Below are 144,179 nucleotides of genomic sequence, written 5' to 3' on the forward strand. Positions count from 1 at the left end.
AGGTGGCTCCTACCTCGCCCACAGCGTTCGTGGTCCCCTGCTGCTGTCTGGCTCCAGGCGAGTCTGGAGAGATGCTCCAAGGGGTCCCCAGCCACCGCGCTGGGGCTGCAGCCTCCTCCTCCCTCCTCCTCCTCGACGGCAGCAGGCACAGCAGAGCCTGGGAGCACAGAAACAAAAAACGCCCAGCGGGGGGCACGTCTCTGGTGGGGTCTGGTCCCACGCAGCTGGGGCCACCGCGTCCTTACTCATCAGGTGAGCTGAGAAATCCCCAGAAAGCCACGATCCCTGCTAAAGCACGTCAGATGCCTGCTTAGCGCAACAAGTAAAAGCACAGTCTCCACGGCACGTCTTAGAACATTACTTTTTTAAAAAAAAAACCCACCCTGTTATTTACATTTAGGCATGTTCTTTTTTCATTGTGTGGGGGAAAAGCAAGTGACTGGAGCCAAGAGCAAAAATAGCATCTAATCTACTTTAAAAACAGAAAAAAAAAAATCAAATAATTAGAGTCAGGTTGCACGGGAATCGTTACAGAAATCAATATCCAGCACCAGTAAAGCATCGACGAAGTACCAGATGGTCACCAGTAAAATAAAGAACGTGAGAACTAAAATCCTGTCTGTCAGAGAAAAAAAAAAAAAGATTGTGAATTTTCCTTGGGGGAAGATAAAACTAACCAAAATTAATTTTTTCAATTTTGTAACGAGCTTGTTTTGCTAATCAATACCTGAGCATAAAGGCAAGGCTGCAGGGTGAGCAGCGTGCCCCGGCTGGCACGCGTCCGTGCGGGGAACTGCCTGGGGCTCTGCTTCTCTGGCCCTGGCTGGTGTGCACACACGTGCCAAGAGCTCCTCCTGCCTTCACACGCCTGGAGAGACCGAGTTTTGAGCTGCACAGCCAGTGAATCCACAGCAAGGCTTCCTCAAAATACGTGTTTGAAAAGGACCTACCCCAAGGAGTAAGGAAGGACTGAAGGAAGGAATCACAGTCTCTGCTGGTGTATCTCCTGGGCCAAGCCACCAGTGTCCCTTCACCATGTGCCATCTCTGTACTCCTGGAGCTCAGAGGCTGCTTTTTCCCCCCCATTGAGCCACCTCAGGGCTCTGTCCTCCCCGTGCTACACGTTTCCACTGCCCTTCAGCGTAAGGCCCAGTTGATGGGGTCTTCCTTCTTCAGGCAGGAAGGTCGGGAGGTCTTTGCAAAGGCACACAGACATGTCTCTGGTTTTCTCACTTGGTCACATCTAAAAGATCCGCTTTGAGCAATGCATAGGGAGTGAAAACTTTTGGTTTCAGCCCAGTGACAGGAAACTAAGTACAAACACACATGTTTAGAGGAAAAAAAGAAGATAATTCAGGGTCTAATTTGGAGTTAGAATTCATAAGGAACTCCCTAGTCTTATGCAGTTATTTCAAGTGAAGCTCAAGCAGTTTCTTCCTCAATTAACCTTAGATAACAAAATTAATTGAAGACAGCTCTTCTCCCATCCTGCTGAGAACTCGTTTTCTGTACCATACCTGTTGGAATCCTACCGTGTCTACCAAAAGATTTCTTTTCCCAGATCTTCACGAAGCTGAAAAAAAAATGGGGGGTTGTCACCTTTGCCAGCCTTTCTGTTCCTCATGGAAGTGCATCCATATGGTCTCTGCTTCTATCTTGGAGTCAAAGTCTCCACTAAATAGGTGATTGCACCCCCTATAAGTTAAAGAGCGTATCACCGTAAATATTTAGACCCCTAGCACACTGCTGTTACTATTGCACACTTTTTAAACTGGACTTCTGAGGTACGATAGGAAAGTCAAGGAACAAACTGTGGTGGACCCATCACGAACAGACTTATTCAGAGCACGTGGAAGTAAAAGCATCTCGGCCTGCTGAGGTTTTTCTGTTTGGTTTTGCTTGGCCTGTCTGGAAGCGATTAATACTCGCAGCTACACGGGCAAACCAGCACGCAGCCAGCGCTGGGCCTGCCTACACAATTTCATGGCCAGCGGCAAAGACGAAGGCCCCGAATGGCGACAACCGAGCAGCCCGCCCTGCCCACCTGAAGGCCACGGGCAAACCTCATGGCTCCTGCAGAGCACAGAGACACTGACAGGGGTTTTGGGGAGCCCCTGGCCTGAAGCGCAGCTTGGCCCAGACCACCACCTGCAGAGCTGCGTCCTGAGCAGGGACCGGGTAACTCCAGCCTTGAGTTGAGCTGGTGGACTTTCCTTCTGCTTCACCTGGATGGAGACCCAAGACCGATGATGCTCTTACACACAGGACTCCTCATTCCACCAAAGTGCCTGATGGATGATGATGGCTGTAGGTAGCAAAAAAAAAAACCTACTCACGGCAAAATCTGATTTTTAGAGGAGGAACTTTGTGAAATTTTTTGATAACCACATGCTGTAGGTGAAAAGGAAAACAGCTGGAATAAATTTTTTATATTTTTTTAATTATTATTTTTTTAATCTGGACCAAACTGTCACTGATTTCTTTGAAGTCACTGAAATTAAGAGTATTACCTCCAAGTAACTGTGAGACTTGCAGCCCTGAGCGATCCGGTAGGGTAGTGTGCCTCAGAGCTAGGGCCATGGAAGGTGGCCAGAAGAAAGCCAAGCAGCACATCGTAAAACCAGAAATCACAACTCTGAACGTAGCAGTTACGGAAGGGTCATTTTTAATTCTTGGAAGCTGACTTCTGACCTAGGGCTGAAGCTTTCTGCAAACTGTGACCTCATTTACAGGGGATCACATGTAAACCTGAGCAGTTTGGCACGAATTTTTCCTTGGGTTTGTTTGTATCTAGATATCCCTCGGAGATGTTTGAACCAGCCAATATTATTGTTATTTCAACTAAGGTATAACTTGATTGCCTGGTAATTAGGAGTTGGACAAATAGAGGAATGCTGATCTCACTCCCAATATGAATTGGGCACATCTATAAAGGAGTGAGATCATTTTCATTATTTTATATTTATGTCACGTTTTAAGGCACTGAGGTCACCTGGGCAAATTCCCCTACCGTTAGCTTAAGTGCAGAAAATATGCAGAGGCATTAATTTGGTAATTTATACTCTTCTATGAATCAGTCATAGAAACAGTCGATGGCTGTATACCTGAATGCCAAGACTGTAGAAAAACAGGTTAGACAGCAAATATAAATTAAAATCATAAAGCACACAATGGGAAATATCTTGAAGATGACCCTGGTTTGAGTTGTGCTTTATTTCTCCCACCTATTAGACACCAGATCAGTGCCTTCTGCTATTGCAACAAACCTTGAAATACTTATGAGCTCATACAAAATGGATGTGGCTGTACGGCTTCGTGGACTCTACATTTTGTGCAGCAACCGACAGAGAGGCCGTATTGCATCTTTAATTCATTTAGAATGAAGGGGCTGCATGACATCACGCTGACATTTCCTAAGACAGTAACAGCCAGCTGACGTCACACACGTTCTAAGTAAATATGTCAAAATACATTAGCGAATATTTTTATCTGGACAGCTATCAAATGAAGTCGACGGAAAACAAAACGGGCTGAAAGCAAACATTTCCATTTTTACAGTCAGTCTCGAAAGGGAAAGAACAAATTATTTATAACACTGCAATTTTTACATGCAGGCAAGACCTTTCTCTTTAGACTTTAGGAAAAAGAAAACAAGGAAAGTATTACCAGCAAGCTTATTTTCAAGCCTGCACAAATTCCAATTTCATAGGTGTACAAGCCAGCATTCCCAAAAGACCGTGATTCATAATTCTGCCTAGAAATGGGCTAAGTATCACTTGTTGTTTTAACGTGAACATTGTGAGAGCTTGGGAATAAGACCAGATGAGGGGTTTTGGGGGTTGTTTTCACCGAGACAGACGCTGTTTCTGTCTCCCTCATCCCAGCCCCGCCGCGAATCACACACACAAACACTGGCACCTCTCAACTTCGCATTTCACCCAAGCCTAAAAGGCAAATGGCAGCGACTTCCCAAGCCTCGGGAGACTCATTCGGAAGAGCTTGAACCTCCGCCGCACAGCTTGCTGCAGCTTTAAATAATAAATAACACTTCTTCCCCGTTATTGACACATTCGTCACACAAGCCAACGGTGGCGGAGAGCAACGCCCGCCTCGGTCCCCATCCCCACCTGTGGCACAGCAGCGAGGCCCAACGCCAAAGCTGAGGGCGGCTGGGAAGCAGCTACGGCGTCCTTATTGCCATTTCGTTGTTGGCTTCACGCCCCGTTGCGTTTCCGAAGGTAACCCACGCCAGAGGTTTTACTCTTTCACAGCAATAGCTGATACCGCGCAGAGATTGCAGCAACGGCAACACCTCGAGCCGAAACCCAGTGGTGATTACAGCCCTCCTAACCCAGTTGCTCTTAATTTTCTCAAATTCCTGTGGGGCTGGAATTTTCCATGTTTGCCTTCTGCCCGGAGGCAAACAGTTAGCTCCTGAAAGAGTCAACAGAACCTGTTTTGCTCTCTGCAAATGCTTACAAAAAAGTTTGCTTTAGTCCTGCAATCGAGAAACGGTCGCACGCAGTCCAGCGGCAGAGAATTTTTTGACCATTTCCGTGGTATTAATGGCTCCGAGGAACAAATGAAGTTTGAAGGAAATGATCTTTCTGGGTTGGGAACACCAATTCTCACAAATTTTGCTAGAAAGCTTGCAGCATGGGATTTTCAGCTAGGTTTTTCATTCAGATCACAGCTGTGAGCACTGGTTATCCAGAGATTCACTTAAATTTTCTGCTTATGCTAAAACAGACAAATATTTTGGCCTTTCAAATAACACCTGAAGGAAGGGGACGTGGGAAATACGACGGCCATTTTACTGCAATCTTCTGCAGGGCGAGATCAGTCTTTATCTCCCACCAGACAGACCAAATTACCTCCAGCGAACTCGGTGCATTTTGGAGAGGATCAAAGCCTTTCCTGCTCCGTCAGCGTCGGGAAGCCCCTGGTGTGTTTTGTAGCAGGGAGTTGTAGAACCCTCCTTGTGTTAAACCCCTTTGTTGCCAGTCGTTGGGCAGCATCCTGCACATCAGTGGGCTGTTGCTCCCCGCTCCCAGAAATGGTCGTGTCCGGATGGGTTTGTAATGGTAAGTAAAGAGAAAAGAAAAGGTTCCTGCGCTCAACTTCGCTAAACTTTTATTGCAGCAAACCCTGCTGAACTGAATTTTATACTAAGGAGACATCCCCTAGGAAACAGATGAAGCTTAAATGACACTGAAAGAGAATGGCTGTTAGTTAATCGGACCAGCACAACCACAAATTTTACTTAATGGAAACGTGTTTAGCTAGTGCCAAGGAGTTAACCAGGTATTAAATAAGCAGAAATTATCCAACCTTTAAATACACATTGCCAAGTAAAGATTAAGAGATTTCTTGGGTACCCAAGAGAGGTCGGTCACAGGGAACTGAAGTCCCAGCAATATCAAACCAAACAACTCCAGCAGTTTCGCTGGTAATTTTCAGATTTCTCCGTAATTAGAAAGAAAAGCAAAATGCTATGCAAAGCATTTAACTGTATCTACGGTTTTATAAAAACAGCCAGTCTGTGGTCAGGAATTGCAGAGGTAAGGTTCTTCTAGAACCATCCCAGTTCTTCCCTCCCCCCCTTTTTTTTTTTTATTGCATCTGCCAGACACAGTCTCTCTTTATATCACAAATCCTTTGTTAAACAATATAAATGTAATGAATCATCACCGTATACATCGAAAACAACTCCATAAATTGTACTTCCTAGCCACACTTGGGTAAAACTGTTTATTTTCACTGGGGTAGCCTAAAAAATACCAGCTGTAGGAGAACATGTCTGAATTTACCTCAAAAATAGCTGTTTATAGGATCACAATTTTGTAACATTTGAACTAAGTGCAGAATGACAAAAAAAAACCCAACCCAACCCCAAAATACTTGCTTTTAGGGGGTTCTTTGATGAGAAATAAGTCACAGGTCAACAGCCACACATGACACTAGGTTTCTGTATTTCTTTGCTCGAACACTTCTGATGTTGAACATCTACAGCGACGGCTTTTTGCGCAGGCCAGATGGCCCTGGGGCACACGCTTCGCCCCGCTGGAGGGCTGTGCCTTTCTCTCCCACGCTGCGGGAGCGACGCCACCCGAGGGATGCTGAACGTCACACTCGCCTCAGTCCTCCCCGGTCATTCAGGGTATTTTAACGAGCCGTGATGAACGACCGCTGGTGGTCTCCTGACACGTAAACCAGATGTTTGGAACAACAGAGCCGAAGCTGGACAAACACACTTGTGATGCCGACTTGTAGGCGATGCTCTGACACGGCTCTGCTCTCTATCTTGTCTTGTTTATCAGGATGTATTACCAGGATCTCATTTGGTACAAGGGCACGAAGACGCTACATATGGAAACAACTCCAGAGCATAACATGACGACTGTAATTGTCCAGATCTCACAGCCTGCAGAGGAACAGCGGTGACAGCTTCCCTGTAGATATTTATTACGTTAGAAGCCAGCTACCGCTTTCATTCCGCGTGTTCCTTTAGGGTCCCCAAGCTGCTCTGCTTTTGCTATTTTCTGCACAGCTTTATCACAAACTGCGCCGTATTTTTGAGACGGCAAAATTTATCTATAGGTCCTATTCCTGCATTATCAGTCTGTAAGAGTATTCAAGGCTCTTTTCACCCGGGAGAGTCTGAAACAAGCCCTAAGCTCAGACCAAACCACCGGGCCATGCAGGCACCGGTCCTTGCACAGCTGCCTAGTCCGTGTGTAGCAACGAATTTGATCACATTTGATTGTCACCTGGCATAACAGAATAAGTCAACAAAATATTTCCCAACTTTTCTGGGCACTCATGTTTGGCCAGGGGTTTACGAAAGCCTTTATCTTCACTGATAACCAAGGTTTTATTTAACACAGCAAAGCTCACGAGTCAGACCCAGAGCCAGACTGGCTTTCTGGAGGATGCTTTACAAGCAGCCTCACTAACAAACGAACAAGGTGATTTTTTTTGTCTGCCAACAAAGGTTTTCCTGCAGTGGAAAAATCACAAGACTCACGGGTGGCTGAAAAAACACACGATGTGTAATCGCGTAAATTCAACAAACCAGACATTTTTCCTAATGCCGCAAGAATCCTGCTCCAAATTGTCTACGTACAATATACGCACACACACACACAGTTATGAGCTTGACTGCACATAAATGCATCTTTAGAAGGTGGCTACAAACAGAACTCTCTGTGACAGGCTCAACAAATGTCCTTATTCAGTCTTTCTGCTGTGGAATGCACTGGGATTTTATGGGTCTGGTACAAAGCCTGCTGGAAACCAATCCATTGCTTCCATATTGTTTTGATTTAAACTCATCTTGACCTAACCCACCAATTCTTACTGAGGGCTGGCCCCTGGCTATACACATTATTTTATCCACCAACCACAATTAAATTAATTCCTAGTTTTGTATAAAATTCCAGCTCTCTGTCCCAACTTTTCCATTTGCTGGTACATTTCTGCCATTGTGTTAGAGACAATGCACAGCACCGAGCAGAGGGCAGGCAACTGCTACACCAAGAAAGGGATCTCCAGACAGAGCAAATGGACGCCCAGATCTCAGACTGCTTCCTTTTGTGGATCTGAAAGGCTGAGCTTTTGCCAGCAATCTACTGGCCCCAGCATATTGTTGTGGGCCAAGGTGAGAGGAGGCTTCACTTGAGGAGAGGCGATCATACACAAGGTTATCCCTAGATGATGTCTGAACAGTGTCATTGTAATGGAGAAACTAGAACAGGGGTTGATAAAGTGCCCGAGTATTATGGGAGGAAACTGGACACATTCGTTCAGCTTTAACAGAAACCTACTCCCCAATTTTCACTCAATGTTTGGCCATAATGCTGAAATCTCACTTTATACTCACAAGCGCAAGATCACAAACTACTCTGATGATAATAAAAAGCATTCATCAAGATCCACTACTATTTTTTAATGGGATTTCTCAGGATAAATGGAAAATACCAGGTAAAGTTGAACTACGTAGTATTTTCTTGAAACATCAACTGTATAACACTGAGGCCACAAGATCTAACAGTTAATACATTAGGGCAATAGAGCTGCAAAACATTTCAAAGACTCAGGTTCAGATTTCACCTGATCTGAATTAACACAGACCCACCCTTGCGAGTGGAACAGCACAACCACGTTGACCCAGACCAGATGCCGACGTAGTTCTCGGCATTTTTCAACACCGCTAAAACACACGCTGGTGTGGCAACATTTTAGTGCACATCACTGTAACACCTTGTTTTCCTCTCTGTTCCTCACAAAAATTTAGTTCTACCTAGTGTAACAACCCGAGCAAGCATGCCATGGTTTTTATGAGTTCCCATGCATGCGCATTTGCAGAAAAGATAATTCTATGTAATACGAACTTACTCGCTGACAATTATGTCAACATAATTTTTGTACTTCAAGCTTCCTAAATTCTTCTTTAAGACACCAGCCCAAGATCTTCACAGGTTTGCATATACAGCAGCTTAGAGCGAGCTGTTTAGACAGATCTAGCTACTTCCCTCCATTTATCTTTTCGGGCTGTAGAACCCTTTTCCTCCAGACTGTGTTTTATTTCCTGCCACCTCCAAACACTGGGGTGCCATATAACAGCGTTTTGTAGGGCAGTGCTCACTAGACCCAGCACAAAGATTCAAGACCCAAGGAGCGAGGAATCGCAAAACGAGCACAGAGCATTAAACGACAACGCCAAAGTGTAGGAGGGCGGGAAGAACAGTGAGCTGACGAAACACAGGGAGGGGAGAAATATCGCAGAGGGAGATGTTTTGATTATGCTTAGGAGAGGACAGTCAGTGGTGTGTCTTGTAAATGATCTCAGCCTAGATCTAGCTTTTATCATCCATTTCTCTCCGGGCATCACTCTCAAAGCCACATGTCTCTACTTCAGTGATCTTCTCCAGAAGCCAGCACTACACGACCTGCTTAGATGCAACACTCAGGAACAGAAAAGTCTCTACGTTCCTATAATAGTACCTAGTTAAGGTGGTAAAACCTTTGCTCGACTCCTGATTGACCAATCGTTTTGGATAGCCGCAAAGACTTGTAAGTCATCTGGTCTAATTCTCATTTAGGTCGACCTTTTTTCCCTGAAGTTCTCTTGGGAGCACAAAAAAAATTAAAACAGGTTTTCAAAAAACTACACTTGATACAGCCACTCACGGACAACGAATTTCTTTGAATGTTTACAGAAACGTAGCTTCTAGATAAACCAAAGCGAGTGAAAATTAAGATCTGGCCACAGAAAGTATCACACTTGGTTTTTGCTGCTGCTTTGGAACAGGCACCAAAGTGCAGCTCTCTGGAGAGGTGTACTCAGTATGTGCTCAGAATCGATTTGTAGTACATCGCAGTGACGGACCGGACTGCAGCAGCTACAGCCCATTGTGTCAACGCGTATTTTGGGCAGGCTTTAATCTGAAGAGCCGCTCGAGTGTTGTGTAACTATGTACATTAAACTCATTATGGTTTTGATAAAATATAGTAACTCCCTATTCACAGCAGTCGCTTTCCAAAACTGTGACTTGACTATTTAATTGTTTTTAATAGCACAGGATGCACGGTCTGCATCACAGTCTGATGATATTCATGATCATTTTATATAATAAAGTCATTTTAAATGACAGCTGTCCTCTGAAAAGAGCCTGTAGTCTGAAAATACCGTGTATATCATCACTACTTCATTTATCCTTTGCATATCTATTTAAAAAATAAATACCATAAGGGAAGTGTGGTACTTTTTACATTTAACTCGCCCAATTCATTAAGGATTTGTACTTCAAAAGGTCAAACGTTTGCAAACATTGACAAACAGGGAGCAACAGAGAAAGAGTGACCAACTTGTGTGGAGAGAGAGAACAGGAGAATATCGGCGACCTGACCCAGCTACACACTGGCTTTCCAAGGCAGCAGCTGATGCCCACTCACTCCTTGGCTCCTGCATGTACCACTGCTTTTTTCCTGCGATTCCACCCTCTGCACCAGTCCTCAAGGAAGAGCAACGGAGTCAAGAAACCTCCGCAAGCAAAAACGAAGGATGTGGTTATTTGCCAACCCTGACAAAAACGCCTCTTCCTTCCCACTTCCCCAGACTCATCACGCCGTTCACAGAATTTACTTTTCTTCTAAGTGATCCTTTGCCCCGGGAACACAAAGCGATCAGACTCTCTGAATACCCACACCCTCTGTGCCTGCGGTTGATCGTCTTCAACCTTTATTGACTGCTAAAAGACAGGCTAGGGAGGGGCCGCTGCAGCTATCATTCAATTCCCTGTTAGCGAAATAAAAACCTGCCAGCAGCAATCCCATTTAGCAGGGATAAAAGACAGATAGGAGAAGCTCTATTAGCAACCCCAGTCAGCCACCGCTCTGGGTTTTCTCTTTCTCTGAGCTCTAACCTAGGCTGAACTGTAGGACAGGGCACCTGGTGCCTCCCCAGAGAAATACAACGAATCGCCCCTGAAGAATTTAGTTGGCTTCGACCTGGATGAATCAGACTTAGATCTCGGCTCTGAGGGTGCCCACGTTCTCAACGAAGCTCTCGGCTTTCTCCCAAAACTAGTCCTGAATGAAAAACCTGCTAGGAACAAGCAACCTGGCACATTCATCCGAGCAAATTACGCACCCCTCAAACAAAGCACGTACCACAACATCACCAATATTACTCAGGAAAGCTAAAGATGCATGCAAAAATAACCTAGGAAAAGCTTTGGTCCACTTGAATCAAAGGCAGGGAAAGACCACATGCAATCAAAATACCATAAAGAAGATTAAAATTAGCATAAAAGAAGTAACAAGGACACGGACAGGCCTAGGAGAGAAAAGACAGCATTACCAGCTACGAATCTTCAATGTTTTCTCTCTTTTGCTGGGCATCTCGGAGGAAGCAGGGCACAAGGCAGGCACTTGGCAATATATCTCTGTCAAGTATAGAAAGAATAAGACGTCAGCACGCTTTACACATACAGCAATGATTACAGAAATTACATAGGCATAATGCTTGCAACGTGCAAAAATCTGCAGTGTAAATGTGCATGTGAGCGTTGAATCTCTAGGTGACAAAGACGATTTACTGGTAGAAATGTATATGGTAGGTACATATACATTATAAAGATATTAGATGTAGCTAGAACACATTCAAAAAAAAAAGAGAAGGTGTTTAAAATTCGTACAAGTTACGAATTACTAATACCCTTGGATCAGTGGATAAGCTGAGCCACATGATTAATTTCTTCACCACTTAAGTAAAACTAAGGAAAGGAGCCCTACCATATGGATATCCTATGCCTTTGCTGACTCTTCTTTCTCTCTCCTGAAAGGTCCCTGGCAAAGATTCAAGCTAAGCTTCTAGAAGTGGGGTTCAGGGCGCACCATCTGTCTGTAGCGCCGTCGCGGGAGTTTGGAAAAGGATGAAAAGATGATGAGTCGATTGTCCAAGAAATTTGTCACTTTTAGAACCAGTACTGCTTGTCCCGAGCTGGGTTATCAAAATGATGTGGCCTGAGACCTGTGTAAGACTCCCAACGGTCCTGGAGATTATAAGAACTGGAAAGAAGACATAAAACAATGCCAGGGCCTACAACAGGGTAAAAGCACTTGGCAGGAAGCCTGGACTTGCTTTCTCCCTGGAGAAGATCTGTTGGCACTTGTACTGGAAAGCAACGAACAAAAGTTTGTGCTTGTGCAGCATTTCCAGGACAGAGGGACTGAGAAACCATTCTACAGAAAGGACTTACCATGGGGTGTGTTTTGGAGATCCAGAAAGGATGGCGTTTGAGATTTGGTGTAAAATTTAATAGATCAGGTCCAGAGATAAATCCCATTCTAGCATCAAAGTGACAACCTTGTTCCTTGCTTTTCTACTCATTACTTGCATGTAAGTGAAAGCACCTACAGTCTGCAGTCCTAAGACCCTACAGGGAGATTGTGTCAGGGGAATTCTTCTGGCCCCTGGGAGTACTTGTGGTGAACTTTCTGCTGCAAGACAATAGGAGTCAACAAACCTAAACAGAAGTTCCCAACTTCCAGTTGGGATACGTGTTATGACAGTCAGAGTTGGCAGAAAACATTTGTTATTTCATTTCAAGGACAATTATACTAAGAAGGCTGAAAACGGTGGTGGAGCCACCACTGGTCTTCCCATAGGTAACTGTATACACTTCTGCCCCTGATGGAGCTGCAGACGGTGTAGTTTGACCACCCCATAATCCAGGACCTGAGGTGCACTGGTCACTGGTTTTGGGTGTTAGTCTGCCTTCTCAGCTGGAACTGTGCGAGAGCAAGGAAACCTCACCAGTCCGGACTGCCAGCCTGCCTGAAGGCATACGGACCGTGTCACGACTAGGTGCCCGTGATTTTCGGAAGGATTATCGCAAGGTGCTTTCAGCAAGTTAATTTATCACACAGGGACGTACTTGTAGTCATGTCTTGGCAAGGCAGCTGGAAAATGGCTTTCCAGCAGAAGTCTCTGCATTGCTCTGACCGTTCTCCTATTTGCTCTTGACACTTCAAAATATCCTCTGTTCCTCAAAAGTCAAAAGATTCTCAAAAGAGTGAGATTAAGTAAATCTGAAGACTTGAAAATTAGTCCGGCCAAATCCTGTCTCTCGAACTTCTTTGGAAATCTATTGGTAATACACTAGTAAGGTTGATACTTATTAAAAACCCCCACCTTTACACTCTCTTGTCATCTCTTTTTGAGACTGTATTCAGTTCCCTTTCCCTTTGGAATGTCCAAACATTACCTACTTCATTCAAATCCCAATTTATCATTCACCGCAGTAGAAAAGAGCAAGAAGGAAGAGAGTCCTCTGCCCTCTGTGGAGCTTCTAAGACTAGAATATTGCTATGGAAGATGAGTCTTTACAGAGGTGCAGGATCTGTGCCATACAGCCTCTGGGAAGTTAGAACCATGCTCAGCGTGGTGCTCTGGGTGGGTCTGGCATGGTGACATTCAGTCCAGAACCTCTGCTAACGTGGTGGTAAGCACCACTGGCATCCCCCACTCTTGAAGGCACCCACAATAAGGATGCCCCCTGGCTCGAGGCTGCACTTTGAAGACTTAAGTAAATATTTTAGACTCTCGTCAGCGCTGGGGATGTTTCCTGCAACAGGAATGAAGAAGTTGATTACACAAGAGAAGAGTCTCAAAACTAAAAGATGGCATAGGCAGGAATTTAAACTCCTCTGCACGCAGCATTAAAATAATAATAATTTTTTAAAAATGAGGCAAGGAGAGCATGTGTAGACAAGAAAATGAAGAAGAAATAACCAGGCTCAGGCACTCCTGCTGTTTTCTTTCATTTCCTTCTGAGCAGAGGGAAATCTTGTCAACTTTTCCACCACTACAGGAGGAGGAAAAAAAAAAAGGAAACAGTCAACCCGCTTCCCTGTGCAGGTGCTTTGTGCTGAACAGAATCACTGAAGATATCCCTGAGACAGGCTGGCCCTGGAGGTGCATGATGTTTCCAAACAGTTGATGGGTGGTTAGTCGGTTGTGCAACCGTCAGAACAGCTCAACGATGAAAGGGCTGGGTGGAAAGCCCCATGTCTGCTCACCTGGAGAAGACGAACAGGGGCTGCCAATGTGTCTTAGCTGGCTACTTATGGAGATACTGATAGTAGTCAGCCCAGCCCAGCCTTGCACTGGAGCGACAGGAGCCCTGGAGAACAACCATCCTCTTCAGCAGCTCCGAAAAGGCCTACAGGTTCTTGGCTTTCACAGACCCATGAAAACAAGATTCCTGGCCTCAGCTGTATGAAACTTCTGGTCTGGGTTCCACTGAACCTCCGGGGAAGAAATAATTTGGAGGGTGTTCCAAAAAACCCCAAACCCTTGATCCAAATCTGAGAGAATGAATAAAAAGATCCAATAGGTGATGGTAGCATTAAGGAAAACGGGGAAAAGCAACTCTTTAGTGAAGGTAAATTGAGAATTTGTGGAGGAGTCACAAGACGAAAAATGCTCAGTATTTAGGGTTGAGCTCTGTCCTGGCTCACCATTTAGGAGTGTTCTGAATTTTCACTTACTTTTCAGAAAGAAAAAGGCAAATAATAAAGCCTGGGGTTTAATGATGAAGAGCATGTCTGTCTAGATCTTAGTATAAAAGAGGGAATGTATTTTGTTCAAGCACGACATGCTCAGCTGCTTATTAATTTTTATCCATAACTCTCTATATTGCAGGGTTGGCCCATGTTCGTTTAACTGACGCTGACGGTGTTATCTTGGGGTGAGCTTGCCCCGCCGCGCTGTGCTGCCTGGTGGCCTCTGGTGACCAAACCAGCTTCTTCCCGTTTCCAACAAGGGGCCCAAAAGCCCTTTAAAGCTGGGGAGAGAAAAATTCCTGCCAAATAGTGAAATTTAGCCGTCGTTATTGCAGACAATGCTTTTCTTACGAAAAGCAAGATTTGTTGTCAGCTAACATGGGTTTCCAACATTATGTATATTTCTATTTTGAAATCTGTAAACTACAAAGATCTCCTGGTTTTAATTCTGGGTTTACACGTAGGTATTTTTTTAAGGTATGTTCGCCACAAAACCTGACTTACACTTCCATCAAAGTTCAGGCCCATTTACTGCTTAAATTGATGCAACTTTGCAACTGAAAAAAACTTTACCCAATACTTTATACAGGGAACTGATAAGGCTCAAAGTATCAACTGGTGCCCATACGAGATATTCAACAAAAAGTTCAGAAATACTATTTCCAGATGCAGAAACTTCATGAGTAGATTTCTGAAGTCGGGGAATGGTATTTTGGTTTTGTTTGAAAAAGGCTACTGGGGACCAGGGCAGGGCAAAGTTACGTATAAGGGAACTACTACAATTGTGCTGGCTCTAACGCACGTGGCCCAGGGAGCCAGCAGTCCTCACCCCACCACGCTAAGAGAACTGGACTAGGAACAAAAATATCTGTCATGAAATGGGAGTTTACCAGAAGGAAATAACAGAGCAGGGGAAAAAAATGTAGCACATATTGTTTGCAGGCTGATCCCAGTGAGACAAGGAGTTCAGAAGAATGGAAAGGAGCAAGTGCTTGACTGTTCTTAATCTGTTTTGGTGTCATTAATGTGAAAATGCCTGTAACAGCTAAGGGCTTCTTGGCCAAAAGAGAAAAGAGGGTCTAAGAAAAATCATATCCTACAATTTTGTAAGAGGATTAAAAGTACTGTAACAAATACCCCACTCACATTTAACTGCTTCATCTTTTCTAAAGCCAGATCCATCATTAATTCACTTACACTAGCAAAATTTTATGCATATAGTTCATACCAAATCCTTGAAATGAAGTCTTTCCTCCTATTATGGTCTTTTTTTTTTTTAAATACACCTATCTCTGGCCAGGAGACTTTTTGTTGGGTTTTTTTCCTGACAATAGTAAACAATTCTAGTTGAGGCAGCTGTAGGCGTAACTAATTGCAGGAGGAAGTGTGTTTCCCATGCTGTCCATATAAATCACAGATTCAAGTGCAGTATTTTTGATAAGTGTACCTTAAAAGCACAGATGAAATAAGATCACCTCAACATTTCAAAAGCAAAACTATTAAAGGTTTGATTTTATTTCTACCTAGACCGAGCATCTGCTTCGCTGAGCGATGGGTGTCCCTTGACATCGAATACACGTAAGCTAAAGGAAAAAACATCAGGAGAACAGTATCAAAATCTAAAGAAATGGTTACAGCGCAATGTCTGCGTGTGTTTTCTTTCGCCACTCCATCAATACCACAAGCAAACCAAAAAGCTTTTTTGAGGGTTTTTTTTCATTTTTAAGTAAGTCTTTGATTTTACTGCTTCTCTTACTTTGCTCTTGGATGCACATGAAAACTGTCCTGCCATAAACGAGTAGCAGAATCAACTAATTGAAGCGAAAAACCAATTAAACTACTAATAGCCAAGTATTTACAAAATCACGTGCAGTTGATATACAGCAACTATGGATGCCAGGAAAAAACCTGAAGCAGGAGAAAGATGAGTCCTGGTTAACAAAGGTTACTGAAGAGATCAACCTAAGAGCAGCAGTCTAAGTAATCTAATGCTCTATTTTCTTTTCAAGGTTTTCCACTAGGACAAGAATAAGACCCTTTTTATTATTTTTTTTTTACTTCTCATTCACATTTTCAGCCTTCTTCCCAGACAAATATTTACTTACCTACCTTAATAGGATTTCTCTCCATTCAGAAAAGGCATTCACGTAAACCATTCAAAGCACATCATGCCTCTGTATGAAAATAAAATACATGTTTCAACACTGGGCAACCAGTTCACCTACAAAGGAACTTTGCAAGGTGCTGGGCACCAGCTTCAGCGGGCAAGGAAGGTGTCCAGTGTCCTTGCTGTCTCAAACCTTTCCTCTGCACAGTAAAGCACCTATCGGTTACGTACGCGACAGGTACTTGGGTCAAATGGGAACAGAAATGTTTCTTCTGATACTACACGATACTGCTTGCTCATCCGCTGCTTTCCACCTCCACAATACAGTGGCACCTTTGATAAACAGCAACGCATCGATGTGCAGTCCTAAGCCATAATTCAGTGGCCTCGCTGCCAGAGTAGGTGACACACTTAAACACACACATTTTGAGTAGGCGCTAGGAAAAAAAACCCAACTTCTTTTTTGCCTCCTTCAGTTCTGCATGCTAATTGTCACGCTCGTACAGCTGAGAAATTACATCAGGCTGGCAGTGCTGGGAAAGCTCTTCCATGCTGTTTTGTCAGTACACTTCAGTCCTGCCCTTCTGCATCCCTGTTATTCCAGCCTTTGCCCTCTCCTGAGCAGACGCTGCCAGTTGTGCTAAATTGGGTAGTGGTTTTGGAAGTGAACAAATTGGGACTAGAAAAAGACCCCAAGCTCATTTTCAATTTTGTTCTGAGCTCCTATTTGAACTCAAGTAGTTAGGAAGGCAATAAATAGGCCAGGGCCATAGGGGAACAGCACTTGATGTACATTTGGGTCAGGGGCTACCACTAGGATTTCTTTAGAAATCCAGATGATATTATATTGAAAAAAATTCAAACCACAAAAAAGTTTTGTATGGAACATTTCGGCTAGTCAGAGACACAATACTTACTTAGATACTGCAATAACAGCGCAATCAGCACTGAAAAATAGGTAAGAATGATTCTTAGAAGAAACTTTATTTTATCCAACCACTTACACTTTGTAAACTTACCTCCCCAAATGTCTCCGCTTCCATTTCAAAACACGTACTCTACACCCTGTTCACAAATAATTACTATGAAAAGATAGTAATTGATGAAGGCCTTACATTTAAACCTATTTTTAGAAAAATCTGTAGGTTAGTCTGTAATAAGTCAATAATAGCCTACCAAGAAAATCTCAGTCTCTATCACTATTATATAGATTATTAAAGTCATCATTGTATTACCCAAGTTTATCACAGTTGCATCATTGAGCAAAATAACGAATCTGTCCTTTTTTTTTGTTTTTGTTCTTCTGCCTTGTCCTTTAGATGACTAACAAAGAGCGTGTTGCTAGAAATTAGGCGGTTTTTTTTTTAAATGGAGACTTTATTAATCTTTTGGAGCTTGGTGGGCTGTTTAGCTCAAGTTTGCTCTACTTTTGTCATACACGGTCTCTACAGAATTTGTGTTAGAATGGGCAGGGCTGAAGAAATTCTTAGAGCATCAAGAACAGGACTCAAGTCCCCTCTTTAACAGAATAATAAAGTGTTGCTATCACAGGTATATCCAGGTTCTCTCGTGGGACAATATACTAGATAAACTGGTATTACACATTCTAGACGCGGGGCAAGCCGAAGACTGGGATGCAAGTTTTCCTCGTATCTTTGCAGATGCATTAGATTCTGTTTATTTTAGAGGGGTTCACTGCCTTCCTTTTTAAGGAAGTTTTAATGACAAGGCATGGTTACTAGTATGTGAAACACCTTTAGGTTCATTACTGTCATGGCTTTCAGAACAACAAAGGGGATGCTCTGGTATTCATACAAGTAGACTTGATTAATTTAAACAAGTCAACTGTCTTTATCTTTACTCCTTTCATTCCTTCACAGTCAGACGCTGTTTATTATCACTCGCTGATAAAATAGTTCTTCTAATGGAATGAATCACTCAAAGAAATGACAGAAGAACACAAAAACCCAAGAAACATCTAACTTTGCTACTGTGGAGACAGGTCCTTCTCCCTTTACCCTTCAGGGACACCCTAGAGTTTTTCCACTAACCCTAAATGTACTTCCAGGACAAAAAAAAAAATAGAAATCTCAAATTTTTTACAAATTTATCAGTGGCATGAAAACTGATCAGAGGTGCTTATCCTCATCTTCTTTTAGACCCTGCTTGTATCCCTTTAGCAGTCTGCTTGAAGCCCTTTCGATGATACAAAACATGCACATCAGATTAGAAAGAAATGAAAAACAGGATACAGGGATGACAAAGTTTAGAGTCACATTGCTAAACAGGGCCAGAAAAGTTGGTTTCAAAAATGTAATTTCTAACAGTAAGATGACACACGACACTGAGGTGGATTGCATGATGGGTTACCACCTCAGTGCATAGGGAGAGAGCTGCAGAAAGGTAGTAGTAAGGGTACGTAAGCAAAATGCTCCGTAGCCGGTTCACACCACTAAACTTAAATACCACAGTGAATCTCATGACCCTTGAAATAACTCTAAAAAGTCATCTGTCAAGGATTCGACTAAGCTTTTCTTCAAAAAGGGGACATAAAGCTGGAAGAGCCTGTCAGTATCTACAGCAATGGTATTTGTTGACATTCAAAAAGTCAAAGGGGACCATGAAAAAATTGAGATCTTTCGTTCATACAGTTCCAACTCCTACGGCAGGTTGCCACTTTGGTTTTGGACCCGCACGCAACCTTTTTATCAGAAGAGAAATATTTTTCATCACATTTAATGTAGAAGAGTACCAGGTTATACAGTCCAGACTGTCTATTTACTGACAGGTTTCATTCGTGCTTATTCTGGCGAAATAAGACCTCATAAGGTGGTGGCTTTTAAAACTCTTTTTATAAGAAAAGCATCTAGTCAGAAATATTTGGCCATAGGAACGGCAGAAAACCCTGAACGACTGTCTCTCCAGCGCTCGTCCCCATGGAGAGACCTCCAATGACTTTGTCAACTCAACTGAGCCAGTATGGAAAGCTGCTTCTACGTTTCAGAAGTAACAACGTAGGGGTAGAAGAGAAATGGCATAAAAACTTACCGAGGTTGATAACTTCTTCCTAGCGATGATCAGCGAGTGCCATGGAGAGACACGCGTAATGAGACTCGCCGTGCGCTTTGGTCGTAAAAAACATAAGAATATATTTACAAAAAGGGAGAACTAAAAGACCATAATTGCAGGAAATGCAGCTACTGGTTAAAGAAGAAACTCTTTGGGAGACCACACCTTCGAACAACGAAGAGCACACAGGATGCACGGGTGAACGTTAAGCATTTTAAAGTAGTACTATCTGGTTCCGATAACAGGATGAAAAAATTTGGAGGAGAAAAGGTGAAATGAAGACTTTGCTAACTTATTACGTTTTTCTGCTTCTCTGCACATGAGCAGAACGCTTCATTTTCATTCATCTTTTCGTGTTTTAAGTTTCAGTGTCAGACAATTTAAAAAAAATGGATAAAAACTAGTAACTGCCAATCAATCTGTCTTTTCTGAACATGGGCGTTTATTTGTTTGAAACTAATTTACTTGAAATCAGGTTATGGGACAGAAAACACTAAAACTGCCCCTGTAAGGGTCCTGTTCTTGATGCAGTTGTTGAGTGACTGAGGCCACGTCAAGATTCAAATGAATTAAATTATCTCAGTTTAACAAATCACTGCCCAGAGAACCTACACGTAAAGATCGCACGACTGGTTCCCCACCGCATCTCTCGGTGACTTAGAATTCACTCTCATTATTTCCCAAACACAGCTTAAAATTATTTCTAGTAAGAGGTATTACACAGCCTTGAGCCAGCACAACATGCATGTATTTCGCATGCTAAAAAAGATTTTTCTGTCTTCATTCCCCAAGGGAAACCTATTTCCTCTTTTCTTTCCTACTTTTCACAAGGGAACTGGTCTTTTCAAAACATGAATTAAAAAAAAAAAACCACAGACCTGGAAAAAGGGCATTATTTTCAGAGAGAGATCAGAAAGTTCTTAACACGTGTCCTTTAGTGACACTTCTTTATCGTCAGGTCACCTGCGTCCTCGCTCTTGTTCTCTGTATACGTACAGGTGAGAGAACAAGAAAAAGCAAATAAAACCCAACCGACGCTTCTCTTTAGGTCTGGAATTGAGCACGGACTCCAGGAGCGGGGCGCAGGAGGGATCTGTGCCGTGGAGGTAAACAAAGCAGCCCGAGCCGTTCCTTCTTTGGCGCGGCGGCACCGTTTAACCTCGCGTTTGAAAAGGTGATGCTCACAAATACGGTTAAGTCGTGTATTCAATTCTGCTCAACTACTGGTGTGAAATTTTAATCAAAAAAACTAGGGAGCTCATTCAAAAAAGAAATTAGTGAAAAAACTTTGGTCGTCTCTCATCAGTGAAAACTGATTTAGTTATGCAAATTACTACTATGAATATTAAACCACTGATGAAAGGTTTTTAATGAAGGGATCTTTTGTTTTGGAAATGCAAGGGTATATGCTTTAATTTCTTGCTAATTTACTGTTCTTTGATAATGTTCGCATTTTCCCCAAAGTGACTTCACTGATGGGTTTAATACTGTGAATAGAACTACAGGCCAACAATACTGGTTTTGACAAGCCTTCCCCTGTGTAACTATAGATCATGATTTGCAGCCCCTTATGCACAATTCTATTAGGGTGAATTTTGTCTACAGGGCTTTCCATGAAATGAATTCTCATTTTAATGTTAGCCTCCTGCAGTTTTTAATTTTTAATCTGTAATATGAAATTGCAAATTTTACAAACATCATTTGAAAAAGCCACTAGGACAGAACCGAATGCCAAAGTTTACATATTGCCTAATTAGACTGTTATGAGAAGCAGCTTATCAATGTCAAGCCAAAGATCATCAAAAAATCCAATTACTAATTTGAAAAACACATATATTTATAGGTTCATTTTGTTTAATTTGCATCCGATTAGCTTAATAATTGTTTAAAAATTGTATTAAGGTTAATAATTTTGGTTCAGTTAGCAACACACCTGGGCTGCCAAAGTGGTTCAGCAAATTAGTCGGCTACCCTACCTAAAATAAAACCCAATTCTAATCTTTTCCATCACAAAGCACAGAGAACTCATTACTCAAATGACAAGGCAATTTTAAATATGAAAAGGCATTAAATCTGCTTACTGGCTGTCTCTCTTTACAGCTGTATTACTGGTCAAACGCGAAGGAGGAAGAACGGTCTGTGGGGGCTCTCCCGAACCTTTCTGGAGGACGCACCTCATTTTGCAAGGCAGTATGGCACGTCTTGTAAGAGACAGCCAAGACCTGCTTCGCTATCCTGCAGGAGGATTTGGCCTTTTAAAAGTCGGCATTAAAAGGGGAACAACGGTGTTCAACGCAAAGGGTCTTCCTCCTCACAGGCAGTTAAAGTTTACATTTAAAATCGTGGCGCTGAACGGGTCTGTGAAATGGGCCTTACGGTTGGACTCACTGATCTCAAAGGTCTCTCAAACCAAAATGATTTTACGATTCCATGAAACAGGTGCCCCATCCGACATCACTCAACAGTTTTATCTCGTGCGAAAGTCTCCCCGCTCTCCCGTTCCTCCCTGCCGCTGCGCTGCTGGTCAGCGGTGCCCTGAGAAAACACAGCGGCTTGCCAAGAGGCCACTGCTGAGTCTGCGGGCAGTACGGATCCTACGGACCAGCACGGTACACCTCGGGGCAAAAACAAGCTGGGGAAGGTGGAGTGGGGTGGTGGTGCCCGTGTTTCATTGGGGGACGTGAACAGGCCTCTTCTCACCGCGGCACACGAGCCGTCTTCGCCCCCAAAACTCAAAAGTCAAACTCTGGCTGCGATTCCCTTTATTAAAATGGGATCATGGTTGAGAAGGGCCATCTCTTGCCTGGGGACGCCGGTCTTTCCCTTTAGTTAATGGAAAGAAGCAGGCTTCTCTAGAGGGCGGATGAGAGCCGAAACCCAAGCTTACGTGCCCTGGAGGAACTGCCGTGTCTCTGCTGACTACGCAGGGATCTTGGGAGGCAAGTCTCCGGATGATCAAATTAGTCTTCGTGCCTGCCTCGTTCCCTAATTGGAGTTAGGTACATACCAACTAATGAACAACGTACAGCGTAACAAAGGGAGCACACGCAGGAAAAGGAGAAAAATTAGCTGGTGCTAATTGGGTGGTCTTGACTTTGCTGATGGTAATCACACACGCTTTCAGAGGAGGGCTACAAAGGGATGCACACACTCTAAAAGACACTACAGTATGTACACATATATATAGTGATTATCTTATTAGCATTACATGTAATGATTATCTTTATTTTATCTTGGTAAATTGCCAGACTTGAACTTCAACAGCTCAAAGCTGATGGTTCTTCACCTGGTCCAGCTAGCCAGCTAGAACGCTGGAAGTTTCAGTTTTACTTGTAAACTTAGTTGCAGGCTTTGCCTGAAAACATACTCTCAGTGGGTTCAATTAAAATTAATTTGGCCCTTAACTTGTCTTACGTGCGATTTCTGACAAAATGATCTGGTTGACCCTCCTAGAGGGTTTTATCATTTTCCATTATTTAAAAATAGGTCATTCAGAGCGTTGTGAACACATCCATAATATTAATTACAAAGTTCACGCAACACAATTTTGGTTACCTTGTGGAATATCTTCTCTTTCAGAGAAAAGCAAGGATTTACAACAGCGTGCTTTGCTTCAGAGATTTACTTGGCAAACGGACTTTAGGCGGTTAAGAAGAGTCCAGTCTTAAAATAATATTTACAGCTCTGAGTAGTTGATTTTTTTTTGGAAAATTTGTCTGGCCTTCCTAAGGACAACAAAACCTGCATCTTTTCCTGGTATTCATAACCACTGCATTTTAAAATACTTCTAGAGTTACAAAACTAAGTATATTTGTTAAAGCGGTAGATGCAACTCCCTCTGAAGCCAGCAGAAGAGAAGACCATGAGCTCATTTCTATGCCATACAAGAGCCATTAGATTTCCTTATATTCTTCTACACCTCCATACAGTAGCCTGGAAAAGGTTCTTAATAATAGCAGAACATCCCCATTTCCATTCCAACGTGCTGGCACCTCTGAAATTATGTCTCTTCCTAGAAAATACGATCCTCTCACTGAAGGAAATAATACTAAGAAAATTAAATATAAAAGCTAAATATGGAAATGATATTGTTTTATTAGAAATAGACTTCTACTTACAAATACTTTTCAGATGGCTGCAAATCTGTGCAGTCCTTTTATCTCCGACCATCAATGGCAAAAACCAGTACGTTTCTGGAAAACAGAGACAAGTTTTTTGTTTAATGAAAGAGTTTCTTTATAGCAGCTTTACTGTTTAGAAGTTTCTCTTGCAGTGGGAAAACTTATGTATGCACGTTAAAACAGCAACAATCCAACAAAATATCGTGTCTGTTCAAGCATTCAACCTTGATTAAACTTCTCTTTCAAAGTATTGCAGTTCAGTGAGCCCAGATCTCTCCTAATGCTTGGACATTTCTGTTGGAGGATTTGTATCAGCAGCATATTTTAAACCGCTGTTCGTAAGGCAGAATAGGTTTGGTTTTTTTCATTCCTAAATGAACCCTTAAGAGTTTTCTCTCACACAGTTTTTGTTTGAAATATCCGTACATCTTGAGGAGTTAAAATGAGCCACGAGATATTTCCTGCCAAGATTTTTGTTTCCATTACTTGATCTCAGTATCATACGGTAAGCTTTAAAATGTAGTCGTTTTATTCATGCAATTCTAATAGTAGCATTAAAAATGCTGATTTATTTTCAATGTTTCTTCCATAATATATACAGACACAGGAATACTTGTCTCAAAGTGCTTAGATCTCTTCTGGCTTTGGCTAAAATATTTCCATACAATCTAGAGTGACCTGGACAAGGTGATCCTGAATTACGACGCTCAAAATCATAGGTGCCTGTTCCTCCCTGCGTTTATACGGCGTGCCTACCCTGAATTCTGTAGGTCTCTGAGGTCATAAGGCATCTAGCAGGGAATATAATCTTCAGTTTACTTTCTACAGTCTTAAATAGTATGATTGCTTTATTATTTTTTTTTTTACTGTAAAACATGCAATGTATGACTTTCGAAAACACACAGCCCTGCCTTTGTTGAGGCATCCCCCAGCATAGATCAGTGTTTAAATGAGGGTACAGCCATCTCGTCCCGGGTGGCCAGAACAGAGAGACCACACAGGAGAAGACCCGCCAGCCCAGCCCGGAGGAGGTGAGTACATGGCTTTCCACAGGATCGTCACAGGTTTTACTGGGTTCTTTCCCCAGTTGGTAAAATCGGTGATGGTGTAAACTGGGTGCCAACTGGAATGACCTAACCTGCACACTTCGGCCTCAAAGGACTGAAGCTGGTAATAGCTTATGGCTGCATTTGCACCACGTTTAAAATTCTTCTGTTAAATCTGGCCAGATATTGAAACACTTCGTATCCATCTCTTGTTAAAACTGATACTTTACAGTGAGAGACAGAGAAGGTTTTACTCATCACTACTTCTGCCATCTAGCCTGTAGAAGCCGTGGCTACCAAACATCAGTTTTGGACTACAAGGGTGTATTTTAGCTACACACGATCCTGCATCCTACTAGACTTTAAAAATTCCTTCTTGAAAAAAACTGTACTACATTAATATGGAGAACTTGTTTAAACTCCTTAAAAAAATATATCGAGTTTATAATGCTGAAGATGAGATCACTAATGTTCCTCGAGTTTTCCAACACACTGATGCTTTCCCGATTTTTGGTGTTAGGATCTACTGCTGTTTTCTTTATCATACAGATGACTTAGTGAGGAAAAGTAACGATGACAGTGCTAGGCAGAGATTGACAGGGACTGAAATACCTGCTAGGCATAGGTACTCATGTGAACCATAAAAATTTATTAGTATCTGCCTTCAGTACCACAAAAAGCTAGCAGATGACCCAATACACCTGACAGTTAAAATTCCAGTTGGGTTACCTTTACCTTTTTTAACACCATAAAAGGAAAGGTTAGTCCACAAGGTGTTCCTCAGCTTTATTGCCTCCACAAACATAAGCCTTTGAAGCGCATGTACCTCTAGTCACAAGCCTGAGAATATTCCCTAATTATGACTTCTGGAGTTACATGTAGCCTCACACATGCAATTTTTAGAAAGGGTAAGAGTCCCACCTGTCCCTGGGTTGTTGGGGTTTTTTTGTGACCTCCTCTGAGTACCAGCCATAAATTATGTTCTAAAGAAAGAGGAAAGGAAGCCAAAGTGGGAATCTATGGAGACAACATCCTCAAAGATCATCAGTTACCTGATATCTTTTAATGTCGGAGAATTGCCTCCATCAGATCTCAGCCTTCGGGAAATTATCAAACCTGACAGTGTTTACAACTCGACATCAAGGTTAACAACGACAATCAATAGCGTTCTCTCAAAATAGCATTGCACCTTGGTGTCAAGTCAGGAGAGGAACGCCACGGGAAGACACAGATTAAAAGGTGGAAAATTCAAACCAATACAAGTTTTCTTTCCACTCCTCATCTAATTAAGCAGCTGATCTTGCTGTCAAGAAACCCTTTCAAGCCAAGAACTTAGACTATTCAGAAAGGATATTAGATATGAAAGACAGTGTCAAGAACAGACAGAATTGTGGCGTTGACAACGCAGGCTTGAAATATTGAAATCCAATTTTGTTGTCAGGAATTTTTGGAAGGTTTTTAAGCCCTCCCTGACAACCAATTTGATTTTTCAACCTTATCTATGTAATAGAAGTAGAAAGTCCACATATTTTCAATAACTGTGGAGATTAGAGTACATACATAGGTTCCCACAGTGAGCTAATGCAGACCGGTGGCAATCAACAGCACAGCAGAGAAAATGCCATCAAAAGGCTGCCATCATACTCACACTCCTAGAAAAATAGGATAACATCTCCTGCTTAAATAATAAATACCCTGGAGGTATTTAAAAGACATGTAGACATGTCTTGTATTTAAAAGACACGTAGGTCTTTTCCAACATAAATGACACTCTGATTCTAAATACCAACAACAGCCAGCTTTCTCTACTGAAAACAAGGTTTAAAATATTTATTTCTGCTTTCCTACTGGTTCAAGATCACTTAACAACGCTGAACGCTGAGCTGACTAAAAGCCCCGCCTTAGAAGGTAATAGCTTTGTGGCCACACTTCGTAAGGTGTGACCACACTCTGAAACACAAAACCAAACAAGAAATATTCTGTCTGTATATTCACTATCTTACTATAGCCATGGAACGTTTTTTTTAGAAGGAAGGCAAAGTAACAGCCTTTTAAAGGGCATATATTATAGCATTCCTGAAAAATTCACTGATCTTTTATTAAGGTACTCGCCGGTATTTCTGGAATGTTATTGTTTCTTTTGGACAGAAAAAATACATTTTATTTAGTCTTTCATAATGTAATATTCAAACACATCAAACTGAAGAAAGCCCTGTGTGCTATTCGGCACCACGTCGTTTCTTACCTGCTCTTTCTCCCCCCTCTTTGGGCTAAAGCCAACATGCTCCTGCTGGAAAGGCTGGTGGTGACGGGCTTGGGGTTTTTGTGTTACCTGACCGTGGGTGTTCGCCACCACTCTTCACCACCACTACTTGCTATGTGTTCTCTATTGTCTTCTTCTGAGTATAATCATCCTTTAAATAGATTTGTAGACATAAAAATATATAGATATCTATACCTAAAAACAGGTAAATGCAAACATAGGCATGGATAACACTAAGCACGTTTTTATGCATCCCTGAAACCCAAAGTCATTGTAAAAAATATGAAAAGTCAATTTATTTCTTTTTACCAACATTAAACAAAAGCTTTCCAGGACCAAGGCATTAAAAGCAGTGAGGCATGTATAGAAAATGAATTACATCCAAAATTCACAATCAAAACATCCTAGTTGGGTGGATAAGCAAGGCGTTATCTAGGTTAGCGATGCCTTACTGCCGGCACATTATGGCAACATCTCCCTGATGCTTTGATCCCTCCTGATCTTAAGAATTGCAAAAAAGCTCTTCTGACACTAGAGGTCAGCTGTTTATCTTTTATTTTCACATTATGCCCCTTAAAAATCTATACAAATGTTTCTTTAAATGAAATTCAAACTGAGTTCTTCCAACAGTACACAAGAAAATTAGCTGCATCTTTGCTGCAATCACTTAACCACTTCCAGCTCATACTTTGCAATAGAAGATGACCCTGCACACTCATACACTCACACCGCAGAAGTAAATAAATTGAGGTAGTTGATAGAGATGGAAATATCTCCTCGCAGGATATTTTACAATTTATATCAAGTGTGAACACCAATGTCTTGGACCTCTTTTAACATCGCTTATACTTGAACTTTTATCGTATGTCATTTTTGCAACCAGAAGTTCTGCACAGGGACCCTTGTTTTTCCTTGGAATATTCACTGATCATAAGACTTAGAATAACAGCCCATATTTTAGAAGACATTTTGCCATAGAAAAACAACTGTCATTTCCTTTCTTTGAGGACTCCACCACCTATTTGGGGTTCATTTTCTGATTGCCAGGGAGTTTCACAGAAAAGAAAAAGTCACAAGCGCTTTACCTCATTTCTGTGTCCGCCCAGCTGATTTCATCTTTTGTCAGGATGATCAAAAGCAGGTCTTTCAAGAAAAGGCAAAAACCCTACCAGAAACAAATGTAAAAGAGAAAGAGTGAAACTGAATTATGACAGTTTGGGAATTATTTTGTCAGCTGTTTTGCAGCTCTACAGGTTTGGGTTTTTTTAAAACAAGGTATTCACTTTCCTGAATAAGCAAAAATATCCAGCCATCTGTAGCATTTAACACGTACAGAGGGTATATATTTCGGAAATACCAAAATTTTCCTGAGTGCAGGTATAAATTCAAGAGACTACAAATGACACATGGCATGCGATGAACACCACACATTTGCATTTGCCAGTAAAGCATCTGAAGAAAGATTAACTTCATTTGAGAGACATATCTATACTTGAGGACAAATTGCAAGATAATTTTTGCGTGCTTTCTTACAGAAAAAAAAATTCTGTTTGTTTACAAAACTTGTTACAAACCGTGAGGCTCAGGAGATGAAGGCATCTCCTCTCTGTCCACCGGAATTACTAGGATGCTACAGCTAATATTTGTCATTACAAGAGGCTTCTCCAAAACTGATGTTTTCTCTTACCAGCTCCCAAACTGTCCCGTCCAAATCCATGAAGCAACGCTGTGTTACCCCTCCGTACCCTTGAGCATTGTACTGGAGAGCCAGCAGCCAGGAGATGAGCACAGCCATGGATGACCATTCAGCTAGGAATGGAATACCAGCTCTTCTTCACTGACGCTTGTCTCCCAGTAAATATTATGGCAGAAGTAGTAAACAAGTTCACTGCCACACAGATATTAAGGTATATCAAGTAGTAATTACACAGTGTGCTTAGAGACAGGCAAACTGAAGTAACAGAAAACAATAGTTACCATGACTTGTACTGCAACTCAGCAAATGAATTTCATTCAGCTAGAAAACAGCTAAAATATTTAAATGGCTCATTCCTTAGAATCTAATCCACAGATAAAATCTATCTACATTTGTACTTAATGCTGAGTATTGCTTTCACTGAAGGAGATCTTCACATGGGAAGGCAAATCCTTATTTAACTATTTTCTCCCGGAGGTCACACACGCACACGCCCCCCAACTCAAAGCAATTCTCCAAGGACTTCCTAAGATTCATAAACTCAAGACTTAATCCAGATGGCAGGTTCTAATGCCTCTCCCACATGTTTGTAGAGTGTTTCTATCCGACTTGAGAAACGCTGCTGGTCGCTGGACACTTCCAGTCAGAATTTGGGCAGAAATCCCTTTTCTCCTTGTGATAACTGGCCTGTTACTTAAGTAACTCTAACTAAATAAGTAACATACTATGAAGGAAATGTTCTCTACACATCAGCAAGGCAGAATTTGAACTTCTTTCTACACTGAAGAAAACATTTATATTAAATATGTAAACTTGATTGTCATATTTTACATACGCATAGAAAACAGAAAACTTAAGGGATTTGAGGCTGACGGTGGGTTTCGGATGAATTATACTGCAGCGATCACACGTCCTCCGTTCAAAAAGTCCATTCCAACGATCTGTAGCACCAACCAAGCGCACAGCACCTGATGATGGAATCGAACGTATTTAAATACCAGTCGTGCCAGAACAGCTCACCATTTCCATTGCAATAAGATAGGTACTGAGGAGGTAGGAAGGCGAAGATAGTTACTTTGATCATTCAAAATTCTGGCAATAGAAGCTGCAGAATGACAGGTAATCGTCAATCTTAAACCCCCTTTTTCTTAATCGCCCAGCTTCAGGAATACGCTCTACTGCAGTGCAGTGGCTTTAACTTGTACTGACAGCATCCTTCAGAGATACAGAAGAAATGCCCAGAAACAGCCCAAGAAGCTCCTGCCTTCAAGTTCTTCCATAAGAGCGTGACAACCTCTGCTTCCTGATTTTTTTTTTTTTATGTTCCATTCTTTTATTTATTTCATTATAAGAAAGTAATCTGCCCAGATTAAAAAACAAAAAGAAAGAGGAGTTTTTAAGAGAGGAATACATAGTGCTGGCCTCTGATGGTACAGAAAAGTTAGCAAGTTTTCTGCTCTGTTTCCTTTTTTTTTTACAGTTGTGGTGGCACACTACCATCAATGATGAAGTGTGATTGCTGAACACAGAGAGAAGGTAATTTGAAATTTTCTAGAGGAAAGAGAAGTCTTGCTGCTTTGGTCAGCCCTTCAGTTAAAAGCCGTGTCTCAGTCCTTCCTGGGCAACTCGTTAACAACTGGAGGTGCCTTTGAGCTAGACTTGCAATTTGAAATTTTTTTGAGTAGAAATGTAGTCATCAACACAATACACCTTTATAGAACTTGAGTCCATACAAATTCAAGTAAAATATGAGTTCTGCAAAAGAGCACTCAGTAAATCTGCTTTGGAAGTGTTCTGAACGGCAAGCCAAGCACTGCTCTCTGTGCATATAGTACTTTTACAGTTAAAAACGTATTTCTACAATAAAACACATCAGCCAGTTATCTTGTTCTCCTGCTATTTTTCTTGGTTTGCCGAGAACATTTCTACAACTGATATGACAACATCAGACGCTAAGACTTCCACAGATTAACAGGTTTTACTTTAAGGACTTCCCATCCTATCTTGTTCGTTTCTTCACGAAACAGATGTGGACCTAGAATCATAGAACAGTTTCAGTTGGAAGAGACTTTCAAGGCTTCCACAGATCTTCATGGGAACGGGTGTCCCCAGCATTACACACAAACAAGAAGTTAGCCTTGCACAATGATCTAGCTTTAGAGATTTCTCCTCTTTGTAGAAAAGCAATGGCACTACCCTCCTCAAGGAGAGTCCTTACCTTAGAGAGGACTGCGAATAGTACTCCTTATCAGTCTTTAGACCAAACCCACGTAACAATGAGGGAGCCTGTGAGAGTAGGAAGGAGAAAAGTAGACAATTCCTGAAAGGCAGTTTTTGCTGGAAGGGGAGAAACGTCAGCCATGGAGCAGAATTCAGTCCTTTCATCTGATCTGGCCCTGTTAGATTTCTGACTAGAACCAAACAAAAAATGACATCTCAAATAGAGTCACTGGAGAGGAAAAAAAAAAAGAAAAAGACTCACTAGTATCAGAAAAATATTCCCCAGTGTTTGCCCGTATTTCCCAACCACGTCACAGAGTTTGCATAAGAGCTTACGCAGAGGAGACCGTGTTCATTTGAGGTGTTGGTAGGACTTGGCTTTCCTCTCAGATTCTAGGGCTAAAGTTTTAGGCATGCCATGATTGGGAAACGGAGTTAAAAAAAAAAAAAAACCACCAAAACATATTTCACTTCTCGTGTCATTTACATTGCTTGGGTAAATTTTTTTTACACCCCCCTCTTTTTTTTTTTAACTCCCTGCTCTGTGTTAAATAGATGGGACTGACTCCAACTCACTGTCCCTTCTGAGAATTAAACGCCTAGGCTGCTGCTCTCAAATTCTACTCAAAAACCAAAATATTTTGCAGTTTACTAATCAAATCAGGCCCACAAAACACTTCAGTTCAAAATCCTCTTTAAAGCCTTTGTGGCAACACGTAGATTCACTGGTTCTGTGACATGAGACAATAACAGACATTGTCTTAAATCTGTTCTGAAACAGGTAAGCCTCAGAAGAGTATGGCACTATTTCTATTGGTGTCTGTTAGGACTAGGTTGGGTTTTAAAGTAAGAGGATAAAAGCAACAATCATCTTTCGGGCAGAATTTCATGGAGTTCAAATCAACAAGCCTGATCGGCGGCGCGCAGAGCAAGCTCAGGCACCACACGGCTGCGCTGTTAAGCACAGGGACAGTGACAGGCCTGACTCATGATCCCATGCAGACATGTCCTGACCGCAGTTGAATTGGTCAGATGTGGATCCTCGCAGCACTTAAAAACTTCTGGCTAAGTCTGCAGATCGGAGAAAGACGGGAGAGAGCCAGCTCGGATCTGATCAGCACCCAAAAAGCACCAGGAGATCAAGAGCCAGCTCTGGCTACGCAGGCTTCAATGTCCAAACTACCTCAGGTTTTTTCCATTCCTTAAAATATCCCCAATGTCCATTACCCCAATAATCATTATAGACTGGTTTGGGTTGGAAGGGACCTTGAAGATCTAGTCCAACCCCCCGCCACAGGCAGGGAACACCTTCCACCAGACCAGGTTGCTCCAAGCCCCATCCAGCCTGGCCTTGAACTTAATGGGGAGCTGATGACAAGTTCCCTCTGAAGGGAAACACCAAATCCAGCAGTTGTGGCCAGTCAAGAGCAATACAGCCCTTCCTCATCTACCCAAAAAGCCGAGTGCCAATGCAGGCTTAGATGAAACCACAGTTGAGACTGAACATACTCTGACACTGCTGTGATGTTTTCTGCTGCGCTGGAAAGCTTCTGGTCTTTACCCTCCCGTGCCCTGGGTGTTCCTCCGTACAGATACAGGTGTGATTTCATTCTGCATCTCCTACAAGGCCACTCAGTGAACACGCTGGTTTGCTGACCTCGCTGACGATGTTTGCGAGGCACAATTCTGCACGAAAAGGGCCAAGGCACCCTTATGTCGTATTTGCCGCCAAAGTTCAAGAGCTGGTACGTGAATGGCAAAGCCCTCTCAAGTCCTCTCTGCGCTCTAACCCATCGTACCAGAGCCGCTCAGGCATCTCTCTAATTAATCACAGCTAGCTTTTCCACCGAATGTGGAATAGGTACCTCGATACTCGGGATCACAAGCAGCAGTTCACCAGCCTAAGCTGCCAACAGGCCGTGGTTTATCACTCTGGCAGCAGGGCCGAGATGAAAAATAACACAACTATTTCATGGCAGCAGTGGAAGCTTCCCTGGTATTCTTCCACCACCTGCACATCGCAACGTGCCCACGCAAAGATTAGTTCTCCTGTGGTATGGAGGGTGCTTCACCATGGAATGCTGAGGATCTAAGTCAGAGAAGTTGGTGTGACCTGTTATAATTTTAACTGCATGTTATGTCATTAAGAACAGAGCGTTTTCTCACAGAGCAATAGCCATCGGAATGATGTTGTTCTGGAAAAAACAGCCTTGGCCCCTGCCTCAATATTTTGGTTTATTATTATTATGCCAGAAATTACTGCCTTGGATAACTAAAGATTATTAAAGACTGAAAAGATGAGAGAGGTACAGCCGCTTTTAGGCACTTGTTTCTCTCATGTCACTATGAGAACAGAGGAGAACATTTACAGATGTGCGCTCAAAAAGCAGCGAGCCTGTGGGGTGAGCCTGGAAGAAGGGTACTTACATCAAAAGCCTCAGGCGTTACTGTTTTTCCTCTTTACACCCACATTTCACAGCGAAGGCTACCGAGCCACAATAAGGAGAGCTTGCTGTACTTACGCAATCAGGACACGCAGTAGGAACAACTCCTTACGGCTCAGTGAAATGTAAACGTGAAAGCTGTGCAGCTGTTGAGCAGAAACACCAAGTTCTGAGCAGAAACGTTCCTTCAGACGGATCGAATAGTGAACAGGATACCACGAATGCATGGATGATTTCCTGAGTTGAATGCCGCGGAGAAGAATACTCCAAATAGAAACATCCTCTGCAACGTAAGATACACAGATTAATTCCACGGCACGCACACGAGCATAGCACAGCGGTGCTCTCCAACCCATTTACCTTGCTGTCATGTCCAGCATTTCACTTCCTCTGCACATTGCCCTTTATTACTGTGCATTGCTAATTCTTCCCTTTGTTCTCTGCTGAGATCCAGCCATCTTCTGCAAAAACTTCAGCTAGTAGACAACAATGACCTTCTTTTCCATTAGAATGGCAGATGCTAGGGAAAGCGAGGCAAGAAATGGTACAACATCAAAGTTAACAATAAAGCCCTTCGGTTGTCACGGTTTGAGGCTGGGCCGGCCACTAACGAATGACAGACGCTCTCTGTTAACCCCTCTCCCCTCCCAGAAGGGAAAAGGAAAGAGAACAAGGGAGAGAGACTTTACAGTTTGGAAAAGAAAACTAAAACAGCTTTAATGAAACAATAACAACAAAAGAAAAGATAATAATAAGGAAATAATGAAATATATACAATATGTACAAATAGATACAAACCCAATACCGAATCCAGCTCCCCCCACCCCGATGATGATACGTCACCACCACACCGCAGGGCTGGCACTGGGGCAGTCCCAGGCTGGACTGGGCAGCAGGCAGGGACGGGAGGCAGGAGCTGGGCTCAGGCACTGGATTCAGGGATGCACAGGTCGGGATCGATGACAGAAGGACAGACAGAGTCCTCCTCAGATGACGGCCATCGAAGAAGAGAGGAAGAGAGCGAGACCCTCGTGATCTCTCAACTTTACACTGAACATGACGTCTATGGGATGGAACACTCTGTGGGTCAGGTTTGGGTCACCTGTCCGGCTCGCTCCTCCCTGCAGGGGTGACCCTTTTCACGCCCAGCACCCCAACATGCAGTAGAAGATTCAGCAGTGACCTTGGTCGCTACAAGAACCAGTACAAGCCAGGGCCTCTCTGCATCCCATTCCTTGGTACCAACTATAACCATCAGGCCTTGGCACTGCTGGGAGCAGTCACTGTCTGGAAAAATAGGCTGCTGTTTCAGAAAGTGCCGTTAGTCAGAGGAGACTGAACTGAAAAGTTAAAGCACTAAACCAGAATTAGTTCTGGTTTAGCCCAAACCAGGACCTCGGTTCAGCACAACTTTCAAAGCACAGCATAGCGTCGGGATTTGCACCCGCAGCAGTGTCTGCAGGCGCTGGGGGTTTTTCTGACCTCGTCACGTGCACCATAGCGGCGATGGTTCTGACCAAGCGACCCCCTCTGCGTGAACTTCATGGGGTTGCAAACGCCAAGTCGCTTTGTCCCATTTCCCTTCTGTGAATCAGCTGATGGTTGCAGTCTCTGGGCTTCTCTGGAAACAAGGGAGGATACTTCCAGGAAGCAGCAAGTCAGGGCTGACAAAGAAATAGGCTCATGAAGGTGGAGTTTTGGAGTCTGTTTTGCAGTTAGACAGACTTAGAGCCATGAACCAAGCGTGAGGAGAAGACAATCACTGCTTTGTAGGGTGAGAAGAAACTGGAGAAGTTGCTTAGCCTGCTCAGAATTAATATTAATACAGATCCAGTCAAACCTACTGCTTCAGTCGTTGCTGTGACAAGGTGCACAAAGCTACAGGACCTGGAAGTTCGGAAGATCGCAAACCCCGTGCCGTAGATCAACTACACATTTTGGGTCAAAGTGCTCCTCACGTCTGGAAGGCTGAAATCAAAGCTGGAGAAAAGACTCCTCAATCCTAAAGCAAATAACCATCATCAAGTGCCGACTCTAATCGCCAACAGGGCTTGGGGGGGTGCTACTATGTTGAGAGGGACAGACCATCCACCAGCCCTGGTCAGTGGAAAGCCTGTAACTAAGGTGGAACAAACACATGCAGGAGACAACGGAACCAATTTGAAAATATGGCTAGATCTACAGTGTCTTAAAATCTACACACTAGTAAAAACAAGGGTATTGTAACAGGACAAAATGCCCAAAGCATTCAAAAAAAAACTATGGATATGGACACAGCACATTCCACATATTAAAAACCCCACCTAAATTAAGTCTTAATATCACATCGCATCTGAGCTCTGAACACCTGGAGAGCATCCAACGCACTCCTTCCCTCATCTGACTGTTTTGAAGAAAGAGAACAACCATGAACTCACCTGAAGAAAGGGCCGTTCATTATCTTTCCCAAAAAGAGCCGACAATATCCAAACGTAGCATCCAACTGCCCTTCTGTAGAAACATCCATGACTCCTCCTAGCTGACACGAAAACATCGGCTTTTAATTCGTATCTTCAAACCGCCGAGAAGCCAGGTGCCCTAGAGGAAAGTTCTCCCTTTCTGCACCGAATACAGTAAAAGGGAGCCACCAGCCCTGAAGACAAGTGCACGCTGCCACTAGCCGCACGCTGCCATTAGCCACACGCCGATCTCGACAAACGGTCCCCCAGCCGCCCCACATCCGCAGCTCCGTGAAGAGGGGCGGCATCCCAACTCCGCGCGCTCACTCCTCCCGCCTCCCTTCACCACCGCTCACCGGCACACGGGAGGGCTGCACAATCCGGCCGCGTTTACAGGCGCCTGCGCCGCAGAAGACGCACAGGACGCGTCCAAAAACATGCCAGGAGGCTAGGAAGAGAGCACCTTTGAGATAAGCTCTTAAGAGGACAGTAGTCATTACGCATCCGTAACCGTTCTTAAGAACACAAAGCACACAAGTCCCAAATTGTTTACAAATTTAATGACTTACAAATCTGCACTTTTCAGCACAATGAACTTAAGGGTGGGTTTTTTTTTTAAAAAAAAATAAACAAAATTCCAGCATAATCGCTCTGCTAACACATCTATAGCTTTTTTTTTTAAAGAGTATTTACAGAACTGTAATGAAAAGTAAGACTTAAGCACATAAAAATTTAAGCAGAAAATAGCTTACAATTAAACTGGCAGTAACATAATATGGCTTCCTGACTGATCCGCAGAAAAGAGGGGATAGAAACTGTTACAAAAAGATTTATTTTTACATTTGCAGTTTTGCCCCAGCACCCCATGGTTTAGGAATCACTACACACAGACAAATCTATTAAAACAGATACCTACGCTGTATTTATAAACACATTAAAAGTGTATTTTGATAATACCGTAATTCAGTGATGGCTTTACAAAATCTGAGTGCAAATCAATTCACATTAAAACCCCGCAATTTCAGTCACTGAATTGATTTAAAAACTGGTTGTGACAACTAGGACTACTTTCTTGTTCTTGAACTTGTTCTCATGCTAGATCTCGTCCTCCTGTCCGTCCCTCCAGCAGTCCGAGTAGCCCTTACACCCTCTTTGCCACGTTCTTCTTTAGTTTTGTTTCTTTTTCCTCTTTGTAGCGATCTATTTTCATCGTTCTCTATTTGTACACAAAGAAAATTAACTGTAAATTTGTATCACAAATCAAACAGTTCATACAAAATTCAGTCTTTCGGTTACATCGTTTTTAAAGGAAATGTCCCTCACGACTACATTCCAAAGACTACATCTATGAATTCAACAAACCAGTTACAAACCCCATACTTCTGCACATCCAATATCCTTTAAGATAGATCCCTGAGGACTTCCAGCTATTTCTGAAAGTAGGTTAACATTAATGAGAGCACCAAAACCAATTAGCTACCATTTTCGCTAAAATTCCTTCTACTGATATATAAAACTAAAACACATCCAACACCAAAGAAAAATCCTGCAAAAATGAATATGTAGTAGCTGTTTCGGGGTGCAGATAAACCCAGAAAGTCAGGCTTTTAACTGTAACGACTAGACACTTACGTAGGGATCTAGACAGCACAGAAAGTTCAGCTGCTCCAAGAGATAAGCATCAACCCAAGCACCAGACATACCAACTGTCACTAACACCCGTGTGGGGAAGGATGACCTCCCTGGAAGAGAGACTACCCAGGCAGGTAGCAAAGCACCAGAAAGACGAGATCATTCCTTTGGCAGGGACATCCAGCACCATCCAGAAACGGGAACCAGCAAGTGAAACAAAAGGCAACTCAAGAAGCCAGGACAGATACATGGCAACCGAGACGGACGTGTTCTATGAGGGTAAGTACATGCACCAGGAAAGGGAAAGAGCCAAAGAGAAACGAAACGAAGGGCGTGGCCAAATCACAACGAGGTTTTTAACACAATTTGGCAGGAAATTCTTCAATACGCAGCCCTAAAGATTCATCACTATTCCATTTGCACACACTTATCTGATAATACTTTCTAATTGCATCGTGGTAGTTTTTAAAGCTACATCACATCAGGGTGAAAATTCCAGGGAATATTTTAGGTGTGTGCAGCAGGAGTTGGCTTGGGGAAAGCAAAAGAGTACAGGAGGAAACCAGAGACATGTGGGACTTTTGTGTCTTTTTAGCTCAGACACAGCTTCGAGCCCTTCTAGCACCAACTTCAAAAGGCAGCTGGTGACTAGTAAAGGTCCTCCAAAACCTACAGGTACAAAAGCGGGAGCTTGGATGGTATCTAGGAAAACCCAAGATGAACGCTGGGTGCTACAAGCGTGCGATTATCGCGTGCTGCCAGTAACGCCTTCTGCATGTAACTTAGTCACTGTATTTACTCTAAAACTACAATTTATTGTTATGGATTGAGAGAGGATATATTATAGAAGAGCACAAAGACATCTGAATATCCCGACAGAGGAAGAAAAAGTGATATTCCATAAAACTAATCCCTTCTACTTTGCAAAAACGTTGTTTCTGTACGACAGCACAGACTCTACTTACTTAAGCCTTGCTATACCCAAGACCTACTCTCCATCCATATGGGAGCACGGCAGCCCACAGTAATACTAGAATTTCGTACACGCTGTTGTTACATCGATAAATAACTGAGCTATACTTCAGAAAAAGAAAGCAAATTCATGCCTCACCTGATTTTAATTTTTTGGAGGCCAAGTCGTCTGCTGGCAACTGACATTTCCTTTTGCGAGAAGCGGAAGCTGCCCGTTGTGCAGGGTTAACCTCCTCTCCTTTTCCAGACTGATTACTTTTTTCAGAACCAGTGGATGTCAAACACGCATTCCGAGCTCCCGAAGCGTTACCATGTTCTGGCAGGTCGCTGTTTTTACAGAGAGAAGTAGCTGCCTCTGATGCGAATTCTATCTTTCTCCTTTTATTCCTCAATCGCCTCGTTTTCCCCTGGGACGAATGAATTTCTAGAGATGTTTCCTCACCTTCTTTATGAATCCTATTTTGACCTGTATCTTTGGGCGAGTCGGGTTTTTCCCTGAGAAGAGTGGAACTAGTCTCTTCAGATTTGGAAGAAATGGTTTTCTTCCTGCCCGCTCTTGATGGATTTTCTTCGGCAGATGGAGCTGCTTCCACAGGTATACTCTGTTGCTCTTCAGGAGTTTCCTTCTTGCCATCTTCCGGCAAACCTTGAAGCAAGGTGGAACTAACAGCCAGTGAAGTGACCTTTTGCTTTGAGTTCCCTTTTGAAAGATCCATTTTTTCTTGGGAAGTAGATTTTTCCAAAATCAGCTTTTTCGCTTCCTCACAATTGTTCTTTCTACCACTGTCTTTCGATAAGCCTCGTTTCCCCTGAACAAAATTTGTGGCTTCTAACAAGAGGTCAATTTCTTTCTTTCTGCCTTTTCTCTGTTCATTTTCTTTTACAGATGAATCAGAAGTTTCTAATGGAACATTTTGATCTTCTTTGGGAGCTGCTTCTTTACCGCTATCTGCTGGCAAGCCATGTTTTCCTCTAAGGGACATGTAATTAGTTGTGTGCGATGCCAGAGCAGTTTCCTTCCTTCTGGCCCTTCCTAACGGCTTCTCTTTTGCACAGGACACTGTTTCCAAAGGCGTATTTTGTTCTTCATTAGCACCCTCCTCTTTAGCACCAGGTTCTGACAAGCCACGTTTTCTCTGGAGAGATGAACCTCCTGCCTCTGCTGCCAGATCAGTGTTTTTCCTTTTGTCCCTCACTGACGCGTTTGCTTTTGCCTGCAAACTTTCATTTCCCAAAGCTGGATTTTGATCTTCTCTCTCAGTCATCTTTTTATCATCACCTTCCAGCAACCCACGTCTTCTTCTGATGGAAAGAGATCTAGATGTTTGTGACGCTGCAGTAACCTCTTGTCTTTTACCTCGTCTCAGTGCATTGTTTTCTGTTGAAGAGGGAGTAGCTTCCAAAGCTGAATCTTGCTCTTTTACACAAGCCTCATCTGTCCCATGATCTGCAATTAATGTTTGTTTTTCCAAAGTAGAACAAGCTATTTGTGGAATGGAATCAATTTGCCTTCTTCTGCTCCTCCTCACTTGTGAAGAAGGATTTTCTGAAGTCTCGTGTTGACCATCTTTGTAAGTCATTCCTTTGTCATCGCCGGGTAAACTCCTTTGGCCTTCAACTGCTTGGGAACTGGCTTCCTCAAGTTCAAAATTCACTTTTCTACCTCTGCCTCCTCTAGCTGCTGTTCCGTTTTGTTGTGCTCGATTCTCTTGCAGGATTTCAGTTTGGTTTGGTTTAAGTATTCCCTGCTCGTTTCTTGTCCGCTTTTGACGGCTATGAGCGAGACTGTCACTGCTTGCAGCAGGTCCTGATGGGCCAGTCGGGTTGTTCTGGTCCTTCGTGACTTGGTGCGTGTTCTTGACACCACCAGAGCTCAAAGAATCTTTGAGAGAGGCTTCATCCATTTCTGTTTCTGACTTGAGTTGGGGAGTAATCTGTTCTAGGTCATTTACATATTTGGTAAATTCGTCAGTCTTTTTCTCCAAAGAGTCATTTTTGCCTCTCCTGTTTCTAGTTCTGTTCGTTTCCTGTACTGCACTTCCGTTTGCTTCCAAGTTCAGCGCAGTACCTGGCATTTTGTTCACCTCTCCAGGTGACTCTGCCTCTAATCTTTGAGATGCCTCTGTTCTATTTTCCTGAGCATTTTCTCTTTTGTCTCCCTGAGATACTTTAATCCTATTTTTGATCTGCGACTGTGTTTCAGTACCAGTTTCAGCTGAAGTTTCCTCAGTTTTCTGAACGTTTTGTGTATTTTCAAGTGCCATCCCACAAATGTCTGCTTTTACTTCAGCTGAGTGCTTTCCAGCACTTCTTAAAGACTTCACTCTTTTCTCTGTTACCTTTATTTCAACTTTTGTTCCATTTTCAGATTCTTCCGCTGTGCCAGTCTCAGTGTCTTTGTCACAAGTCTGTTCGTTTCTTTCTATCGTCTTTGCTGATGGGTCTTTACGAAGCCTCCGTGTTGTCCTATTAAGGTCCTCTGAAGAAGCTTGTTCATTTCCAGCTCTTCTTCCTCTTTTAGATGGAATCAGCGGTTCTGCGTTTTCTACTCTTTTTACCCTTCTAGACCTCTTCTGAGGTGACAGAAGCATTTCTTCACTGTCTTCTACACCACCTTCATCAGATTTGTTTTCAGGTTTTTTTACATCTGTTTGCCCTTGACAATTCTCATTTTGGACGCTACTAGATACACTTACTGCCTTTATGGTTGGATCCTCTTCAGTTTCTAACACGACACTGATGCCACACTCCTGCAAAGTCTGTTTCATATTTGCAAGTTCTTTTCGTAGCACTGAAGAATCTCTGCCACAAGACTCAAAATTCTCACTTGGATGTTTCAGCTCCTTCGGTTCTTTCCTTCTGCTTCTTCCTGGTCTTTGAGTAGCTCCATGTGGTTCCACAGGTGAAACAATTTCATCTTTTTCTGGATCAGGGTGCTCTGAAACATTTTCTTCCTGTATGCGACGGTTTGCTGTCCTTCCTCTTCCTTCGTTTTTAGCTACTGAAGTTGAAGTACTGATCTCTCCCATCACCTCTCGGGTACTCTTTTCTCCCAGACTTTGCAGTTCCTTTAAATTTAAGTCCTTTTCACACTGCTCTGTTGAAGCGGGATGTACTCTTTTCCTTGATCTGCCCCTTGTTGGTCTCTGGGTAGACTGGTCTTCACTGGTCGATTCCTTCTGTTGAGAATCTTCACCGTGCGAAATATTTCCTTTATCTTCTGAAATAGGGGCTTTTTTTCCCACCCATTCAAAGTTTTTACATAGAAAAGAGCACAGAAGTTACACATTACTAGGCCTGATCAAAGAAACTGTGAGTTTTGATTTTCCTAACATAGTCATCTTGGCCAAACAAATCACACTTAATATTCTTAATTTAAAAAAAAGCAAACCAAAACAAAACAAATAATTATTTTAACCAACTCCTAGATTAAAGACCAGCCTTCTGATCAAAGATGTTTAGTTGGCAGGTGGCATTCACAGGTTTAAGCTACGTTCTTGAAAGTCTTTGCAAACAAAGATAATTTTAAGTAGAGCTTAACATCAGGTTTTTTACGGTGGTATGTTTGGACATGCCAATATTACCACACCAACAAACTACTACACCGCTACTTCCACATCGATAGAATTCCAGCACCTGGCGTTCATTATGGATGACCCCACAAATTCCATGAGCTATGCACGCGTCGTACTACGTATTTTTGAATTTCTAAAACGTATGTTAAAACGTCACAATAACACATGTTACTTTGTATATTCATTATTCATCCAGTTAAAGCAAAAGTATTTCTACTTACCATAACTATGACTGGAATTAGCAGAAGGAGGTGCAGTATCTTGTTGCTTAGAATCCGTAACATTTACTGATCCGACCTAAGGGAATAAACAACAATCAGTAAGTGCACATCTGACAGGACGAGAAATAATGGAGCCAGCCAATACAAAATTAAGTACAGTAACAGCTGAAAAAAAGTCTTGTCAAACACTTTTCTCTAAAAAGGTAATCAACTTAGTTTTGTAACTGCATCCGTGCATTTGATGTTAGCACAGAAACACATCAAACTTAATACTCGCCATCTGAACTAGTATAGCAGATTTTCAAGTGAAAGGTAACAAAACGCTGCATAGAGTTAAAAAAAGTATTGATTAAATCAGCTGAAAAGTCTAAAGGAATTTGGGGTACTGAAGCTGAATCATTTGAGTATTTTGTAGTGGTTTATTGTAGTTCTACACCGATGAGCACCAAGCTCAGTGATACTCGACATTTTACCTATGGATCTGGGAAGGAACATAAAAAACAATACTAATAAAATCCACAAATGACAAGAGTGATGAAGCTGTGGATTATAAGGTCAGAAGGTAACCCAGAGCAACCTCAGGAACCACTGAGGCAGGGTTCCTTCCAAGAAAATACAGATGAACACAGGCAACTGTACAGCGCTAAAGTTACCTCCGTAAAGGAGGCAGCCATTCAGGAAGCAACGAGTGAAAGGCTGAGGGGCAAGCAACTGACCACAGGGTAACGTGCTTTGTCGAACGCTCAACACTTTGGATGTGCAAAGAAAAAGAGAGCTCAAAATTTAACTTATAGCATATGAAGCAGATGTACCAAACAACCTTACGCCTTGCTTGTAAAAAGGAAGGCTGAGAAAATACTTGTTGATAGTTTGTAAGCGATTTAAAGGGCGCTTTAACCGCAACAGGAACAAGCGACCAGAAAAAAAGTGCTCAGATTCAAATTCATAAGCTACATCTCCTCGCTGGGGGGCATTCACCTGGACAAAGCTACCGTGGAGAAAAAGATTGCCATCTTCCCAGTTTTCAAATCAACAGGAGGTGCCTTTCTAGGAGGTATCTTTCCCTCCAGAGGATACAGGCATGACATACCTGAAGTGCTGTAGGAGGCCTAAGGATTCATTTCAACCGCAGGCCTCAAAGTCTAAATACATTCCTTCCAAAAGCTAAGGAAAAGTATTTTACCTTAATTTCCTCTGGTGTATCAAACATTTCTGTAACTCCAGCATAGTCCACTTCAAAATCGGATCGTTTCTGTTTGGGTTCTGCCATAAGCCTTTGCAGACCCACAAAATCATCAACTGGTTGATGCTTCTCTCGCGGAGTCTTCACTAATCTACTAATACCATATACATCTTCTACGGGTTCAGCTTTTTCTTTTGGTGTCTGGAAAATACGGCTGACCCCAATCATGTCTTCTACTGGTGGATATTTCAGCTTTGGAGTTTTCTCGATTAGATTAACATCTGACACATCGTTTACTGCTCCCCTTTTCTGTACCGGTGTCTTCAGCAATCTTCTAAAGGCAATTTCATCTGCGATAGGTTCCAACTCTTGCTGTGGGGTCCTCAGGAGCTGCTTGATGCCTGACAGGACCTCGACCGGCTCCGACTTCTGCTTCGGGGTCCTCAGGAGCCGCTTGATGCCCGACAAATCCTCTACAGGCTCTGATCTTTGCTTTGGGGTCCTCATGAGCCGTTTGACGCCCGACAAAGCCTCCACAGGCTCCGACTTCTGCTTCGGGGTCCTCAGGAGCCGCTTGATGCCCGACAGATCCTCCACAGGCTCTGATCTTTGCTTTGGGGTCCTCATGAGCCGCTTGACGCCCGACAAAGCCTCCACAGGCTCTGATCTTTGCTTCGGGGTCCTCATGAGACGCTTGACGCCCGACAAAGCCTCTACAGGCTCCGATTTCTGCTTCGGGGTCCTCAGGAGCCGCTTGACGCCCGACAAAGCCTCTACAGGCTCCATCTTCTGCTTTGGGGTCTTCATGAGCCGCTTGACGCCCGACAAAGCCTCTACAGGCTCCATCTTCTGCTTTGGGGTCTTCATGAGCCGCTTGACGCCCGACAAAGCCTCTACAGGCTCCGATTTCTGCTTTGGAGTCTTCATGAGCCGCTTGACGCCCGACAAAGCCTCTACAGGCTCCGATTTCTGCTTTGGAGTCTTCATGAGCCGCTTGACGCCCGACAAAGCCTCTACAGGCTCCATCTTCTGCTTTGGGGTCTTCATGAGCCGCTTGACGCCCGACAAAGCCTCTACAGGCTCCATCTTCTGCTTTGGAGTCCTCCTCCTACTTCCTGATTTCACCCGAGATGCTTGTTTTTCTGGAATTATTGACAAACTATCCACACCAATATTTTCTTCCAGCATAGCTTTTCTTTTTTCAGGAGTTTCTGTGGATACTGCATTGAAGATAGATTCTCGATACTCCCCTCTCAGAAAGCAACAAATGCCTGGACTATCTTGTTTCTGTTCTGAAGCATCTGAACTATTTAATGGTGACACCATCATCTCTCCTGAAATAAGCAGTAGATTTAGGTAATTTGTAAAAAGAATCAAGCAGAAAACCCAAGCATTCCAATTGCTGTATAAGTAAGTAAAATGGATTCAAACAGACAAGAGTCTTCTACAAACCAAAATCCAAAAACGTGCATCAACAATTGATTTGGTAATTAGCTTCTACAAGGCACAGAACACATTTAAACAAAGGACTGTAAAAAATGGGATTATTTTTTCTTAGTTAATCTGATACAAATATTGATGTTTTGTGTTGTCCCTGAAATTTCTAGTGGTGGAAGTGTTTTATTGCAAACTCTATTGTGTTTTGAAGCAATACCAGCCATAAATTATAAATTTTCACATTAAAAAACACATTTGACATTTCCAATACCAAGGAAGAAAAAAAATGACAACAGATTTTTGCAAAATTTGTATTGTAGAACCATAAAATATCTCAAGTTGGAAGGGACCCATAATGATCATCGAGTCCAACTCTCTGTTCCTCGCAGGACTATCTAAAACTAAGCCATAGGACTAACAGCATCATAAAAAATAAAATAAAATAAATAAACTAGATTTTTCAATGTGTGTTCCCTAAATCATGAAACCAAAAGATTCATGACATACAAAAGGATCAATGCCTATAGAATATACGATTAAGGGCTTGCTTGCTCACTGATTTAAGGAAAGCACTAATTAACAGGATTATTAACAGACATCTTGACATGGATGAGGATCATTCTACTAGTTCTTCCTTTCAAAGTAAGCACTTTATACTGGACTCCCTTCTGAACTTATAACAAGGTTTGTTACACCAAAGCCTATGTTCCTCAACATCTGAAACAAACCAAAAATACATTTCAACCATTATTACTATTTTAAATACTGGAGGATTTATTCTTGATTTTTCTTGATGTTTCAGTAGATGCCAGGTTTTGCTAAATCCTCAGGAAAACAGAATTTTAATTTCAAGAATTCTGAGTTATACAGGGACACAGTGACTGGTACGCAAGGTTATGAGCAAGAGACACACAAAGTACCATCTTAATACAAATATTTACAAACTTCCTAAAAAATTTTAAATAACTTTTTCTGGAAGATTACACAACCAGCTCTCCCTGCCATGAAGCTTTGTCACTGGATTTAGCCATATCCACAGACAACCAATTAAGGAAGTGCCACGCTTCAGGGCACAATTTGCCTGAAACAATACTTCAACATTTTGAAGTTTCACACCAAACAGAACGAACGAGAAAATAACACCTACTCAAAAAGTAACTGGAACTACAAAAACGTCTTTTACAACAGGATAAAAATCAACAGTTCCTTTTCTGTGTTGCCAGATGCTTCATCACAATCAAGTCTGCCTAGGCTGAGGCTATTCACCGTCTCAAACACCGCTATCCCCTAAATACACCTCAACATTTCTTTTCTTTTCAGATAACAAACCTACCACATTCTTCAGGTGTGTGCAATTCAGAGATTTCTGCTGCAGTACATGGTGGTGTAAAATCCATCCTCTGAACAGGGACCAAAGGTAATGGTTTTCCACTCTTGTTTTCCGGAGTTTGAAACATTTCAGTCACTCCTATAAATGATATTCAGAGAAACAAGCATAAGCTTTGACAAAAGAACTACACAGCTGGCAGAGTGAGCAACGGACTTTAGAAACGTACCTGTGAAGCTTTCATCCATGTTCATGTTGAGCTTCAAGACAGGATTTTTCACCACTTTAGGGACCTGTCCAGCCGTTCTGACTGTGGTGGAATATGCTCTACCTACAACTATTGTAGCAGGTGACTCTGCATGACCTGTACTGAAATGACCTTTTATTTTTCTTTCTGGAGTCTGCAGATGGGAAAGAAAAACAAACAAAAAAAGATAGTAAAAAGATAGTAAACAGATTCCTTTTATATAAAAATCTGCATTTCTTATATGCTGTAACAAAGACATCAACAGCCATCTAACATCATCCTAAAACCCCAAAAGCTTGCCGCTTCTGTAGCAAAATACCTAAAAGCTTTTTTGTGGTTATGCAAAACCAACCAAACGAAACATGAAAAAAGAGCAAGAATACATACCTTTGGCAACTGGGTTGTCTTCTTCAGGGATTTTCCTTTTTGGGCACTTCTTTTAACAGTCTTTGACTGTGGTCTTGCAACACCTAATTTTACCACGTCTGCCCAAGATCTCGCAACTAGAACGAAAAAAAAAAACCAAACCCCACTTTAATTCTCAGATATATAAATGGAAGTTCAGAATTATTTCTTTGGATCCAGTAGATTTGCTGCAGTTGAGCAGAGGAAAGTGGTGATTGTATCATCTGACAGCCCCTCTACTGAAGTGCTCTGTGAAACACTTTCACTTGGAAGATGGAAGATTTCACTTTCAGTTGAAGTTTAACGAAGAGTCCGAGTACCCAGTATGGCTTTCCACAACAAAAAACTTCATATTGTGCCAAACAGATGTTAGATCCTAGAACTGAATGCTGACCCAATTCTGTCCTCACTCTTTTTGTAAGTATCTAATTCTTCCCAACAGAAACTTGCCATGACCCTTTCAGTCTTTTTCATTATTATACCTCAACTTTTCCCTGGTGGGACACAAGATTTAACATCAGAGAAATGACTTCTAAGTGAAACATATCCAGCTTTTCTTTCACCACCCTCCCAAGGAATTTCATAGCCAGCTTATACAGCATTTAGATCTACACAGACCTCCCATAATTTCTGTTACATCACCTTTTCCTTGTAACATACTCTGAAGATTCCCAAGGCAAGGTTACCTTTATCACAGCATCACTCTGTGCACAGCAGAGGAATCGGGGAACTGGTTACAGCTGTGTCATAAATCAAGCTGTAAGTTAGGAGGACATCTGCCTCATTTACTTCAGAAATAGGCCATGAGAAGACAGGGATTTTGTAAAAGAAATGATTATTTTTTAAGTAGAGATAAAAAGGGGAATGCTGTTGCTGAAGAAAAGGGTATTATTCTTTTGTCAGAATTGCTGCGCAAGCTGGGGAAAGTCTGTAAATAAAAAGAACTTTAAAAAAGAGCCACGAAGAAAAACCTAACCTGCACCCATTTCACTCAAAAGACTAATACCACTTTCAGCTGAATTACCCAGGAACGATTGTGAAGGCTTGTGATTTTATCTCATCATGTAATAACGAGATCACCCTTGGGACACTGCATGTAGTATGTAGTTCAAAACTTTAAAACGATGATACAAAGTAGGAGATAGTAAAGAGCAGCAAAAATTCCTGAGTGAATGGTGGCGTTGATGGGAAGCTCCAAATTTGACTTTGGAAAAGTCAGATTGATTTAACTTAGGAAAACAGACGACAAAGACACCTTTCTTGAAACTTTCTTCAGAGACAAAAGATTCAAGAACCAGAGCTCCGCTATCATAAAGTTTCCAATACTGTCGAAATGATTTCAAACCATTTCAATACCCAATTCAAACATTCGACTTCACAATATTCAAACTAACACCCAGTTATCATTCTATTTTTTCATGGTATCTGTTATATACCCCTGTCAACAGATCAGTGCAGTCCAGTGGACAAAAGTTGGGAACAGCATATAAAGAGAGTAACAAAGAAAGCAAACTGAAGCTAGATTGCTACAAAGTGCACATTTTCAAACCAAAATTGTTCTAACTGATGCAATTTGATTTGGGTCAATACTGCTTGGACTCGAAGGATCACTACTGAAACTAACCTTGCCGAGAGAACCTTAATTCTACCATTTTTCAACTTCTGAACATTAAGATTTGTGTTCTAAATAGTTTTATATATGTTTTAGTAATTTGCTTTATGAATATGACCGAATGTAGGACCTTGCAACTCCCAGTTGTTTCCAACGAGCCCAACAACCATCAGAAGATGTGCCACGCATTCAGTGGCCTCTGCACAACGAAATAACAGCCCTACTGCAGTCTTATTTTAAAGCAATATTAAAAATTAACTGCTGAAACAAACCTAGTAAGTTGGCACTAGAAGCCCCACTCCTCCTTTTTGCGTTGATAACGGCTACAGCCCCGCTTCTCCTCTTCATGGGAGTGACCTTCAGAGCAAGCTGGGCATTTCTTAATCTGTCAGGTGTAGCCGTTAAAAAGGCTTTACCATCTTGATCAACACGAGAAGGTTTAGGTGATCTCACTCGGGCACCGCTTTTCTCCTTTGTATTCACATCTTCCACCACAGCATCGTTCTCTTCTGCAATCGGTAACGGCATCGTGACAAGAGAAACGGAGAAACGTCCTTTGGTGTAAGGGGCTGGAGAGCCTAAAGTAAAATCAGGCGTTGCCTTCCCAGAGCCCGGGGATGAGGCCGCTGGGGACTTCCGGGCTGGCAAATTTTTTGGTGACATTTTTTCTTTCTGCAAGTGTTCAGGAAGTTCCGGGTAGAAAGAAAAAAACCACATAAAGCGAAAATGTTACTGCACATGGCTGAACTACAAATGCTCATCTACACCTCTGACAAGTAAATACAGCAATATAAAATACCAAATACCATCAAATCATTTGAAAAAGCCTTAAATGTTAATTCTCTGAAAACAAACTTGTAACAACTTTTAAATGTCAAAACAGTCTCAAAAGACATGCGCAAATTCAGTTGAATAAATTAACTGAATTTATTATTCTACCTTATTCAAAAGTTTCGATCACATCAAGTACACTACACACGTTCTAACTGGTTTAAATCAACAGCAAATGCTTTCACCAAACCAGGTGGCAGCAGGTTGCCGCCAAACTACTGGCTTGTGTTCTGTTATTTACAGCAAAATGGAGCTTGTAGACGCTGCTGCGGAGCACAAGCATACAGAAACGTTCTCCCACACACGCATGAGAATGAGCAACAGCACGTGAGGTGAATAAAAACACACCTCCTGTATGAAGGCAGGTAGGTATAAAGGGTAAGCTGGGCCCTTTCCTACAACGGAGAATTTTAAAAGAATTCTGATTCAAATCTGCTGATTTCAAATACAATTTTAATTCACAACTAAAGTTTCCATTTCCCAACACACAGCTAACGAGGCTTACTACTCATTTTTAATTCATTTTTAGAAGTCTTAGGATTTATAAATTTTGTTCATGTCAATTGTCTTAGCAGCTTGATTAGTCTTACCTGGGCTGCAGAGTGCTTCAGCCCCTGAGCCTTTTTCAGAACTGCACGTGGCGAGTTTCCAAACGGCACGCTCAGTCTGGCTGGAGTCGCCCCTCTTTTAACGGGCGAGTTGGGAGGCAAACTTTTATCAAAAAGTTCTGGACTTAGATGACCACCAAAAGACACTCTCTTTCTTTTTCCTAAAGTCTGAAGTAACAAATCACCACTTTTCCTCTTCTGAGAGATCCTTTTTGTCTTGCCTAAAAATAACAATTGAAAACATTTCTATATATCCAAGAATCCAAGTCAACATTTAAACCAGAATGGAAAACGGGGCTTACTCAGGCATTTTCAAGTTGGAAACGTATCAGAAGGTAACTTACCTTAAAGAGAAATAGATTTCACTTTTATACATATTATTGTGCGTTTTTATGGCCAAATATAACTACATGATAAATATTTCAGAACTAATGTGTCAGCAACAAGTGGAAAAACTCTCACAAAAACGCCACGAGAATTTCCCCAAAACAAAACCAGCGAGGCAGGGGAGTCAACACATTTACCTGATTCTTCTCCAGCCAACAGGGCAGAACTGCTCGTTTCTGAGACAGCCTCGCTGCCTTTCGGTGTGGCGGTACTTCCAGAAGACCTTCTCTTTGATGACAACCTACGAGGTCTTATAACACCGGCATCCTCCAGACCTTGCTCCTGACGATACCCCTTCGTGGCCAGCTCGTCTTTAGTTCCACTGTCTTTTCTCTCTGTAGTCTGATCGTGATGATCTTCAACACCATTCTTCTCCAATGCTTTTGCCATCACCGGTCCAGAGGTCCTGCGCTTCCCCCTTGGTCTTCCAGAGTCGGATTTCTGATCAGCAGGAGATGCCAGGTCTGGCGTCAACGCTCCTGAAGCCGGTGTCTCTGAAAGGACACTTTTGTTTGAAAATTCTTTACTTTGCCTGTTATTTCTGCTGGGACTCGTGGGATTAGGCAAAGCAGCAGGAGTTTCAGGACGTCCCTCTTTGGAGTTAACAAAGTTTGCCTGATCGCAAGTTTCTCCCAGCGCTCCTTCTTTTACAGGTTTCCCTGGTGTGTGTTGTTTACTATTTCGTCTTTGTTTTAAGCCTTTACTTTCTGCCAAAGACAGTTGGTCGAGGCTATCACCGCTGCACACCGAATCTTCCCTTTGAGTTTCAGCTAAAATTTCTGAAAAAGATTTAAGTTTCAATGACACACATTGTCGAATTGTTGGAGTGTCGGTTCTCACAGGATTCATTCCACTATTTTCTGTAGTAGGCGACGTGAAACGAGACCGAGGACCCTTCCATCTGGATGTTGGTAAAGACAGAACGTATTTCTCCACTTCAGAAACATTTGCCACGTTTGTTGTTTGTGCTAGTCTATCCAGTGCTGTTACAGGGCCGCGTACTTTGTCTGCAAAACCCAAGCATTCTATAGAGCACTGCCGCAGTGAAAATGCTGCATTTCCATCATCCTTTTTGCTGGGTTTAGTTGCAGCTTCAGCACCTTTCGGTTTGCTTGGTGTACTTGGCTCCTTATGATCCTGCACGTGATGACTTCCACTGCTCTCTCTTGACACCTCCTTTGGAGCAGAAGTTCGAGGGCTTCTGGTAAAACTCTTCTTGGAAGCACTTCCTACAGCTGAGATCGGGTTAAGTTCTGAACCGATTGCTTCTTGACTTGTAGTTATTTTACACTCCTCAATGCTTTCGCTTCTGCCTCCTTCTTCCTCTTTAGTCCGGCTTCCCAGATCATTAAGACAACCCGATGATGACATTGGAGCACTTGGGGCTAGCAGAACACTCTTACCATCATCTTTCGCAGCTTGTCGAGACACTTTTCCCTCTTGCAGAAGTTTTTTCACATTAATCTCACGTTTCACTTTTTCATAGAGTTTACTAAAGGGAGACATTTCATTTTGCTGTTTATTAAATTGATGCATTCTGTGTGAAGACTTGGGTGTTTGGAGTTTGGTGGGTAAAGCTTTGGAAATATTTTCCGCCGTACTTTGTTTACTTTCACCAGCATTTTTTTCTTCACGCTCAGCATTATCTACAAAGTAAGCAAAGCAAAACAAAAAGGATGCAGCTACTTAAAAACTGCAGAACCACAAATAGGATTTTATCCCCATAAATAGGGATAAAAATGCCTTCCTTTCCTCTACCGAGATGGTCAAGCAGCGTTCAGGATACAGTACTATAACTACAGCTCTGTTAACAGTAACAATTCCTCTCATAATAGAAGCAATAGTATCTAAAAGTCAAAGTTTACGTTGTAAACTGGAATTTATCCCACATTCAGGCAAGGCACTTGGTATTTCACGCTTCCATTTCCCTTCGGAATCAAGGGCTCACAGACACCTTTCAGGGCTGCCACAAGACAAACCCACGAGCACAGAACTAAACAGCCTTTCAGGGCGGTTTTTGCCCTGCGTTTACACAGGGGCCACTTCGTGTGGGTTGCGGCAACGCTTCAGTGGGGTCAAGCCAGCCAAGAAAGCAGAGCTGCCGCTTCCCAGCTGAGACCCAGCGAGCGCCTGCACGGGCGCTGCCATCCGGAAACTGCACCCAAGGGGGCCTGAGGTCCCCGTTTTCCATGAGCAAGGGGCACACTCAGGCTGCCAGAGCTCAGCTGAGAGGCGGTGCCTTTTCAAGCCACAAGGAGCCGAGTCCTTGCGTACACCTACGCGGATGCAAGGTCTATTTCTCAACGCTGCGTCAGCGCGAAGGTCTGCCGAACAAAGGCTGATACACCTTAACTTCTCTTAATTGTGATGGGAAATCATCCACGTAAAGACGAAGGTAGAGACTCTGACACACAAGGAAAAGCCTGTCAGTTATCTTCTAGGAAAGGGGAAAAGAGTGGAGGGGGTAGGGAAGAGAGAGAGAGAGATGGGAAAGAAAAGGAAATTCCATTTCTATGAGAGCTTTTACCTAACCGCAAACAAGTACATCATATTTTTTTTTAACCGAGCTGACAAGTCGTTCCCTTAAAGCTGATGGAACGACAAAGCAAAGGCTGTAGTATCGTAGGACAGCGTTGGGGAACCTGTCACCCGAATCCTGGGAATCCTGATGCGCTCACAACCACCCGCTGAAACGGAACACGTGGAAACAGCCCGGGGGTTTTGCGCTGGAGCAAACAATTGTTCACAAAAATGAAACCTGCCCGCAGATAAATAGCCTCCATCAAACAAACCTTGTATCTTCCCATGAAAATCAGCATTATGGAAGACAAGAAGGATGGGAAGGGGAAGCCCTGACATTTAACCAGGCTGTTGGTCTATAACTACCCAGATTTAGTAGCGCTGGAAGATTTTTACTGGGTCCACATGAAATGGCTACTGTAAATGTTTATTTCATTCAGCAAAATTAACCTTTCCTATGTATCTCCAAAATTACACCTGTTTCAATGTCTTATTAGGAAAGACTATATGAAATAATGCAATATTTGCTCAAAAGGGATCTAGCTGTATTCTAGGCCAGCAGCAAGTTAAATTTCAATCACGAAGGTGAATTTGCCACATTGTACTTGTTCGATGCCGCCCAAAAGGAAAACGTAACAGGCAACTGTTGCACACAGCAGTTTTGACTGACATGTGTACTGCATTGGCACAGCTCGGGTACTGAGCTATAATCTTCGTAGACTGAATTTGCACAAATCACTTAAAGCCCTAGAAGTGGATTTTGCCAATTCCAGGCTAACTGTTACCGCCCGTTTGTCAGCATGTGATTAAACTGATCTCTCCTGGCAGGACTCAGCTCTGGTAAAACACAGCACCTAAGCGTGATGAGACAGGACACTGACATAGCAAGGTGGATTGTACTCAGACTGAAAAGTCTTAAAACACATTTCTTTAGCTCTTTTTCAACCTTGTTTTTCCCTCTCTGCTAAGAATAAATGCAGTTAAGGGAGAAGGAGGAAATAAAAGCCCCCATAAAACAGGTACCAACCTGAAGCTTGAAGACTTTTAGATCCTGGAGTTTGGTTGCGTAACAATTCCACTTCTGCCACCTGCTGAACATGAAGAACCTGTAAATTTGTACAATATTACAGCAGAGCAACAAAGATGTTACAGTTTAGCTTTCAACTGTACGTTGAAAAGAACTAGATTTACAAAAGAATGCATATAGTTTACTAAACAGGCTTAAAAGTATTGGAATGAAATCCTACAATATTTCAAAATTTAAGAACGTTGACCGATCTGCATTTAGGGCCCTATATAGCAAGAGTTTAAGTGTTGCTTTATCTTTAAAATTATTAGCTCTAAAAGCAGCTGTAGCATAAGAATATTGACAAGCACCTTTGAACCTCACCTTCTTACCAAACCCAGTGGAAAATTTTTATTTAAATAAGAGAACTACAACAGAAAAAAAATAAAACAAATCTTACAATAGCCACAGTACTCGGAGACTAACACTATCCCCTTTAAGGGAGAAAACTTTGCTGAGAACAAAAATAGGAACTAATGAAAATAAATTATTAAAAAGATAGGCTTAGTTTGATATTTATAAATTCCAACAACACATCAGCGTCCCAGCTCGTGGAACAACCGATTATTTTTTAAAAAAAAGAACGCTCATTCTCTAGGGCAAACTTCCCCACTTAAAGTACAAGGATATCCAATGTCTCTACTCTGCAGCTCCTGCATCCCATCCTCTCTTCGAAAAAGCCGATGATTAATTTTTAATAGCTTACCTGTATTAGTAACATCGTAGACCATTAGGTATCTATTACCAGAAACTGGCAAGTCTAAAATTAATAAATTATTAATTTTTTTAAGTGTTCATCTGAAGTTTATTTGTATTTTTCAACAGAATGATAGTCAATGGCTGAAAAAATCTATACCTGACTAGAAAGAGAACAAAGAGACAGAATACTGTATTGCTACTAACACCAACGTACTTGTAATAGATAAGACTATGGCCACAAAGTTACCTGCAGTGTTTCATCTTTTGAAGGTCTAGAGCTCCTCTTTCTTGGAGTTGATTGGAGAGGATATTCAAATCTGGAAGAAATATTTAAAAAGACAACCATTTTTTGTCAAAAAGCTGATGACTGAATTCCCATTATTAAAGAGAAACAACCTAGCGATAGTTGTCCGCTCCCATCAATACACACACCTCACTTTTAAAGGCTTTACCTACATCAAAATACTTCTAAATTTCCCCCTAAAAATTACTACCCTTGAAATAAAAATCAAAATGAGCTCTCTAGACAATTCTATCTTTATTGGTTTAACTTAACGTAATATAAAAATGATAAAACCAAAATCTTTAAGCAGCCCTGCCTTCTGAAGAAAGTCTGTAAGACATTGTAAGGAAATACAAAATAAACGAGATTAACTGCCGTTTCTGAAGATGCTAAAAGGACATTTTAGTTTTCCCCATCGATCTACAGCCATCTGCTCTATCTTCCCCCAGCAGCAAGAGCCTGGTTCCCCAGAGCTCTCTGCATTGCCCGGCTGCAGGACACGCTCTGGGATGGAGGCGTTAAGGGTTTGTCGTTGGCACGTACCTGAAAGAACGATCAATGATAGTCAAGACATCTCCATGTTTCAGAGGCACGGGTTGCTGAAAACAGCTACCATTCAGCTGCGTGGGATTCGCTGTACTTAAATTAGTCAATATTGCCTAAAAAGAAAACAAACATTTCAGTAGGCTGATGAGACGCAACCACGCGACGCCTGTGTCATTAAAATACGTTTCTCTCACCTCCTTGTTTTCATTCACTTCAATTTTACAATGTTCTTTGGAGACCTGAGGCAACTGGATGCGAATATCACATTCTGTTCTCCTGTGGGTGAAGAGACAATTGGAGTTTCAAGACACACAGAAACAGGAAAATCTGACTGCTAGAGAATTAGGTGATTTCCCAACTTCTCAGCTAATAATAGTACAGCAGCACGATACTTTCTTAAATCTGGGGACATGAAGAAAATGAACAACCCAAGTCTTCCAACTGCAGTGAAAAATAACAGGAGCTCACACTTGTACATCAGAGAATCCCTATTAGAAAAAAAAAATATATAAAATACCCAAATTAAGGAAAAACCAGTTCAGAACAAGCAGAGACAAGTCTGCAACAGGTATCTGGTGGTTTCAGATTAGTGTTTCCCAACTTGCAAGTTGCCCAAGACGTGTGGGATACTCTCAGAACACGCCAGCACGTGCTTTTCAGCACTTGTTACCAGCCCCGCCCCGGTCCCACCCGCACAGCCACCGTGACCTCCCGCGAGCTGCCAGCAAGCGCAAGCCCCGCTGCTGAGCGCACGGGCTTCCCTTCCTTCCCAGCCCGTGCCTAAAGCCTTTGACACGCCGGGGGGCTTTGGCAGCGAAAGCGCCAGCTGTCACACCAGGGGTACCAGCACCTCCCATCGAGGCAGCTGGCAGGAACTGGTGTTCGTACCAGGACGTGCCGCCTGGCTGAGCGGCTCTGGTGATGCCCAAGAACAGCGCTACCGGCACTGGAGGGCTTCCCATAGACTTTCACTATGCAATCTGATTCCGGGCTGTATAATTAGGTATTTAAGATATCTACCAGTCAGTAAAGTGCTGAACAGATCTACTTCAAGAGAATTACAAACATTTTATTTGAAGCCTATTTATAGCCAGGTGGTCTAGTCCAGTCTTCACATAAACTGTTCAGATACAACAGTTGTATCTTTTAATGTAAACAGCTGGATTAAGCTCAAAACCCAACACTCAACTGTATAAGTCAAAGCAGTTTCAAGACTACAGGAGGAGGTGTAAGTTCTTATTAACGTTTAATTCTAGATATTGGCTGATGTATTCCATTACTGAGGTTTCGGAGCACAAAAAAAAAAAAAAAAACACATTTAAAAAAAAAGGAGATCACCACTGATGTAACAAAGATGGTCGAACACAAGCCAGGTACCTCGCTTCTCTGCACTAGCCAACTGGATAAAAGGATACCGTCACTTCCTTGTCAACTGTGTACTACTTTTAACCCCTTTCCCAGATTTCCTTTGGCCAGAAAGAAGTGGCTCTGGCAAGGAAAGGATAAAAAGCAGTAACAAAAATTAAGTTCAGTCTTCTAGTCTTGCAATTAACCTTAGTCAAATATCACCTTCCCTCCCCTGGACATTTTTCACAGACAAACATACATTTACTTTTGCAAATACGTATTAAAAGACACGATCTGCAGGAAAAATATCACTAACAGTATTTCAAGGCATGTAAGCACTCAGCTAATCCTCACCTTCCAAATAAACAAGAACTTGCAGTGAGTGGAAAACTAATTCCATCAGTCCCGTTGCGTTTAATTACAACAACATTCCCAAAGAGCGGCATCTTCAAACGTAAGGAATCTTACCTACAAAAAAACGCCAAAATTACTCATCCAAACAATGCGTTACGTATTTACAAAAATAAATCAACTAATTATTTTTTTCTTAACTTCTGTTCAAGAGACATTTTTCCAACACACAGCAGGAGAATCTCGGTGCCGTTCACACGCGCTTGCCTGGGTAGAAAACTGGGAACTATCGACTGCGAGCAACCACCGTGATCACACACAGCGAGGCGAAAACATCTGCAGAAGCTGGAGCTCATACAGGGTGGCACCAGCAGCCATCACACGCTCAGGAAAATGCCCTTATGCTACTTTCACGCGTGCAACAGGCTTTGTGCCACCCACCAGAGCCTTTGCAAAGATTCAGGGCCAACACGTGCTGTATTTCATCCCGTAAGCCACTTAAAACCATTTTCACGCCAACAGTCGCTCCGCCTCACCTCAATCTACGCGTTACACCTTCTCGTTATCTACGTGGCAAGTCTTAGACTTAGTTTTAAAGTAAACTTCTGACTTCCTGACCAAGGAGGAAGCGGTGGCGTTACCACGAAGGAGCCCTGCGGGAAGGCAGCTGAAGGGAAGGCTGAAAGCGTAGCTGTCGCTGGGATGTCGCGATAGGCTGCCGACACAGCCGGGAGGGTGGCAAGCGCAGCTCTCCGGGCACACACAGAGACAGCAGAAGGAACGGCGTTTGACTCGCAAAAACCCCACACCCAACCCGCAGCTACGCTGCTCCTTTCATATACAAACACGACCGTGCCACGAAGTGCAAGCCATCCTCAAAAAAAAGCATATATAAAATGCACTATCAAATACTACACATCAAAACAGGGGACCTAGTGTCGTTAAGAGCGATCCTCCCGAACTTTTTTGCCGAGTTTCATGCGATAAAAATACTTGTTGAAAAACCAGAACACGCGCCAGGGCAAGTTTGACAGTACCCTTAAGGAAGCCTCCACCTGTACGTTAGAGGAGACGGCAGCCCGCGGTTTGCCTTACCCCAAACTGCCCCGTTCACAGTTCCCACCGACTCCCCCAAGCGAAAAACGCCACAGGAGCTGCAGGAGCCGGAGTTCACGCCACCTTGAGAGCCCAGGCTCCCTGCGGCCGCCAGCGGGGCGGTCCCCAGCCTCCGGCACGGCCGGCGTGTCCCGGCTCCCGCTGGCAGGACGACCGGGAAGCAGATGGCCATGGAGGGGGAAGCAACTCGGCGCAACTCCTCCCCGCGGCGCCCGGAGCCCCAAACCGGCGTCTACCCGGACCGACATCCCCCCCCCCCCCCAACACCTCATCCTCGGGACGACCCTTCCTTCCCACCGCCGCGCCCCGCAGCCCCGAGGGCAGCAGCGGCCCGTCCGGCTCCTACCTCCGGCGGAGAGCTGACGGCCCCGCTGAGGGGGCGAAGCAGCGGCGATGGCGCTGCCCCCCTCCCCGCCCAGCCGGTGCGACCCCTCCTGTCAGTGCGCGGCGGCGACTGAACCTTCCCGCCCGCGCCAGCGCCCGCCGCGCCGGACCCTCGCACCCCCCTGGGTGTATCCCTGCGCCGCACCGAAACAGAGCGCGGACGCGGTGCAGACAACCCCGGAACCACCACCACGGTCACCACCCTCGCCTGCCGACAGCCGCCATAGCTGAGGGGACACACCGAGCCCGGCCAGCTGGGACAGGGACCCCTCGGCGGCGGGACTCTTTTAGCCTTAACTGATGCCAGCTTGGCGGAAGGAGAAAAGAACCACCAAACTCCCGGGACGTTTTTTCGAAAAGGCGCGCGACAGCTGGCGGTTGGTGGGAGGGAGGTCACGTGAACGCGCGGCGGAGCCAATGGGGGGGCGCGGAGGCGGTTTGAGTTCAACCGGCGGCTCAGGCTTGAGGCCCCGCCCGCAGGAGCCGTTCCCCGCCTCCCCTCAGGGCGGCTCCTCCCGCCATGGCGCTTCACTCTCCTCCTGGCTCTTCACTCCCCTCCTCGCCCTTCTCAGGGGCTGGCTGTAGGACGGGAGACCCCCGCCCCACGGGCGCAGGTTTGGGTCTGTGCCTGGGGGGGGTTCCTTCAGCTCCTCCGTGAGGGAGAGCGGTGACAGCCGGGTCCCAAACGTGCACCTCTTTAGCGACTAACGTTGCTTGAACCTCCTGAGGACTCCTCAGGTCGGTAAATAAAGGTCCGGAATCAGTTTATATCGCTTCAGTTCAGCTTAGGCTTTCTAAACGAATTTAAGCATCTGTATCTTCTTTCTGCGCCGATCTTTTGATAATTAGATTGAAATATTAAACATGAAAAAAGGCTTTAAAGGCGGGGGGCGGGGGGGGGGGGGTAGGAGTAAGAATGGGAGAGAGAAAGCAGCAGTAAAAATTAAACTAGCATTTAAAGACCATTTTAATCAGCCATTTAGTTACCTGATTCCTATCTCTGCTCCCTGACAGGAATCCATTACTAAGACTTGAATTTGAGAATCTGTAAGACAAGCAAAGATCAAGACAAACACTGTTTGTGCTGCTCAGTGTTTGAAAACTGAAGGGAAAACAAACAAACAAACAAACAAAAAACAACAACAACAAAAAAAAACAACTGTCATGTAACCAGAATTTAGTTCAGTCACACAAAGGCAGAGAGAACTGTTCCCAGACAAATCCAATATCATAACCATCCTCACCCTCGATCAGGCTTCGTTTTGATATTACTATCACATGTTTGTATAAATTTAAAAATTAATCTCTAATCACTGAGATAATCTTCTGGTATTACAATTGAGAAGAAGCCATAATTTGAAACTAGCCAAGGAGAGGAAGGTATCTTTGAATATGAACTCAGATCTGAACCATTTTCAGACTAGAAAGGCTTTTAACCACAGCCTTCTCCAGGATACAGAAGATGCCTTTTTAAAATGCTTTTAAAAACTTGTGCAGAAAAACGCAGATTATGCTGGGACTATGCAACATCATTAAGTTCAGTTTGTTTGAACATTTCTACCAGTGTTCTGAATTTACCAAACATAGGCCCCAACCACCTAATTTTATTCTCCAGAGTCTCCTCTATGTGAGGCACAATATTAAGTTTTAAAAGCAAGCTATTTGCTTTCTCATTCTTTTTGATGTCCAAGGGAGTCATGAAAGCTTTTGGGGCTGGATTTGCCTCCATGAGACAGTACAGGAAAGTGCTTAAAAACCAAGGGAGCAGAGATTTGCTGGGCAGCAGCAGAAGATTCAGGTGACCTAACGCTCTTCTCCTCCCTGGTAGGCCAGTGGGGGGGGGGGGGGGGACAGGGAGCAAAACTGTTCTTTTGGCATCAGTTTGCTCAGACGGTCTGAAACCTCATTTTCAGGCCGTGGTTCCACAGAAATCTAAGCTAAAGCAGATCTCTGTTGCTGGAGAAGGAAATCAATTTTTAAAAAGCACAAAAACAAAGTACTTCCAGAAATTCTGAATAATTTTAAAAAAAAAAAAAAAAAAGTGAGAGCACTTTGCTTTTACATTACATATTAGATTTAAGATATACCCTGCATGACATACCTAAGTCAGGTTGAATTCCTGGTATTTCTCCCTCTATTTCCTTGCCACCAAACATAAACCGGTAACTAACGCTTAAACCTGTTTTTTTACCTTTTAAGATGACCACAGGAAAAACATCCTGAAGGAGCAGCGCGGGTTCCAACCTACACAGTATTTTTGATGTGCACCATGTTATCAAAGACATGTGAAGCTAAAACACTTTGGCTACCAGACTCCTTCGAAAAGCAAACCTTATTTTTACTGTAACTAATTTACAGCAGCCAGCCTCGCTCAATTCCTTTCCTTCCACCCCAACATCACACTTTTACAGTTCCCCCCCCACCCCGGGGTGGCTGAGGAAGCTCCAAGGGAAAATAGACAGCTTGTTGAGCGATGCCTGACGTGTTATTTTTGTTATAAATATCCATCACTGAGACAATGGAATCGGGTGACCTTAATTCCAAGTTCTATGAGGGAAAGACACAAAGGGAGAAGGGCCTTTTACAAGGTCATCCCGTCTTTTGTGCTCCAGGGGATAAAATTCTACTATGCGGATCTTTCACAAAGCAGAACTCCTTTTGATATTACTGCTGGTTTATTTAATTACCTAGTTTGCCTCAAATGCTATTTTATGTGGTATGATGACTTTAGGGTACTTTAGATGTGATACAGTTAGATGTAAGCAGCTTTTTAATTGGCTTCTTTTTTTTTTTTCCCCCCTTTGAATTAAATTAGTCCGAAGTCTATTTGACAAGCTTTGGTGGGGGTTTTATTTAGTTTAGCGTATTAAGTCGTAACCTTATTATCACACCTTCAGCTTGTCACGACAGCTTTATGCTGCTGGACAATCTTGTATTTAGACGTGAAACATTCGGAATTTTATCATTGGGCATCGTTGCCAATAAACAGATATTAAACTCGTGGACTTCCTGGGGCTCTTTACAAGTGCAGTTATACCTGAACAATGTACCTACACCAGTTCATACCAGTAAAACTCTTGGAAAGCCTAATTCATTACCATCTCCACGAGCCCACAGCTGATCAAACAGCCGGACGGCAAAAGAGCAGTTTCACCGCTGTTGTTCTGTGGGCGGCGTCGTGTTGACAAGGGCTTTGGTGATTTAAAAATCGTAATAAAAAAATGTGCAGCATGCCAATAATTCCATATTCTGCCATGACACACAGTGGTTTATTAGCGCACTTACTGCCCAGAATCGTGTCACGTCCTTGGTGATAAACGTCTCTGCAAACACAGCAATATTTGGAGGAAAACACGTATTAGAACAAAGGTTTTAAGTGTGCCATTAAATCTGTCTTCAAGCGCTCTCTGAAAGAGCAGAGATACAAGTATTTGCAAAAGTAGAGCTATGAGAGGGGACAAATGACATTTCCTGCAAAGTTTAAATCTTCTCTCAGGTTAATCTGTATCTGTGAACGTTCAATTTACTAGGGGTGCAAGCTGACAAACACACCTGCAGGCGCGTTGGAGTAAAACTGTCAACTTTCAAAAATGTGTTGACAAATCGTTTTATTTTAAACCAGCCCTTCAATCTCCTTGCTAGTTGTTTAGAGATTTTTAACTTGTTTGACCGATCAACAGGTAATTAGGAAAAAGCTACTCTGCTGAGATCCGTCAGTGAGGATCTGCGAGCCTTTTCAGGACTTAGTGATCAGGCTGGTCAGTGCCCCAACACAAAGTAATCACCAAAGCACACTGGGGCTGAAGGCTTGAGCCGAGAGCACGAGAATAACAACAAAATAATTAGAAAAATCAGCATCTTAATTCCTCATATGGAGATCCTTAGACAAGGTCATTTGTTCCAGTGTCTGAAGAGGTGGTTTGGAAGCACTGGAATGAACGAAGCTTATTACTCACGGATTTGTACCACTGCTGTCCAGCTGCAAGTCTAAGGAAGTTCCCGTGAAAGCTTTTGCTAGATTAGGGCTTTTATGAGGTACGGAGGTATTAGGTAAAGGCGGCGCTAAGCTCAGGCAGCAACTTCAGTATCAGCGAAAGGCCGTCACCACCGATCAGCCCCCGTTTTCAGAAAACAACCCTACCTTTGAAGGCGCCAGTGCCCCCCCAGCGCCGCTGTAATTTGGCCAGGGGCTCCAGAAGAGGCTGCAGGGACACGAGCAGAGGCACAAACAAAACAAAACACGCTAAGCCTCGCTCCTAGAACTGCCCAAAGTAAAAAAGTTTGGGCAGAATTACACCTGGTAAGGGATGATTAAACTGCTAACTTCTAACAAAGGAGCGTTAATTAGACGGGATTAGCGTGAATTCAGTTGCTCTGTCATCACAGTTGAATTTGATTTAATGTATGAATTTTTATTTAGCACTGAAAAAATGCATACTTCAGGCCATGCACACTGTGTAAAGCAAAGTCTACAGATTAGTAAGTTATTGTATGATGAATCGCTGAAAATGTAATGTTTTGCACCAGGTTTCTTCTCTTCAAATGACGGTTTATTACACTGACACGTTATCGCACCTAGAATTTTTGAATGCTTGTATTCATACATGGAACCTAATTTTGATAAATTATTTTGTGTGTGAGGAATCTGCATGAGTTTATGAACAAATGGGATGCTTTCCAAGATGGTTTCTATTCACTTGTAGTAAATACTTCGAAATAACACATTCCTCTTTCCTTTAAAGGGTGGAAGACCACAGCATAACAAACTACTAAGGGCAAGAAATTGTGAAAGATCAAATTTCCATATATGATGTGAAGCACTAAGATTTTTGAGCAAAACATTCTGTATTTCACAAAAAACAAAGTTCATCTTGAAAACTCGCTTTCTGCTAGGCTGTTCTCACAGAAAGCCTTCAAAAGCCACAGAAGATGACCGCAAAGCGAACTGCAGAACGTCATGGTGAAATTTATCATTTCTTAAACGTAAATTAATACTTTGTAGTCCGCATCCGGGACCATAAGAAGGATTTTGCGTTGCCCATTCAGTCCCTTTGCACATCTGCTGTTTCCGTGATGACCGGGGCAGGATTCCACTGCGTTCAGCAACCTCTAGTAAGGCGTGCAGGACTCCGACAAGCGAGCAAAGCTCTTCCACACGCTGCTTCCTTCGAAACAGCTTGTACCTGATCCATAGGCTACCACATGGTTACCACAAATATCTCAACTAGAAAACACTTGCATAAAATCCTGAAACCAAATAATGTAAAAGAAAAAAAATTATATATTTCATAGAGACCAAGACAGTACTGGTGTCTCCAAGAAGACAGGGATGTCATCTTCTTTTGCGGAGACCATGAGCAGGACAGAGAGCGCCCCCTGGCCGGTGAGCTGAAACATCAGAGACGTGGCCCATCGCTGCCACCACGAGCACAAACTGGGCTTCCTAACCCGAGGCCGATTGCAACGGTGCTGAGTAATTCCTTCCCGAGCCCTTCCAGACTGGGATACTTTCGCTTTCTTTGTGTCTACCCAACTGGCATGAAGTCACGACTTAGATCTTTTGGTCAACGTCTGTCCATAGTTTGAGCGTGCCAGGGATGGAAACACTGGAACAATTTCTAATGGGATGGAAAGAGGTGAAAGAAAGAAAAAAAATGATTATTTGTGAAAAGAACTTCCTTGGCAAAGTCTCAACTTGGTTAATAATTTAGTAATTCTCCTACTCTGTGCAAAGTAGCACAGCAAATGTATAAAAGTCATTAGAAGAAAGCTCTTCTTAAACTATCCAAATTACAAGCTAATCCTTTAATACCTGAGATGAAGAACACTCCTGGTGAAGCTCAATTGCTTGAAAATTTCTCTGACGCCTTGAATAATTTCTGTATTACGGAAAGCTTGACACATATGCCCCATCAGAACAAACCTATCTTTGATCTTGCTCGCATTGTTTAAAAAAATCTATTATAATAAATACATTTCATGAACAGTTTACAATGAAAGCGTCTTCCTCCCAAAAGCTCAGTGTCTGAAAACATCACCACCTTCAGCATCACAGGATGTAAAATCCAAAAACCCGATAAAGAAGCACAAGGTCTTCATGGCATTTCTTTGTAACGTATAGAAGTAAGAAGAAAACGTGCACATTCTCATCGGATGAGCCTAGAAAAAGGAACTGCTGGGATAAAATCTAGTTCTGACATGTAACTGAATAGAATCTGGGTCTATAAATGAGGCAAAAGATCCAGGGTTCGTCTGTTCTGTACAGCTGCGTTGTTCCTCTATCTCAGTGAAGTCTGTCCTTCTGTTTGTGTCATTGAAATGGGACACAGAGAGCAGAGGGTAGCCGTTGGGAGACGAACATTCCATTCATTGGCTCTTCATTACAGCGTCACCTCCTCGCTGCAGTCTCTTTTCGCGGGATGCTGGAGGCAAAGGTGAAAACTTGGTCACCAGCGCAGTATCTGAGCAGGCACACCCTGGCTGCCGTAGGGCGGCGAGGATCAAGGGACCCCAAGTCCTCCAGACGTGTGGTTACTGGAAACACTGTGCTTGGCTCGATGTTACCAGAGACGCTTTTCACTTAGCTTGAATAACCTAAAAATGATGATTCTGCTGTACTAGACAGAACCTTGTCATACTAGAAATTGTGCAGGTCTGTAGTAATCAATACTTAGGATTATCAATAATTATTTAAATCCACCAATGTTTAATTAATAACTTGCTTCTGTTCTCTGAAGCCACACAAAGGCCTCTGTCCTCACACAAACTTAACTTCCAGTGGGCTCACAAGCTGTGTGTCTTGATACCTGCTAAAAGTATACGATCCCATCACAAAATATTTTATCAGCTCATCTGGATTTACCAAAAAAAAACCCCACATCAATAGCTTTTAGCTGTAATGAAAAAGATCACCATTAACTTGGTACTATTTAGTGTCACAGTAAGAAACAGCAATATTTTCCTCAACGCTAATGAATTGCCTAAAGGCTCTGTATTTCAGTGTGGTCTGTCCCTGTATTCCAAACTCTTGATTCGTAAATCTATCTTTTCGAGGAAGGAAAGACATCTCCTCAGGACGCGCACGCTTGCTATCTTTAGAAAGCCCCACTGACGTTGCTGCGGCAAACATTTGGTACGGTCATTCCTGGATTTGTGTTCCATTTGTGTGGAAAGCAGCGGGATTACCAAGAGCAAACACTCAAATGGTAGAACAGTGCACAAGGACGTGCAAACTAAAACGTCTTCCAAACAAGTTTGGAAAAAATAATCAGAAAATTATCGACGCGGAAGAGGTACCTGCAAACTGCGGGGTGTCGGGTGCACCAGCTGGAGCAGGGCTAAAGGGGTCAAACACACAAATGCTGCCTCAGCAAGTCACACTTGACAAGTAACGTTCCATCTTTTCAAATCTCAGGGATATCAGCTTGACCCTAGGATTGGCATCTCTCAACAGAGCTTCTCCTGCTTTATGACAGTCTTCCCTGAGGCTCGTTCCACCAGCGGGCCATCTCGATGATCTTTGGCACGAGGTCCAGGGTTGAAATTAGTGACGAACCTGCCGATAACTAGAGCGGGCTTTCAATGAAGGGTGGGTGACACAGCTGAAAGTTAAGCTACGCTTTTATACCGTACTGCAGTACTATTAGAGAACAGAAAGGTTTCGTGTGCTGCGAGTGAGCTCTCTCCCCTCTCGCCACCCTTCCCCTCTGGTGAAATCCCATCTCCCGCCGGGGCCAAAACCCGCTCCTACATCCCACGGAGCAGCCTGGGACGGCGCCGGGCTCCCCCGCTCCTCCCGCCTCTCCCGAAGGGAACACAACCCCCAGCTTCCTGCAGCTCTGCCCCCCCCGCTCTGATGCTCTGCAGGAAGGACCCTGGGAAGACCCGGCCTTTCGATGGCGATCGTGGGTTTAATCGCACAACGCTTCAGTCCCGACAGGAACCTGGCCATCGCTGCAGAGAAGTACCGAAAAAGTATGTATCTAGATAACGGATTTCAGCCCTTTTGGAATACTTAATTTAAATGAATGCACAGTACAGGAATGAAATTCAAAGATTTCAAGAACGTAATGTAGTTGGAGAATAAACACGAAGCTTTGTTCTTGCATCAGAATGTATTAGATTTTGCAATTTGCATATACAAATAATTCAGCAACATTCACCGGCATTAAAAACACAGCAAGATCAAATTATAAATGTAATAAAAGAAAATAATAAGAGCTGAAACTGTATAATACATACATATATTATAAAGATTTGACAAATTAAATACAATTTGGTTATACAGAAAAGTTTCAGTAACTTTACATTAAAAATGGTACTGGGGAAATGAAAACGGTTCAAAATACTGAACACAGGTGGTCAGGCTCATTTTAAAAGTTTAAAAAACTGATACGTAAAAATACCCTAAAAAACACTGGTAATTACAGTCTGCATTCTTCATTAAGGCCCAGTTCAGCAAAGCACTTAAGGGATTGCTTCAGGAACAAAGAACCTACGGGACTGAAGTGTTTTGGGGAACAGAGATGTCGTAAAGCGAATGCTTAAATGCTGAGGTGAACCGGGACCTGTCTTAACACGTGAAAACAGACGGTCAAGTCACATAGTGACCAAAACCACGTACAGATCAGAATGTACAACTTCTAATCAACTATTTGGCATTGCAAAGTAATTCCATGCAACATAGGAAAATCTAAAAGAAAATTCATATCGATCTGTCTCAAGACACAGCTCCCCAGTTCTCAGCCCGCTGCCACCAGCAGGCTGGTGACGAAGCACAAGAACCAGAAAGCAAACTTTTCAAATTATTTAAAAAAAAAAAAAAAAAAAAAAAAGTCATTATGTAGCTATATTTGTGACTTCTGAAATATATTATACCCATTTCTCTTTCCTCCTAGATATCTTAATATAGTCAGCAACTAAGATCTGAGTACCCACTTTGTATTTGATGTTGGAGCTGAACTCCATCCTGCTCCTTGCCGTAGCTCCAGAGGGCTGCTGCGCCCCGCGGAGCGAGCCCTCGGGGCAACCCCGCGGGCAGCTGGAGTTCTGCTGCAGCTCCCGCCGCTGCCGGGGGCCACGGGACATCGCCTGCACTGCCACTGCGTGAAGGGTTTGCTTCGCCAGGCAGCCCTTGATCCCAGGTTTTATTTAAGGGATCCAACAGACAACTCAAGTTTCCAAATGGAGGCGAAAGATCCCGACGTCGGGAGCTGACGGGACCATAAACCAGGCTTCTTTGGGAAACGGTGGGAATCTCTTTGCCTTATTTTCTATCATCATTTAACCTCTCTAAGCCTCCCTGTGCATGATCACACCGAAAACCTCACTGAACTGGTTGCCGCAGCGAATTTATCTGATGGCTTTTGAAAACTTGGTAACATTTCAGCACGCAGGAGTCGTGTAAACTTCCTTGGCATTCGTTTTCCTTCCTCAACACCTCCTGCGACTTGAGCGTATCTTCTCGGAGCCGCTCGCCACAAAGGCGGAGTCTTCAAACAATCTTTAAGTGCATAATTTACTGTACAAATAAATACAGAAGTGCCTCGATGGGAAGACAAGCAGCAGTGAACGGCGGCGTTCCGAACAGTGTGCTCAGACATTTCCAAAGCGCGCCTTCTCCCTTCGGGATGCAGGGAAAGGAGAGGTACGACCGCCTCCCCGTTTCCTTGCGTCGTGACGGACTGCAACGCTACTCGGTATCGGCACGGACAGATGGTCAACGGTAAAATAGTGCAAGAACAGCAGTGACATGAGCAGAGCAAGTCGCTTATTTTAAATAAGGCTTTTATGTTTGCATTGAAAAAACCCCAACCGACAGGACAAGTCAGAACTATTGCATATTAGCTACGTCATTAAAGTACATATTCGCATACTTTGTGCTCATTAGTTCATAGATGCATTTTAAAAGAGTGAAAAAGATACACTTTTTAATTATCCAACATTCGGATGCCCTGTGGGTTTTGGATTTTCTAACCCCCAAGCATATCCTGTTTGGGGCTACGATAAAGACTTTTAAACTTTATTTCACCAATTATATTATCAGTAGTACTTTCATTAAAAATATATCTCTATACACAACCGTATGCCCCTTTTAGGTAAAGGAAGCATTCCTCTTGATAATCTATATGGGAGGGTAAGAACGCAGGGGAGCTTTTTGCTACAACGCTTACTGTCGCCAACGTTACACTGCCAGTAAAATGGTTTTTCAAAATTTTAGCAGATACTGTTGGTTATTCTGTCGAGCCTCATCAAAGAATACAGGTTCATCTTCATCCCTCTCGCCTTTTCTCAAAGTGGATGTAGAGAAGCTTTAAATCCATTTCGGACAACGGCTAAAAAGCCTCTTCAACCAGAGAAGTTCAGGTGCTGCAAAATAGACTCTTCTGATATGCAAAATATTCTCAAAATAGTGGTAAACTCACATTATTGTCTTTCTAAGTTGATTTAAACTGGTGTAGTATTTAGGGAAGAACAAACTAAATGGTCTTTGAAAGCGATATTAAATCAAACATTCACATCTGTATTTATACTGGTGATATCGTACTGGCACCCAGACTCAGAACTGCCATCAACCTGGAGGTTCTTAAACCCAGACTTGGAAGCAGCTCTGTTGTCACCTGGGCTGTCCGTTATTACACATGACGGGCCACATTCTGACACCTTTATCACTAACAGCACTTCACTGGACCAGCCTCTTTGCCTTCACCGAGACTGTTTGTGACGCAGCTTACAGGTAAGCGGGAGCAGGGTATCAGAATGTGTCCCCAGATAAACATCTGTTTCCATAGCGAGCGGGGGTTTCTGGCCAAACCGTGTTTACTTGAAACGTATGTACCACAAGTCCCTTTTTTTAGTATGAAATGTAAATCACCTGTGTAAAGTTCCAAAATTGGGAGAAAGCGTTTTTGATAAATATTTTCTAAGTGGAAAACTTCAAAGAAATAGACTCTCAAGAATTAATTTACTGTTATTTAGAATAAAGATTTCTCTACCATCTTAGAGCAATATACTGTATATGAACATTATACTTCGCTTTAGAAGATATTTATATATTTAAGAAATAACTTTATACAGCAAATGCAACTTTTAGAGCAAACACAAGGTCGTATTTACAGGAAAAGTCCACAATCAAAACGACATGGAATAAATTAACAGAATATACAACTATTTATACAGACAAATTAAAAAATAAGGCAGGAATTTTCATTTGAAGTTAGCATAATCGGAAAATATGTCGATGAAGTCTTGTACCACTCTGTAGCAGAATTCATACTGTTCCTGAAAAACAATAGAAGGGCATCAAAACGTGCTTGGGTTGTGTCATACGACTGCATTAGAGAAAACGGTGCTTTCGCAAACCCTAGTGATGAATGCGACACGTTCTAACGACCAGTAGCTGCGGACTGGTCTGCTCGGATTGGTATTTCCCCGTCTGCTGTTGAGAATAGCAGCGGTGGCACCTCGCTCCGCTGCCAAACGCAGGCTGCTGGGGGCTCGCCTGGGAGCTTTCTAAGTGACCTTTGTGAAAGTGAATCCATCCTTGGACCTCTCTTCTGGCGTTCCCCAGGGAGCTCTTCAACCATGGGCTCCACCTTCTGAGCTTTACCGCAGAATCTAAGTGACCACGTAACTCGGAACGCCCCAGGACGTTAAAACCCCTCCACCTTCGTTGCGCTGACCTGGAGACGCCCTCGCTAAGGCCGTCGGTTTGGCCGCTGCCTGCGTCAGCCTGCTGGCTAGTCCTCGGCACCCTAAAGTCGGGACCCATCCCCATCTCCCGGGCGTGCCGACACGCCTTCGACACGATTTGCTGGATTACAAAATCGGTAACAACGCTGATAATAAATGGAATTGGCATCTGAATTCACTCGTGCTGGAAAGCAGGGTTTAGCCGAAGCCTTTCCGCAGGCTCAGCTGGGAATAGCTGTGGCAATTACCCCCTTAACTAATGTTAGTGAATCACAGAACCCCAAAAGAAATATTTCATCCCTGTCTCAGCGTGACGGCGGAGCAGCCAGTTCTACTTCTCCAACCCCTTTCTTCCTGGCTGTAGCAGGGAGCAAACATCCACCTGAACAAGGTGTTTTGAGACAATTGTTTCTAAAGAAGTTCCCAATTACTGAATGGAAGCTGCTCTCAAAATACAAAACACCAGCATTTTTACATAATTTCCAAAAACATTTAAGTCTCAAAAAACTTTTTTAAGGTTTATTCAGCAGGGCTCAAGCTTCACATATTGCTTGTAGATGAGCTTAGAGAAGTCAAAGGCATTTCTCCTTTTCAGAGATGAACTGCAAGCCAATTTAGGCCTGAGCATTTTATGGTAACAAAGAACAACCAATACACAGCGTGGCGGGCATTTACTTCGTACGTTTTGTCACCTGCAACACTCAAAAGATTTTGGTTTAACGTCTCCAGTTCCTAAAAGACCCAGAATGTTTAGCCAAGTTCTATTTTTTTTAGAAATGCTATTAAAAAACCAAAACCAATCCAGATTTCTGATCGTACCTTGTACCCACACAGCCACCATACATAATTTATTCCAACCTGCAAAAAAATCCTTTGTTCTCCTCCCGCAGAATATTTACAAACACACACCCTCTGACACAGATCCCGACTGTTAAATGTCATACCAGTGTTTGCACCATATGTGGCCTTTGCAGTCTCAAGCTCTTCACAGCTTGAAATACGTCGAGGAGCCCTTCAGCCTTCACTCGCTCCAGAATATTGCTGAGTGCTATGAAGGTCCCTGTTCTTCCAGCGCCAGCACTGCAACGTAAACACATTTGCTTGACATACAGGCGGATAAAAATGTTAAAAAAAAGAGAAACAGCAGCAATACAGACCAGCCAAACACCGCTATCGGCCAACTTCAACTCATTGCTTGCGCTTAGTTTGTCACCTCAGCTGTGCTACAAGGGAGCCGGCGCTGATGGGCGTTAACTCGGAGCCAGGCTGGAACCAACAAAGGTTTGTTGCTGACGGCTTCGGTGCGCGAGCGGGAGCTCCCGAGCTGGCTGCGGCCGCGTGGGGACACCCTCAGCCAAAGCCCGAGACTCCAAAGCGGAACGGGCAGAGCCGCTCGCTCCCATGGGACGTGCTCCCGCGCTCTGCTTCCCGCTTCCTTCTGGAGGGGGCAGAACATCTTCAGCCTTTCAGCTGCAAAAGCGGGTTCCCGTGCAAAGGGGCGCTGCGCGAGCAAACCCGCGTTCTTGTGACCTGCTCGGGGCGGCCCTGCTCTGGCCGGGGGGTTGGACGAGATGATCTTTGGAGGTCCCTTCCAACCCCCACCGTTCTGTCATTCTTCTGGTAGGCTGTGATTTGTCCTTCTGCGTGGTAGACTGGTACCAAAGCATTACTATTGTTATGAAGAATATTATTATGAATATTACTCCAAAGCAATTTGATGGAAAATGTCCTATCCAACTGTAAGGATTTCAAGGACTCTTGGATTTAAGCATTTCTCAAAAAGAGGTATTAATACAAGGACAAACTAAAGCCAGACTTCGTATGAGGCTATACAAGAAATTGACCCTTCCACCTCCATCCTGACTACAGTAAGCAACCTAACAGACTCCCAAGCAACTGCAGCGTCTTTTGTTTCAGCATGTTTGACTCAGTATATTTCGTCCTCGTATCTGTTTCAGACCGTGATTCCATGGAACCAAAATACATTTCGGTAATTCTTAATCTGATTCATTATGCCTAACTCCAGAGGAAAATAATAATAATAATAAAAAGACTTAATTCTCTCTCCTAATCATACTAATTAGGGACTATTTGACACCAACAAAACAGTGGCGGTGCACTGGAAGGCCAATGGCCTTGATAGGGAATAGTTACTGAACTGGCAGTGAACAGCAAGAAGGAGAGAAAGGTTCGCTGTATCGCCAAATAAGCATAAACACAAAACACTCTATTAAATTTAACATTTTCCTGTGTTTGAGCCACGAGTAGGTGAACTGTAATCACATGTCATCGCTTCTACTTTATTTCTATCCAATTCCAAAAAAAAATCTGGTAAGCACAAGCCTGATGAAAAGATGAAGTGCAAATACACGTGCAAGTAGTAAAGTCCACGAGTTAAAGTCTCTCTGGAGGGAAAACAGGTACCAAGCACGAGGTGCGTTATTCCCTTTACGTTTACCAGATTAAAGACAAACACAATATAAAAGGGTTCAGATTTCCTTGCGATTGGCTAATCTCTAGTAGCCACCTGCGGTTTCTAGAGGAGCCCGAGCGATGCATTTCGGAACAGCCTACAACCACGGAAAGACGAGGACACGAAGGCACAAAGTAAACCTGGATACACACACCATCACACCCGCTGCTTACTCATTTATGCCTTAAAGAGGTAAACAGGCACCGCTGTGCGCTCTGGTCTTAGCGCTCTTTGTGCCAGGTTCGCTCTCCTTTCTTCTGAAAACGTACTTTTAGCAAATCCTTAAAGCTCAAACAAGTTGCTTTTTCTTTCTTTCTTTTTTTTTTTTTTTAATTAATTGAAGAATTTTTAGTATGGATGCAAACCGCATTTGAAAAGAGGTAGAAAATACATATTGTCTCATGGGAACACGGCACTACCCTTCGCATGCCCGCTTCTCCTTCTGCAATTCCCTTAAAAGGAAAAAGTTAAATTTGACTCAAACTTCATTTTTCGAGGCAGAAAAGCAAAGGGCACGCAGAACAGGGAAAAGGCACAAGTAAGGGATCTCAAATAACACAGCAGCCTCGCGTGGTTTATTAGAGCGCGGAAAGGAGGAGACGGCGAAGAGAGAAAAAGCGGCGTTAGCCATGACCTACGGGGAAGGCAGCTGCAGACACACACCGGGAGAGAAGGGAGTTCGGATTCAGAACAGATTGGCTTTGAGTTCTGTTGGCAACGCAGCAAAACCCTTCTAAACTATTTAGGGTTATGTCTGGATTCTGCTTAAGAATTATCTTTTTTAGCAGCTCCTCAAACCGGTCGTAAATAGTTGGAAAAAAAGAACAGAAGTTTTCACAAGTTCACTCTGAAAAATCAGTCTTAGACTGGAAATGTGTTTACTTATTCATGAAGTTACATTCATTTATATTTGAAGACTCAAGTAGGACTTCATGGAGGAGTTCAAGTGACTCAAAAGCTGTGATGTACGGGCTGTCCAAACCGGGAGAGAAGACAATCCTCCACATGAAAAATCCTAGAATATGTTGTGTGCTTTGGGTTTTATTTTCTCGTTCAATCCATTTTAAAATGATTGCAGTAGATTTAAAAAAAAAAATCTAGGGAAAATACATGCCAAATGGTTAAGATCAGGCTTCAAGGAGGCTGCAGGTCTAAAAGTTTGAAAAAGCTGAAGCAATATATACCTTGGATAGATCTTTGTTTGTGCATATCAGAGACATTAGTTTTTATCTCTTATTTTACTGGCCAGAACTCCTCGGTATTTTACCCACTTTAATTACCATTCAGAATTTTAACTCCCTAGCATTTTGGAAGAAAATTGTCAAATTCCAGAATCAAACACAAAATATCATCGTCACCCTCATGTGCAGCCACTGTGGGGAGGTGGAACCCATAGTTCCCGAGGGAAAAGGTACGAGAACAGCAAAGAGCAACACCCTTCCGAAGCGAGGAGGAGAAAAGTTTTAGCGATGAATACGCAAGATCATGTCCCAAAACACCAAGAAATCCAAGTCCCGGCTCAAGCTCCAAGGGTGTCTCTGCTTCAACAGCGCATGAAACACACAAGTGACATTGCAGACAGCGAAACACAAACCAGGGACTGAGACAGAACCTTTGAAACCCAAACCAGAGCAAAACGGACGTCGGCGTACGCGGCAGAGACCAGCTCTAACACGCCCATTCCTGTCTAACTCCAGCAGCGAGCAGATAGGTCCTTCTATCAACGTACTTCCAAGTGGTCAGCGAGTCTAATTCCCTGTAGGTAACGCTACAGCAACAATTTGAGTGTCACATAAATCAATAGTTTTTTGGTGGTTTTTGTTGAGTTTGGGTTTTTTTTTCAGAAGAAAAAACACTCAGTTACTCATTCAAAACCAGCTGGATATTCTAAGAAAGGCAGGAAAAATCCAGAAGCAGCACCATGTTCTCCAGCTCACTGACAAAAGGCTGGAGCTTCTCCACGCAGCAGTCAGTCCTACCGCGTCTCTAGCTCCCCCGTGGGATCACAGACACGTACAGAACGTATCACTGTTAATACAACAGATGTTTCTAGATATAAAGATGCCGGGAACTTGACCTCCATGTATTGTTAGAAGATGACCAATGGTCCAGCAAAACCAGGTTTTCTCGCACACCGTGCCCAAGAGGAAAAGGTTTGAAAGGCCAATATTTAGAATGAATTAAACCAGCGATTCTCAGGGCAAGCAGAGACAAAACAATAGTTGGTTTTTACGTCGTGGTTGAGCCCGTGAGCTTCAACCGCAAGAGAGGCTCCACTGCACGAGGTCTCGGGTGAACACCGGGCAAAGGAAGGGGCTCTGGAATCTCTCGTGGTGGGTCAGAGCAGCCGGGCGTCAGCCCGTGCATTGCCCAGACCAGGCCCAATCCACCCGCCGCAGCAAAGAAGCTCACGTCAAGGGCGACCTCCTGAAGTCAGCAGCTTCTTATTTAAAACAAACAACCCAAACCATAGGAACTTCTCTTCTGGGGGCTCTGAAACCCTGCTGGCCCTGGCCCTGGGTGCTGCCAGCTTGACTTTGTATTGAGCAGAAAACACAAAAAAATGCTCTATGGATTTATAAAATTTAAAAATATTTGAAAAGCAAGATATGATTGCTGAATTAGAAAAAGGCAGAATGCTCGTTTTACTACTTTTTTTTTTTTTTTTTTAAATCAGCAGATGTAGCAAAGAAAAAGACGAATTTAAAAGACTGAAAAAAACCAACCCCACACTCTGAAAAATATCATTTGAAAAAACAGAGGAAAGGCCCAATGTACCTTTAAAAAAAACCCCAAATTGCAATAAAAATGTATAATTAAACCCCCCCCCCACAAAACCAAACTCTCTAAATAAACAAAACCTGAAAACCTGGCACAGGACAAAGATCTATTCGACTTATCGTGTACCACGACATATACCAGCTGCCTCTTAATAAATACTGTTTTCCCTCTGCTTTCAAGGACAGGGCTACATTTGGCTTCTGCTTAGATGAGGGCTGTATTTTTATCCTCCTGACAGTTTGTAAAGACCAACAGCATTTCGACCCCGACAGAACACTTCAGCGCTGTATCGGTGGGGCGTATTGCACGTCCCTGCAATAACCCACAGCTCCGCTTGCCGACTCGCAGGACTGGAGGAAAAGCCGGTTCCTTCAGCTCATGGTGGGAGGAAGAGGCGACTCTTACCTGCAGTGCACGGTGATGGGGTGATTGCCCGTTTGCTGCTGCTGCTTCTGCACAGCTGCGATCAGGTCGATCATCCCTTTTCCTTCGGCAGGAATCCCGATTTCTGGCCACCCGTGGAAATGGAACTGTCGAACGAGCCTGCTTTGCTTCTCCTGGTTACCCTGCGGGCGGGAAAACACTAGAGTTATCCAGCTGCTACTTCAAGAACGGAAACATGCTTCTTTCCTTAACCATTTGTAGCAGCAGTTTTGCGCTGCTGTAGCAGAGGGGGCTGTTTGCAGCCTGGTCTGTAATATATCGCTCCTGCAGGCCTGATAGCTCTGTTTCTAAATTCCCCATCCGCTCTGCTGATAATTTACCCCTCTAATCTTTTGATTTGCGCAGCTCTTTCCTCCGGGTAGTACTAAGGACACACTGAACGGTTATTCATCCCGAGTACCAACGGTTGAAAGCTTTCGCCATGCACGGGCCAAATCCAAAGTGCCGCTAAAACAACCCAACTCATGAAACGCTCTCATCTTCGCACAGCACTACCTGCTACTTGGACTCCTAACAACTATTTCCCTTGTCTCTACGCTTGCTCATTAAAAGCACGCTACCAGGTCAAACAGGGACTACCACCAGGCTAACGCAGTTAGCTCCAGGCCGGTTTGGATGCACCAAGGCTCCTCACTTTAACCACCCTGAAATTTTTTGCTTGCTGCTTCCCCTGACTGCGTGGAAGCAACGTTAATATCCTGGCAGTTCTACGACCTAGCATCGACTCTCGCAAGCCACAGAGAGTTGAAAACACCAGGTCTCTGCTGGTGCTGGGTGCTGTCAACGTGTCCACCGCAGGGGACATCCGGTGAACGATTTTGATGGGAAGTGTCTGGGCACCATTTTGTACTGGGAGCCTGGAAGATGTCACCATTATGAGGAAAAAGGCTTGGTCGGTCCTTCCTCTGACTCTGCAGGAGATCTTTTAACACAATATTCCTTCAAGTAGCCTCGATGTAGTCCAGCTGGACGCAGGCACATCGCAGAAGTTACCCGGGTTTCTCAGATCTGCACCAGCACACACTTCCAACGATGCAGTGCAAAAACATCGCTGCTTGGCTGTTACCTAAATTGCTGTTCCTTGAGTTTTAAATACTTTCCAACGTGACCTAAGTCAACACATTGACCAGGTCTCTCTGCTTTGTGAAGCACGGGGTGTTCCCACACCTGATCCACCACCCTCCTTCACAAGGAAATCCAGAGCGCGTTCAATTTACAGTCCTTTTGCTTTGCACGGGCCTCACTTATACGCAGAGCAGTAGGTAGTCACACGAATGATATTCTCAAGTACTGCAAGTAATTTGTTGGGTTTTTTTTTTCCAAAAACCAGCAACGCACATCAGATTCTAAAGAAAGGACGCAGTGAGTGAGGAGTTGCATGCCCAAAAGATCAACAACAGGTTTGAGCAGATCGTGCCCGCAGCAGGGAAACACAAAGGCAGAGCTGGCAGGCAGAGCGAGGACGTGTGCTGTAAAAGGCTTCCTGGGATTTAAAAATCTTGAACCAAATTTTCTTTTATCGGCATGTGGGAGATGGTAGGAAATACAAGAACACCAGCAACAACGAAACATTAAAAAAAAAAACAAACCCACACCCCACTTTGACCGACGACATGTTTTACCGAACAGAATTTTCATGGGGCTTTAAGCAAAAATGTTTAATCTAAGCTCCCTCTTGACTGATACAATGTCATCCGTCAATTAACCACATTTATCTTTGGATAGAAATTCCAGCATTTCAGTTACATAAATCGTATTTGTAAATGCCTTCAAATGCAAAAACCCCAACCCCTCATGTAATTTAAACAAATTACCTGACTGTACGTAACTACGAAGTCCCTTACACTTATGGCATCTAACAGGCTGTCACTCTTTATTTCTACAGTGATCTCTCCGTGAGTTACAGAGCCCTCTGATGGCCAGTACTGGCAGCATTTTTCCTGCAAAATTGAGAGAGAATTGTAAGCATTCCTTGACATTTTTCCCAGTTACCTACACTGTCATGAATCTCTGATACAGGAGGTGACATGCAGCATAATCAACCTGTTCTAAACACTTTGTACTGAAAAGGCTAATAACCAAGAACACAGAGTAAAATATTTCTATGCCATCAACCATTAAGATGAAAAGGGCTTGGGACGGCAAATACTGCTTGAAAACAGATTAGAGTGAAATAAGTAACTCCTGAAAGCAATGCAGTGCTGTTAAAAAGCCTCCCAAAACCACCACTAAAAACCACTTCACAGCACTACAACACCCTGGTTGCAGCGTTGAACCCTGAATCTCCAAACTGTAGCATCACAGAATCATTAGGTGGGAAGAGACCTCTGAGATCATCAGGTCCAGCCGTCAGCCCCACACCACCGTGCCCACTAAACAGTGTCCCAAAGTGCCACATCTACACGGTTTTTGAACGCCTCCAGGGACGGTGACCCCACCACTGCCCTGGGCAGCCTGTTCCAATGTCTGACCGCTCTTTCATGAAGAAATTTTTCCTCATGTCCAATCTCAACCTTCCCTGGCGCAACTCAAGGCCATCTCTCGTCCTGTCGCTTGTGACTTGGGAGCAGAGACCGACCCCCCTCCCCACAACCTCCTCGCAGAGGGACACAGGGCTCTCTTCAGTAATTCATGATGCACTAGGAGAGGTTCAGAACAAGCCACCGGAGCTTATACCGGCGGAACAGGGAGGCAAGTTTTCCCAAAAGCTTTGACCAGCTGTTCCCAAATCCCAAACAGCCATTCCATGTCAGGTATCCCTATAAACCTTGTGTTTTTAATGTGATCTGGGCCCTTTTTCAGTAGTTTTGGTAGGTTTTCTGACAGCTCAAGCAAAAGCAGCCACACCGGCCCACACCAAACAGCAAAGCGAGAGCTCGTTTTGGGAAACAGTTTAATATTAACGCCCCTATTTTATAGGGGGTAACAGCAACCGCTTGGCTCTGGAGCTGGCAGCGGCGGGACCCATACCTGCTCCCTCTCCTGAACTTCCGTGAGCATCACGATGGTGTGGCACTTCCACTCCCACACCATCCGCCAGAAATCCTCCACCGTGTGCGGGAGCGGTCCCTGGGTGGCGATGAAGTAATCCTTCTGGCGGTAGCCCTGCGGAGAGAGGCCAGGAGGCGTTTACGTCGTGACACGCGAGTCACGGAAGGCGATGGTCAGAGAGGAGATCGCGACTTAAACCCGATGCTTCCCGCCAGCCCCGCTGCTGGGCGATGGGGCGGCTCCTGCAAATCTGGGGACTCCGAGACCGCCTGATTCTTGCCCATTGCCAGAAAAAAAAAAAGTCCCCCAAGTTCACAACCACAAAAGTCCTATTTTATGACTCTTTACAATCACGGCCAAAGGGATGAAGTTCTGCGGTAATAGGTAACTGGAAGGATTTCCCAATGAGATTGTAACAACGGCAGCGATTAGCTTTCATTTATAACATTAACATTTAACTCAATTTTTGAGCTACGCTTCTATTTACATACTGATGTGCTCTTCGCAGCTGTAGTAGCCACAAGGCACAAGGTTTTACGGCTTAAGGGTATAATTAACTGTCGTCTTTAAATAAAAACAAGACACGGTGGAAGGTGTTGCCCAGGTTCCGACAGGAAGCTGGGAAGAAAGTCAGGAATTGGCACAGGTCTGCCCAGGTACACCCTGGCTCCCAAGCATGGTGACAACCCTTCCCCGTGCTAAACATGGACTTTTCTTTTCCTTTTCCTCAGAAGAGCACACGTTTACCTCAGTTAACCTGAAGGCAGATCATGAACTGTCGGATGTTAGTTGTACAGCTCATTTGTTTCGCTGCCTGTTCGTTAGAATTTAAGAAAAGCCTTAGTTTGCAAACCCAACCACGAGAAGAATGTTGAAATTGCACAAGCATTTAAACTGGAATGAAACGCCAGGTAAGAAATGTATTTGGAAACTCTCATTAGCCAAACCCAAACGAAAAAGCTAATGTTCTTCATAAGCCAAGTCGGTCGTGTCTCTTTAACAGGACTTACCAGCAACAGCAAAATACCTGACTTGCAGTTTAAATACATGAAAACGTTTTATACGTACATCTATGAAGGAAGCATTGATGTAGTCTGTATACTCTTGCCCTCTTTTCATCGACAAAATCACTCTATTAAAATCATCTGGGGAAAAGAAAAAAAGTCTAGTCTTACTTTCGCTAACTGCATGTTGACCGCTCCCCTATTACAAACAACAACCCCCCCCCAAAATCTGTTATCTGAAAGCCAAAGAGTGTCTCAAAGATCTTATCCGGGATTTTGTAAGTGTGGGGAGGAGGGCACGGGCTTTGCTGCTGGTTTTTTTTTTTTTCCAGTCGTGCAGGATACAGCCAGCAAGGCCTGACCGTTTCGTTTGCAGGGGCAGACATTACAGTGCTGCTCCAGACTGTGCGAGGAATCACACCGAAATTAGGTTGGTTTATGAGGCGAAACTGCTGAATTATTTAATTCAGTCCTGAAAAATACCCGATCGTAATACAGTTCGCATTGATAAAGTAAAACCAAGTTGTTGGCAGACGCTGCGTAAGGGCACTACGCTTCTTCCCAAGGAGAGGACAGTGCTGGTTGCACCAGTAAGCTCTCTAGAAACTTCAGAGCAGACGCATCTGCCGAGAGGACAACAAAGCCAAGGCGATGGCTCAGGGAAACACCCCCCAAAAACGTGTTCTAGCTAAAAAGGAAGCAAACGCCAAACCTACCACTCTGGACAGCACAACAGGGTTTGAAAGCATTTGAACTTTACAGGCCAAGAAGTTGAAACTTCTGCTCTTCGTGACATACGCAGTAACTATGTGCAGAACTCCAGTTTCCAAATCCGGGCAGCACCTCTACCCAGCCCAACGGAGCTCTATTCTGCCGCCAGCTGCGGCGGCATCAACGCACAGATAACAGTGGGGGCTCGTGACAGCCGCAGGACAATCGGGCGCTTTCAGCACTCGTTTCTCTACAGAAAAGGTGGAGCTCTTACATGGGATAATCTGGATGACTCGAGCTTTCTTCATATTTGCTGGAAGATTGCCGGTTCTCATGTTTTCCTTCATGATTCGAACGTTGGTTAACTTCTGAAACAGAACACACCAGTGAGGATGAGAGCTCACAGGAACGGGAGTGGTCCTCGCTCGCCATATCCTGTACTCAGAGGGGTCCCAAGTGGCTCTATCGGGTACAAACCAGCGACACAGGCAAAGCGAGACGAAAGCCACTTCACCGTCTAGAAAAATGAACTGTAGCCATGTAATGTGTTCACACTGATAAATATTTCAGAATCTTGAACGTACCGATACAGTTTAAAGGCTGTGAAACAACAGCAGATTTTAACACTTTGGGTCTGGTTGTTCGGGGGTTTTTTTTAAGACACTTTGGGCCGTGGCTTTCAGAAGCACAGAGGCCCCGTTCCCTTTGAAAAGGCCGAAGTTTCGTCAAGTTGACATTTGGAAATTTAGTTTGATACAATTAGCTGCTTCTGAAAAACCTTTTAATAAAAAGCTCTGCACAACGTTTTATCGAATCAATTTTGTGTTTTTCTGCCCAGCCTGCTCGTGAGCAGAGGCAGACCGCCCAGCCCGCCGGCACCCTCTACCTCCAGCAGCAGCCGCCCCCGAGCAGGAGCTCTGCCAAGGGCACCCAGCCAGCTGGACACAAGCTTTTCATTTCCACGCTGCTCTCCGGTCCGGAAAAAATCCTCTTTTACAGACTTCACTTCCTTTACGGTCAAAACACACACCGAATTTGTATTCTTATTCATTTCATTCCTGTTACTGTTACTACAGCCCTGTCCAGAGTTATCAAAACTCCCGTTCTTCAGTCCTCGACCGTGCCCTCCCTGCGGCACACAACCCCGTTCCAGGCATAACACGGAGTTTATGGGCAAATCCTGCAACTTGGCTTTACACATTTTCAAGCTTTTGCTAGCGAAGGGACCCAACAGCCCTCATCGTTTGTTCACTTAGTGCCGACAGCATTCCCAGGACCCAGAAGACAAACGCTGCTCTTGCCCCAACCATTTTCTTACGCTGTAGATCACACACCCGGCAAGACTGTGCCAGTCAACACAACAACAGGCTGCTTCTGCTGGAGTAGGACTCACCAGAAAACCATCATAGCTGCACAGTTGCATTTCAGCAACTATTTAATACAAATTCAATCTAAATTAAAATTCATTTCATTTTCAAGCCGCAAGCAGATTTTTCAGGCACGTATTTGCCAGGCACCGAGTTTCAGGAGCACTTCTCCATTCCAGTAAAACCTCTAGTACCAGCGACAAACTGTTAAAGAGAAACCTCCACCCTCTGAGAAATCACTTTTCAGCTACTCTGTAAATCTGAGTTCAACAGACTCTGTGCCAAGAGCCTCTCCCACGAGTTCCACCACAGCCCCACTCTCTCCTGGTGCAGGTGGGCTCTGTGCTCCTGGGCCTCCAAAGTGCTTTCCAGACACAGAGCAGAACTAAACACTGCTCTCCGCGCTTTAACGCAGCCTTGTTGGCACGGTGGATAGCAAAAGCAAACTTAGGAATTCTGGAAAAAGCAGAATATATGATATTTTCATTTGCTTCCTTCCCTCAGACCGACCAATACTTTTTGAACTTGTTGCTATATCGTCAGACTTCTTTTTTACATAATTTTCTGTTCCTGGTTCCCAATTCTTGATTAAATTAATCCTTCAAAGGAAAGCGAGAACTCCAGTTAACACCTATATGTCACTTAACGCTTTAGACCTATAAGTATTTTACCAGAGCACAAGTCACAGCGTTTCCTCAGGACAATAAAGTCTATTTGAAACAAGGACCACAAACAGCCAGCGTGGTCGCCTTCTGCACTTGGCGGTTCTCCACTATACAGAAATGCCTTTTTTTTTTTTTTTTTTTGCTTTTCTTTCCTGACAGGTCTGGATATTCAGCACGAGATGTGTAAATTCTCTGCAGTTCTCTCTGCTGACGGTCATCACTGAGTTAACAATCCTGTTGAGATGCAAATTAAGTGCACGTAATCCCATCAACCAGCTCCCTCTTCCAGCATTATCTGATCTGGCATCTAGTACCAGACTGAGAGAATAATTCCCTTTTTCCTTTACAAACAAACCAAAAGCAAATAGGAAAAGGTCCATCAAATGACGTAGTTTTGACGGAGCGTTCGCAGAACAGGATGTCAAGCAAGGCCCCATTCACCCACCCCGCAGGGCCCATTCACAGCAAGCACAAAACAAAACCAGTTGTTCCGTTCTGATGGACCCTGTCCTTTGAAGGTCACACTTTTCCCGCTATGAAAGCATCTTTTTGGCTTCAACGTTTCCACGCTTAGAAGTCCTACAGCAAAAGATTTTCATACTTACTTTAAATTCTTCTTCTAGCCCTATTTTGACAAGGTTTGGCGCCGCGTTGTGTGACGTTTGTAGGTGTTTTTCTAAGGATGACACATCTAGCTCCGTGTCACCGTAGAGGTAGTATTCAAGTAAGGCTTGATAAATGAAGGAGTATTGCATCTGGAACCAACAGAGAGGCAGATAAGCGTACTGCAGTGCAAGGAAGTGAAACTATGAATTCTGGCACTTTCATCTATCTCCTTTGGCCTACAATCTACTAATTATCAAAATATAACCTAAAGTTATATCAAAATGTAAGCTAAAGATATATCAAAATGTAAGCTAAAGATATATCAAAATGTAAGCTAAAGATATATCAAAATGTAACCTAAAAAGATATCAAAATGTAAGCTAAAGATATTAAGCTAAATATCAAAATTAAGATAAACCAGAGTTTTCCTGTTACATCACTCACATTCTCTAAAATTCCACTCTCGTGTCCTTGGGGATACCTGGAGGTGACACCTAAAGACAACCTGCCTCACGGCGGTCTTCACAGCCCTAACGTGCCTTTATCTTCTTCCCCAACCCCATCCTTCTACTGCCCCTTGTTCGTTTTCCAGTTATCCAGGTGCGCAACAGAACGGGACATACTGGGATACGTATCAGAGTGGAAATACAGGAGCATATTCCTCTTTGACCGTGAAAAGTTGCAATTTCAACCAATTAACGTCCACTTACGTCAGTCTGGACCATCTGCGGACGCTGATTACGGATTCTCGACACAAACTCAAAAACATCGACTTTCTGTTCCGCGTGCATCATGTCTATTATGGCATCTATGACGATGAAGGTGCCCGTGCGCCCCACACCAGCGCTTGGAAAGGAAACAAAACCAAACAAAATTTCCATGGAATGACCCAGTCTGCAGGAATTGCTACGGCAACGACGCAGGTAGAAGTTACGCTGCTTGTACCGGGCTGAAGTGAACAATCAAATTTCATGTTTTATTTTAGCAACGACAGCAACAAAAAAGGGTTTCAGGTTTTAACCTAAAAAGTCACCTCTGAACAGCTCTGAAACGCTAAGATCAAAATTATATTAGAAAAGAACTCTGGAAAAAAATTCTGCTTGAAGGTATAATCATTCATTCACTCTAGGATGAAATTTTTTTTTTTTTTTTTTTCCTTAATTTTTGCTCATTTCTGCGTAGTTGCTGCATGCCAAATAGGTAACAGTTACTTGTCACAAGTTCTACACTTCCCAACTTTTTTTTTTTTTGTTTTAGTGTCTTTCCACAGCCACGAGAGGGAGCGCGACCATTATAAATGACACCGCTCCACCGCCTTTCGGCTCTTCCTTTCAGAGGAAAAGGGCATGGCATCCTGGGCTAGGCACTAGCCGCTCTCCTGTAACCTTCTGTGAGCTCCCTCGGTGCAGCGACTGCTGTCGTGTCCTCAGACACCTTCTGAAAAAGGACAAACACCTCTCCCCCCATCCCAGCTCGAAGACACGGGTGAATTTTCATCCGGGAAATACCAGATTTTAAATAACACCAGGAAAAATGATTGCACGGGTAATACGACTTGGCTCACACGTACACGCTCATGCTTTTAACAGCGAACACCGGGTGAAACCAAAGCCCCCGAGGCCTCCTGTTCCAGAGGTCCGGCGGGACGATGCAGACGAGCAGACCCCCGGGGTACCACAACCCGCCTCTAAAATTTCAGGCAACTTCTTCACAGTCACCAAGCCCCCGATAACCTTCTGCCCCCAAATCCCTCGGCGTTGAATCACCAGCTGGGCAGGTTCCCTCTCTCCTCGACCAACGTCCCCATCCGGTTCTCCCACCCGCCGGTCCCCTTTGGCCCCTCCGTGGCCGTTGGCCAGGGGCCACCACGGCTTCCACCCCGCGGTGGCCCAGGCTCCCTGCCCTCCCGCTGCCTTTCATTCGTGTTTGACCTCTGCCACCGTGGACGAGTCCACCTCGAGTCCTGCTGTCTCCAGAAGAGATTTGCCTCTTCCCAACATGTCCTAGAAACCACCTCCGAGCACGGGGCACTCATCGCCAGATCACCCTTGTCCTTCAGCGCTCAGTCCTTCGAGCTTTTACCCACCGAGCCCCACGCTCAGCTTCCTCTCTTCCCTTTACAGGTACGATCCCTTTTTAACCATCCTTCTTCCCTCCCCGCGCCTCTGCCCCAAGGTGACCTGACTTCAGATCAGTCCTTAATTCAACCCTTGCATGTGCCTGCTAAAGCTGGTAATTTCATCAACCTTGGAAGATCCCTGATTTTCTTCATCCTTAACCTATTTAGGGCACCCCTTCGTCAGCTGTTCCTCAACGTAGCTCTCTGCACGCCAAAAAGACGTATCTCTGAGAACTTCTGGAACAAAAGAATTGGCAGAAAATCCTGCCCCCTGCCCCATTTTATCTGCTCTTCCAAATGCTAAATTAGCGCTTTATTAACTTCCAAAAGATTCCGATGGAGCCGATTTTGTCAGAATGACTGGGTGATGTTTTTATGAAAGCTCACTAAAAATGGATGGTTACTCACTATCGATGAGTTTCCCTTTCCTTTTTTTCAACAATTCAATAGTGTCATATCCTGAACTGCAAAGGAAATTAAGTGTCACCTCTCTCGTTCGTTATTTCTAACGCAGGCTGAAGTTCTGCACTGGCCCCCAGCACTGACACGTAACAGCGTCACTGCATTCCATTGGACCATTATATTCCCATGTCTGCAGATTTTTATTAAGATATTTTATATTTTCCTTTCTTTTGTCTCCATTTCTGCTGTTTAAACTAAGCACAGAAATACCTGCTGGTGGAAAATAAAGCCCGGTACGAGCCTCCGCAGAACATCGTGGCAAAAGGCTATAAAAATACTGTGGGTTTCTCAAAGGAAAGACTACGTGAGACTACTAAAGTCTTCTTTTTTCCATTTAATGCTTTTCTTTAAGCCTCTTACGTATGACACCTGGGAGAAAAGTTGAATCCTGGCAAGGCAAGATCTGGATGGAAATGAAGAAACAAAGAGGCTGGCTTGGCCAGGACAAACACACTCTTTTTCAACAATACACACCTGAAGGGCTCTTGCAGAGTATTTCTAGATGTCTGACACAAGCAAGAGAACAAACACATGAATGTACAACCAAGTCCTTAAAAAACAAGACCCAGAAAGACAAAGCTGCTGCTCTTTTCTCTTTATTCTAACCTCACTATGATAATTGCTCCTGAGAAGACACTTCTTGCTCAGTTGTGAGCTCTCAGTTGCTATAGAAATTGCAGTCATTCTCTTAAAACTGATTTGGAGTTTGTTTGTGGGTCCATTAACATATTTCAATCAGTTTAGCACAAGCCTTCAACAGCAGGACCTTCACGAATGAGTGGGAATATGTTCGGGACTGGTATGCAGCGCATTTTTAAAATTGCAGCATTTAAGTCTCTTAAATGCAAGTCTTTATTCAAAACTTTCCAGGCATTTAATGGATAATTACACCAAATTTGCAGCAAACTGCAGTTTTATTGTGGGAAAAGTGGGGGATGAATTCTCAGAGGAGCATTTAGCAGCAAAGGTCACAGATTTGTATTACAAGGCTGTTTTTCTGACAAAGAACATATTTATATCAAACACTGGATAGCACTCGTGGATAAAAAACCCCCAACAAAACAACAACTTCTGTTTGAGTACTAGAGGAACGGCAAAGCCAGGTCTTTTGAAATTGGGTTTACCCAAGGCTCTCCAAAAGCTCAGCATATATTGCCCTTCACATATATAAATATGGAAGAAAATACATATATTTATACACACACACACACAAACTTCGTAGCCTACGAACAGAAGAATAAAATTTAACCTTGATATTATACATGTAACTCCAGGCCAAGCTAAGAGAATAGCTCGAAGAGCACATACGTACCTACAGTGAACCACAATTGGTCCAGCGTGGGCAGTATTCAATGTTTTCACCTTTTTCAGGAATTTCAGCATCCCAATAGGTGTGAAAGGCACCCCGAAATCAGGCCAGCTGGTGAAGTGAAGCTGCGTAACGAGCCTCGGAGCTTTACAACCGTCATGAAGCTGCAGGGAACACACAGATTCCGAGTCTGACATTTCACTTTGCATGCGAAGGTTTACAAACAAGCTGCTGCGGTTATTTACGACTGGAATTCCTGCAACACTTAGAGCGTGACTCAAGGATTAGAAGTTTACAGTCTATGTAAAATAGAAACACAGAGTAAAACTCCCACATATTATTAAAATGCATCTTTGCAGTGAAAACTAGAATAATCCCAGCGTGGGGATTGCATAGAGTAAGATTCACCATGTTAATAACGGAGCGAATCTTAAATCCTTTTTCACTGACAGAATCCTCACGCCACTTCTTTCAGCAACCTCAGGAGACATTCCCCAAATTCAGTGTCAACATTCAAGGACCCGCATCGCTACGAATGCCAGCTTTTGCCATACCACGTATGAAAAATGCCCCTCTAACGGCCGCCTACTGCCAGGTTCATGAGCTGACCTACCCTTCAAGAATAAGAGAAGACACCACAGAAGCCACGACAGCAGAGCTCGCCATCGTTTCACCTGCGTTCACGACCCACAACCCGTCCTTACGGTTAGGAAGCAGACCTGTCCCACAAGCTTTCCGTCTGTTCGCCACGGTCAAGGCCAATCCTCCCAAACTGGAGAGAGCCAGTTGGGTTTTGTAAGGTCACCTTGTCCTCCGCAACGGGTAACCAACCCCTACAGACACGCACCCCGCAGAGATCAACAAGTGAAAGGCGGCCACGTCCATCCATAAACTTCTCAGCCCTTCAGCTCCGTATGTCTCGGTCCTGTTCCTTCTTTCCCATCCCGCTTTCCGGGCGCAGCTTCTCCGACCATTTTCCTCAGCGATGCCTTTGCAGCCATCACTAGTCACACCAAAGCGATCTCCACGCTCGCTCAGCAGAAACTGCTTCACATTGTCAGCGTCTGCAACTAATGCGAACGAACCCACCCGTATTTTGAGGGGTTCTGAGCTCTCCACGTAGTTCTGCCCAGCTACACGTGGTGTGCCGCCTCTCACCAGCCCATCTTCTCTTCAGCCGGAATCAGGCAGCCATTGCACCCCAAACACAGCAGCCCTCCCTTTAGGGGGCGAGGATCTCTACCAATTTGCTCCCCTACGAGGCGACGCACCGTGGGCACCAGCAAAGTCATCCCCACCCCCTCCCTTGTGACCTAAAGCTTCGACTTGTGCTGGACACCAAGGATCCAACAGGAACCAAGCTGTCATGCTGCCTCACACTGGCCAACTAACATCCACGGACTACTCCGAACACCCAGACACATCCAAATTCCCTCATTTATTTACTTACACAATTTGTCCCCAAAAAGGGCAAGGCACCGGTCCCACGCTCCCTCCCTGACAGTCACAAGGAACGACTTTCGGTGGCCCTTGGCTACAGACAAGAGGAAAGCCAGCAGAACCTCTGGCCATCCCTGAAACCGCAGCGGATGCCACGCGTGCTGACCCGCAGAGCTCGTTTCCCTGCCTAGGAGAGCTGCCACGTCTACCTCGATTTGCAAACAAGTTTAACAAAATTCCTGCATTTCTTCCAAGCAAAGCCTTGCCGTTGTAACAATCTGCTTTAAAAGCTGAAACGAAGCCCCAGCGAGAGCGTTGCTGTCACTCACCGACTGAACGCAGAACTTGCGGACGGTGTAGTCCACCAGCACTATGCAATCTTCCACCGACACGCGGATATTTCCGTAGGTCCAGCACCCTTGGTCAGGCCAATACTGGTAACATTTTTCCTGTACAATCACACAGGGAGTTCGCTGAAATTCTGTGCAGGGTTAGTGACACAGGACGCAGCGTTTCTCATCAGGCCCAACACAGCTTTAACACTTCGCTGGTGCTATTGAGGCTTAAATTTAGGCAGCGAAGGTGAGAATAGCTTTGAAGCTGGTTTTTTCACACAGACAGACCTAAACAGCTTTTGGTTTAGTTTGGTTTTTTTTCTTTTTTTTTGTTAGGGGGGGCCTAACTGTGGGGACTGTGACGTCTCGACTCTTACTGTTAAGCTTTAGGTGTGGGAAACGGGAGGCAGTCCTTTGGAGCCATCAGAACACCCCGATTTAACAGTTGTGGCTTCTCCTGTCGGGAAGGGGCTGTTCTTACCGACTGCCTCTGCTGCTTGAGCTGCACCAAGCCACGCTACAACTGCGCTAAAACAAAGCCGAAGGCCCACGGCGGCGAGGCAGACAAGGAACGCCCGTCCTCGCATCTGCGGGCAGCTGACAGCACCCGAGTGATCTTTCCATTAGTGTAAAAAACGGCACAAAATAGGGACGAAGGCCAACTGTGACACCGCGACACAGCACATCACGTCTCACAAGCGTGTTCTCATCGCCTTCCCAAGGCCAGCTATTGCTGCTTAGCCCCATAGTTCCCCCCCTGGCAGGAGAGGGCACCCCTGGGGCCTCCTGGCTCTCCAGCACTGGGTGGCTTCTGCTGCCTCCTCCTCCTCACTCCCACAACCACCGGGGAAACAAGTTGTTTCTTCTCAGATGTAAGTTTTTGAGGACTTTCTATATAGTTCGAATAAGGACGTAGCATGCTCAGTGTGGCAAACTGTCCTCCAGGGGAAAAGAAAATAATTAAAAAGTATCTTTTATGTTTCTGATGGTACAACTTCCTCAATATTTTAACTGAGCTTCTCAAGTCTGCGAAGCAGGAACGAAGTTAAATGTTCCACGCTTGTCGTGTGCATCTCGGCACCCAGGCAGCACACGCAGAAATTCTCACCCATCGGGAGGAGCCAGACATGCACGAGGGAAAAATCGGGGGACGGGACGGAACAGCCTCACTTTCACAAGAAAGGTTGGGTTTTTTAGTTGTTACGTGCATGTGCCAGGAAGAATTTTGAAACCTCACTATCAGAAAAAAATGAATAAAGTTCTTATCTTCATTTCTAACCAAAGGCACCCACAAGTGCAGCCTCACACCGCGATAAACACGCAGGCACGAGAACTGGCCTTCGGGTATGGACTAGGGCAGGACCACAGGTGCCATCAGCATTTCCCCCTCGAGATCTGCGCGTTTAAGTTTGTATTTTGGAAATTAAAACTACAGTGACGAGCAGCCGCTCAGGTGTGCTAACAGGGACTGGAGAAGGAAGCGGTCAGGAAGGCGACCGGGCAGACGCCGAGCAGCCACGGCTGCTTTTGGGGCACGCTCTCGCAGAGACATCCCCGAGCAAAGCCGGAGCTCTTTACCTCCTTCCTTTCCTTCAGGTTGGTCAACATGACGATAACGGCCGACTTCTGCTCCCAAATCATCCTCCAGAAATCATTGACTGTTTCTTGCTTCGGTCCTGCAGACAGAACACGGCTCTGCTCAAGGCGGGGATGGAGACCAGCAGAACGCGCTGGACTGTGTTTGACACAGACCGCTCAGGCTCTGAACAGACCACGGGTTTCTTAAAAAATCACATCGTGTTTTCTTTTACACAATCATATGCGCTCAACCCCGCATTTCTAGCGGATGTCTCCTCTCTTGAAATATTACTGATGCTCTTTTAAGCAGGCTAGGGCAGGAGCACGGCTTGGGACCTCTGCTTTGCAGCTCTCCGAGGTCCAACATCGCCTGCGAACCGCCGCCGGGGAGCTGCTCGCCGTGCCGCGCGGGCCAGGAGCGTTTCTGAAGGGTGGGGGCAGCTATTGCTTTGTCTCTGGGATTGCGGTGACAACGGTCCCCAAATTTGTGACTAAATACAGCAGAAGCCTTCGTGTGAAAATGCTAATTTCTGTATCAGGACCGCTTAGAGGGAATGTATTATCAGGAGACGTCAATTTTCAAACCCCCAGTAAGGAGGTGAAATAAAAAAAAAAAAAAGAGAGAAGCAAAGCGGGGGTGGAGCAGGGGAAGGCGAGCCTCTCTGCTCAGAGCAGCGTCTGCAGGTCCAAAAGCAGTGGGTTACCTCACGCTCACTTTAATTTCATGTCAACTCTAACCTCTAAGTCCCACCTCACGTTTGGCCACCCCCTGCAGCCGAAAATAACCTTTTAAAACATGTCTAAAATTAAGTATGTTCAGCCATAAGAGGTACAGAACAGAGAAATGAGAATAAATTACCTTGTGCTGCTATAAATTTATTCTTTTCTTTATAACCCTATGGAAATAAATATCGTAGCAGTTAAAAGGTGACACGGCAACACACGCTAGCAGAAAAATACTTAAATTCACAAAGTTTGGCCAACAGCGGACGACTGTCAACTTACATCTATATAGGACGCATTAATGTAGTCTGAAGGTGGGACTCCATCGATTTGGGTCAAAATCACTCTGGAATGATCATCTGGAAGAAAACACACGACAAGCATGTTCGCAGGGGAATCAATCCGAAATAGGCTGCTTCCCCGCCAGCAGGAGGCCAGGCCAAGCACACGCTTCCCAAACCAGCTCTCTCCTGTCTGGTCCCTAGTTGTCACCAAGAAACTTTCTCCCCAAACATCTTGCTTTGCTCCCACGCCTGGAGGTCGCCGGGACTGCAGCTCTACGACTCTGGAAGCCCAAATTTCTCCATATTTGCTTGCCCCCACCGAACCCGAGACCCTAAAACATCCACTTGACAGTGTCATTCGGTAGAACCGCATGAGAGCTCAGGTTTTACAGCGCAGAGCCTGGCAACTGCTACGGGAAAACCTAACAGGAGGAGGTCAAAACTAGAGACGTGCCACAAAACAGACAGGTTTTGCTCATACAACGTACGAAGAACACTTGTGACCAAGGAAATTGTGTTACTTGAACGAACGCTACTGCCAGCCCGCTCAGCGCCACAGGTAACGGTCTGACGGAAAAGGTAATGTCTTACACGGCAGGATGTTAGGATATCTGTTTTTCTCCCTGTTTTCTTCCTTATTTGCCATTTCAAACGTCCCCTGCACATATCCAGGTGTTAATGACTGGAAAAAAGAAAAATACAGAAGTCACTGTGTTAGAAAACAGCTAACTCTTGACTGCACACGGCTTGGGGAAAATCTGCATTTATACACATTGCCCTGCATCCAACAGAACGGAACATACTTTATTTTTTTCACAATAACTTTCATTATAACAGGGAAATATGTCCTGGCAGATTTCGCTACAGAAAACGACTTCAGCAGTTTTGGAAAAAGAAGTAATTTTTCCACCAGAGATTGCAGTTTTGGAAAAATAAGTCATTTTTCCCACCAGAGACCGCAGTTATTTAGAATATTGTTAAAGCTCTGAGCTGCTGCTTTAAGCTGCCATCTGCGGCGGTGATTCACAGCGCCGTGACCCAGCCGCGCTTGCGATGCGCCGCTCCCTCGAGCTCGGCTCCGACAGATACTTTTAGCAATACCAGTTGGTTCGACAGCATAAATCGTTTCATTGTTAATTGCTCGCTGCTAAGAATGTTAAATATCAAAGCGCCGAGATCCGCAGGTGAGGGCCCAAGTCTGGCAGAAAGGGAGGACGAAAAAAGAAGAAATCACAACTCTTGTACGCTGAAAGTCGCTGTGCGAGCACGAGTCAAATTCTGCAAGCAGTCAGCAAGATCTAAGGCTGTAGATAAATTTAGTCAAGCTTAGAAAAAAAAAAAAAAACAACCCCAGTCTTTCAGAGCAATCAAATGAAAGGAAGAAACGGAGAGGAAGAGGGCGAAGATGAAAACCAGGAGGTGCACGAGGTGGAGCCCCTCCGCCGCAGAAGCTGCTGAGATGCCACCACCGGGGCCGAGCTCGGGCTGCGGCGGAGGGCACGGGGCAGGGGAAGAATCGGCAAAGGCACCGTTCATCCGGAGACGCGGCACCAGGCTCCTCCTTAGCTGCCCCCTCCCTGCAAATGGCGCCCAGGAGAACCGAGCCTCATCGCGTTTCTTGGGCTGAACTTCTAAAAAACCCAGCGTCAGCCCGTGGGATCCCACCGAGGTAAAATCCCAGTGGTTTGGGAACGCACAACCGCCTTCTCCCCGCCGCCTCCCACCTCCCACCGCCCAGTCTGAACCACGTGGGGGAAGGGGACAAAATGGCAACCGACTGTGCGGCTTACGGCAGCTATCCCCACTGGCCGGGCAGAGAGCAGGGCTTGGAGTTTCCCCTTAAACGCAGCAATCCGTGTTGTCAGGGTGACACAGGACGAAAGGGGGGGCGCGGGGAGGACTTCACCACCACCACAGAGGAAACAGCAACGTGCATTTGTGGGTTTGGTTTTGGGGTTGTTTTTTGTTTTTTTTTTTTTTGGTACCGCTTCAACTTGTGAATGTTCAGTAACAGAAAGCAGAGAGGCAGTTAAAAAAGAGCTGAAAAGGAAAGCTGCTTTTAGCAAACTGCTTAATTCCTTATTTGAATGAAGCCCGTGGTTTTGCTAATTAAAATACGTTTAGAATTTATAAACCACAGAAACTTCATTTATGTTTTGCAACAAAAGAAATAATTAGCGCTTCAAACGGGATTTCTTTGAATTCCAAAAGTCAGGCAACAAATTCCCAATAAACAATCATACGTAAGTTCTGCATCTTCACGCGAAAAGTAGTTACCTCTGGCCAAATGATCTCGCCATTCCCTGCTCCTTCCTCCTGCAAGGCCCTGGCATCTCCCTGAAAAACTTCCTACGGTCACGCTGCCCTCCTTAGAGCGGGTGTTGAACCCCAGCGCGAGGCCACAGCCCGAGGTGCTGCTCCCACCCCACGTCAGAGGGGAGGATGTGATTCATCACGTCCTCTCCATCACCCCATGAATCACGAGGAGCCCATGAGTCTTGGTGGCCACCGCAGGCTTATCTGCTCCCACTTCCCAGGAATCCTAAAATCTCTCTGGTGCTTCCAAGGGGCTCAATCTACCCCAGCATCGGCGCGTTTTCTCCTTTTTTTTTTTTTTTTTTTTTTAAGTTTGTGTTTTGGGTTTTTTCCCACTGCATGAACCACAGTGACGTCTTGATAATCAAGTCAAAATTAAAATTTCAAAAGCAAATTCTTAGAGGACGGTTTTCAGACACTAATCGGAAAATCAAGGCAATAAACCAACCACCACAGACTTCAAACATCCAGCTTATCTTGTGTTACGGATGATAAATAGAAGTAAGGGCCCACACAGAAAGGAATACGTAGGGGGTTTTTTCTTCTTTTTTTTTTTTTTTTTTCTTTTTCTTCTCTTTAGAAAGAACACACTCTACGCTCACAAAGAAATCAAAAAAATTAGAAAATGAAGCAGCTGAGGGTAGAAGGAGCCTCTGCTATTTTGGTTAGTGTACAAGTGCAACAAGCGCAATGCGCTTAAGGGTAATGTCGGATTTACAGATAAAATCAAAAGTATTGAAGAACACCACCAGGCCCATAAATCTACGAGAACTGTCCTCAAAAATCCTTTCTATCTGCTGCATGTCTTCATCTATCAGCACTTGCTTTGTTTTTCTTTTCACCAGAAAAATCGCCTGGGACCTAACTGTGGCTGGCGCACGGGCCTGGCCACCGCTGCCTCGCAGGACTCGCCATTTTCGGCCTAAACCCATTTCAAATCCACCACGGGGACCCTGCATCCGCCTTCCCGGCGACGCCTGACCCCCCGACGCGTTCGATCAGGCTGCGTGAAGCAACAACGGCAGCGGGCAGCGCTCCCCCAGCGCATCCCCGTCAGCCGAACATCCCCAGCCCAACGGCCCCAGCCAGGGTCCGCAGCTCCCGCCCAACGGCTCGTGCAAAGGGAACGGCTTTGGAGCCATCGAAAACCCGCGGGATTCGGCAGCTACGGCTTCGAGGGGCCGAGATACAGAAGGGGTGGGAGGATGGAGCCGAGCGCAGGGCTTCTGCGAGCTGGGGGTGCTCTGAAGGAGAGGTCATCACGCAGATGTCTGTGCTGAACGAAGGGTCTTGATTTCTCAGCCCCTTCCCCTCCAGTGCTGCAATAACAGACTTCTGCGTGTCGGCTGTCCTGGTTTATCCTACAATATCACTCACGCTTGCTTTTCAGCCGTCTTTCACCCTTCCCTCCCCTCTCAGGCTTGAGCAAACAGCTCATGTATCCACGCAAGCAGCCACAGGAGACACAGCAGGGAAGAAAAACCCCACGGAACGCATCCAGCAGGGTTTATGTACCATCGCCCCGGGTCACCGCTCACCTACGGGGTTTTCAGACTCGGCGCCTGTCTGCGGACAGAAACTCCCAGGCTCCCAGCATGGGGCAAGAAAAGGATGCAAGCAAAGCAGGTTTTAGAAATAAAAATAAACGGCTTGTTTCGCTCCTGACTGCGGAACGAATTAATCAGGGGAGTCAAAAATTCACAAGCGCACATCTCGTCAAATTAGTTCTCACATTCATTTTGTCGACTTTGATAAACAGCCCCACAATGCTCCCTCTCTGATAAGGCAAAGAAATTATGCGTTTTAAATATATCATCAAACAAACGGCAGATATAAATACGCTACCAATTAAGAAGGTAACTTAACAGACTGTCTAATTGATGCGTGCATTGGCTTTGACAACTCCGTATTTGACATTTAAGTGACTGCTCTGTGCAACTTGCTTCTGCTGTGAAGGGAAAAGAAATCATAAAAGTACGGAAAAGGCCCCTGAACGCAGACGTGTGAGAGCAGACTCATCGCGCCGGGTTTCTCCATAGAAACCAGCTCTGCAGCAGCTCGCCACAGACTCCGGTTAAGACTCATCCACACGACCACACGCAACTGAAGCTCAGCTTATGGGCAGAAAATAAAACCTCCTTTCTGACCAAGGCATTGCCTTAAGGAAAAAGCCTTAGAGCTGAGATACTTCATAAAAACATAGGAACAGGGAAGCGATGGGACGCTAATAAACAGCAAAAGGTCAAATTACCAAAAACCCCCTAAAATCCAAACCTCACTAGGGCAATATTAAAAGCCACAGTGTGTCTCCTCCTCTAAGTACTTCCACAGAGGTGTGAGACTCACACTACTAAAAAACCCTCCACCACCACCAAGAAAGTCAGTGCTAAAGAGATCCATATTCAATTTTCCTTCCTCCAGCTTTCAGGCAAACACTAAAGACACCTTCCTTAAACGTTAGCAGGTGTCAAACAGTTTGTACACCACAGAGTTGGCATCACCACACCGTGTGGCAGTTAACCTTCCAGGTTTTGTCCGGCTAAAGGGTGACCCCGCGGGACAGAGGACGCACGAGCAGCCCGGGCACACTCACACAAGCAGCGCTGAGGCTCCGAGACACCGGCGTCACGCACCCAGCTCCTTTAAAGGAATTGTTGTATTTGCAGATGTTTTGATTTGCCCCCCGACTTCTCACCGTGCAGCCGCCCGCTCCTCACGTGAGGACTTACATTAAACTCCTCCCGGAAGAGCTTCCCTTCATCCGCTGATCGCATCCGGATTTCCTCTTCAAGATTTTCCACTGGAATAGGGAAATACTTCTTTGGGCCCGAGGGAGATCTACTGAGCAGCATGACCCGTTGCTGTTCTGTCCATTCAAGGAAAGTACGTGTTAAAGGCACATCCAAGAGCAACAGACAACAAGCTATTTCCAACCACAAATTAATTTTCACGCTAGAAGGTGCCAAACCATATTTCTTGCATGAGACTTCAACCCGTGATAAAGCCAATTTAAATGAAACAAAAAACCAAAACGACAGGCCAAGTGGCTGCCTTGAGAACATAATAAATTCAAGTAGAACCATGATGCTAAAATTAATCACTGCTGTATTTTTATTTATATTTAGAAAAGGAGAAGGTTCCTTCTGCTGACGAAGAGCTGCTCTGCCAGAGGGCAGGGACTGCCCGGACAGCTTTTCATGCCTATCACCACAGAGCTATGCTAGATTATTTCACTTGTAAAGGGGAAAAAACAAACCAAAACAAATCAACCCCCCCCCCCCCCCAAAAAAAAACCCAAAAAAACTTAAACTTGGCAGACAACAGCAGCTCTGCACTGAGACGAGCTGTTACTCCGCTGCCCCAGCTCACCCCAGCCCCAGCCCCCTGCTCCGAGGCAGCACGGTTTGGGACGGGGATTGCTGCCGGCGCTTCTTGCCACCTAGACCTCGGCTCGCAGAGGGAAATAAAAATAAAGCCCCAGGGCACCTTCGCCTGCTGCCTTCGTGGCCCCTCGGGAGCTCCACTGGCACGGGAAACGAGCGGCTGGAAGAAGCGGGGGGATTAAAGCCGCCGTTTGGTGAAGACGAGTTTCATCGACGACCGAAGGCCCACAGAAAGGCAGACGGCTCCCCCGCACGCCCCTAACGACGGGGCCGTTGCCACTTGCAAACCAAAACTCGCTGGCGGCTGCACGAACCATTCATTGCCCCAAAGGCAGGACCCGTCGCCGGGCCACCGCGGGGGGATCTCCAAACCGCGCTGGCGGGGGTTCCCGTGCACAAGCACCGACCGAAGAGGAAGCCGACGGGTATATTTAGAGGTTTGACTTTCTCTCTGACTGCCACCGTGGCGGCTGACCCTCCCGTCAGTTCACACGCAGCGACGTGGAACGGCCACAGAGGCGTCGTTCTTTTTATCGTTAAGTTTTTCTCTTTGTTATGGCTGAAACAATTTATCGGCAAGAAACGGACGGCCCCTCCGCGGCTGCTCGGTGTGAGCTGAATGCCACAGAGACCCGAAGGGCTCCCCGCTCACGGAAATAAAGCCAGCACACTGAAAAAGCCAGCGGAAAACATTTTCAACTCCTGAGTGGGTTTTGGTTTAGTGCCGCCGGCTGACAAAGCTGCCCTCTCTCATCCCCTTCCTTGTTTCTCTTTGCGTTTAAGAACGAGCCAGTCATTTCACAAAGAGTTAAGGACCTTTTTTTCCCCCCTTTTAAGAAGAAACACTGCAATTCTTTCTCTAAATACAAAGATCACAATGTCAGAAACCTGGCTTTTAGCTGGCATCCTAATAAATCATACATAAAGAGCACGAGAAACATTTACGTTCGCTGTATTGACACTTAAAGTGAAAATTATTTAAAACCAAACCCTCAAAGTTAAGATATACTTTACATACTTGAATATGGACCTTTTTTTTCCAAACTATTTTCTCTTTAATCACAATCCTAGAACTTCTAATATGAATAAAAAGCAAATGCAACTGGATTCTTAACCAGCAAACAGGCGTGTGCGCACACAGACAAAACTCACACCGAGAAGGAAAGCAAATCCCCCCCATACCTTGTTCTTCTAAGATCCCATTTGGCATCTTCTTGTCCCCGGAGTTCACAACAGCTTTCCTATGTCTTCTGAACCTGCAATACAGGCATCACGTTAACCTGAGTAAACACGCTGAAACGTAACGAGCGTTTTCCCAAGCCAGTCTTTACCCACCATGTAATTCTGGAGAAACTCTTTCTGTTCATCTTCACAGCGAGAGCCACCGCCGCCGCCGCGGCACCCTCCTCTCTGCTGTGATGCAGGCTCCTGCCTCACCATTAAGTACTCATTTCATTTCCTCGTTAGATCATATCGAAACAAGAGCGAGCTAGTTCTGCACGCGGTGCTCCGCACAGACCTACCTGAAAAAATAGGCAGCCAACAGAATGAAAATGATGAAGACCAGGAGCAGAATCAGCATGGAAGTCAGGAGGTCCTTGTGTAAATTGTTCTCCTCTGTGGAGTCTGGGGATTGAACAGAGCAAACGTGAAGGATTACAGACACGGATTGCCTAATCTGGTACAGAAACCATGCCTGGTGCATCAAAAAGCTGTCGTTCTGTGCCATGATCTGCTTGTACTTACTAACAGCACCACAAATTATTCAATACAAGCAGAGCTGAAATTGAAAGTTCAATTTTTGTTTTGGTTTTTTTTTTCTTTCCCCCCCCCCCCCCTTCAAAAGCACAACCGAACTACCTGCCACTGAGAATATCAAGAATATTTTGCGGGAATGACTGGTTAAGCAACGAGTTTACTTGTAGTCAGAGTAAGTTTAACGGGCACAAGGTATTGAGGGGAAGTTGAAGCCCCTTCAGAAGGTTGCAGGACCCTTATGTGCATCTGCTGCTTCTCAGCCAGACGGAGATCACCCAAGAACGCCACCCTTGGGCGAGATTTTTATTGATTCCAGGGACAGGACGTGTGTTTTAAACACATCCCATTTGTCAGCCCAAAGCGCTGCTGCTGGCTGTACCGAAGCACACGCTGCGCGGGACAGAGGGAGAAAGGCAGGAGGGGACAGTGCAAACTGCAGCATCTTCTGCGCCTTATATTATAGAAAATATATCTATCATATCACATATGAATATAAGAATAAGTAGGAATGATGATACTTGCAACAAACACTCAGAATGGAGATTAAAAAAATACTTGTTACATCTAGTATAAATTTGTGAGCCTCATCCTTCTGTTAACAGCAGTTTTACGTACACGACTCCTTACATTTCAGTTTCATTATGTTTCTCTAACCTTTTAATTGTACCCAAAAAATTCAATCCATAACACATTAAAATCATCAAGAACCCAACGTGGTTTATTTAAGAAAGCAAAACTCTCAGCCTTAGCCCTCAGCAAGCAACACACAACCCTGCCACCTGGTTTTCCTTCCAAGCAGGCGAATAAACCCAAGTTAGTGTAACAGCGGTGGCAGAGACCTCGCTAAGCGGGAACTACACCTGGAAGTTCTCGCCCATGGCACAGGACACAGAACGAGGTCGATCCTTCCTCAGTTACGGCCGAAGGAGCCACCCGAGGCAGCAGCCCACGCCGGTTCCCCGGGGGTCCGGACTCCCCCCAGTTTCCCCTTCGTTACACCAGCCTTCCTCAGCCTCCTGCATTCACCCTGTTGAGAAACCTCACCGTTCGTCCAAAAGGAAGGTTATTTTTGTTGCTGCTGGTGTGGGGTTTCTTATCTTTTTAAACGACGTTTACACACTTTTAGTGAATTCTCCACCATTCCTACAGCGGCCTCTGCGAGCTGCAGCAGTGATTCTCCTGACACCTCCCACATTCACGCTTCCCTAAACTCTCCTTGTTTACTTGCAGCAAAGGCTTTTTGAAGAGACCTTGCCACAAGCCTCGACACAAAAATACCATGAAAGCACAAGATTACAGTAAATCCGTACGAGTCCCCAACACCTGCAGTATTACAGAAAAGAGCTCATACGGATAAACAGACTGTCCAGAACTGATCGCTGCAAAACCACTTGAGTGTTGGTTTTTTATCGTGGGAGCAGCTGGAAACTCTCTGGATGCTCAAGCAGGGTATTAGGGCACAGAAAAAGTTCCTTCAGAGCCACAGGTGCATTAAGGGCACAGAAGGAAAGAAGGAATCTTAAGTCAACACAATAGTACAAAGAAAGGGAAGGCAATAATAAAACGCAGGGAACTTGACATTTAAGTGGTACATAAAGATAAAAAGAGTGACAGAATCGTAATCAGAAACCACCACTTGACAGGGTTTCAGAAAATCACTATTAGGAGGAGTGTCTGGATGAACGTGCACCGCCAGAAACAGCCTAACAATTTACATTATTTGGCAATACCGCACTCTGTTACAGAAACCAAGGTCTGACAAGGGAACAAACACACAAAAAAGCCCATTTTTGCCCCTCACAGGCAAAAAGGAGCCACTTTAGCCCACTTGTGAAGCTTAGAAATTTCAGACTCAGTATCTCGGAATCTTCCAAGACTCAGGGTTTGGTGTTCTTATCCCTGGCTCTGTGTGAAGACCTGTGACACAAGTGGGAAAAACAATGAGTTTGAGTCACGAGGGCATAAAAATTTCCCTCAGTTCACTACACAACACAGAAATCACCCGTCTCTTCCTTTCAGAAGAACCCACGTACCTCACACCACATTTTTGGGGTGTCTTTGGAAAATTGATTCCTGGACAAACACAGAAAGCCTCAATCCGACCCCGGAGAAGTTCGACCTCCTGCCAGACTAACGTCTACATTTCTTTAGGTAAGGACAGAGCACCCCTGCAACGACTGACGAAATTCTCTGCATCAAGCTCTCACCTCTCCTCCTACCATTTCACAAGGAAATTAGGTCAGAACCCACAAACAGTCCTTTCTTCCTTACACACGGGCCCATCTGTTTTCAAAACCTTGCAGCAGCCCACCAGTGGCTTCACCTCTGCAGAGCCCCGTGTGTAAGGCACCATGTGGTTTTAACCAGTTCCATTTGTTACCTCTGTTTTCTCCCGTATCTGCATCAGCCATTTGATAAATGCAGCCCAAAGATTTTAAGAGAAAGTTACAACCAGGCTCAGGCCGCTGTAGACTCACAGGCTGAAAGATCTTTGGCCAAGTCAACTGTCTACATATTAAGGGGGACTTCAAGGGGAGACTAAAAGACAGACCTGAAGTATTTTTTTCACCGGTGCTGCTTCAAAAATTGACCACTGAAACCTATGAGTAAATGCACGCAGAAGAGGCAGATGTCCTCTAAAGCAGAGACCTCTACTGCAGCCACTGCCAGGGAAAATTTTCCACTGCTCCAACACAAAGAGAGCTGTGGTCCAAAACCACAGGGCTTTCTGATCGCAGCCACACGAAAAAGACCATCCCGAGGGTATTTTTCCAGCAATACAATGAAACAGTGACTTTCAGCTTGACAAGAGAGGAGGGTTATGGCCAGGAGGATGGTGGCAACCCCTCGTGCTTCCCCTGCCACCCACCCGGCCTGACTCATGGGTTCTTCCCAACTTCATTCCCTCTGCTGCTGGCCCAGCCATCAGAACGGCTCTTTCTGGAAATTATCACCGGTTCCTTCAGGGCTATGATGTTCCCACTTTCCATATGCGTCAACAACAAAACCAACAAAAAAACCCTTTTTTTTTCTTTGTTTGTTTTAAAAAAAAAAAAAAAGGGAAGCAACAGCAGGGTATGGACATCAGCAACTGTCCCGTGATCCTTCCTCCACACTCTCTCCCAAACTTTGATTTTCTTCATCCCTGGACCAGTTCTTTTGCAAGTAGGACCTAAATAGTAAAATGGCCCACGAAGAAAAGCCTGATTAAAACACTATTTTCTCGCTCCACAGAAGCCAGCTAACAAGGCAAGGCGCGCGGTGCGCCCTAGATGGCAAGTCAGGTACCCGAAATTATTCTGCCGATTGACAAAACCAAACACAAGATATTGTTTATCTGAGCACAGGAGAAATCCCACAACAAGCAGCTCTATTTATTCACAGCTCTGAACTTCTTTTCAACAAACAGCCCTGCAAAGGACCCCGACCTCCTCCGACCTGTATTTTCCACGTTGCTGTCACAACATCTTGACAAGGACCTTCTCCGTCGTACGACAAACACAGCGCGCGCAAACTTAAGTAGCGCCACGTCATAAAACACACGATCACGAATAGAATTCTGGTCAAATTTTCGTAGAGGTGCTTTGCCACCTGCAGGCACAAAACCCAGCGCTTCCCAGTTTAGCCCACTGGTGGTACTTACACACACCTTGGATCACAGTGACGCATCCCCCACGTGCGGGACACAGGAGCCCTCAGCCATGCCCGTGCTGAAGAGCTCAGTCCAGCTTGCATCGACGTCTGCAGCCCGCTTGCCTGGTGGCCGTGCAAGACCTCACACATCAATTTAGGGGATATTTCCGACCAGATCGAAGTGGTGAGTATCTTCCACATTGCTCCTTCACCTGTTCACGTTTCAAAGGGCATTGAAGCATCTCCAAGTTTTATTGCAGTATTTCAATGCTCCTCACACGCCCCACAGAGCAGGCAACCCTCTCAAAATTCACCGAGAACAGCAGCGGGCGGAGCTCACCAACGCACGCGCAGCCATGGGACACAAACCCTTGCACGTTACCAGCTTACTGGGGGTACTGGGATGCTACTCACAGCGCAGATGGCAGGCTGTCCTCCTACCATCAAGGTGAAGACACACTTAAGTGACATATTTTGGGTAGTCCTTAGTACTTTTTGTGGACACAGGCATTTTTGAAACGTTTTGGGTGAGTAGCAGTGAGTATTTAAATGATTTTCTATTGTCATCAAAACTCCTCCAAGTGCTGAACTTCTGTTCACTGAACTTTCTGTTCAGATTTAACAGTGGTTGATTTATTCTAATTAAGCCTCTTGCACATCAGTGTGTGCTTTCTCTACACTGAAAACCTACAAGTTAACTCAATAAAAGGAGAACTCTCCTCCTTTCACAATTTTCATCTGGCTACCGTGTCTCCTGGAGGTCAGGCTGAGCTTGTGCTGTCATGACTTGATACCCAGGCCCACGGGGATATCACAAAGTCCAGACCAAGCCCTCCCACGCTACTTTTGGAAGAGAAAACCCCAACCCTGCAGAGAATCGTTGTGCTTCATCGTGCCTTGACTGTGGAGAGGAAGCAGACAGGCACCTGACAACCAGGAGATGCGTTTGGCACGTATGAAAATACAACCCAAATTTAAAAAAAATAGATAAAAAAACAGAAGGGCAAAGGAAAAAGCCAAGCAGGGAAGACAAACCAGTGTCCGCAGCCTGCGGTACCGAAGGCGGCAAGCAGCAGCAAATGCCAGAATCTCGCCTGTCTTTGCCGTCCCAGAGGCGAACGCTGCCCAGCCAGACCGAGCACAGCCCTGCCTGCCACCACAATCACGGAATCATAGCGTAGCTTGGGTTGGAAGGGGCCTTTAAAGTCATCTAGTCCAACCCCCAATCCAAAACCACCTACTTCTGAAGTTCTACCTTCCAAACTAATTCCCAAAATTGGCTGTCTCCCAGCAAAGCGTCCCTCCAGCTTTAAAATACTGAGTAAAATGAGCCGGCCGCCTTCTTCAAAACTCCATTTTCTGCTGATGCCTCATCTTCCACATGAAAGCAGCATCACGAGCCCAGCGTGGAAGTCCCCATCTCTGGGCCCAGTTCTGGCTGTGGCATAGCAAGACGTCACTCTTTCTGTACGTTGCTTCAGCTGTCCTCAAAGGCATCCACCACCTTCTTGAGAGCTTAAACCAGCAATAAACAAGGGCAGCAAAAGCTGCAGCATTTGCTGCCGTTCAACCTCCCACTCATCTGATAAATTCGTTACCTCTGCACGCTAATGCATCGGTAAAGATGGATGAAATTGTAAAGCTGGGCATGAAACCCATGAAATATTCATGGAGTAAAGACTAAAGAAGTTTAAACATTTGGAAAGGACTTAAAAGCCTTACGACTACAACTCCCAGGCTGCTTTCACAGTAAAAACTACATAACAAGCAAGAATATAAGAGGAAGTAAAAAAATCCTGACTATGATTCATACTAGATAATATTTGAGTAACCAGGAATTATTTGAGTGATATGGACAGCACCACGTGTAAATAGTTTGTCAGACATATTTGATAGCATAAAGTTTTTTCTACTTGAAATATACATTCATTTACGCAAATCCAAATAAATAAATACTGGTTTATACGTATTTAATACGGTTGAATACGCTGAGTGAATGGTAGTGCAATTTCTCCAGTAAAGGGCAGTGCAATAAACCCCAAAATACTCTGATTTTAGGAAAGGGAAATGTCATGGTAGCAATTTCATGGTACTCTCGTAGGAAGCAAAATGGCAGTAGTGCTGAAAACCTGAGCCATACGGACGAGGTATCCATGTTTAAAACAAGAATAAAACCAACATTTTAATTCAACGAATGTTTTAAAAATCAAGCCCCCTAAAATAATGACATGCAGTAAATTATAACTATTCCTTTCAGAATCAAAAGTATCTTATCTTTTTGGATCATTCATCAAATTAGCACACAAAGGGAAAGCCGGACTTTTCTTTCAGTATCCTTCAGTTCTTTCCATATTCTTTTTCATGGAGTTTTCTTGATACTTCAATCAAAAACTTTTATTTTGATATTAAAAAATACTTTATTAGTTCAACGTCTATCAAATGTATTAGATAACCCCATTATCTTGGAACTTGCTATGCAGCAACATATTTTCAGTGTGCACGTACTCGTCTATCGGACAAAACTCTTCGCTTCCACTGCAAAGTAACGGAGGCTTTGATATTTAGGAAAAAACAGTTTAGTCGTACTAATCATTTCTAAATCGTATAACTGAAATGAAGATTTAATTAAAACACAGATGATTAGATTACTCTTATCCCCATTATCACACTTAAACTCAACACAAATTTGAATTAAGCTTTGAAGATGAACGGTATCTATGGAAAAAACTCCCTTTTTACTAGTTTTATTAAAATTCTGGGAAGTGACACCATTAACAAGTTACTTCCCTTTCCCAGTTCCCATATTCTTACATATCAGTAACTCGTTCTTCTGCTGCTCCAGGTGCCAGACAAGAAGCAGGGCCCTGACAACTACTTGACAATATCTGGATTGTCTCAGGACGTCATCGTAGGAGGGCTTGGAGCAAGGCGAAGAAATTCCAAAACCAGAAATGAGGATGAACAAAAGATGCTGTGGTTGGACCGGTGGGAAGATTGCTTTCAGGTCTTCTCTGTTTTTCACCTGACCTAACCTTCTGCAGGACACCTGCACTGTTCTCCTCCCCTCAAGTCTTGCCTTAGCTCATAACATTAGACAACACAGGACACACATAAAGACCGTAGTTCCTCATGATGTTTAAATACTTTCATCCTGTTGTCTAATTGATCATTTCTTTATTCCATATTATCTGTGTCCAGGTCCCATCGTGTCAGAGATCCACAGTGACAGCTCTGGGGCTGTGGAGAGCTTGCAGCCCAGGCAGGAGGAGCCACCCTGTGCTTCTCCACCTCTCCCAAACCTATGCTGGGCATTTCCTATACACGGGAAGGAGAAAGTAAGGTGTACAGCCCCAGCCACACAGAGATCAAATACAGAGGTCATCTGGCAAGATTAGAAGCACGTTAGTGGGGAGAAAGTCCTGGAAAAATATCCAGGACTACGTCACCAGGGGGACCTCACCAGAAGTCCCTTTCCACCCCCACCCCCACCCCTGCAAATTACGCGATGCCCTTACTTGTTGTTGTGGTTGGTTTTGGCAATTCAGTTCCATTGGGTGGTAAGGCTTGTGCAAACAGACAACTAACACAGAGCAGCAGGAGCGAGCTGGAATGTTCCATCCTGGACCTAAAAGAAAATGAAAGCAAAGGGTAAGTTTTTCAGGTCGAATTACTGTGATGTTTTTTTCCTCGCATCAGAGCAAAGCTAAAAGAAAACGGAACGTTTACGTTCGATTAGGGAAGTTTTAAAACTTGTTTTATACTCTCCCTTTGCCTTATCACCTAGCTTTCAGTTTTGACGCAGAAGGAAAAGGAAAATACCAGTCGCGCGCGCTAAGGATTGAAGAAGGATGTTTTAAACCCAAGCACAGGACGGTAACGCTCAGCCGTTGTTCAGAGGCGACCACAGAAATCAGGCCAGAAAAGCTGCTCAACAGCAGTGAAACACAGCAGCTGAGGACACGGAGGCAAGGAGTCTGGAAGTCATTTCCATAGATAAGAAGAAAACTCCTGAGTACCAGCAGCTGGACTCTTCAGAATAAATGCAAAAATCACGTATTTTTGGTGGTTCCCGCCCTCAGTGCAGGGATTCAACCTTCTGCAAAGAGCAGAAGTAGGAGCAGGATGGGCTGCAGGGAGGGGAAAGCAACCCAAAACCCTGGCAGGGCCAGACCCAGTCTTAAGGGTCCAAGTAGCTTTCCTCCACAAGACCAATACTTCCACGGCGTGTGACTTGGACGCACAATTTTGGCATCACAGACGCCTGGGGAGTGAAACAAATCGGAAAAGCTCTCACCGCCAAGCAGACCAGTAACAACCACAAAGTTTATAGCACCCACAACAAGCACTTTCCAGAGTTTCCTTATCCCACCCCTTGATTTCCTACAGACACACACGTACGGTGCTTCGTAGGTACGTTCCTTTGGAGAACACGTGTGCCACAGCTACAGGTCTGAGAGCCACAAAGCATTTCACCACAGCCCTCCAAACGCAGAGAATTTCAAGTTTCTTGAGACCAGAAAATACATTTCCAACGCAAAGAAGGTGAGAGAAAAGGTGTGATGAGAATGTGCTGCTGATTTGAAGACTACAGAGAAATTCAGTGAAATTAATAGTTGTAGGTAAATGAGCTGGTTTAGAAATCCTCTAAATCGAGGTTTACGTGGAAAAAAATAAATGTTGCTATTAAATTGCTCCACATTTATCCAGTCCCTAATGAACATCTTCATTATAAGAGGCTGACATCTCAGCCATGAGCCAGTCTTGCTTGATTTAAAAGTATTTTCTTTGGCAGAACACACCAACATTACTTTCTGTATGTCGCAAATGGCAGAACGCATCCAGATGGTGGCTCTACAGCCATTGCTAAAATTATAAGCATCGTAATGCTGCACAACAAAGCTCCCCCATGTCTCAGTATAATATATTTTACATGACAGCTTCCACAGGATATTATGGAGTACTGCCTAACAACAGTCAAAAAAAAATCCAGGAACTTGGCAGTCATTAGAATGACCATTAGAAAATCCTTCCTTGCAAGGTAAAATGGGATAATCCACCAGAAATAATCTCTGGAGAAGCTCAAATGTATAAAAAACCCCTTCAGTAACAACAACTTCCACACCACCTTTCCACCACTCTCACATGGGTTACTCAGAAGTGAACCCGAATCCCAGCCTCTCTGCTGAATTCCAACTCAGCACACTCCCGGTGTTCTTTAAAACAGACCTAAAAATTAATTCTCTCGTGCTTTGAAGGGATGTCAGCAGCAGTGAAGCCGGGTACAGGAGCTGCCAGCACGGGCCCTGCCTTAGGGAGCACACAGACCCTGAAAGGAAGGGCACCCAGTAACCTCACCTGCTATTACAGGTCATTATTTGTTCCCTTTTGCCAGGCTCTGGAGACACAGAGCAGCCCTTTCGCCCACTGAAGGCACTTAAAGCACGCTCAGCTTACCAAGGTAACCCCTTCCAGACGGGACTGCGGGACGCTTTCTATCCATTGCCCCCAGGATGCTGTTTGAAATTCTTCCAAGTGTTATGAGAAGAGAGGAGTAAGAAGAAAATGAACATTTTTCCCCGCCCAGTCCAGCTTCCTCCTGACAGATTTACTCATTCAATTCCTTCCACTACTGTTTATAATTGAAGCAGACTGGATGTCTTACACTGACAGGCTCAGACAGCAGCCAGGCGAACCCTGAACCAGCCATTCTCAGGATCAGACAACTAATTACGTGTTCAGCTTATCGCTAAATGTACCGTCATTACCATCTCGTGCAGACCTGGTCTGACCCCTGCAACCAGCTCGGTCGGCACGAGACCCATCCTCTTCCTCCAAAACACTCAAGCGTCAAGAAATCGCTTTAGCCAGGTCTCACCGGGTGAAATCAAAACCGTTTATGGTTTTGTACGATAGTAAGGGCCCGTGTGGCTGTCACCCAGGTGAAGTCTTACACCCAGGCTGCGCGGGCTGAGTTAAACAAATCTATTTTTATTAGTCTTGTCTAGCCATTGTAAGAGTGGAGCACGAAGTTAGTATTTCGATGTTGTAGGAGAAAAGCCCGGGCTGTATCTTACAAATAAATAAATAAAATAACAGAAAGTCTATCTTACAAATAAATAAATAAAATACAGAAAAGCCTATCTTACTAATAAATAAATAAAATACAAAAGTTTAAAGACAATCACCTGCTCTAAAAACCCTCAAGTCACTGCGAATTTTTCTGTTCAGCGAAACAAACACCCCCCAGTGGAACTGGGTGTAATTTTGGAAGCAACCCAATTATCTTTATTATTATTATTATAAAAACCAGGCAAGGCTACATTGTATTTGGCATTATCTATAACCTTTCAAAATGTAACCATTTAGAATTCTAAAGCAATAGTATGCTGGAAGCTCAAAACACGCAGCAGCATAAACTGAAAGGAGGAGAACGGAAGGAAGAGGATTTGGAAATCTGGAATAAAGCGAGAACAACAGTGGAATCAACAGGGAAAGGGCTGGCATTGCCAGGAACAAGGTGCCGAACGCTGCACTTCACCGGCTTTAACGCTTTACACCCTCGGCAAAGGCTCCTCGCATCCGCCTGACCTTCGGGCAATCAGCTCCGGCGGTTACTGCGAGCTGCTCGGCTGAATGACTTCCCCGAGCAGCACCCAGCTCACCGGCTCACGGCTAACAGACATCCAGCTCTTCAGAAAAAAAACACAATAACTGAAGTTGTTGAAGGCTTCCAAAAGACTGCAAAGCATAAGGAACGCCAGCCTTTCTCCCAAAATGAGTTACGAGGGTTTTGCAGACACAAACACCACGCCAGGCATCTTGTATCTGTGCTCTTGAACGTGGCAAAGCATGACTTGAGTTACACAGCTCATCAGAAAGAAACACGAAGATGATGCAAACGTGGGGATCTCGGGTTTTGTCCCAAGGTCTGTATTTCTGCTTGCTAAAGAAAGGAGGATTAAAACTTCCACCAAATTCAGGTGCCGCAGCGCAGAGGCAGATGCAAGAGACTGAGCTTGGCACCACCAAGCGCTGCCCACGACCAGGCAGTAAGCACTCCTCTGCAGACAGGGGTGGGTGGGGAGGTGAGCAAGTTGCAGTAACACAAAAATACTGTAAAGCTTTACTATAGATACGCGTATTTATGTACTTCACAGACAATGATACGATTTTTTTGAAGCAATAAACCCCACTGCCACAGACACAGCAGCATTTTCCATCCTCGAGAAGGTACAATGTCATGATACAGCGTGTTAGAAAAAAAAAAAAAGAAGTAAAAAGTAATAACGACTCCTCTCCAGAGAGAACAGGCAGGTAGAAAAGCACTGCTGAACAAAAAAGGACAACCACGTACTACAGAAGAAGCCTCTTGTTGATAAAATCAGAAAGGAAAAGATCCAGGTGGAGACCTACACTGCTGCCATTACACGGCGCTGCTGTAAGGCAGCTGCTGCCTCGCCTGGAAAAAGAAATAGGAATTGCTTTCCTGGCTGCATGGGGATACGGCGCCTTCTCATCCACTTACCCGCTGCTACCTCCAGCCTTTATGTCATGGTGGGTAAATGGCTCAGGCATTTAAACTCTAACTCCACAGAATAGTATTTTTTTTTAGTGAAGGATTCTCAGCTATTTCTGATTACCTGAAGCCTTAAAAAGGCGCCACAGATTCCCGTTACAACCACAGTTTTTAACACCTGCATTGTTAGAGATAAACGCTTCTACGTCCAACAGAAATCTTGAAAACATGACCAAAAATAAAAATATCACTGTAAAATCACACAGCTAACTCGAATCCTGTCAAGGAGGCAAAGCACTTGAAATCTAGATGCAATCCAGTAAGGATCTGCTCAGGAGTCAGGGAGCACGTGGAGCCTGTGCACGGCTCTTCCCAGCACCGGGATCGCTGCCACCGCTTCTGGGACAGCCCAGGGAGATGCCACGGGGGATGGCCCAGCTCCCCGAAACGTGAGAAAACAGCATTATTTTCAGGGATTACTGGGTCGGTACCCATGCTTGATTTCTACTTCTGCTGCAGAACTGAATCCTCACCTCACCTGACAGCTTAAGAATAAAACCTGGGGTTTAAGGAAATACACTCATAAAACCTTTGTCATGCTGCGTGGCATCGCTACAGCTGACTGTTTTCAAGGAGCCTGATGCACAAGCTCCTTCAGAGCAGGTTAAACAAGCACCCACTCCCCACATCCTCCTAAAGCAGGAATACAACAGTGAAACATCCCAGCGAATACCGAGGATGGTGGAGAGACTGCTGGGGTTTGGTTTTTCCCTCGGGGCTTTAGAATCCTGCAGCGCAGGTCACGCCCCAGATTTTTAGCGCTAAAAAAAGGTAATATTCTAAAGGAGGAGCATCATCAATTCGGAAAATATAATTACAAACGAGAGACGTGAAAGCACTGTCACTGTAGGTCGACAAATGCGTTGGCACCTGGGATGTTGGCCGCACCAAGCGCCTACCCCAAAAGACTGAGAGTTTTTAAAAAAATAAAACATCCAACAAACAAAACCCTCCAAATAGGGAAGAGGGGAAAGCCACCCTGTCTCCTCGCTCTGCCTTTTCTTCTTCTGCTCTTCCTGCTTTGCACCCATGAACCCCCCAAACACCGCTGGTCCCCCTGAAGAGCCTTCAGCCCCAGTGCCTGGTTTCCCCAGCTGGCTGGGGGGGTTGCCCTACCTGGAGCAGGCGAGCCAGCATGGGGGTGGCCCCCCTGGCCAGGAGCCCCGGGCACGCGGAGCAGCTCTCATCCCCGCTGGGACTGACCGCAGTTACTTCTCTTCCCTGGAGCTCTGGCATTCCCACCACGTCTCTGCCAACCCACCTTAGCACACCAGGCAGCGCCAAGCTCCAGCTGAACTGGAACAGCTCTCGCTGACATGTTTGGTCAGGACTTCAGCGCACCTCTGTGTCATCGGGCGGGTAAGAAAGCGTTACTGCAGCATTGCAAAGAAAATGATTCATTTGAATTATGTTTTTACAAAATAACTAGAAAAAGAAGGGCTCCTTTCCGTTCCAAAGGAACGGGGGGGAAAGTGGACAAAGAGGAATTGAAGACACGCGGCTTCAAGACAACTGAAGGGATGGCAGAGGGTAGCGCCGAGTCCCAGCGGACTCTCCACCAGGCTCCCCACCACCATCCCCACACCTGGACGGCATCAGAGCCTGTGGAGCAGCAGGAGCTCAGCCCCGTGGGCACGCACGTCCCACCCGGCGTGCCACCCCTCCACGGGGCATCAGCTGGAAACAGCTCTTCAGTACTCCTCTTGCTTGGGGCAACCATTCAGTAACGAGTTGTCACTCGGAGTTACACCTTAAGCTCCACATCAAATTTCCAGAGGTTTGGTAGAAGTTACATGTTTTGACCCGCTTTAACATTTAGGAGCTTTAGAGAAAATGAATGTATCTGGTACTTTTTCCCTTTTCTTTTTCTGAATCCCTGTAATTCTGCCTCAGAGACTTAGGATGTCCTAAAATCCAGAGGAGAAAAAAAGAAAAGGACTTGAGATATGTGTTGAGATGTTTGCAGGGGCATTCGGTGCAGCCCAGCAAGCAGCAGGGAACTCGGGCAGGGACCTCTGCGCTTGGGAAACGTTCCTTGAAATTCAGCCGCACGGTCTGCTGCACGGCCGCGCCTCAGAGGCGAGTGAGAAAACACCCCGTGATGAAAAGGTAAATTTCATCATAAAAGCTTATTTTTTTTTTAATGGGATGGTCTACAGCACACTCACTGTTGGGTTTTTTATACATATAAATACCAGCTGTGTTTCTGACCTCTTCAGGAATAGCTAGACACTTCAAGCCATAAATTGCTAATGTTAAAATCATGTATAATTTAATATAACCACTCACAAAATTATGTCTGACAGTAACCATTCCTCAGGTATTCTATACAAATACCCGCAATAAAGATCATTTAAAGGAGATGGAAATAATTAGATTATAAAAATACAAATTAGAATAATCACTTACACGTAAGAGATTGCGTGAAGCAAAGTACCAATTAACTGAATAAAACGAATTCCCATTTAGAATAATCAAGCTTGATAGACTGTCTCATTCACTTAGTCACTTCGATTCCTGTTCGGGTAGGCAAATTATTACATTCGCTTTCATTTTCATCTAAGAGGAGGTCAGCATCTGCAGCACGGAGCACGTCTGTGAGAAAACCACACAGCAGCGAGTCGAGAACGGACCATTTCTGATGCGCCAGAGGCCAGTTTCTCAGGCAAGCACCCCAGCGATCTGCGCGGCACGCGCGTTCAGCACCGCACGCCGCTTCACGAGGATTTATAGAGCGAATACGCGGTGCGTTCAAAAAAGTTATGTTTCAACATACAGACAAAGAAAAATTACCGCTTTTGTAATAGTAAGTTTTAAATTATACTGACCTGGTATAGCCGGGTCCTATCTGTCTTTCTCAGTATCATGAGCAAGTCTGAAAAGCCAGTCTACCATGGCTAACCCTCGCTCAAATCCGTTTCAATTAGCAGTGCTGAGATCTCCAGTGACTATAAATCACTGGTGGTCACCGGCAGATTAAGGCCTGCCTTCGCAGGTCTGCTCGGAACAGGACGAAACGGCAGTGTTGACAGTGGGGCTGACACGCCACCGTTACAAAGGGACATTGGCCACATTAGGACCGGTGAGGAATTTTTCAGTCTGAACCCCCAAACGCTCCCAGGACCAGGAGGCAGCAGCGCTGAGCACGACCGTGATCCGTTTTCTTCTGTTTGCTTTGGTGCTGTCGCTCACCAGGATTAGATTCAAAGCAGCTTATGAAGATACGCTGCGGGATGAATTGCAGTAAAAAGAGGATTCGTTCAGATGTGTTCAAAACCAGGAACATGATGAACTTTGACTGCAGCCTTGATTTTGGAAAAGTATACATTTCCCACTCGTGTATTACCTCTATGGCTTTGGAAATGAAGAGAAAAACCCAAAGATTTCTTTTCCATGCTGTGCTGAGCGGCTCTCAATGAAGCAATCCAAAGGCTGTGAAGATTTTGGGACACCGTATCTAAAACTACACGGGTCAGACTTGGAACAGTAAGCTTTCATATTACAAAAATTCAAAATGAGGAAAAGAGCACCAAAAAAAAAAAATAAAAAGAGAGAGAGAAGGAACTACAACTTCAGAGAGGGAAAGATATGAAATCACCATGAAAATGATTTTCAAATTCAAAACTGTATGCCCATGCTGTAATAAAAAAGGTCAGGATGATTAATACATTCTCCCACAGACGTACATTTACTCTCAAACACTTCTTAAAGAACTCTTTTGCCAGTTTTTGCAGCTGTCTGACCAGCTTTTGCAGGAAACAACAGTCTCAGCAGCTGCATTTCTGAAGTAGCCATAATCCACCTCCACTGGCTAGCACCAAGGCCCATAGGGATTTAAACTGAGCTGGGGTAAGCCAGTCCACACTGACCAGAATAAACGAGATATCTAATTAATAAGGATGAAGCCAGCAAGCAAATTATAGTTTATAAAACAGGCCCCTCCCTGGACGATGCAATGCCAACCAGAGAGGCAGCATTCTTTTCAGGTGGACGTCTGTCTGTCAAGCCCAGACTGCTGGAACCAGGAGCTACACTTCCAAGGGCAACGCACCGAGGACACTACTTCACAACTTTGCTACCTGATGTACAGAAAACCGTTTAAGTACTCCTGAAAATTTTAACAAAATGCCTGAAGCTCCTTCTGTTATTAAAAAAAACAAAACAAACCCAAACCAGATACCTATGCTAGTTAAAAAAATCCCCCAATAATATATTTTAAAAAGATTCATACCTGTTATGCCAGGAGTTAAGGAGGAAGTTAAAACAACTCCTACCTAAAGCGAAGTGTAAAGTCCCATGATTTCAGTGTCATTAATTAACTGAGCCATGTTTTATTCAGGTGGTTACACAACTGCAAGAGGATTAATTCTGAACACAACCAACACCGCTGTCAAGTGCTCAATAATACGGCGGAGCGGAAAGACCTTTCTTTGCAGAAGGTCCTTGACAAGTCACCGAGGCCGTTCCCTCACCACAGGCTGGACCGACTACACCCAAACCTCCACTTCTTCTCCCCCCACCCGGAGAGACCGATTAAAACTATTCCCCTTTGAGCTTCCTACGCTCAAAGGCTGGCGTCTCCCTTGAACCGCCTCTTCCGTAAACCCACTGACAGCAGCAACTCTCTCAGCCTCTCCAAACAGATCACTCCTAGACTCCAGTCATTCACATTATGGCTTTCCGGATTCCCTCGGACCCTTCCCAAAGTCGCGCTGCTCCAGGCACGGCCTCATCAGCCCAAAGCGCAGGGCTACGATCGGTTCAGCCTCATCAGTTCACGCCTTTCACGGGCCGGGGCACGGAAGGATCCTGTAGATCCTTTCCCAAGATCTCCTGGGGAGGCAAACTGCTTCACCAAATCGCCCGGCGCAGCTGCCGACTCCTGCTTCTGACTTTGCAACCGCTCTGCATCCGCACGCCGCCCTCTCCACCACCCTTCCCTAATTAGCCAAGATCGCTCTAAATGCCATTAACACGACACCTCCCGCGCGAGCCAAGCCGCTAATAGACACGCTGCACGATACCATCCAGGCTGCTGTGAAGGCCACACACCCGCACCCCTCAGGGTAGAGTTCTTCCAATTAACAGCTGCTCTGAAAGCATCGGTTTCATCACATCCATCTTTTCCTAACGTGCTTCTGAGAAAGCGTCGTCTGTGAGACGGGGGCAAGACCCCACTGCAGCACCTACAGGTTCTGCTGAAATCCGTAAGGTATGTTACACCGTCACGGGAAAAAGCTGGACGAGGCAGGACGTGTCACGCCCTACGCGTCTTTCCAACAGGTTCCAAGGGGTTACTGATATTTAACTGGTTTGGATTTTTCCTGGAAGCGGCGTTAAGCTGCGAAACCTCCAGCTCCTCCTCCTCTCCTTCCCAAAGTGGCCTCACGGAACGCCCTCCGCCCGCTCGCACATCTGGCCCCTGCGCGCTGCTCTCAACCCCAAACCCAGAGACCGCTCCAGCCTATTCTCAGGCAAGAATTTCACACAGGCCACCCAGCTGGAAAACATCTAACTTCACCTCATCTGTCCTGCCCTTGTCGCAGCCCCAGGTCCCATCCCCGCACCCGCGCTACCGCACAGCACTGGTGCCTGGTGGGTTTGGTTCCCCAGGCAGGGCAGGAGCATCCTCCGCCAGGGAGGAGCGCTGAGCCACCGCTCTTCCATACGGCCTTTCACCCCCCTCCAGCACTCGCAGACGCAGACCCTGAAGGACCATTTCTTTCAGTGACGCTCAAGCCCGACCACTCGCAGTCATCTCCAAAGGAGCAGAACAACAGCAACTCGGCAAAACCAGAAGTCTTTTCAGAAACCAGAAAATTCACGAGAAGTTGATTCTTCTCTTTTTGGTCCCAGGGAGAGACGCTTTCCCTTGAGTCTTAACTTTACTGCCCAGTCCTGCCCCAAAACCGCAGCTCTGGGGAGGGAGCTCCTCGCCGCAGCGACAACCTCGACCTGAAATGCCAGGTCTGAGCCCAAATTCCACTGCACGACGGCTTCAGCTGGAGCACAAGAGGCAGAAACTGGAAACCAGAACAGCAAATCCTGGAGCTCGATGCCACCATCACTCCACCTGTATATGTCGCAGTGTCACCGCCCGCTGTCCACGCTCAGTGTCACACATCAGCCGCCGGCAGGTGACTCCATAGGCAGGTGCGATTCTCAACCAACGGCTCCCACGCGAAGCCCAAAAGCTGCTGCAAAAGTATTTCTTGAGCTAAAGGGTATTTGTTGAGCTAAAGGGTATTTGTTGAGCTAAAGGAAGAGCTGAATTAGTTGTCTGGAGTATTTAAATCGTAATATTTCTCATCAGATAACGCTCCGACATGATTTTTTCTTGACAGAAAGAACAAACTATTTTCAGTTTAGTGCTGTTTTCTTGCTTCTACTGTGCAGCTGGGCTTGGACTTAGTCCCCTTTTTTTTATGGCCACTTTCACCATTTCCTTCTTGCTCACGTGCCCAACTGCAGCGGCAGCTTCTGCAATGCGGGGCTGCGCGCGGGAGACCCAGGAACGCCGCCTCGCTCTCAGGCACGAGTGAGACGACCGACGGAAGCAAGCCATGCGTGCTTTCACTGCCGCTGATCGCCGAATTTATGAGACAGTTAATAGAAGATTTCATATCGCATTAGCGGTATCATGAGCCAGTCACAGAGTTTTATAGAGAAGCTTAGAAGCACCGAGGAGCCAGCCCTCCCCTGGCCCCCAGCCCCCAGCAGCAGGGAGCAATAGATCAGCGTCGCGACGAAGATTTGACTAACCCCTTCTTTTGGAGAGCGCAAAGAGGAGCCAAGCGATTCAAAAGCAGCGTGGGAGAAAAGCCCTCATCATCTTTTTGGCAGCGGAGGTTTATAACTGGCCAGGGCTCTCTGCTAACCCCAACTCGCCCCCTCAATCAATCCCTTTCCTACCCCGAATCACTAGGAGAGGCTTAATCCTAAAAGTCTGGAGACAGATGCTCAGCACAGCAGAAATGACATCGGGATAATGAGGGACAACGTTAAAGGGAAAAGCCCCGGGCAAAGCTGTCGCGGCTAACGAGAGGGGCAGCGCGGCACGGGGAGGATGCCGGTGCTGAGGCAGCAGGAAGGCCACCGCCGCCGTCCCCGCGGCACGGAGCGGCACACCGAAAGGACGCCGAGGTGACTCCGGGGGTGGCGGTGGGCCACCTCGCAGGGCGGCTGTGACTCCCGGCGCCACCATCACACCCCAGCCCGTGGCCACGGTCCCCGGGGGGGTTCTCACACCAGTGGTAAGAGCTGCCCAACACCCAAGCAGAGGATCAAGCCACGAAAGACTGAGTTGAGATTAAAGCACAGAACGTTATTATGGTGAAAACGAAAGAAAAAACATTGGGTTATTTTAAAAGCACAGGTTGTCCACCATCACGTCTATGCCACAGCCATTTTACAGTCCTGTTTCATACCCAAATACGTCTCCCGCTACATAAATATTCATTGTCTGTCCTTCTTGGTCTCATTTTAGATAAATAAAAATCTCCACAGCAAAGTTCCATTTTGAATTATTTACTATTTTACCTGCAAGCTCACCAAAGGAGTGAGTTCACTAACACAGAGCCATGGAGAAGGAAGAGAGACTTATCAGGCTAGTATTTTCAGGGCACTAACTAAACGACTCAACCCTGGCCAACAAAAATAAAAAAAGTTCCAGGACTTCCTTATAAAATCTTACGGGAACCAACATTTCAGGAAAAACACCTCGACTGATCTTAAAATCTCATGAATACCTTCTAAACAATTGCTACCCATACCCCAAATTAATTACGTTTTACTGAATACATATGGAGAAACTTTTAGATAAACAGACAAATTTGCATCTACATTTTCGCAAGTTTCCAGCATCCCCCTCTCCCAGCAGGCCTGTGCTGGAGACTGAAGTCACAAATTAGGGTCACCTTTCCCCATGCATTGTCAGCAAATCAATCTGCGACGCCTTTCAACCAGGGCTCATACATAAATTAGGCAGTCTGCGATTGATTCGCAGGAGAAACCCTCGAGCAGTGGAGTGAAACACCAATAAAATCTTACAATTAACTTGAGGAGTTGCCTTTTGTTCCGTCCCAGTGGTCCTTTTAGTCTTCAGTTGAGGAAAACATATCATCATACAGATGCCTCCTTGTAATAGATCTATATGAATATTTAAAACTGCTTCTTGAAAATGACAGCTAATTATATATGATGGAAAATACATACAGAAGAATTATATACCACATAATGGCCAGGTTAAATGCTTGTGTTTCAGCAGAAAAGTATTCCATTTTGGAGGAGAGAAGGGGAGGAAGGGGAAAAAAACAACAGCACAAGTGTGTGCCCTGTCTACATATTCAGACAAAGCAGAAGAGGAGAACAGGACATCTGGATGCTTGAGGATTCATTCGCAGCACACCAAGAAGGCGTAAGGCAGAAAGGAAGGCAGCAGTGTTATGGCCTCAAGCTGTTCAGCCCGGGAAGGCTTGGAAACGTTACGGGTCTATCCCAAGCCTAGCGTGGCTTTGCACTGCAGCAGGTCAACCCCAAACCAGGTCCCTGCAGCAAAAGCAACGCTCCAGCTCCCAAGTTAAAAGGATTTCACGGTGCAGCCAGACACGGGGAACTCCGTCACTGCTTTCGGGGCGGCATTAGTCTTGGCCATAACGCACAGAACAGGGTCCGTTATTCAAGGTCAACTATGTTGCTTGGCAAAATTTAGACACAGAAGTATTTTTTCAGAGCTGAAGACCGAAACGGGCACTATCGACATTAAAGTTAATAGTAAAGGTTCTCCTCGGCTGGTGTGGGAGGTCAGCTCGCTGGTGAGGCAGCTCAGGAGGTCCACAAAGCTGGCACGGCTCGGGAGAGCTCAGAACTGCTCCTTCCCCTGGTTTACTGCTGGGGATGGCTCCAGAGCTGCTCAGACCAGCTGCTCCAAGTAACCCGCTCGTCATCCTCCTCCCTGCTCGGTGTCCTCCACAGGATTCCCCGGCTCTGCAGTCAACTCTGTGTACTTTGAGTAGAACAAGTTCTTGGGTTTAAACCTTCAGCTGCTTCCCATGTACAGCAATACAGCTTTTTAGTAATTGTGTAACTGGAGAAATAGCAACGGTCCCAACGCACTTCAAGGCTCACTATTACTCTCATCAGCTCTGCTCGGCATCTGCACGTGCCTGACACCCTCCTCCAGCAGCTTCACCAGGGCACGCAGCTGCCAAGACCGAAACGAAGACATTTTTTTACATTGAGGGTGGTGAAACACTGGCACAGGTTACCCAGAGTGGTGGTACATGCCCCATCCCTGGAAACATTCAAGGCCAGGTTGGATGGGGCTGGGAGCAACCTGGTCTGGTGGAAGGTGTCCCTCCCATGGCAGGGGCTTGGACTAGATGGTTTTTAAAGGTCCCTTCCAACCCAAACCACCCTGTGATTCTATGAATCCTCCTCCTCCCAGCACACACAGGGACAGCTCAGAGGCAATGCCAGAGGGCCTGTATCAGCCTCTGACTGCTGCCCTAAAACACAAAGGGTTCAACAGCACAAGGCTTTACACGTTCTTACACCTTTCGTCTTCCTACCGCCCCACTTGTTCCTACTTAGGCAAACACAACCATACACCGCACTGCCAACCCATCAGGTTAAAACCAGGGGGAGAAGGAAGGAAAGCTTATTCTTTTTCTTAAATCTGACCCAATTTAATGATCAAACTCACCAGCAGAGCCCACCCAACGGCTGAGCCCCCCTCTTTAAGCACCGGGTATCTTCTATAACCGTGCTCAACCCCTGTTAGGACCTACACCCGTATCTCTGACCTGGCCAATGCGGACCCCCACGTCAGGAGCAAGGATGCGCCATCCACACCCTGAGCTACCAGCCAAAGAGCGACTGCTACCGAGGCACGGGCATTCCCCACGGCCGGGAACCCCAATGGTCCCCAGGAAAACACCCCTCTACGAGCAAGTTCGGATACAAACACTGACAAGAGCATGAGCCAGAATCTTTCAAAACACAGGAGCGCCACACGATAAATGTCACGTTGGGGATTATTTTTAAAGCCGAAGCAACAGGAGTTCTGGATGCTCGAACGAAGCCGCTCCTCACGCGAGGCGAGCAGAGGACCACGCTCATTCCGTGCACCCGGGGGCTCACGGAGAGCGTCGGCTTCAAAACAGCACACGCTGCAGTTTACAACAGGCAAAAATCCATACCCTTTCTAGCCTTTTTTCCGCTGCAGCTTCCACTTCAGAAATGTGTGCCTATGTATATATTTTTTACAAAGAGGCACTAAAACTTTAACTAACAAAAGTCACCCCATAACGTTTATCCTTCACACGACCTAACAGCCTCCCGAGACCGACGGCAGCCACAGCAAAGCAGCGACCCAAGCAAAGAGCAAGAGATGGCCGCGTGCTCCTTGTGAAAACCCGCACCTCCCAACCCAAAGCACTTCCCACCGACCAGCCGGGCCCCGCGGCAAGTGAAACGCATAAGGAACAATTACAAAGCTAACGAAGCAAGCTATGCCAGATGTTGGACTTGCACCCCAGATAATTCCATGTAACGCCTGTTCCCTGGCTGGTGTCGTATCGGAATAAATGGGCACAGAGGTTCAAGGGCAACATCTGTTTTTATATCAGTTGCTTGCTGAGCATTCATCAAAAGCCTGATACTCCAATTATTTATCTGAAAGACCTCGCTGTCTTGGGGACAGACGGCAGCTCTTCCAGCTCCCCTGCACTAAGAACTAAAGCAACAGCAGGGCCTGCATTACACATAGATTGTAGCATCTGTCGCCAGCGTTCGGTATTTCTCTTTTCCTCTAACATATGACTATGTTAGCAGATATATTTACTTTCCATAACTAAATTTATGGCATCAACAGCAGAGCCTGAATTCAAAATATGGCTTTGGGACATGAAATGCTCCTCATTTTCTCATCCATTATTAAGTTCTAGGCCTGTTAATAAGGCATTTATCTCAAAAAAAGATCGTTATCAATGCAGATTTCTAGGGATAGTAAACTGCTTTACAGCCTAGAGTCTCAAGAAATAAATAGAAATTGCGTTTACTATTAAACTAGCAAGCCTCTGAGTTATTGCAAAGGCAAAATCCAAGCCCGCAGCGTGGTTTGGGTAGGCAGCTCAGCGTGTGGAGTCCCAGGGATGCCGGCACTCAAGCCTGTCCACAGACGCTGGGGGCAGCATCCCCGGGGTGCTGAGTGCCTGCACCCCTGGGACTCCCCGCGACACCCCGACGGGAGGGCTGATCGCTGCCCCGGGCACAGCTTCAGCATCGCCACAAACAGCGCTGAAAGCGTTAACACGTGCTGTTCTTCTGCACTGAGAAACTAAAATCCCTCCTGAATAAGCTATCTGCAACTTTGGAGGGCATCACAGAAGATTAAGGTTTGTTAGCCGGGGAGGCGGGGGGGGGGGGGGGGGGGGGGGGGGGCGAGGGAGGAGAAGATTTATCTTTGCTCCAGTCTGAAAAAGAAGAATTAGTATCATAAAAGAGGAACAACAACTAGGAAAAAAAAAAAAAAAAGAGTTAACCCCACGAGGAAGATGCTGGAAAAGCCACCAGATAGAGAAATTACATTAGCAACAAGCTCTCCAACACCCCGTGCTCTGCAGCAGCCAGGGAGGTTAAATGCAGCGAGAACACATACCTCCTCCTCCCCATAATATCACCTCTGATGGCCAAACACTGATGGTACACTGCGAGGGCAACTCACCACCGAAACCGCCCCTGTAGGAACGCAGTGAATTTTGCATCATTTCAGCTCAGATCAGCACTGGAGTGGGAAAACACAAGAAAACCCAAGAAAACAGGATTGGGCCGAGCTAAGGCCTCGGAGCATCTTTCAAAGTCTGAAGCCTTCTTGAACCCTGCCCTGGGTTTGGAGAAATGGAAAGCGATTGCAAGATATTAAAACAGGAAACCAAATTATTTTCATCTTTTTGGAGAGAAGTCCTGCCTGGGACATGAGTGATGTCAGCCGCTCCCCTCCAGCATTCTGCCAAAAATTAACCTTTTTTCATAGAATGAGAAAAACGAAGGAGTATGGGGCAGGGCAGAAAGGCACAATTTAAATGTCTGAATTTCCGTTTCAAACACGTGCATACCCTTCAAAATGAATATTGGTGGCCGGCCACATACTCTTTAAAAGCATTTTTCAGTAAGTGGGAGCTCAGAGACTACTTTCCAAGTTCAGATCACTGGACACAAATCAGTCAACATCTGTTTTAAAAGGAAATTTAAAAATAAAACCCATTAAGACAAAAGAAGAAAATAGAGTCTGATAAAGAAAGTACTTCAAAATCTCTGAAGGGCAGCACACAGCCTGCAGCTGCTTATATTAACATGAATCATTTCCAGGAGTCAAGACTCCAAAGTCTGCTTTTTTAACGTCACATTATACCTTTAAAAATCTATCGCTCACTTCAAAGAGGAGAAGGACCAGCCAGAAAACCCCAAATCAAAAGATAAACTCGGTAAAGGCAGCCAGCGACCAGGGCTTTGCTGAGCACCCCCAGGAACCAGGCAGAACTGCAGAGCTTCCCCTGCGCCAGCCTGCGGCTCAGCGACGAAATGCCACAGAACTGCAAGGGAAGGGTGAGGTCTCTCAGTTTTGTACGGGTCACCGAAAAAGTATAGCTCGAGCACCGCGCAACGGCGGCAAGCTGCCTAAAACAAAAAAAAAAAAAAAAAAAGGGTTTGATTGATTTATTTTTTTATTTAATGGGACTGACGTAAGAAAAAGGCAGGAGAACCTGGATATTTGTTGCAATGCCTGCAGCGAAGAGATCCAACGCCTTTATCACTAGGGAAAAACATCTTTCCTTGTCTCTAGCGGGCTCAGGATTACAGCTTGACTGTGACTACACGTACCTAAATGTCACTAGGAAAGGGAAACCACCACCCCCCCCCAAGCATAAATGGGCAGAGATTCCTCGTGAAGCTTCTCCCAAGGGGGAAGCAAAAAAGCACTTGGTTTTGCAATCCCAAAGCCCCCTTTGCCCGTCCTAACTCTGCTCCCGTACAGAGGTGGTTCACCCAGAACACACACACCCCACCTCGTTGCATCCTCCCCGCTTGGCTGTGTAACGTGCCCTACCTTTGAAGAGAAGTCTGCGCTCAGCAGAACATCTCGTTTGGCATGAGCTGGACCGACAGACCCAGCGGAGCAGGTGACCAACCTGGGCTGTATCCAAACAAATCACTTAAACCACTCACCCCTTTCCCATAGGTTACAACACACCTGGAATAACACATGGAATTAACCACGTGTTATCTAATTAGCTCTAAACTACTCTTGAATGAACTAACAGGCACAGGTAAGTATAGCTTTCCACCCTACCAGCAAAGTCTCCTTGCAAGGGGACCAAGAAATAGGTAGCTGGAGCGAGGTGAGGCACTAATAAGAAAATAATAGGTAAGATTTGGGGTCTAGAAACATCCTGCACTGTTACATATCTTTTCCCCTGTACTAGTGATTACTAAAGGACACAGGCACTCTTTAGTATAAGCTGCATGACACATGCAGTAAGCTTCAAAAAAAAAAATAATCTTTACATTAAGCTTAGAAAACAGGATAAAGCATTGCACAAGTTTTTCTTAGCACCACTACTTGCACAGTCAAGCTTAAAATTTGAGCTGTAAATTAGTATACGTTTAAAAATGACATTTAAAAATGATGCTAGATATCACCTTCAAATTACACGACAGCTGAACACTATTTCAGATAAACGGTTCTGAAATCAAAGGTACAGAGAGCTGGGGTAAAATCTGCCAAGGAAGAGGATGCTCTCCGATGGTTACGCTGATACCAGACACAGAGCTGCCCGAACTATCGACACCCACACCGCTGGAGATGTCCTTTCCGTGGGCCTAACTCACCTCCCATTCATCACCACCATCTCGCTTTTACAGCCCTACAAATTGATGGATTCGTGTCAGCTCCTCGAGGCAGTGACATTCACATGGCAAAGCCAGGCTCCCGATGAGCGGTAAAAGACGATTTGTCACCCCTCCAAATTACAGCTGGAAGCGTGGACTCCTCTCCACAGCCAGCTCGGGTGCCTCAGGGCGGAGGCAGCAGCACAAGCATCGCTCCTGCAAGGGCACCTGCTCACTTGCCCAGGGAGTGTGCACCTCCCGGGAGAAACGGGATTGAGCCTCAGCTTGAAGACGCTCTGATCAAACGGGTAGAGTCCATGCGGGGGGATAAAACAAAACAAAGTTAAATATATATATATATATATATATATATATATATATATATATATATAACAGCCCCCCTACCCCAACAAGGCAGTTAACCACCTCTGTTGGTCTTGGTGCTCGGGCCGCATTCAGGGACTACTAATCTACATAGAAATACAATAAATAAGAATGGTAAAATGTCCAATATATGGAGTGAAAATGAAACAGTCTGAGAAACATGGAAAAGAATATCCCAAGGAGATTTAAAAAAAAAAAAAAAATTGAAAAAATTACTTCTGCCACAATTGCCCCACCGAGTTACCCGCTCTTACTTCTCAGCTCCCCCCCGCTCGACCCTTCCCCTCCCCAAGCAACCCCCGCAAACCTCATCCTGCCGCTCATCCCCCGACCCAGCCGCTCCCCAGCCACGCTCTCCGAACCTCTAGCCTTGCGAAGCAACAGTTTTCTCAGAAATAATCCTCCCGGTTTCATGCATTTTCGTTCTTCTAACACAGGACACAGCTCAAAACAAAACTGAAGGTTTCCTATTTGTTTTGTTTCTGCTCGCCACCAAGCACACCGCTGCTTCGGCTGAGGAAAAGTTATCGCAATATTGGTCAGACGTTGCCAAACCACTGTAAGATTGTCTTTTTTTTTTCCTCTATTAAAAAATCACCTCATTTTTGTACTTGTATTTGACACAGGCAGTCATCCAGGTCTCTTTATGAATCCAAGGAGTTCGTGAAGCAACAGCTCACTGCGCTCTGACAGCGGGGCACTGAACAAAACCCTCTAACTTCCACGTCAGGTGCCCTGCTGAGGAAGCTGGTGTGGCACTTCTGCCCCCGGCAGAGGTACAGCAGTGCTGTTCAAAGCCTGGCCTGGGGGAAAGTGAATTTGTCTTCAGAGTAAACGCTGTGATGGTCTTTCCATTATTCTGCCGGTTGTCACGAAAAGCAGCATCAAAGCAACGAAACGCATCCAGAAGCACATTTTCCACGGAGGCCCTAAGCATATTTAAGGTGTTAGTAAAATAATAAATACAAACTCAGTAAAATAATAAATACAAACTCAAACGTATCTTCCCAGCAATTCAGAGAGCTGGAACAGGCCGATGCTTTTGTGCTGCTGTTCACAAGGGGGGTACGAGACCTAACTGCCCAATAAATCGCAACTTACAGCATTTTAACCATCTTTTAGAAGTGTGGTTTTAGGGAAAAATCAACACCAAAAAATCCTCTGTGTTTCTGGTCTACAGCAACCATTTTATTTACCTTTTCATCTCAAATTTCCTAGGAATTATGGGCTCTCCCAGATGCAGAACGACAGTGTGTAATAATGTTCCTGCCCATTAGAAGCACCCGGACATTGAGTATCTTAAGCAAAGACTAGAAACCTTAAACTCTGTTAATCAGAAAAATGATTTACACTCTCAGCTCTAATTCAAAATATACGGACAAACTCAGAAAAGTCCATTTGCCTTCTGTAATTCACCTGCCCCAAAGCAGTGCCCTTTGGGCAGAAAGGCTCAGGCTGAAGCCCTTAGGCATCAAGAAGCACACAGATAATTCTTCTTCTGTGACTTCTTCTGCCTAACACTGGATGACTTCTATTTCTTAATTCTGAATGAAACTATAAATTTCACTACTGGAACATTAATAAACCTTTTTTTTTTTTTTTTTCCCTATCTGAAAACCCAGCATCATTGTCTGAGCAAACAGTACCACTGCCTGAGCACCCCAGCCATCAAAGCCAACAGCCTTCGGCTCTGATCTGCCAGAACTTAACCACTTAGTAATGAATCGGAAACAAAGCTGAGTGGTAAAACACCCCGTGTGCTGCAGCCGCTACATTTGCGAAAACGAGGGTTGTGACTCCTGGCACCTGCGAGCAGCTCTTAGCGTTTGCAGGACGGAGCACAGCCCGGGTTCCCGATTCCTGACGCAAGCCCACAGAAAGCTTTCCGTCAATAAGGACTGATGGCTGCGCTCTTTGTCCTCCTTCTCCTTGAAGGGACACGACAAAACTTGTGCCCCCAAACATATACCTCTTCTCCGCACGTCTGCAGGGTGACAGGATGCCTTGTGACAAAGTTTCTGCCTTACACAGTCCTCTGCTCCTTCTCACTCAATTCGGGCTTCAAGGAAAATAAAAACCAACCCACCATTACTCTGCCTCCCGGGTACCTCTCTTTGTCCTCGATGGCTGAAAACGTCTTTGCAGGCAGTACCGTTTGCTGAAATTATTATTTAGGTTGATTTTCATCTTCACCCACGTTTTATGAACAGCATCCTACAGCCATACCCTGTACAACAAAGGGTTCTTCACGCTCAGGGAAGGGGCAGGCGATGACACGATCCCCAGCTGATATTCTGATTATTTTTTGCTTTGTATTTTTGCGGAAGAAACAAGGTATTTGCCAACACACCCATCGCTGCTCGGTTGCCTCCTTTCCAGCCTCCCCCACCTCCCCAACCACCACTTCTGCAACCCCGAAGCCAGCGGGCGCGGGGCCCTCCAGGGAAAGGCAGGTTACAGAGGGGGGGCTCAGACCGGGGAGAGCGGCTGGCAGGCAGCGGCGAGCGAGTTCAAGTGGAAGAAAAATAAAATACACACCAGAGAGAACATCTGCCGCCTCGTTAGTGCATCGGAGATGGCACTTACACATGTGAGAACATCATGGGGAAAAAAAAAAATTCACTGTTCACAGTATATAAAAATTATTGGCAGCATCTCCTGAGTAAAGAAAAACGTTTCTCTACCTGGTGCTTCTGAGCCTTAAAGAAACTTGAACTGATACAGCCAGAAAAGTCATCTCCTCTGAAATAACCACTCAAAAAAAACCAAATGAAAATTAGGTATAATAATGTCTAACAGGACTTTAATCTGTTAATGGAGTTTAAATCTGTTCTATACCTTCATGCCAAGTTCACATTACTAATATCAAAACATTGCATAGATTATTAAATCACAAGATTATGAAAGAAATTGTGTCATAAACGCAGAACAAGGCAAGAAAAGTCCACGCAAATTCATTGCGTCCTGTAACCTCAGACATCTCCAAGCCCCCACTGATTTAGAGGACTAAGACTAAGATCGTTTTCATTTAAAAACCTCCCTGTAATGGAAGAGTTCTCAGATAAATATGTATTTAGGTCAGTGGCTTCCCCACCTTCTCCAAAAACTGTGCTATTTACCTCAAATACAGGAATCTCCCTGCGGTGGAGCTGCTGTGTCTTTTGAGAAAACGTATCACTAGACCAGGCAACTAAAAGCACATCATTTATGTTGTTCTGATGGCTCTGCTAAATAATTAAATCAGGATTTTTCTCTCTTCAATGCCACCTAAATATAAATCGCAACCTTCAATACAGAAATAGGTTTTTCTGGGCAACTGTAATACTTATTGTGAACTAATAATACTGCAACTTCTGTAGCAAGGTTGTGCTTGAAAATTTTAAGGAAAAATAAACCAGGTTACTCACTGCTGCTTAAAACAACGTATTTATGCCACAAGTTTTGCGTTTGTGAGATCCGATGAGGTGCCAGAGACCTCACAGCTACAGAAGTCCCACCGTACACCGCTTTGGCAAGGGCAGACCGTCTTCTCATCAAGATGCAAGGTAACTGCCCAACCTTCACAAGGCTTTATATTGACTGGACATTCAGGAAAGAGCACACTTCATCTGTTTTAGACCTGCTGCCAAAATGTGGACTGCTGTGCTATTGCTTACTTTTGACTATTCCATTTCAGCCTACTATGTTACGCATCCATAATGGACAAAATTGTGCCAAACAGTGCAAATTCTCTGAAATGCATGAATCTATAAGCCGGGATGAGCAACCACAAGCATTGACAGCAAAGCCAATGTGCAGCACTTAGAGACATGTCAACATTTACATCCATCTTTGTGCACTTATGGACATGTCAACATTTACAGTCATCTTTGTGCAACTGCCATCCTGCAGCACTGCCAGATCGTTGAGTCCAAGAGACAGCAAGGAAACAAAAGGAGTTGGCTGAGGGATATAGGTGGTTTCCCCTGGACAGCAGCAGATCCTGGAGCTCATTACCACCGACCTTCCCACAGCTTTTACTTCCAACTCAAGTGCAGCAGCAGCGTGCTGCACACACACGTTCTGCTTGCAGGTTTTAAATCACTAATAGAAAAAAAAAAAAAAAATCACAATCTGATTTATTCAAAACGAGCAAAGCCATTAAGCCACAACGAATTTTAAATGCTGGCCATTTTTGCAAGAGCTCCTGTTTAAAAAACGAGGTTTAAAATGCAAAGGCACAGCAGAGGGCTAAAGCCAAGAACGCAGAATGTTAGTCGACCACAGGGCAGCTTTCAAAAGTCAGATCCTAACCCCGATGTAAGCATGCAGTGGCATTCCTCCAGGCAGGATCCCCCCCCCCCCCGCCCCAGGAGCTGGACTCCACGTCTCTGTCGAGCTTCACCAGGTTCCTGCTGCCCCTCCAGCAGGTCCAGGTCTCCAGCACAGCCATCAGGTCTACCAGCCCTCCTTCCAGTTGGGGGCTGCTGGCAAACTGGGCAAGAGCACGCCCTGCCCCACTGCCCACCCTCAGAATCACACAGCATTTTAGTCGGGTAGGAGAACAGCATCTAAAATTTATGTATAGCCTCCATGTCTACAGATTACTTCCATTGCTGCCTACACATTCGGGAGTCATATTCAGCAACTCAGAAGCTCAAGCAGGAGGGTGAGCTTTTCTTGCCCCAAAGAGGAGGAGAGAATTATAAATTAAATATCATCACTATATTTAGGAAATAAGCTCTTTCCACTGCAGTTATAATTATACGAGTGTCATAACATTTTGAGCTTCCTTGGAAGTATTATGTGCAGAAAAAAAACATGTAAACATGTTCTCACACTTACAGCTGTATCAAAGAGTACAGCTTGAAAACCCTTCCCAGGAAAACCCGGCATAAGGAGTCAGTGTCAGTCACTGCTCTCGCCCCTGGCCTGTACCACCCCTGCATTGCTGACACTTCTCAATCTTTTACTATTCCTAGCCCCAGTGAAATTAGAGACTTTTTTCGATGGTTAGTTTGCATTATGAAAGAAAAAAATATGTTTTTTCTCATCAGAGATTAGCAGAATGAAGGGTGGAAGATGCTGGATGGCCTCCTTTGATGTGAGAGGTTTGCACTTGACCTTCTGTTTTCCTTCCTAGATATTTATATCCTGTTGGCTCAGGAAAATGAACAACAGCACGACACACATAATGACCTGCTAAAGTGAAGCTTAGATCCTTCTCCTAAAAGTGTTAACATTTTCTCTTCAATCACAACTACAGAGATAAACGATAAATCTGCAGTCTGGTTCTCTTAGCATTTGAGCTACCTAAATAGATGATTCCACGCAAAATTTATCACTTCAATAATTCCGACATACTGCCTCAAAAGGCAAGGATTAGTATTTCAAACACACAAACAAAATTAATCCCAAAGAAATTAAACAGCCTCCGAAATGTAACAGCTGCAAAATCTAGTGCACCGGCGTTTTGAACTGCAATGTGCTGGACTCAGCTTCGCTAGAACCCCTGAAAAAGGGGAACGTTCACATGCCATTTCTAAAATGCATATATGGGTCTGAAAGTACAGCTTTATGCCTCATTTCTTCATTAAAATGAAAATTACTTCAAAAACAATCAGTCTGTATATATAAATAACTGTCAAACACTACTTTCATGATGTATGAACACTCATTTCTAAGACATTTTCAGGATTTTTATTTGTCTTTATACACCTATAATCTTTAATTCCTTTTAATCAAGATGAAATACATTGTTTATCTGAAAGTAAGCCAATTTTTATTCGGTAATAAGGCGGCATCACACATACGAGAAAAGCAAAGCACCAACAACCTGGGGAAAAGGTAAAGGATTCCATTTTGAATGAGGACAAAGACTTTGATCCAGGCAATCTTTCCAAGGACAGTGAACGCATGGGGCCAGCTCCAGGAACCACCTGACTATCCATCTGCATCGCAGAATAGCTCTGCAGCCCGCGCTGAAGTCAGACTGGAGACTAAACACACCGTACTTCTGTTGTGACCGCGCTTAAGTTAATTATATTATTTTAATTGTGAATAGCTTTAGAGAAACGGCAGCTGTGTGGAATTTTTGAACGCATCTGCTGGAACACGTTTGGATGGAGCCACGAACAGGGATTCCCCACGTGCAACACGTACGGCGACTTCGGGGAAAGACCGCATCGTGTTGTGAAGAGCAGCCTAACACGCGTACGCTCCTGCCAACGGAAACAGTAAGCCTATAATACTTTTCTATTCCATTCTTGTTAACCAAAGGATTACGATCCATTCCCATCACTGTGTTCTTCTAACCACTTCAGCTAATACAGCCAATACATATTTATTGAAATTCTTCATGCAAACCCAGCAAAGCCCTTGAATTACAAGCCAAAAGCATTAAAATTATCTTTTAAGTCTTCTTTGGGGCTGTTTTAGACATGCATTTTACACAGTCTCATCGGTACTGTGATAATCTCGAATAATTCTGAGGACTCCACTGCAAATCCACGGAGCGTTCTCAGAAACGTCCCAGATCATCTGACAATGTTCCGTTTTGATGTTAACTGGGGAACAGTTCTTTGAAAAAAACATAACTTCAAATTCTCGAGCAAAGTCTAGTATCTACCACTAACGTACCTGTAAAGTGCCCTTGGAGACTTGCTTGCTCAAACGCAGTCCAACCGGAGATTACAGCAATCATTCAGTAACTTTCTTTTACAAGTGCAGCCAGAGACGCTTCTCCATCTTTTAAGGACAGAGAACTGGACTGCAAATGGGAATGCTGGGCAGGGTTCAACCACATTGACTTTTGATTAAAAAAGAAAAGGTTTTATTTACTCATGTGTTCCTTGCCCAAGCAGTACACAAGGCTGAATCCCTGCAGCTGAGCGCGAGATCCACAAATTATGTATCATTCCGTCAAACCACTGTTTTATCAAACCTGAGAACTTCAGATCCTGTATCTTTAAATATTCTTTAATTGTCCATATTTAAATGACTGCAATAAAGGCAACGTAATCCTTGGTTTTAATATCACAGTGGCAATGATAATTTTAAAAATAATAGGTTTGAATGATCGCAGTGATGTATAGCCAATACTCACCCTACCTGCGCATTCAGAAAAAGAAACAGTCCACATTCTCAGGAAGGAAATGGCCTATGGAGCTGATCTATCCCCCTGTCAACTTTTTTTCCACATATAAACAAACAGAGGAAAAACCATCACAGGCTTCCAATGTTAATAATGGGAGGGAAGAGGTAGAGGTCAGGTCTTTATCGCCACCTCCAGTTCTCCACCTTAGAAAAGGCAGATGTAATAGCCCGAGATATATTTCTGGAAATTAACCTAATGCTAAGGTTACACTTATGAAAAAAAGTTAATATGTTTTCCTGAGTGATGATTGCTCATTGTCTTCTTGAAGTCACAGTAGATCTTGGAAACTTTTTCTATGCTACAGTGGAAGTAATACTTCCCAAATTAGGTAGAGGGCTAAAAACATTTCAAGAAGTTCCCTCAAAGTCTAAAGTTTCTCATAGAAAAGTAGCTTTCCCACAGATAACTTCACAGTATCCAGAGCTATAATTTAAAACCAGTTCAAACTTACTTCTATATATTGTAAGTGTGAGTAAGACACAGTATCAGGTCTTCAAATCAGGCATAAAGGTAACTGGGGAGGGGTAAAAAATCTGGTATCTTAAATCTAAAGTCTGGTGCCTAGGGACTTTGGAAAATTTCACTGGGCAGCTTTCAGTGCCCTTAAGTACCTAAAAACGTATGGATTTAGGCTTTCAAACCAAAACATAGAAGTAGTTTGTGTAAAGCCAGAAGATAAACCCAAGACTCCGACCATCCAGATCGGTAGGTACTATTATTGGGAAACCCATGTATTTCCTCACACTAACACTGAACAAATCAGCTTTTATCAGTTAAAATAATAATAATAATAAAGCCTTCCTTTAGAACAGGCACACAGAAATCCCAGCAGAATAGCATCTTCGTACATCCCTCCTGCCTCCTATGCCTTCTCCGTTTCCTGGCTGCAGGCTCTCACCTACTCTCCTTCTTTATCCCTTCCCTCATCAACACAGATCAATAGTTAAAACGCAGGAGCCAGAAATAACATGAAAAGATCCCCAAGCTTCACCTGAACCTTAAGAAGGAGCTGTCACTAGCTGCGGTTAAAGAAGGAAGAGAAGGAAGGACGTCACCCCAGCACAGCCCTGCCGCTTGTGGGCACGGCCCGGCGACCCGGCTTGGGAAGAGCTGATGAATAAATAACCGAATAAATAACAACAGTCCCCCAGTTGCACAGGACTCGCCGCTCTGCTCAAAGAAAATTCAAATAAAATTAAAACCAACTAACCAAAAATCATGGTCTCGCTTGCCAAGTAAACTTGACTCTCCATTAGAAATGGTAAAATGTCTTTGAAATGTATTCATTTATCAGTTAGGCTAAGCAGAAGCTATGTAAGAGAGGTGTTATTAAAATGCCATATGTAATATCATATGGTATTTTCTTACATAGTTCAGTTTCTTAGCTGAAGAGGATATGAAATAGTAATTCTATGCAAAATAAGCTGTGACTCAACAGCACGCTGCTTTTGTAATCATCAAATTCCCCGTTTTTATTTACACATTTTCAAGTTTCGTTAAATCATTTAAAAAACTTGGTAACTTCCTGAGAGAAAAACACAAACCCCAAACGGAGCAATTTCAGAGATTTGTGTATGAAGATCTAGAGCGAACTGACACCTTGAGGACTGCCAAAGGAGCTCAATATTAAAACCAGGGTTCTCGCATTCAGAAGACGACTGGATGCATGGCCACTTCCTCCAACGTCTTGAAATAAACCCGAAAAACTAGACCTCAAACTTCACGGACAGAATCAAGGTGTTCTGATGTACAGGCAGCCTTAGATATGTACGTGCACACGTTTCATGGGGGCTACAGGCAGAGCTGAGGACTGTAGCAGACTTAAAAGTTTTTAATCTTGCACTTAGTACCTTTGTAAGTGTAACTAATGCAGGCTGTCTTCCGTATTTCTGGCTTAATCCCATTTATTTCTCTCGAACCAACAGCAGAGGCTTGCAAGTGCCTTCACCCGAGCGTCTGAGCAACGGCCATCACCGCTTGTTTCTGTCGACGAGCAGCTCTGAAACAGGGACGTGCCAGCGCTGCAACCAGACACTAATAATAATTCTTGGCTGCAACAAAATTTGAGATCTCGTTTTTGCAGAAGGGGCCCTTATTTTTGCTGGTTGCCATGGCGACGTTGCAGTATAGCTGCTATGGGTTTCTGTAGCTTCCCACCCGGTCATGGCACAAACTGGGGAGAGGAGCCCTTTGGCCGGCAGGTACAGCTCCCTCACCAAGTCCCATCCACTCAGCGGAAAAGCCAAGCACTGTCTTCTGCTGGGCCTTCAGGGCAGGACCACAGACCTACCACCAACTGGTGTTACAGGTGCTGCCAGGAGCTGCTACGCGAAACGGCCGGGGAAATGCCGCCAAGCAGACACCTCTGCCCTTGCAGCAGGGGTTCATTGGAGGTTTCTCTCCAGCGGCTTCGCTCCAAGAAGAAACATTTTCCTAAACCTCTAAAGAGATTAAACTAACCCACGTTCGCCTATCGTCTCGTTTCCCACCGACAAGACAAGGTCCACAGCGCTCCCGTTGTTCTGCGCAACTCGGACATAGTAAAATATTTACTTGAGAATATTCTCCGTTTAGTCCAGCAAAGTCACTGCCGAATTGGAACAAGAGACACATTTATTCACTTTTGGTGCACCCTCAGCAGCGCGTTTTCTCCTTTCAGAAGACTTTGGCCCACACCATCACTAAGAGGGCTTGTGTAGGACAGCAAATCTCCACTCAAATTCAGGCAGACAAAGGTACAGAGACCTGTCACCCCCGGTGCTTTACTCAGGAGAAGTAAAGCCTCACGTAACCTGGCTACTACATTTGTCTCTACTCCTGGAAGAGTAAAACAGGGGTTGGCACTCTCGAAACATGCTCTCTATCCCCCATGGGAGAGAAATGAGCAGGCAGCAGCCTGATTTACCGACCGGTTTAGCTGCTCTTAAATGGGAGTATTTGGCGAGAGCACCAAAGCGCAGGCTGCAACCCACAGCCAGGGCAAACCTCCGCAGCACCCCGACAGCGGCGTGCTCCGCAGAGGAGAGGGCTGCAGCCCTTCTGCAACACCCCTACATCCCCAAATGCAAGGTCTGTCGGGTCCTGAAGGAGCTGTTGCGGGGAGAAGATGGATCTCCGGGGGAACAACAGATAATGACGCTGCAGCGGCTTTTTTCTCATCCTGCAAGTATGACTGCCTCCAGATCCATGGCCTGTACGTGTGTGCACAGACACTTCCACCCACCATTTACAAATTATTCGTCTTTCAGACTATAAAGTCGAAAACGAAAATACAACTCAAGCTAGTTTACATCCTAGAGCCATACCTTTCCGACAGAAAATATTTTATTAAATTAAGGGAAATCGGAGTAAGCGCCGACTTCTCCAACAACTCCTGATGCCAAACCTAAAATAATTGCGTGCCAAGACATACTTGCAAATTTACAAGTCAAAAAACCCCCCCCAAACCAAAAAGCCCCCAACAAGCTGTGTTTCTCGTTTTGTTCTCTTCTTTCCACAATAACGAGAAGTCATATGGCACCAGCGGAGTCATCGAGAGAATATCTAATGATTTTACACTTGATTATATATTCTTAATGAACTGGCTTGCACGTGCAGTTCCTTGCAGCAACGTGTCGCTTGTACCAGTCTGCCACAAAACAACGAACCGGACTGTTTAATGTAACGCCTGTTGAATGCAAATGCGAGGGGGCTTCACAGACAGGTTGGAAATACAAATTAACAAATACGCTGCCTCCTTTTTTTTTTTAGAAAAAAAAAAAAAGAGGTCATGCAAACTTATGATGGAAGCATATATCGGTCATCATGGGCATAACAAGTGTTACTGGGGAAATACCAAAGCAGCTAAAGGAAAAGGAATCCCCAGCACTGAAACAAGAATGCCACTGCTGAACCCAACCACGGACGAGGCTCTTGGGGCTGCTACGCCTCCCCTCAGCGTACAGAGCCCACAAGAGTCGCCTTGTTGGAAACGTTGACGGTTTCATCTGCGAGCCAAGCTGACAGCAAACCTGTGTTCAAACAGTGCCAAGGCAGAGAGTGAAGCCCAAACAGTTGTTTTGTAATAACTGTAATATTTTTTGGTATTTCAGTTGTGCACAGACTGAGTTACAGTAAGTGTCCCCATCGATGAACACCCCGTGGACATGACAGCTGCTTTTCCAATCACGGGACAGGATTATCACCATGTGTAACCACCCGAAAGGTAGATATTCCCTACCTTGCAATGCCAACATCTTTTCTGACCCCACAGACCAAGAACAAACGAAAAGGAAAGGTTTTGCTTCCTCCAGGCCTTGTTTACCCCATTTCAACACGCCTGGTACATCATTCTGTGTGTGTGACATTCCCCTTTCCATCACAACTTTACCTGCCGGCTGTAGAATTTGCTTTAGATCCTGGACCACAGATGAGGATATTCAATTACTGCTGCAGCTTGACGTGGGAAACAGTGAGTTTCTGTTTCTGCTATTTTCTTGCTTCATTCCAGTGCAGGTTTAGCCGTGACTGATGTTTGCTGCCATTCATTTCTAATTACAGTCAGCTTCGGTTTATAAACTGGCATAGAAACCTCAAACTATTTTGAAAAATTTTACAAGGAGGAAACCAGCAAAGTTCTTTAAGACTGTTGTACTGCGGATGACCCACAGTACAATACAGCTCTTCAGCGAGGGAGTCCTTCAGCCCTGATGCACCGACACCAGAGTCCAAGCTCCTGAGACTTTCTGCTAAAATAGTGAATTTCCTCTTCATCACCTTAACATCGACCTGCGGATGTAAGGAGCCACAACAAGTTACAGCACACAACTGCTCTTTGAATCAAACTCTTCTGATGAGCAGCCGTCGCTGCACAAGTTCCCTCAGACCACCACCACCCATGGCTTTTACTGCCTCTAGCATAATATGGATGAGTATAGTCCAAGTCAACAACAGAGGGAAAAGGAAGGTCAACCCAAGCTTCCTTCACATCTGAAGATGCTCTCAGGAACCTCCTCCCTCCTCTGGATTCTCCCCTCTATGCTCACGTCAACACCACCATCTCCAGCAAAGCACCATATTCCTGCCTCCAGTTAACAAGACTCCTCCAGAATTAGCAGAATGTCTTTCCAGAAAGAAGCTAAAGAAGAGTTTTGCAACCCTTATAACATCTTTCATGTACGCTTTTCGCCCACAATCTAACGAAACACACAAGAAGGCAGAACCACATGGGGAGACCCATAAACCAGATAGTTCACGGATGAAACACCTGGCCTCACCCAGTCAAGTTTTCAAAATAAAGTCATTTTAAAGCAATTCCATTGTTCACTGGAAACTGCCAAGAATGGTTGTGTTTGCCCAGGCTTTTGGTAAGCTACCCAATTCAGTACAAAACCCAGCAGATGGCTAGAAGATGGAGGCACACCTCAGGTGTGCTACTTCATGTTTTGCCAGGTGTTGCACTTCAGGCAGAAGATAATTCATTAGAGGAAATATTCAGTTGCTTATCACGAGCAACGGTTCGTTACTTCAACTCAGAAACTCAGACTTGCTTAACACCTATCTAGTAATCCTCAAAAAGTTGGCACTTTGAGAAAGAAGCATTATAGTTTTGTGATGGGAATAAGTATTCACGAGAACAATTCTAAGAGCTCAAAACCCTGCGTTTCCTTTTTGTGCAAAAAAAAGTGAAAGAAATTATGTCTCTTCAGAACAGCGTGACCCTTCTGGAGAAAGAGCTGCTGTATTTTCCCACCGGAGCCTGGAACAGACGAAAGTGGAAGCTGATGACTACAGCAACAACCAAAAATAGCTGAAATAGCCTGGATCTAGACAGTTGCTTGCCCTCGCTGCGATTACCAAACAGCATCTTCAGTTTCCCTGATGCCAACATGGGCAACAAGTTCGTTTACACCTCAGTTAACTTCAAGAAGTGCATGTTTTCCACAAAGACACCTCTTCCTTCCTTTTGCTAGAGTCCCTTTTTTTTTTGCCTGACCCTTAGTGCAGTAAACCACCGCCTCACTTGTTTCAAACATGGTTGGAAGTGAGTGGGTGAAAGAAAAAGAATAAAATGCACTTCCAACACATGTGAACAAGAGTCAGAGAGGGAAAACCTTGCACTGGATGGGAGCAAATGGATGCCAGAGATACAGCTGTAACTCTGTATGCTTAAGCAAACTCAGGAAAACCCACCAAAGGGAAAGTCTGGCACAGAAAACAGGGTAACTGGTACCAGCAGGAAGGCTGGTGGCTCCTCTGGGACCTTACCAGGTACAAACACCACACTGCATCAGTGGCTTAAAGTCGGTTTTCAACTCAAGTTGGGAGAAAAATTAAAGCCTGTACCAGAATCCCCCACAGCATTAGCAGATATGTAAGCTTGCCATTGCTTATTCATGAATAAGGTCCTCCTAAGTCCTTCTCAACTTTTTTTTTCTCCTTTCTTTTAGAAGGAGACAAGAAAAAGGTTGGTAGGGGCTGGACTTCAATCCAAAAAACGGCAACGCAGCTTTTAATCAGCAGATCATTTCAAGCAGTAAATTTCAAGCAACAAAGTAAGGTTGAAAGCATCACTCAGAAGGAAGAGGAACTGGCAGATGGACAGTAACTAGGAAAATACGATGAGAAATACATCAAGAGATGATGAGACTTCTTCCCCAAAGCACGAGCGGAGGCTGGCGGCGAGGAAGGCAAACCCTCCTCAACACCCACGGCCGCAGCACGCCGGGGTACGAAACGCCGGTGCTCCACCACCGCGCCACGAGCAGCCCTCACACGTTTGCTGCTTGTCCCACCCGCTATTAATACACCATCCTCTTGTTCTTCTGCTCGGATGTCCACAGCAGTAATTAACAAAGAACAGCGCAAACAGATGCTCATTGGAAGCGGTTTCGTTCAGGAGCAGCAGTTTGGCGAGAGGCAGGGCCCGATGGAAAATCCCGCCATTGATTTTCCTATAGGTTGCTGTCATCACTTCTGCTGCCTGCGAATAAACAACCTAAAGAATATTTGCTTTCCCGTGGCAGCTGCTGTCAACAACAGTACGCATTTACTGCCATGCTTTCTGCAGAATAAACTGGTGTTTTATTATCAAATGTGTTTTAAAATCGCCACCAGAATTCCTGTTGATAAAACGTACGTGTATCTTAAATCCCTGGCAAAGCCCTGAACATCCACAGCCAGTTGCCATTCAGATTCTTATCAATTCTTTTCAAGACACGGTATTAAAAAGAATTGCTACTTTCGAACATATTTACTAAGGAACAAAAACTGTGTGTGATTAATAGTACAATAGCAACAATACAGAAGCAGACTCTTGGGAAATATTTCCCACAGGTGAATTTCAAAAGTGCTGCTCAAGGTATTTACAGCAGATTTTGTTATAGCTCAGAAAAACCATAGTTTTGCAAGGATTTTTGAAAACATTTACTTCCCTTTCTTAATCTGTAAGTTGGATTTTTGCATAAAGGAATGTTTTTCTTCAAGGACAGGGATAAAAAAAAGAAAAGGCAGAGTGTTTTCCCACCAGCCCCGGACAGCTGTTTCTAAGATACTACGTGTAGAAAACACGGAAGAAGGTCCCATTTTGGAACCTCCTTGGAGCGAAACACAGAACAAAGCTGTAGATTTGACCATCATATTTAGACATGCTGCCCGATTTCATCCAAAATATTATATGGCAGAAAATACCCTTGGGTCAAATGTGGCTTGTTACCATGAGAATAGCCTTTTGGACTGAGACTGTGTCCTGGACCTAAGGTCAAAAAGAATTGTATTTCTATTTTGGAAGTAAAGAAGAATGTTAACGTAAAAAAGAAAAAAAAAAAGAAAAAATTAAAGTAAAGCCAGCATTTGTACAGGACGCTCAGCTTTATTTTCACAAACAGAACCACAGACACCAGCAAGAGCAGAGCCTACAACCTGGTACTGTCTGGCAGGCACGTGCCCTGCCCTCGCTGCCCTTCGGTGCCAAGCACCAGCAGCATCCACCAAAAGCACGGGGCAGGAAAGCTCCTCCCATTGTTTTCTGAAAGGGCAGATTTTTTTTTTTAAATAAAAAAATTACTTTTTTTTTTTTTTTCTTTTCCTGCCTCAGTGTTTATCATGGCATCCTCTGAAAAAAGGAAGCTGGCAAGAGCTCTGCGTCTGCCCGAGCCATCTGTTTCTGCTTACTGGAAACCTGCTGTAGCCCCGACTCACGTGGAGGATGCACAAACACATACTCCCCTGCGCTTCAGACGGGCTCGGCGTCCCGTTCTTCGCTTCCGTGACACTCAGGCCACTTACTTCACGTGACACGTTGAGGATAAAACACAAGCAGGCGTGTGTTTGCGGGGAGGATGCAGGGACGGGTGAAAAGCACCTTTCACAGCACAGGAGGAGCACGACCCACGGCACCACGAGGCTCCCGGGAACGGCTCCGTCCCCCCTTTCCGAGGGATTATGGGGACGCTGAGGGGTCCCGAGGCCCCAGACACGGCATATACAAACACGCTGAGGTTGCTAATCCAGCCTTGACGCTCGCACAGTGCGTGGCTGCTCTCAGGCTTTTACCAGGGAATATCCCACAAATAATTTCTTATTCCAAAATTTACCCCCCCCCCCGCAGTTCCACTTACCCCCAGCAAAACCGAGCACCTGCACGCAGATACCGTACGCCTCAAGGCCTATTCCAGAAGCTGAATTTTCTTTTCATATGGAAAACAATTTGAAGTTTTCACTAGAAGTGCAACTTTACAGGTATGGAGCCAGATCTTTATGCGTCATACTATGTCCCCATTACTTCTGACGTAACAAAAATACACTGCCAGTATGACACGGCTAATTAAACGGTAACTTTTTAATAAGACAACTACAAAACTTTCAGATGACCTCAGATTGCTTTAGGCTACAGAAGCAGAAACACTTCATTTTAGTTTCTGCCGGACACAGAAAGGCCCTAGAATTACTTAAGTGACACTTTTAGCCTTGGAGGATATGAAACTAAACCAGCCCAACTTACTTCCTTTTAATAACCCTTTCTGATGAAACTGGTTTAAAAATAGCATCACCGAAATCTCCAGTACAAAAGCAGTATAATTTACAAAGGCACAGGTACTAAGTACTAATATTTTTACTACTTTTGTTTGTTTGTTTTGTGCTTTGATCTTTTGAGTAATCAGTTACCACACAGAAGCAAACGAATTTCTCTAAAACAAGGCATCTTTCAAAGCAGTGAATATTTAAAATACCTTCCCAGTTCTCTATGTTTCCCGGTCCAGGGAACATTATCTTGGTTTTTTTTTTTTTTCCCCTGTACATTCTGGACCACAATCACTCAAAGCACAAATATACACCTGTACCCAAGCCATAGTACCAGCTTCATAGAGACGAGTCCCACACACGGACATTTTAGGGTAAAAAAACAAAACAAACAAAAAAAAAAAACCAGGCCCAAGAGAAGGATCTCTAAGGAAGAAGATCCTCCAAATTACCACCTCTCTTCACCCAAGTAATTCATATTTTCCTGTTCTATAGTCCTCCACTTAAATTTTTTTATTTTTTATTTAATATTCCTGGAGACATTATTTCAGGTCAATCAAAGCCTACCAAAAGTAATTTGGATTCATTTTCAGTCCTGCAATCACTACTTGAGTTCTGTTTCAGCAGGACCCGCACATTAGATGTGTTTCCACTGCCCCACTCCTGTCTCCTGCCCCTGCCAGTCCCCCGCTGCCTCCCTGCACCCCCAGCCGTGCCCTCCTCTCCCAGCAGCATTTGGGCAGATTCACCCCTGCATGGCAAAACAGGAGACACACGACATCTCCTGTATTTGCCCTCTGTGGCCCCAGAGACAGCACACATCTAGAAATACAGGCACACGTCGTTAAATTGCATTTTACAAACTGACTGGATTTATTTTCCTTTTATTTACCTGCTTTCCAGCTGCTGCAGAGATGCCCAAGAACAAACGCCACGGCCCCACAGGATCCATTTTTTCAGATCAGCTGAACGCTGCTGTGTGTCAAACTTGTCTTTCAGAATACATCAGCCAAAAAAAAAAAAAGGGTGAGCTTTTTTATAGAATAAATTCCATGTGCTTGTATAGTCCCACCCTAGCGATGGAAACCCTGACTGCCGAACCTTTTGCTTGCGGCTTTAGCATGTGAGAAGTGCTCATCCCACGGATCCAATGGAATAACCTGAGAGGCTCTGGTCACGTTCTAACATCAAAATTTTCCTCCTGTGACTGGAAAAGTAAACGTTCAGGCTGATCAATGACTGGTTGAGGCCACAACAACGTGAAATCCCCTCCTTTTTTTCAACAGAGCAGCTACTGAGAACAAGGCCATGTATTTCTGCCCCAGGAATAACAGAGAAAAAAAATCTACTTGTGGTACAGGTAACCAAAATATTCAATATACAGGCCTCAGCCTCATCACACCCTACTTACAAATACTGGGGGAGGAGGGAAGGGGAAGTTGCAAGAAATATTTTTACTGCAATTTTCCCTCTTCCCTGCAAGTGCATCGTCAGCGGGCTCCCACGCCGGCCTCCCCCCTGCCATGGGAAAACCCAGCTTGGGAAACTGGGGCTCGACTTCTCTAAACCCAGTTAACAGCTGGCTTTGCTGCACTGCTCACAGTGCTCCGGTGCCCCTGCTCCCTGCCCCCCAAAGTGGGTTCCTGCAACCTATTTGCATGAGATTCAATTCAAAATCTCTGCTCCAACGACTTTACTTTTTCATACAAGTAGAGAAACATCTCAGGTAGAAGGCAAAAGGAGAGAAATTTTGTGTTTGAAAAAGATGCACAAGCCTGAGATAAGAGGCACCTTTGGAAAAAGTAAACCAGGTTTTTATCACCAGGTCAGGGTAATTTTAACTATATTCTGTTTTCAGAGTCTAGCAGGTTCCAGAGAACTGTCTTTTTACAGGCATTTGATAGAACCAAGAGTCACACTCAGTGAGCTGGCAAAGCTAATTTAAAGCCTATTAGATGTACGAAAGCAAGGAAATCGCTTTCTGGGACGGCACGCCGACTGACGGCCCAACTCACCCTGATTTTGAGCAGGGCGGTGGGAAGAGGAGAGGTAAGAGTTCACATACATTGCTTTGTGGGACCGTAGTCTTTTTCTTCGATGTGATTAGCAATTGTTAATTGTGGAAAACTCAGAAAAACAGCAGATGAACTTGAGTTACTGACGTCTCAGGAAGACTCACGAAGAACTCAAAGCCTCATTAAATGGAAGACCTGAACGGAGTTTTTGGCAAGAATTCTTTCTGGCAGCTGCAAAACCCATAACGGGTCGCTCTGATTTTGCTAGATTCAAGTCAACCTCTTTCCACCGAGAGAAGAAAATGAGGATAATTTGCCCATATAGCCCCCGAGCGCATACGTCTGGCAGAGCCGCTCGCTCCTGCGGTGGCGAGGATTATCCCGGAGACATCAACTGCAGGAGGCACTGCCGGGGTGCTGAGGGCTTCTCCCCATCTCCACCACTTTTCAACAGCAAGAAAACCCAATATATACACATCCTATATGTGGCATACTGCAGCGACGGAAAGAAATTGAGCGCAGCTGCCTTTACAAGCAGCTCTGCCGGCTGTCTGAAACGTATCCCTTCCTTTCCCATCACATCAGGCATTAGCCTGCCCTGTGGCACGCATATTTTGTGCTTATGATCTTCAGCTCCCAGCCGAAGTCATTAATGTACAATGGAGTGCGAGTTAGCTGTCTCATAAAACTTATCTCGGCCTTATCAGAAGTGGCACCGGAGCAGCTCTCAAAAGAAATCAGATTCTCAATCCTTCTCCCTTCATACCCAAGCATACCGTCTACCTTTCCTCAAAGGCCACCAAAGAACCATAGTCATGGTCCTGAAATATGAATGAGACAAAATAATGGGATTGTAACTCACCTCCAAGCTCCAACGAATTTTGCACCTATTTCACTGTCTTAATTTTTCGGCCATATTTACGGGAGTTATGCAAAGATATTAAAAAAATCAAAGTACTGCTGGAGAGCAGAGAGCCAAGTCGAATTATCAGCAAAACTGATGGTAACTAAACTTAGGTCAATGCAACACCGAAAAAAAGTGCCTCAAAACAAGAACAAAACCAACAGCATACAAAATCAAAACACACTGGCTTCCAAGAGACCTTTTGTCCCCAGGTCAAGTAAAGTTTCTAAAGGGAAGTGTATTTGTGGGAAAAGAGCAAATTAAGTCATAAATATCCTACGAAAGGAACCCTGCCATGTCTGAACCGAAGCTTTCCGGCCATGACCAAAGCTGCCAAGAAAGCTTTAAAACTTCATGGAAAGGGCCAAACTCCTCGCCTTTCTGCATCTCCTGGCCGCTCAGTCCTCACCTTCTCCGAGAGGGTCAGCGAAAGAAAATGCAGACGTACCGTGACAGCCCAACGCAGACATTTTGCTGCTAACAACAGGTTCCAAAGCAAAACGCAAAAAGTTGGTGGGCAAGTCTTAGGGAAACAGTGGTGTTGAAGGAAAGAGAAAAATCTTTCCATAGAGCTACACAAAATCCTGAGATATGCCTCAAAATTTCTTTTATAAAAAAAATAATCTTCAGTGTTTTCATTCCTCAACATCCTAGAAGCTTTGCTCTCCCTCACACACACACCCAGGCACAGAGCTTTGATTCTTTCAGGGAACCAACAAAAGGCATTAACTAAAAATAAAAAGCAAACCAGATCAACTTAAGTTGCTTCCTTAAAAAAAAAAATCCTATTTCACAGCACGCTAATTAATAGAACAGATGCAATGTTTTGATATCATGACTAAGAACAGTTCATTTTCAGCATTTTTCTCAACAGCAGATCAATGCAATTATCTGGCAATTTGCTCACTAAATGACTTTCCAAGATGCGCTACTGAGATATGGCAAGGCCTTCTTTAAAGTGCCTTTGAGCCAGCAA

At 44.6% G+C, this 144,179-nt stretch overlaps 2 protein-coding genes across 4 annotated transcripts; both read right to left on the bottom strand.

Annotated features, from left to right (window-relative positions):
* Positions 1–36,541: 36,541 nt before the first annotated feature.
* On the bottom strand, positions 36,542–56,821 carry MKI67 (marker of proliferation Ki-67). Of its 2 annotated transcripts, none has more exons than XM_086467204.1 (15): positions 56,730–56,821; positions 55,223–55,304; positions 55,026–55,141; positions 54,447–54,516; positions 53,462–53,540; positions 50,052–51,560; positions 49,511–49,748; positions 48,361–48,782; positions 46,459–46,574; positions 46,054–46,225; positions 45,831–45,965; positions 43,061–44,394; positions 41,890–41,953; positions 38,221–41,313; positions 36,542–36,693 (listed from the first exon to the last, which is right to left on the bottom strand). In XM_086467204.1, the coding sequence occupies exons 1-15, from the start codon at positions 56,819–56,821 to the stop codon at positions 36,542–36,544; spliced, it is 7,674 nt and encodes a 2,557-aa protein (XP_086323330.1). The 2 variants fall into 2 exon arrangements, with proteins under 2 accessions (XP_086323330.1, XP_086323331.1); XM_086467205.1 differs by having other exon boundaries at positions 38,221–41,301; positions 41,878–41,953; positions 48,361–48,760; positions 49,510–49,748.
* A 12,610-nt stretch (positions 56,822–69,431) lies between these two features.
* PTPRE (protein tyrosine phosphatase receptor type E) lies at positions 69,432–105,917 on the bottom strand. Of its 2 annotated transcripts, XM_086467278.1 has the most exons (19): positions 105,815–105,917; positions 98,432–98,534; positions 98,091–98,164; positions 96,255–96,391; positions 91,801–91,891; positions 91,208–91,284; positions 91,062–91,098; positions 90,203–90,300; positions 88,619–88,738; positions 86,853–87,013; positions 83,670–83,805; positions 82,959–83,108; positions 80,596–80,689; positions 79,675–79,751; positions 78,586–78,720; positions 77,430–77,555; positions 75,577–75,737; positions 70,862–70,997; positions 69,432–69,506 (listed from the first exon to the last, which is right to left on the bottom strand). In XM_086467278.1, exons 1-19 carry the CDS (start codon positions 105,915–105,917, stop codon positions 69,432–69,434), a joined length of 2,091 nt encoding a protein of 696 aa, XP_086323404.1. The 2 variants fall into 2 exon arrangements, with proteins under 2 accessions (XP_086323404.1, XP_086323405.1); XM_086467279.1 differs by lacking the exons at positions 91,062–91,098; positions 91,208–91,284; positions 91,801–91,891; ... (2 more) ...; positions 98,432–98,534; positions 105,815–105,917 and having other exon boundaries at positions 75,577–75,728; positions 86,853–87,000; positions 88,600–88,738; positions 90,203–90,280.
* Between the last annotated feature and the right edge of the window lie 38,262 nt (positions 105,918–144,179).

The sequence above is a fragment of the Leptosomus discolor genome, chromosome 6 (genome assembly GCF_034619465.1).
Source record: "Leptosomus discolor isolate bLepDis1 chromosome 6, bLepDis1.hap2, whole genome shotgun sequence".
NCBI classification, from domain to species: domain Eukaryota; kingdom Metazoa; phylum Chordata; class Aves; order Leptosomiformes; family Leptosomidae; genus Leptosomus; species Leptosomus discolor.

Excerpts from the sequence above, each read along its gene's own strand:
- MKI67 (XM_086467204.1), bottom strand. The coding sequence starts at position 56,821 with ATGCCGCTCTTTGGGAATGTTGTTGTAATTAAACGCAACGGGACTGAT. Across the intron at positions 55,305-56,729 it reads AGTTCTTGTTTATTTGGAAG|GAGAACAGAATGTGATATTC; the intron begins GTGAGGATTAGC and ends CTTCACCCACAG. Across the intron at positions 41,954-43,060 it reads ATACACCAGAGGAAATTAAG|GTCGGATCAGTAAATGTTAC; the intron begins GTAAAATACTTT and ends TTATTCCCTTAG.
- PTPRE (XM_086467278.1), bottom strand. The coding sequence starts at position 105,917 with ATGGAACATTCCAGCTCGCTCCTGCTGCTCTGTGTTAGTTGTCTGTTT. Across the intron at positions 98,535-105,814 it reads AAAACCAACCACAACAACAA|ACTCCACAGAGGAGAACAAT; the intron begins GTAAGGGCATCG and ends TTCAATCCCCAG. Across the intron at positions 79,752-80,595 it reads AGTCATCCAGATTATCCCAT|ATGATTTTAATAGAGTGATT; the intron begins GTAAGAGCTCCA and ends TCTTTTCCCCAG.